Source organism: Coregonus lavaretus (genome assembly GCF_964263955.1).
Source record: "Coregonus lavaretus genome assembly, chromosome: 3".
NCBI classification, from domain to species: domain Eukaryota; kingdom Metazoa; phylum Chordata; class Actinopteri; order Salmoniformes; family Salmonidae; genus Coregonus; species Coregonus lavaretus.
Window position 1 is genome coordinate 23,892,279 of NC_139990.1, and position 143,786 is coordinate 24,036,064.

At 43.3% G+C, this 143,786-nt stretch overlaps 8 protein-coding genes across 20 annotated transcripts in view; 5 read left to right on the forward strand and 3 right to left on the reverse strand.

Annotated features, from left to right (window-relative positions):
• Window positions 1–4,489: 4,489 nt before the first annotated feature.
• On the reverse strand, window positions 4,490–20,602 carry LOC311120535 (ubiquitin carboxyl-terminal hydrolase MINDY-1-like). Of its 2 annotated transcripts, none has more exons than XM_084157860.1 (10): window positions 20,234–20,602; window positions 18,313–19,111; window positions 17,702–17,759; window positions 16,336–16,400; window positions 11,371–11,529; window positions 11,163–11,265; window positions 10,419–10,561; window positions 9,981–10,178; window positions 7,792–7,938; window positions 4,490–6,940 (listed from the first exon to the last, which is right to left on the reverse strand). In XM_084157860.1, exons 2-10 carry the CDS (start codon window positions 19,030–19,032, stop codon window positions 6,860–6,862), a joined length of 1,674 nt encoding a protein of 557 aa, XP_084013986.1. In that variant the 5' UTR covers window positions 19,033–19,111; window positions 20,234–20,602; the 3' UTR covers window positions 4,490–6,859. The 2 variants fall into 2 exon arrangements, with proteins under 2 accessions (XP_084013986.1, XP_084013985.1); XM_084157859.1 differs by having other exon boundaries at window positions 18,313–19,922.
• A 2,935-nt stretch (window positions 20,603–23,537) lies between these two features.
• LOC311112639 (exopolyphosphatase PRUNE1-like) lies at window positions 23,538–41,014 on the forward strand (the record flags this gene model as incomplete). The annotated part of the gene is made up of 8 exons (XM_084155784.1): window positions 23,538–23,591; window positions 30,000–30,104; window positions 31,912–32,117; window positions 32,401–32,585; window positions 32,998–33,156; window positions 36,449–36,543; window positions 39,834–39,992; window positions 40,529–41,014. The coding sequence occupies exons 1-8, from the start codon at window positions 23,553–23,555 to the stop codon at window positions 41,012–41,014; spliced, it is 1,434 nt and encodes a 477-aa protein (XP_084011910.1). The 5' UTR covers window positions 23,538–23,552.
• A 3,708-nt stretch (window positions 41,015–44,722) lies between these two features.
• Window positions 44,723–53,856, forward strand: LOC311123105 (BCL2/adenovirus E1B 19 kDa protein-interacting protein 2-like). Of its 5 annotated transcripts, none has more exons than XM_084158140.1 (10): window positions 44,723–44,991; window positions 45,574–45,669; window positions 45,817–45,890; window positions 45,988–46,227; window positions 46,544–46,750; window positions 46,939–47,041; window positions 47,147–47,278; window positions 52,159–52,245; window positions 52,530–52,628; window positions 53,165–53,856. In XM_084158140.1, exons 2-10 carry the CDS (start codon window positions 45,608–45,610, stop codon window positions 53,187–53,189), a joined length of 1,029 nt encoding a protein of 342 aa, XP_084014266.1. In that variant the 5' UTR covers window positions 44,723–44,991; window positions 45,574–45,607; the 3' UTR covers window positions 53,190–53,856. The 5 variants fall into 5 exon arrangements, 4 of the variants coding, with proteins under 4 accessions (XP_084014266.1, XP_084014267.1, XP_084014268.1 ...); XM_084158141.1 differs by having other exon boundaries at window positions 44,833–44,991; window positions 45,829–45,890; XR_014612559.1 differs by having other exon boundaries at window positions 44,835–44,991; window positions 52,530–52,705; window positions 52,881–53,856.
• LOC311123138 (guanine nucleotide-binding protein G(s) subunit alpha-like) lies at window positions 47,547–48,548 on the reverse strand. The gene has a single exon (XM_084158144.1). It carries the CDS (start codon window positions 48,457–48,459, stop codon window positions 47,632–47,634), a length of 828 nt encoding a protein of 275 aa, XP_084014270.1. The 5' UTR covers window positions 48,460–48,548; the 3' UTR covers window positions 47,547–47,631.
• Window positions 53,857–60,631: 6,775 nt separating the features above from the next.
• LOC311125270 (CDC42 small effector protein 1-like) lies at window positions 60,632–80,942 on the reverse strand. Of its 3 annotated transcripts, XM_084158387.1 has the most exons (6): window positions 80,750–80,942; window positions 75,085–75,121; window positions 70,576–70,882; window positions 64,932–65,036; window positions 63,427–63,498; window positions 60,632–62,822 (listed from the first exon to the last, which is right to left on the reverse strand). In XM_084158387.1, exons 3-5 carry the CDS (start codon window positions 70,756–70,758, stop codon window positions 63,430–63,432), a joined length of 357 nt encoding a protein of 118 aa, XP_084014513.1. In that variant the 5' UTR covers window positions 70,759–70,882; window positions 75,085–75,121; window positions 80,750–80,942; the 3' UTR covers window positions 60,632–62,822; window positions 63,427–63,429. The 3 variants fall into 3 exon arrangements, with proteins under 3 accessions (XP_084014513.1, XP_084014512.1, XP_084014514.1); XM_084158386.1 differs by lacking the exon at window positions 75,085–75,121; XM_084158388.1 differs by lacking the exons at window positions 75,085–75,121; window positions 80,750–80,942 and adding an exon at window positions 73,607–73,672.
• A 2,118-nt stretch (window positions 80,943–83,060) lies between these two features.
• LOC311111298 (protein AF1q-like) lies at window positions 83,061–101,340 on the forward strand. Of its 2 annotated transcripts, none has more exons than XM_084154016.1 (2): window positions 83,061–83,101; window positions 99,950–101,334. In XM_084154016.1, the coding sequence occupies exon 2, from the start codon at window positions 99,956–99,958 to the stop codon at window positions 100,220–100,222; it is 267 nt and encodes an 88-aa protein (XP_084010142.1). In that variant the 5' UTR covers window positions 83,061–83,101; window positions 99,950–99,955; the 3' UTR covers window positions 100,223–101,334. The 2 variants fall into 2 exon arrangements, with proteins under 2 accessions (XP_084010142.1, XP_084010141.1); XM_084154015.1 differs by lacking the exon at window positions 83,061–83,101 and adding an exon at window positions 97,953–98,060 and having other exon boundaries at window positions 99,950–101,340.
• A 2,504-nt stretch (window positions 101,341–103,844) lies between these two features.
• LOC311123150 (GA-binding protein subunit beta-1-like) lies at window positions 103,845–114,069 on the forward strand. 5 transcript variants are annotated; one of them, XM_084158145.1, is made up of 8 exons: window positions 103,845–103,928; window positions 106,190–106,297; window positions 106,511–106,678; window positions 106,957–107,151; window positions 107,492–107,702; window positions 110,202–110,375; window positions 111,415–111,530; window positions 111,837–114,069. In XM_084158145.1, the coding sequence occupies exons 2-8, from the start codon at window positions 106,190–106,192 to the stop codon at window positions 112,152–112,154; spliced, it is 1,290 nt and encodes a 429-aa protein (XP_084014271.1). In that variant the 5' UTR covers window positions 103,845–103,928; the 3' UTR covers window positions 112,155–114,069. The 5 variants fall into 5 exon arrangements, with proteins under 5 accessions (XP_084014271.1, XP_084014273.1, XP_084014275.1 ...); XM_084158147.1 differs by having other exon boundaries at window positions 107,492–107,645; XM_084158149.1 differs by having other exon boundaries at window positions 107,492–107,645; window positions 110,205–110,375.
• Window positions 114,070–123,250: 9,181 nt separating this feature from the next.
• Window positions 123,251–143,786, forward strand: part of LOC311106819 (phosphatidylinositol 4-phosphate 5-kinase type-1 alpha-like) — a gene marked incomplete at both ends in the record, with an annotated part of 26,103 nt that continues 5,567 nt past the window's right edge. Inside the window, 8 exons of the mRNA XM_084149191.1 lie at window positions 123,251–123,356; window positions 123,769–123,812; window positions 124,229–124,285; window positions 131,025–131,081; window positions 137,852–137,982; window positions 142,643–142,760; window positions 143,081–143,233; window positions 143,457–143,756. Of these exons, the coding sequence (XP_084005317.1) occupies window positions 123,251–123,356; window positions 123,769–123,812; window positions 124,229–124,285; window positions 131,025–131,081; window positions 137,852–137,982; window positions 142,643–142,760; window positions 143,081–143,233; window positions 143,457–143,756 (966 nt within the window). The remainder of the gene's footprint in view (window positions 123,357–123,768; window positions 123,813–124,228; window positions 124,286–131,024; window positions 131,082–137,851; window positions 137,983–142,642; window positions 142,761–143,080; window positions 143,234–143,456; window positions 143,757–143,786) is intronic.

Here is a 143,786-nt window from a genome sequence, read left to right on the forward strand (position 1 = left end):
TAGCTACATTGTCAAAGTTCAGCATTCTTCCAACAAACATGGATTGGATCAGACATGGACATTTTAGGCTACCTGCAGTGTTTGTCTTTCATTAGTAGGAGCTGTTTTTCTTGATTTGAGCCCATAATCATGAGGGGTCAATATCAGAGACGAGTGCAGCCAGCGCCCATGTATACCAAGGCCTACTGTAAGTAAAAATAAATACGTAATCTGGAATTGATTTAAATTACATTTTACTCTCAAATGGCCCCTCTATGCAGAACGCCGGTGGTGCGACCACACCATGCAAGTTGTTCTAGGACCAGACGCCCACGTGTAAGTAGCCTATAACTGAAATATCTGTTTTCAATAGATTTTCAGAAAACACAGCAATATTAACTTCTGGACTTTAAAAATGTGGTTTTGGACAGCAGGGCTGAGACAGTTGAGAGCCCCGACAAGGCGCTGACAAACTGAGTCTGTACTCTGTCTTAATACAGCATGTAAATGTGTGATTATAGGAATAGCCTACATTATACATGACCAAGTCCTTCAGTAAGTGTGTTAAATATGTGCCCGAGGCTATAAATGAGGGAGCTCATACGTGTGTGTGTATTTCAGGTTCCTCAGGTATCTGAAACTCAGGACATCAAATATTCTCTAACTATGGTGGCCCAATCCCTCTCAGAGACGAAGCACAACAGGGATGAAAGTAAGATTCTCTCACTATGATGGCCCAACTCCCTTCTCAGGGAGAGCAGAAGATAGACAGAGAGAAGATGGAGATAGCTGCTCTAAAAGAGGTGAAGAACGGAGAGAACATGGAGGGTGGAAAGGAGATTGCGCTGACAAATAAAATAAAATGTTATTGGTCACATACACATTTCGCAGATGTTATTGCGGATGTAGCGAAATGCTTGTGTTCCTAGCTCCAACAGTGCAGTAGTATCTAACAATTCACAACAATACACACATCTGTATGCGCTCACTAACTAAGTCGCTCTGGATAAGAGCGTCTGCTAAATGACTAAAATGTAAATGTAAATCTAGAAGTAAAAGAATGGAATTAAGAAATTTATAAATATTAGGACGAGCAATGTCGGAGTGGTATTGACTAAAATACAGTAGAATAGAATACAGTATATACATATGAGATGAGTAAAGCAGTATGTAAACATTATTAAAGTGACTAGTGTTCCATTATTTAAGTGGCCAGTGATTCCAAATCTATGTACAGTTGAAGTCGGAAGTTTACATACACTTAGGTTGGAGTCATTAAAAAACTTGTTTTTCAACCACTCAACAAATTTCTTGTTAACAAACTATAGTTTTGGCAAGTCGGTTAGAACATCTACTTTGTGCATGACAGAAGTAATTTTTCCAACAATTGTTTACAGATTATTTCACTTATTCACTGTATCACAATTCCAGTGGGTCAGAAGTTTACATACACTAAGTTGACTGTGCCTTTAAACAGCTTGGAAAATTCCAGAAAATGATGTCATGACTTTAGAAGCTTCTGATAGGCTAATTGACATCATTTGAGTCAATTAGAGGTATACCTGTGGATGTATTTCAAGGCCTACCTTCAAACTCAGTGCCTCTTTGCTTGACATCATGGGAAAATCAAAAGAAATCAGCCAAGACCTCAACAAAAAAAATTGTAGACCTCCACAAGTCTGGTTCATCCTTGGGAGCAATTTCCAAATGCCTGAAGGTACCACGTTCATCTGTACAAACAATAGTACGCAAGTATAAACACCATGGAACCATGCAGCCGTCATACAGCTCAGGAAGGAGACGCGTTCTGTCTCCTAGAGATGAACGTACTTTGGTGAGAAAAGTGCAAATCAATCCCAGAACAACAGCAAAGGACATTGTGAAGATGCTGGAGGAAACAGGTACAAAAGTATCTATATCCACAGTAAAACGAGTCCTATATCTATATAACCTGAAAGGCAGCTCAGCAAGGAAGAAGCCACTGCTCCAAAACCGCCATAAAAAAGCCAGACTACGGTTTGCAACTGCACATGGGGACAAAGATCGTACTTTTTGGAGAAATGTCCTCTGGTCTGATGAAACAAAAATAGAACTGTTTGCCATAATGACCATCATTATGTTTGGAGGAAAAAGGGGGTGCCTTGCAAGCCAAAGAACACCATCCCAACTGTGAAGCACGGGGGTGGCAGCATCATGCAGTGGGGGTGCTTTGCTGCAGGAGGGACTGGTGCACTTCACAAAATAGATGGCATCATGAGGAAGGAAAATTATGTGGATATATTGAAGCAACATCAAGACATCAGTCAGGAAGTTAAAGCTTGGTCGCAAATGGGTCTTCCAAATGGACAATGACCCCAAGCATACTTCCAAAGTTGTGGCAAAATGGCTTAAGGACAACAAAGTCAAGGTATTGGAGTGGCCATCACAAAGCCCTGACCTCAATCCTATAAAACATTTGTGGGCAGAACTGAAAAAGTGTGTGCGAGCAAGGAGGCCTACAAACCTGACTCAGTTACACCAGCTCTGTCAGGAGGAATGGGCCAAAATTCACCCAATTTATTGTGGGAAGCTTGTGGAAGGCTACCTGAAACATTTGACCCAGGTTAAACAATTTAAAGGCAATGCTACCAAATACTAACTTCTGACCCACTGCGAATGTGATGAAATAAATAAAAGCTTAAATAAATCATTCTCTCTACTATTATTCTGACATTTCACATTCTTAAAATAAAGTGGTGATCCTAACTGACCTAAAACAGGGAATTTAACTAGGATTAAATGTCAGGAATCGTGAAAAACTGAGTTTAAATGTATTTGGCTAAGGTGTATGTAAACTTCCGACTTCAACTGTATATAGGGCAACAGCCTCTAAGGTGCAGGGTTGTGTAACTGGGTGGAAGCCGGCTAGTGATAGCTATTTAACAGTCTGACAATGAAGATAGCGGAATTGGAGAAGGAGAACGACATGTAGTGGGCAAAGATAAAGAGCTTGGAGATAGAGGGAGAAGAAATGTATTACCATCTGAAGTTCTGAGAGGATGGAGAAGACATTGCGAACAGAGCTGAAATCGGCGAGATCTGAGTTGGAGAGCAAGAAGATAGAAATGGAGGGACAGAACCAGACGGAGAACTGGCATAATCTCCAAATTATGGTACAGAAGGACATCCGAGAGTTTGTATCACAATTTATACATTGGACCCTGACATTGGAAGAAAAGATCCAGAGGTTAACCCATGAGTGGGAATGTAAGCCAGAACAAGGAAGAGTTGAGACTAAAAAAATAGGAATTAGACATGGAGAGGAAGATGGAGATCTCCATGAGGAGTGCCACTAATGATTGGCTCCTCAAGAGAGACGAGCAACAGAGAGCTGGAGGCCGCACAGAGCAAGATCCGTTCTGAGGTAAGAGACTTCTTTATAACGTAGTTATAAATACTTTCGAATCCATACCGTTCAAAGTGTTTAGTCCACAAACATCTCTCTTACTGCTCAGAAACTTCTCTAGAACTTTTCCCACACTCCCAGTCTGGCTAATCATATCTTGTTCTTTGTTGTACAATGTTTAAGAGCTACTGTTGAGAGAGTTTACAGTGTCTCCATCTACATCCTGTTTTCCATTTACAGATGAAAGACAGATTGGTGGTAAAACAAAGACACACACCGAATACAGGGAACACAAACACACCTTAGTCTTGTTGTACATCTTCACCACAGACAAACACATCTCCTTGGGTTTGGTATGTTTACCTACACTGAGTGTACCATACATTAAGAACACCTTCCCAATATTGAGTTGCACCCCCCCTTTTTGCCCTAAGAACAGCCTCAATTCGTCAGGGCATGGACTCTACAAGGTGTCGAAAGCATTCCACAGGGATGCTGGCCCATGTTGACTCCAATGTTTCCCACAGTTGTGTCAAGTTGGCTGGATGTCCTTCGGGTGATGGACCATTCTTGATACACATTGAAACTGTAGAGCGTGAAAAAACCCAGCAGCGTTGCAGTTCTTGACACACAAACTGGTGCACCTGGCACCTACTACCATACACCGTTCAAAGGCACTAAAATATTGTATCTTGCCTATTCACCCTCTGAATGGCACACATACACAATCCATGTCTCAAGGCTTAAAAATCCTTCTTTAACCTGTTTCCTCCTATCTACACTGATTGAAGTGGATTTAACAAGTGACATCAATACGGGATCATAGCTTTCACCTGGATTCACCTGGTCAGACTATGTCATTGAAAGAGTTCTTAATGTTTTGTACACTCAGTGTAAAGACGTGTATCGCTCTCTTTCTTAGACTCCATCAAAGATGGAGCAGAGAAGAGACAGAAGTAGGAGAAGAAAGCAAGAGAGGCAGAGAACAAGAAGTTATAGGACAAAAATATATGAAGTGTTTCAAGGCGGCCCAGAAGGAATTGAAGGATTGGTTGTATGAGTAGATTATGTGAAATAATTATTGACATTTACCAGACAATAAATGAATCACTGTACACCATGATCATTTGTTTAGATTTTCCTTTACTGACATGACAAATTAAATACAAAGCAAGAAGTGGCGATGATTAACACTTGGCGTAAGGTGTGGTCTAGTTCTGTAATTTGTTGCTAAAAGCCCCTCCCCCCTAAAGCTACTTCAAAAGGCCCTGTATATCCGACTGTCGCAAAACCTCATTAACCGCCTGAACTTTATTCGTAAGTACTGTAAATCGAATGTCGACTTCTCATAGTTGGTTCAAGTGCCAGGTTTGCTTAAAGGCCCAGTGCAGTAAAAAATGTGATTTTCCTGTCTTTCATGTAGTCTGAACAAAAATATAAACACAACATGTAAAGTTTTGGTCCCATGTTTCATGAGCTGAAGTAAAAGATCCCAGAAATTTTCCATACGCACAACAAGCTTATTTCTCTCAAATTTTGTGCACAAATTTGTTTACATCCATGTTAGTGAGCATTTCTTTGCCAAGATAATCCATCCACCTGACAGGTGTGGCATATCAAGAAGCTGATTAAACGGCATGATCATTACACAGGTGCGCCTTGTGCTGGGGACAATAAAAGGCCACTATAAAATTTGCAGTTTTGTCATTGCCACAGATGTCTCAAGTTTTGAGAGAGCGCGCAATTGGCATGCTGACTGCAAAAATGTCCACCAGAGCTGTTGCCAGAGAATTTTATGTTAATTTCTCTACCATAATGTCGTTTTAGAGAATTTGGCAGTACGTAAAACCGGCCTCACAACCGCAGACCACATGTAACCACGCCAGCCCAGGACCTCCACATCCGACTTCTTCACCTGCGGGATCATCTGAGACCAGCCACCCGGACAGCTGATGAAACTGAGGAGTATTTCTGTCTGTAATAAAGCCCTTTCGTGGGGAAAAACTCATTCTGATCCAACCATGGCTGCGCTCCTGCCCAGTCATGTGAAATACATAGATTAGGGCCTAATTTATTTATTTTAATTGACTGATTTCGTTATATGAACTGTAACTCAGTAAAATCATTGAAATTGTTGCATGTTGTGTTTATATTTTTGTTCAGTATATATTTCCACACTATGAGGTTGGAATAATACTGTTAAATTCTGAAATGTCAGCCTGTGGTGGTGGGATGACATTTTGGCCTGCCTGACATTTGTTAATAGACCAATAAGAACGAGAGTTCCAAACCTCTCTGCCAATAATCGCTAGTTTTCAGTTTTTCCCTCCCACTCAGACCAGTCCTATCAAAATTCTTGCTTGAGAAATGTGTTTCTTTTTGACCATTTTCATTCTTACCCAGAAATGATTTTAAATTGCGATACAAACAGCCGCATTGGACCTTTACTGCAACTCTTCTTCTCTTACTCCCATATAGTCATCTTTAACCCCCCACTGATCTTAAAAGTCATCCACAAAAGATGCTCCAGCAGAACTTCATTGTCCATATCCATTCTCCTTTCGCATAATTCTTCCCTGCTACTAACTACAGCACAGTACACTATATGACAGGGCAATTAAAGCCCATGCTTACTCTAGCAGATAGGACTTTTGGGAACACGGCCCTCAAGGCTATCTCTTCGTTCGTTTGTCGGCTTGCAGAGTCCTCTTCTTGACCCAGGCATAATTGTGCATCGTTCTGTATAGGACAGGAATGTACTCGAGTTTCCATCATGGCGTAAATGCGTCAGATGGCGACTACGAGAGTTTGCTTAAAAACAGGGCTTTCTAAGGCTGTGCAGGTGGCGAAAGAGGGTAGCAGAGAGTTGTCTTTGTGCTCTAAATTTAACCAAACTTTTTTGCATATCCTATTTGCAATTTCAAAAGTTGCAGCATCCATTTTAAGATGCATCAGTTGGTCAGAGCTGTAGTGACTGCTTTTTAATTTAGACCTTAACTTTCTGTCCACTTATCTTACAAAGCTGCCTGCCTCATTGCCATAGAAACCAAACCAGACCAGAGTTACAAACTTCTCTCATATTTCTCAAGGAGGGCAGTGATAGCTGAATAGAAGCAGACGACTGATGCGTTTCATGACTCTACCTGGGTTGTGATGCGTCTTGGATGACTCTCAGCTACTGTAACCCACCAACTTCACTAGAATTCCTCTCTGCTGCCTCAATTCACATTTAGATTATATTCTGTGTTCTAGCGAAGCGGGACTAGTACTGCCACCTCCTGGCCTGGATGCTCAAAGGAGAACAGAGGTGGGGAGGCAGTGAGTGAGCTACAACCTCAAGGTTAGGCTTAGTGTGAGGGGTCGGTTTGGCATTGAGGTGGCAGGGGCACAATCCCCTAACTGTGTGTGTGTGTGTGTTAGGGGTTGGCTTAATGCAATGAAGTGCAGGCTTAAATCAGAGGGAGATCATGGGGACTAGGGAAAGGTTAGGTGTCGCTATAATATGGCACAGTCCGAATCATCCTTTTTCTCCCGTCTCCTCGGACCTCCCGGCTGGGCCGCCGCTTGACCTCTCCCCTGGAAGCAAAACAAACCGTCATACAGTAAATGGACAAGCTTCTATGTAGGACGTTTGTGATGATCAAGGGGACTTTTTCAGAATATATGAATCAAAGATAACAGAAAGTTGTCTTTTAACCTAGTACCAGAAAAGTACAACACTGCACTGTGGTGAGAGAATGCAATGAGTCCTCCACATTTTCTGCTCAAATAAATTGTAGTGTGATGGAAAAAGCACAAGGGGGCACTATTTCTTTACCAATTGTCTATACCAGCAGTCAAACATTTTCAGAGGGGACCCCATTTTTTTTGCAAGACTTTCTTGCGACCCCACATCTAATGACAATCTTAAAAATCAGTAAATGTAGATTTTTACATTAAGAAATAACCTTAAATTCATTACATTTTCATCTCTTATCCAAATTAAAAGAAACAAATAAATACATATACTCAATAAAATTGCATTTTTCAAATCTTTCTCAAAAACGTTGTATGTTGTGCAATACAATAATCTGTACACTTCATTTTCTGTTCCTAAAAAATATATAATATTTTTTTTATTTGCGTCCCCACTGCAGTTCCCCCTCGACTCTATACTGTTGTATTGTGTTTATCTTTAATTTATTTTATTTAACTAGGCAAGTCAGTTAAGAACAAATTCTTATTTACAATGACGGCCTACCCCGGCCGACGCTGGGCCAATTGTGCGCCGCCCTATGGGACTCCCAATCACGGCCGGATTGTGATACAGCCTGGAATCGAACCAGGGTCTGTAGTGACGCCTCTAGCACTGTTGAAGTATTGAATTAAAGCCTAGAGAGGGCACTATCTTTCCTTCTAGTAAATGTCTTGATAGTGTGGTTGGTTACCTGCTGTGCTGGGGCCTGGGAGGGACCTTGTTGTTGTTGCTGCTGCTGGTACTCCTCCTCCTGCAGCCGTCTGGCCAGGTCCAGGTCACTGAGGGGCCCCGGGGCCTCCCCCTGCTGCTGCTGCAGAGACATGGCCACCAGGTAGTCCTGGCAACCAAGCATACACCACGGGGTGAGTGAATGTGTACAGTCGTGGTCAAAAGTTTTGAGAATGACACAAGTATTGGTCTTCACAAAGTTTGCTGCTTCAGTGTTTTTAGATATTTTTGTCAGATGTTACTATGGTATACTGAAGTATAATTACAAGCATTCCATAAGTGTCAAAGGCTTTTTTTCAAGACCTCTGCAATCCGCCCTGGCATGCTGTCAATTAACTTCTGGGCCACATCCTGACTGATGGCAGCCCATTCTTGCATAATCAATGCTTGGAGTTTGTGGGTTTTTGTTTGTCCACCCACCTCTTGAGGATTGACCACAAGTTCTCAATGGGATTAAGGTCTGGGGAGTTTCCTGGCCATGGACCCAAAATGTTGATGTTTTGTTCCCCGAGCCACTTAATTATCACTTTTGCCTTATGGCAAGGTGCTCCATCATGCTGGAAAAGGCATTGTTCGTCACCAAACTGTTCTTGGATGGTTGGGAGAAGTTGCTCTCGGAGGATGTGTTGGTACCATTCTTTATTCATGGCAGTGTTCTTAGGCAAAATTGTGAGTGAGCCCACTCCTTGGCTGAGAAGCAATCCCACACATGAATGGTCTCAGGATGCTTTACTGTTGGCATGACACAGGACTGATGGTAGCGCTCCACTTGTCTTCTCCGGACAAGCTTTTTTCCGGATGCCCCAAACAATCGGAAAGGGGATTCATCAGAGAAAATTACTTTACCCCAGTCCTCAGCAGTCCAATCCCTGTACCTTTTGCAGAATATCAGAATATCTCCCGAGTGGCGCAGTGGTCTAAGGCACTGCATCGCAGTGCTATCTGTGCCACTAGATATCCTGGTTTGAATCCAGGCTCTGTTGTAGCCGGCCGCGACCGGGAGATCCATGGGGCGGCGCACAATTGGCCCAGCGTCGTCCAGGGTAGGGGAGGGAATGGCCGGCAGGGATGTAGCTCAGTTGATAGAGCATGGCGTTTGCAACGCCAGGGTTGTGGGTTCGATTCCCACGGGGGGGCAGTATAAAAAAATAATATGTATTCACTAACTGTAAGTCGCTCTGGATAAGAGCGTCTGCTAAATGACTAAAATGTACATGTAATGTTTTTCCTGGAGAGAAGTGGCTTCCTCGCTGCCCTTCTTGACACCAGGCCATCCTCCAAAAGTCTTTGCCTCACTGTGCGTGCAGATGCACTCACACCTGCCTGCTGCCATTACTGAGAAAGCTCTGCACTGGTGGTGCCCCGATCCCGCAGCTGAATCAACTTTAGGAGACGGTCCTGGCCTTCTTCACAACAATTGAACCTCTCTCCTTGAAGTTCCTGATGATCCGATAAATGGTTGATTTAGGTGCAATCTTACTAGCAGCAATATCCTTGCCTGTGAAGCCCTTTTTGTGCAAAGCAATGATGACGGCACACCATGGTTAACAAAGGAAGAACAATGATTTCAAGCACCACACTCCTTTTAAAGCTTCCAGTCCAGACAGAGTGATCTCCAGCCTTGTCCTCGTCAACACTCTCACCTGTGTTAACGAGAGAATCACTGACATGATGTCAGCTGGTCCTTTTGTGGCAGAGCTGAAATGCAGTGGAAATGTTTTTTGGGGATGAAGTTAATTTTCATGGCAAAGAGGGACTTTGCAATTCATCTGATCACTCTTCATAACATTCTGGAGTATATGCAAATTGCCATCATAAAAACTGAGGCAGCAGACTTTGTGAAAATTAATATTTGTGTCATTCTCAAAACGTTTGACCACGACTGTAGTCATGGAAATGTGCATAGAGTCTGAAATCCTTAACGTCAATGCATGATTTACAGTACATACAGATCTCAAGTTAGGATCACGTTAGACACAGACAGCGTGGCAGTTCTACCCATAAAAAACATTTAAGTATCTAGCTGCAGCATAAGATATGGAGATTGTCTCGGCGGCGCATTAGATACTGCCCACTGCCTCTGGGTGCATCTCAACAGGTATCCTCAAACTGAAAACGGTGGCGGTGTGTGGTGGAGTGGGGGTCACTGACCTGGTCGATCTGTCTCTGCTGCTGCTGGGGCGTGAGGTCGTCGGGCTGTGTCACGAGGACGCTCCTCTGGGGTGGGTGGCACAGGCGGAAGTCTGAGCCGCAGAAGTTGCCGTCGCCCTCCACGTTGTGCAGGCTCTCCCACACCAGCCCCTCCTCCTGCAGGAAGCCCTGGTCTGTCACCAGCAGGTACAGGTGGCCCTGTGGGGTCACAAGGTCAAAGGTTAGAAGGCAGTCACTGAGGGGAGGTGAGCAGCGTTTTAGAGAATGTTGTGCTACTCCAGGTCGCTTGAGGAAAGAACATTACAGAACATGCTACATATCTCTTTGTCAAGTAGAATACAGTCTGTTCTATATATTACATTTCTATCTGCAATGTTCTATATGTTGCACCCTATAGATTGAGCCCTTGGTAAATTCCTTTAACACACACACACGCACCTTGTGCTTTATCATAGTGCTAAAGTGGTTGTTTCTGAAGAATACGGACAGCTCGCCCTCCTTGACTGTAGAGTTGAGTTCACAAAGTCCGTGGTACGACAGCTGGGTCGCTGTGGACTCCAGAAACTGCTCTGCCACCAAACCTGAGACGGAGAAGTATCAGCATAAGAGAGTAAGGGGAATTTTATTTTATTTATTTAACTAGGCAAGTCAGTTAAGAACAAATTGTTATTTACAATGACGGCCTACCAAAAGGCAAAAGGCTTCCTGTGGGGACGGGGGCTGGGATTAAAAATATAAATATAGGACAAAACACACATCACGACAAGAGAGACACCACAACACTACATAAAGAGAGACCTAAGACAACAACACAGCATGGTAGCAACACCACATGACAACAACATGGTAGCAACACAACATGGTAGCAGCACAAAACATGATACAAACATTATTGGGAACAGACAACAGCACAAAGGCAAGAAGGTAGAGACAACTGTCAGTAAGAGTGTCCATGATTGTATTACAGAGGAAACGGCCAAGGGAACATGTATGCTTGTGAGAATGAGAGGGGGAGAGAGAGTACAGAATGCAATTGGGATTAAATTATTAACTTCCCATCAAGACCCTCATCAATAAAACCAGTGTATTAGACCTGGGCTTGAACATAAGTATGCACCACCTGTTGCCCATCAGGACAAGGGTTAGTGACAACTCAAATGTATGCCAAGTAATGATTTGTACCTTCACTGACTAGACTGCTGTCGGCCGAATGCTTGTAGTCGATGATTTTCTCTACCAGCTGGTTGTAGCTTAGCTTTCCCACCGCTGCCACCATCTCAGGGCTCTGGAGAAAGAAAATAGGTTTAAACTGAAGCTCAAAACATGGGATTTGGTGCATTAATTGTGAAAGGAGGGCTTTTACCTTCACATGTTCTACAATGTCGCTTACCTGAGGGTCCACCAGCCAGCCATGGTAGAGTGGGATGTCCAGCAGGTCAAAGGCGATACACTCTGGTGTGTACTCAAAGTCTGATACGCCCGTGAAGCGCACGTTGACATCAAGGCCCGTGGACAGCTTTGGTAGAACTGCCATGGCATCGCTCATGTTCTGCGGATTCAAAGATTATTCTTTTTTACTATATATTAGAAAACTACAGATGTTGGAAACCAGGGTTGGGGGTTACTTCTGTTTAGATTACAGTTGATCTAGAGATTGAAGGGAGATTAACTTCTAGAATTGAAGATCAGACCATTTTCTACGAGTATTTTGAATTCATATTTTGAGTTGAGAAGGAATTGAATCGTACTTGCATAAAATGTAGAGTTGGTTGCACAGAAGTCCAGTATCAGCTGTTCCTAAATAATTTTCTCATATGGTTTACACCTCAGTTCCAGTGTCATGTATGGTATGGGAATGAGAATGCTGTACGATAAGGCTAAGTGGATATGCAGGTTAATTTTGTAGTACAAAGTTCACAAGGGTTTCCAAGAGACCTGCACTCTCAATCATATCTGTCCACATCTGTTTTGCCTATAATTTCTTTGTCACTGTCGACTCCTACAATATGGTGTTTGAGTGAAACTGAGCAGCTAACTAGAATCCTCTGAGTTTAGCAATGAATGAACCTAGGTCTGTCCCCTACTAAAAATACATCTTGGTCGACCGGAAGTAGTCTGTTCTTTCGACCAATCAATTGGTCGAAATATTAAAATGTGTATTTTTCTATATATATATATATATATATATATATATATATATATATATATATATATATATATATATATATATATATATATATATATATATACACACACTGTATACACACCCTATTTGTTTAATAAAATCAACTATATGCATTGAGCTTGTCTGATGCTTTAAGCTCACTGTTTTATGAAATATGACACAAATTACTCAACAGGGTGCCAGAGATCAAGATAACCCGAAGAAAAAAACCTTAACCTGTCCTGACCACCCTCCTCCTTTCTCAGATTCTGCTATTCCTCTTCTAAAGTTTCCGGTAATAGGCTACACGAGGAGTCTTTCTCAGGTGGAATGCCAATTTATCTTACCATTTCTACCGATCTGTGTGCCAGTTATGGTTTTCATATGCACATTTTCATGGAACATTTTCATTTCATTTATAATAACGTCTCCGTATATCAAAATCATTGTCATGTGGTTAATCAAATTCGATCCAAATCTAAATGAAAATGATACAAACCTAAAAAGTAACTTCTACTGCCCACTAGGCTATGTAAAAATAGCCTATAAAGCAAACAAATAAAAACATTGCAGCCTGCAGGTAGAAAATATCCTGATAAAAAAACGCATGGCCTGTCTGCAATGAACTTGAAACATTGTATCAACTATTAGCTTAAAGCTCCTTGCAACATTGTATAAATATTCTGGGCCCTCAGTTTCCTGCACAAGTGAGCTCGGACAGACACAGCTGTAGGCTATTTGCGCAAGTGATAAGAAGTAATCAGGTAGGCCTATTTTATGACGTTTCCACTGGATCAGAGCATGACATTTTTCCCTTTCACGCTGAGTGGTTATCGAAAGGGAGAGAGCTGGAAAGACTTTTAAAATACACTGCTCAAAAAAATAAAGGGAACACTAAAATAACACATCCTAGATCTGAATGAATGAAAATCTTATTAAATACTTTTTTCTTTACATAGTTGAATGTGCTGACAACAAAATCACACAAAAATTATCAATGGAAATCAAATGTATCAACCCATGGAGGTCTGGATTTGGAGTCACCCTCAAAATTAAAGTGGAAAACCACACTACAGGCTGATCCAACTTTGATGTAATGTCCTTAAAACAAGTCAAAATGAGGCTCAGTAGTGTGTGTGGCCTCCACGTGCCTGTATGACCTCCCTACAACGCCTGGGCATGCTCCTGATGAGGTGGCGGATGGTCTCCTGAGGGATCTCCTCCCAGACCTGGACTAAAGCATCCGCCAACTCCTGGACAGTCTGTGGTGCAACGTGGCGTTGGTGGATGGAGCGAGACATGATGTCCCAGATGTGCTCAATTGGATTCAGGTCTGGGGAACGGGCGGGCCAGTCCATAGCATCAATGCCTTCCTCTTGCAGGAACTGCTGACACACTCCAGCCACATGAAGTCTAGCATTGTCTTGCATTAGGAGGAACACAGGGCCAACCGCACCAGCATATGGTCTCACAAGGGGTCTGAGGATCTCATCTCGGTACCTAATGGCAGTCAGGCTACATGGAGGGCTGTGCGGCCCCCCAAAGAAATGCCACCCCACACCATGACTGACCCACCGCCAAACCGGTCATGCTGGAGGATGTTGCAGGCAGCAGAACGTTCTCCACGGCGTCTCCAGACTCTGTCACGTCTGTCACGTGCTCAGTGTGAACCTGCTTTCATCTGTGAAGAGCACAGGGCGCCAGTGGCGAATTTGCCAATCTTGGTGTTCTCTGGCAAATGCCAAACGTCCTGCACGGTGTTGGGCTGTAAGCACAACCCCCACCTGTGGACGTCGGGCCCTCATATCACCCTCATGGAGTCTGTTTCTGACCGTTTGAGCAGACACATGCACATTTGTGGCCTGCTGGAGGTCATTTTGCAGGGCTCTGGCAGTGCTCCTCCTGCTCCTCCTTGCACAAAGACGGAGGTAGCAGTCCTGTTGCTGGGTTGTTGCCCTCCTACGGCCTCCTCCACGTCTCCTGATGTACTGGCCTGTCTCCTGGTAGCGCCTCCATGCTCTGGACACTACGCTGACAGACACAGCAAACCTTCTTGCCACAGCTCGCATTGATGTGCCATCCTGGATAAGCTGCACTACCTGAGCCACTTGTGTGGGTTGTAGACTCCGTCTCATGCTACCACTAGAGTGAAAGCACCGCCAGCATTCAAAAGTGACCAAAACATCAGCCAGGAAGCATAGGAACTGAGAAGTGGTCTGTGGTCACCACCTGCAAAACCAGTCCTTTATTGGGGGTGTCTTGCTAATTGCCTATAATTTCCACCTGTTGGCTATTCCATTTGCACAACAGCATGTGACATTTATTGTCAATCAGTGTTGCTTCCTAAGTGGACAGTTTGATTTCACAGAAGTGTGATTGACTTGGACTTGTTGTTTAAGTGTTCCCTTTATTTTTTTGAGCAGTGTACATTGAGGAATTATTGTCATTCTCAATGGATGTAAAAACAGACTTTGTTCGATTGCTGTTTGAGGTGAAGATCCAATTTGTAAGTCGCTCTGGATAAGAGCGTCTGCTAAATGACGTAAATGTAAATGTAATGTAAATGTGAAGAAAACATTACTTTGAGAAACTCCACAGCTCATTAGTGGTAGTGCGTTAAGCCAATCAGAAATATTATCAGATCCCCGAATGGGCACATTTATATGCCTACATCTGCGAGCAGGCCAGGTAGCATATACTACTACTTCTATGCGGAATCAGGTGCGTGTCCTTACTCAACATTGACAGGTGCGCTCCAAACAAAAGACAATGACTAAATTGACAAAACTCGTAAATGGAATGAAATAAAACAAAACTTGTTTCTCACAAGTGTAGCATAGGTTGTGCGCTCAGCAAACAACGTGTCCACTCCGACAATGAGAACGGTAAAAGACTGGAATAATAATATATTGAATGCATTAACAGACTTTACCGTAACCAAACACATATTGTAGACTAGAAATGATAGGAATTATTGGTAAATATACTACTGGTGATATAGCCTATGTAATGGGGAATTGATAGACACTAACAATCAAACGCAAACAATTCACACAATGAAGTTATGAAACAATGAATGTGCACAAATTGGTGGGAGGGAGCGCATTCTGGAGAGAGACGTGCATTGTGCAGCCACACTCCCCTTCTTGGACTGTGCCATCCCCGCGGCCTCCACAATGGATTAGTCTCGGACTCCACAATGGATTAGGTTCAGAGATGGGCGCGAATAAGACCGGTGTCTCGTGTCCCATAAAAAATATATATATATTTGCTACTGCTCGACAAAAAAATACAAAAAATGTCGACCAACAGCCTATCGACCAAACAATCGACCAGTTGAATAATTGGGGTCAGCTCTAAAGGAACCAGATTGTGGAACACAACCACAGCTCTGAACAACACATGTAACTGAGCTTTCAAGTGTCAGAGCCAGGTGGTTGGATCATGGTGCTTACAACATCCTGCATGCCGCACATACTGAATAGATGGGTTGACTGTAAGTCACTTTGTATTAAAGAGCTGCTAATGACTATTAAGTGAATTGGCTGCATCCACACAAGTCCTACCTTGCCACCTATTTGTTTTTGAGGCTTACACCTTCCTGTACATGTTGATACAGTCCAGTATTTGTTGATCCTTGTTGTTCCCTAAGCTCATTATTATCTTACTCTAGTGGCAGCTGTTGTGGCTTAGCACTGATGACAGCGCTGCATTTACTGTAAGAACAGCTCCCTGCGTGGCTTCTGCCTCTGCAGTGGACTCCACTTCCCCTTACAAATGTGTCACTGTACCTTACACCCAACCAAACACACACACAATTATGTGCACACAGCTACAAAAAGATAGACCAGTGGCGGCTGCTGAGGGGAGGACGGTTCATATTAATGGCCGGAACGGAGCAAATGGAATGGCGTCAAACACACGGAAACCATTTGTTTTATGTATTTGATAACATTTAACTTATTCCGCTCCAGCCATTACCACGAGCCCATCCTCCCCAATTAAGGTGCCACCAACCTCCTGTGAGATAGACACAGACAGACATGCACCTGCAGACGTACACGTCCAAACACAAATGCGCACACACATGCGCACAGCTCCGAAAAATGTTCAGACAACACAGGCAGAGTGTCATAAATAAGCCAAGTGGACAGACGTCTGTTTGTGTGTTAAATACAGAGGTGAGTTTACCTGCTGAAAGTTGAGCTCCATTCCCTCAGCCTTCTCCCTGGGTTTGATGGACAATACACACTCTCCTGTGGCAGAAACAACAGAAATACTATAATAATAATAATAATATGCCATTTAGCAGACGCTTTTATCCAAAGCGACTTACAGTCATGCGTGCATACATTTTTGTGTATGGGTGGTCCCGGGGATCGAACCCACTACCTTGGCGTTACAAGCGCCGTGCTCTACCAGCTGAGCTACAGAGGACCACACTAATTGCGGGAGTATAAAAACAATGGGTAATGTGGTTCTCAGACAGCGAGTGACCAAACAGAAATGCGTGTTATAATATAAAGTGCCTTCAGAAAGTATTCATACCCCTTGACGTATTCAACATTTTGTTGTGTTACACCCATCTACACACAATACCCTATAATGAGAAAGTGAAAACATGTTTTTAGAAATTCTAGCAAATTTATTGAAAATGAAATATCTAATTTACATCAGTATTCACACCCCTGAGTCAATACATGTTAGATTTACCTTTGGCATCGATTACAGCTGTGAGTCTTTCTGGGTAAGCCTCTAAGAGCTTTGCACACCTGGATTGTACAACATTTGCACAGTATTCTTTAAACAATTATTTGAACTCTGTCAAGTTGGTTGTTGAGCATTGCTAGACAGCCATGTTCAAGTCTTGCCATAGATTTTCAAGCCGATTTAAGTCAAAACGGTAACTAGGCCACTCAAGAACATTTAATGTCGTCTTGGTAAGCAACTCCTGTGTATATTTGTCCTTGTGTTTTAGGTTATTGTCCTGCTGAAAGGTGACTTGTTAAGCATATTTTTACTCCTGAACTTATTTAGGCTTGCCATAACAAAGGGGTTGAATACTTATTGACTCAAGACATTTCAGCTTTTCACTTTTAATTCATTTGTAAACATTTCTTAAAACATAATTCCACTTTGACGTTATGGGGTATTGTGTGTGTAGGCCAGTAAATCTAAATTGAATCCATTTTTAAAATTCAGGCTGTAAAACAAAAAAACGTGGAAAAAGTCAAGGGGTGTGAATACTTTCTGAATACACTGTATTTCTCCATGGTAATGGTCAGAGTTGACTGCTTTTCCAATCTGCTAGATCTTTCAATGACTTAAGCCCTTGGCTCCTGGAGCATAGGGCCAGTGATGATCTTTCATTTACAGCCTGATAATATGCAGTCTCTTTAGTTACTCATATTTTCATGCATTGGTTGCATTTTCATATGTGTCGTGACAACCTCAATGTAATGTATGAAATGTGTTGTTTACTGGAAGTTACAAAGCAATAACTTCAGTGTAACAAAGTCTGTATGGAAGTGCAGTTAATAACTTCCTCGTTTCTTACCAAGGTGAGCCATCAGGTCCTCTGTGGTGATTACTTCTGTCTGGGCGGGTAGCTTGGCCTGAGGACAAATCACACAAGATTTTAATTCGTAAGTACTTTTCTTGACCCATGTTCATTAAACAATAGATTCTCTGAAGCTGACATCCTGCCATTTGTGAACATAAATTCTGTGTTGCTCAATTTTGAAAGATGTTAATGGTACAAACAGATTATAGGATTCAGAAGGCCTCTAGAAACGTCCCTCCCGCCTGTGTCATGTCACTAATTCTGGCCTGCATACACACCTCTGATGTCATCCTCAGAGTGTGTCATCCTCACCCTTACTCTCAGTCACCTTAAGAAGGCCAATGAAGTCCCTCAATAGTAAAAGTGCATCTCAATAGTCTAAAGTGGCATCCTCTCTTTGGCTCCTTCCATTGATCTGCACTGATCTGAAAAAATAGACCAGTGAATTCAAAATCCCCCAATAGTCCTACAATATGGTGCTTTACCATATCATATGTTTTGAGATCAGTGCAGATGAAGTAGGCCTAAAGCCACTTAAGACAATTGAGATGCATAGTCATGGACCCCATTAGTCCCATATAGCGGTTTCTACAGTCCGACATTACCTTCCAGCGTAGAAACAGGGTGTTCATGATGGCCAGCAGGGGACAGGGCCCGTTCTCACTCTGTGTGATGATTGGTGTCTTCTTCTCCTTCCAGGTGATCCATTTCACAAAGTAGTAGGCCGGCATCATGGGCTCTGGGTCCGGGGCGGCGGTGGCTCCTCCCGTGCCTGCGGCTGCAGCAGCGTCAGCCAGGACGTCATCGGCCAGGCAGGGGACGTCAGCAGAGGGGGAGCGGCCCTCGATGCCCAGGGCAGAGTAGGATGACAATGGCTCGTCATTCCCTGTGTTACCCTCGGTGAACTCCAGGCTGGGGATGGAGAAGGAGGCAGAGTCGGTGGTAGCAGACTGGCTATGCTCGTCCGACCTTCCAAACGTGGCCTCTGAGCTCTCCCCGTTCCCTTCTGTCAGAGTTTGGCTCTGCGGGGTGGATTGAGCGTCTTCTGTTGTGCTGTTTTCAGACATGGCGGTACACGTGGCGGTTGGTGTGAGTGCGGTTTTCCTGTGTTTGTCAGAACCTTCTGCTTCCATAATTGGGGTCTTGACTGATGGGACTTTGGTGGAATCTTCATGGTCCAAGGGCTCTGCTTTGTGGCTTTCTTTAGCCACAGAGGACCCTGGTGTAAGGCCGCCCTCTTTAGAAATGGCCTCTGTCAGAGAGCAGTCATCTTTGACAACGCTCAGGAGATCTCCTCCGACTATCTCGGTGCCAGAATCCGCCATAGCTGGGCAATGTTCAATGTAGCACTTAATCAATAGAAAATAAGGCCAAGTCGTCGGTAAAGACTACTTCTGGCTTAGGCTGTATAAGCATAGAAAAACAAACTCAGCCCTTTACATTAAGTATATTCACGGCTTTAAAAGTTGGCAGTGACCTTCTAGGTGAACCTTGAGGGAAATCTACTCGACAAGCAGTTCCCTGGTATTCCTGAGTAACAGTGTCCTTAGTTTGCAAAACAGGGTTGATGGACGGCTACAGCAGAATCCACAGACGCTCTGTCGGTTATGTCATTCAGACTGTAAGACAGAGTGGATTTCATACGGCCTTAGCTATCTACTTGCACATTTTCTTTCAGTTCAAGTGTGGGGTGTCAGATAACAACTAGGTTACCTTTATGACATTGCACATGGGCTTCTGGTAAATTTAGTGAAAGTGTAAAACTCTACAAGCTTTCCTCTAACAAAAGATAATGCTCTTTACACAAAATATATATATATATGTAACCTTAACAAAACTACAATTATCTTACAGATAATTTTCAGCACTGCCTCTGTCCATTATACAGTAAGATATCTACAGCTCCCTGACAGATAGGTTTGGTTTCATAGCTTCTGGCAAGCTACATCTGTAAATTATAGCAAAGTTATCTTTGGGGGGAGGCAAAACTTATCTGGTTATAAAAGTTGTGTTTTTCCTGACTATACAAGGGAATACACCAGAAAGATGGACAAGTGACAAGGGAGATGGAGCTGGTCAAGCTTGTCCCTTGCCTCGTGACATGAATGACTCAGTATGTTTTTAGGATATCAATGCGGTATGGTTGACTTCTTAGCCTCGTCCCATTATATCAGCTGGAGAATTCGAGTAACCATATTCTTAAATTGTACCAGACCTGCAAGTAAAAGATCAGTCAGTGAAATAATAAATTGTTCTCTAACAACACATATTCTTCTTCTAACAATGTTATAGGACTGACCCTGGGGTTGACAAACTACTGAGAATGTAACGCTAACTATAAAGCCGGTCTAGAAAATGTTGCTTCTGTCAAGCAACACCAGAACTGGCTACTGTCCTGTCCTATAGACTCATGGTGATGCTCAGAAGTTGATAGCGCCCATCACTACCCGGCAACGAGTATCTTGATGATGTTGGCAGCTTGTTAGCTTGCTAGCTAGCTGACCAGCAGAAAATAAAACAACCTACCATGAAGCCAGTTGACAGCGTAAATGGCAACAAAAAAAAGTCGTGAAATTCAGCCTGTTGTTGGTCCAATCAAGAGCGAATTTAGATTTTTACGAAAAGATACTGACTGACTTGATCACGTTATCGAGCTTCGCTGGCTGACAACGGCATACTATTTACATTCCACGGTCTCTTCGTTCGCAATCTTGAATTCGCTTACTCCACTTTACTTCATCTACTACAGTCTGTAAACAATGATGTCACGAGCTGCATTAACCACAGGGGGGAAACTCATTTTTAGATGTCATGCACCAAGCTACATACATACAATTCATTTAGTACAATATGCAAACCCAAAATATCTCGGAAAAATAGAAAATACTCAGCAAATATGCGAATTCATCAAACTCCAACTACATTAAATGATTGTGAATGTAATCTTCATGGGGACACAAGTGGTTGGAGGAGAGAACTGCAAATATACTGGTAGTGTTCATGAGCGTCATATCTCCTTGTTGTGCAGTACTGCAGAGACGAAAGTCTAAAATGTGTGTTTAGTGTATATTATATGTGACATATAAAGACGATAAACACCTGCTCTCATTAATGAGGGAACTGAATAAAATAGTATAATCGTCCAATTCCAACACAGCTTCCTTTCTTCCATGTCTTGTTTTGACCATCATTCTGATTCTAAAAGTAGGATTTGTGTTGGTAAAATGTAAAATACATATACAAATTCTGGAAATATGTTGTGTTGATATTGTCATGAGTTGAAAAGTATGGGACACACAGCTCTGGAGGGGCTTGCTTTTTGGGACTACTCCACATGTGACGTCACGAATTTACCTGCGTAAACACACCCACTTTCGAGTGATGGGCATTCCGAGTCTTTTCAGTGAGCTGGCTCATTTGGCTCTGTTCCAAAATGACCTTTCGTTCAGTAGCGCTTAAAAACGTGCCTAAAACCATGAAAAAATTGCACATCTCCAGAGTTGTGAGAATTTGATGACTTGAAACTAGACTTGATAGAAAATAAAATAACTTGAGACTTGACTTGGATTTGGAGTCTCAATACTCTGGACTCGACTTTGACCTGAGACTGATGACTTGAAATTATCTGGCCAGGTTTTGTAATGTTTGGTCACTCATTTTGTGGCACATAGTTTACGTGGATTACTTTACATACAGCTAGAGACCGTAGCCGCAGCATCGCCCTTAAAAAAAAAACCTGCAACAGATTGGCTGAAACGCACACTCGGCACTCTGGTTGGACCAGCAAACTGTCAATCAACACAGGTCGGGTGAACTAGCGAACAGATTGCTGATTTGCTGTAGTGTACAGCTATAGGATCGTGTGCAGCGCAAACGTCAAATTGTAGGAAGAGAGGATTGCCATAATAAATAAATACGCAGCTCCCAAAAAAAATGGTGATCAACAATATTAACTGTTTACTTTGCAAGCTCACCAGCAATGGGGCAACAATTACTAGCATAGGCTTACTTGTCTTGTGGGTTGTAACAATTGCTTGCATTTGTAATTTGTTGTTCAAATTAATTATTACTGTGGCAAAGACGCAGCATAGGTGAGGCTCTTCACTTGCGCTCTCCAAACCCCTGCCAGTGGATCGTTTTTTTTTTTTCTCTTATTGAAATGTTTGCTGTTGCTGTCACACATTTAAATACATAGGGCCTAAGTGGTAAATCTATATGCCATCTAATACTACAATAATTACTAGCGTTTCATGTACCGTTTATTGCAACACATAGACATTTCTGTTTAATCTTTGATAGGCCTATGATACATTTTCATTTAGCCAACCATTTATTACCCTGCTCGGAGTGGGCGCGATGTATATAGTGCACATGAACGTTTGCAAGACTCATGAGGTAGAAGTTATGTTTATTTAATTCAATGTATGGTTTCTTTCGTTCATATTTCCCGGGTTATGTCGGAGCTCGTTTATCTGTGTCTTTATGGTTGTGCATAATAAGGAGCGCGCGCGCCTCATTGTGCATAGAAATCCGCCGATGCTTCGTGGCCTGCGCTCAACGCTTTGGAGTTAGAACGTTGAATAAGATAAAATGATTGTTCGTTCCATGCATGCATGGTGTTGAAATATCATTAATAGTCATTACGTCTGATTAAGACGAATGTACCAATGTAACAATGGATGTGGAAATTGCCTTCTACATTGTAGAACCAGTTTATTGGTTATAATTGACAATTAGCCAAGTGCTTATATTATGTAGGCCTACCTGTTTGAGTTCCTGTTCGACCGATTCGATTTGGTTGTACGGTCTTGCCCTCAACCTGTGTCCTTTCAGATAGGACAGGTTAAGCCTGATACAGAGGCTATTTATTTTGGGCTATTACCCGTGTATATTTGGTAAATCTATCTACTTGTATATTTTGTATGATATGGGGCTTTCACCATTGGATCACCAAGACCTGTAAATAAATCTACACTCTGAGCACGTCAACCCGACTTGCCTTCTGCTGATTTCATGCCCTTATGACAGCTACAAGGTCCCTATTTTACAATTACATAGGCTAGTCAAAATTTGACAAAATAATGAAAAGGCCTGTCTGGTAGCCTCAATAAATAGACAAAGATTTGTAGTTGAACAAGTCGTTGCATGTATAGATGTTCTTGTTTTACTTCACTTGAAACTTGTGACTCTACTCGACTTGACTTGCTCTTAGAATGCACGACTTGGACTTGACTCGAGTCTTGACCAGTTCTTCTTGGAACTCGACTTGAGACTCCGACCTTGTGACTTGAGACTTGCTTGTGACTCAAATAATAGTGACTTGGTCCCTCTGCAAATCTCGAATGTAAAGCCTACAACGTTGCCTGCCATTATGTCAGACCGTGACATGCGAGACCAAATGCATTTTTACCTGTCCAAATTATTAGATGGCCTGCAAAAAAAAGATGAAAAAAATGAACGCACTGCAACAATATGTGTGGACCAGAAAAAGGCTCTCTCCTCACTATCAATTGTTCCTGCAGTGAGGAATTACAATCTTCAGAGCATGTTTTTATAACCTATCTGCAGATAATCGTTGTCTAGAGCTCAAAAAGCAGTAGTAACAGTCTGCAAATCAGGAAGCCAAATGAACGGCTCTTTCACATATGCGATTCGGTTCCCGGGGTTCACCAAAAAGAGCCGTTCGTTCGCGAACGACACATCACTACCACTTTCTACCCTTCAGGAGCTGCTGCTTTTCAAAACGTGGTGTAGGAATATTTTGTCAATTTGTCTTTGCAGAGGACACAGGTCTGTAAACATTCTGTTTGGCAGAATATCCCAGGCGTGCTCTACGCTGGCGAAAATGGAGGGGTTTCTACAGAGATGTAGCGCTGCATTAAAGGTAGGCACACACACGAACACGTTTACTATACATTCCATATTTTACAAATGTTTCAGTTGCTCTGTTTAATGACTAGCCTTGTCCATCGCGTGTTCTCTCTGCTGTCTGTCATGCAATTAATTTAAATATTCAAACTGTCTAAATTACTGTTACAGAGGCTGGTCACTTTCTTCCAAGACATTACTGCTTTTACAATTGAATTAGCTACCCCATGACTAATATATTACTATTATATTATTCATAATGTATGGATATCCTGACAACCTAACTATCAACAAAAATTTAGAGTTTATTGATTCATTCTCTCAAGTTACAAAATAGCAGAATTGAACACAGAGTCAAATTGCAGTATGGTTCTAGATTCTAAAAATCAATTTTCATAAAGATGATGAATCTTCTTCTTGTAAAAGGTCTAACACACACAACACAGAGAGCCATGACTCATGAGGAGGTGGTGTGTAAATGAAGAGCTAGAATTGTCAGAGAGCAAAAGGTAGAATACTGCCCACTGAAACTTCAATTACAGTCATTGTCATATATTGCATTTTTCAGCATATTTTGAAAGGGGTTGTCACAGTAGAGTCAGATGACCAATGCCATGAGGGTTAATCATTTGTATGACTTTGTAGTAAAGTGCAAAGAGCCTGACATGGCAATTTCCTTTTTGTGCCACCCTGGCATCTCCTGCACCCTGTATTCCCTGTGTGTGCACAATCAAGACTAAAGGTGCCATGTGTGGTGGGTTCCCCTGTCTATATAGGCTATGTTGGCACACGTACACCTCTCTCTTTCTTCGGCTGGAGTCTGGGCTAAAGCTCTCACTTCCAAATTCCTGTGGCCCAACAGCTTGACTGTTGTGCATGTGACATTAATAGTGACATTAGGTGTCACCTCTGTCACTATGCTTGAATGGCAGACATCTCATCCCCCCTCCCTCCTTCCCCTGCAGCCTTGGTGTGGAATGCCGCTGTCTTTGGCTGTCAGGCACAGTGAAGGTTTAAAGAGAAGGTGTCTAATTTCAAGGGGTCAGCGATTACTCTTGAGGAGTCACCATTAACCCTCTTTACTTTTGTTTTTTTTCCGTCAGAGAACAGCTGTGGTGGGATATCATATGGTCGAGCAATCAGAGAACACATTCGAGACATGACGTGAGACGAATTAAAACATGAAATGGGCTGAATTGATTTCCCTTCTTAAAACCCTCTCCGTATGACACTGTAGTATGTATTAGGCCTAGTTGTAGTTTGTAGTAGGCCTAGTTATAGTTTGTAGTAGGCCTAGTTGTTGTTTGTAGTGGCCTAGTTGTAGTTTGTAGTGGCCTAGTTGTAGTTTGTAGTAGGCCTAGTTGTAGTTTGTAGTAGGCCTAGTTGTAGTTTGTAGTGGCCTAGTTGTAGTTTGTAGTAGGCCTAGTTGTAGTTTGTAGTAGGCCTAGTTGTAGTTTGTAGTAGGCCTAGTTGTAGTTTGTAGTAGGCCTAGTTGTAGTTTGTAGGAGGCCTAGTTGTAGTTTGTAGTGGCCTAGTTGTAGTTTGTAGTGGCCTTGTTGTAGTTTGTAGTAGGCCTAGTTGTAGTTTGTAGTAGGCGTAGTCGTAGTTTGTAGTAGGCCTAGTTGTAGTTTGTAGTAGGCCTAGTTGTAGTTTGTAATAGGCCTAGTTGTAGTTTGAAGTGGCCTATTTCCTTTTTGAGATGAAGAGAAGTGCTGCGAGCAGGGGGAAAGCCTTCCTTAACTCACCATTACCCCCAAGCCAATGGGTTTTGATTCATTCTTTTAAACGTTATTCTTTCCCAGCATCCTCCCCCTTCTCCAAATATGATTTCCCATTTTAAATGGGCGTAATCAAAGCCTCGTGGCATACTTCCTGGCTCTTGTCGTCTGTTAGATTTAATGTTTCTGCCCACTGGTCAGATGCTTCTGTTTGGTCCACTCAACCACTTAGGTCAGGTTATATCTGAATACTGCCACACAGCAGGTCTCTGTGTTCTGATGGGCACTGGGCAGCCTTAGTTTAGCCACTGTCACTTCACATTATGGCCTCCTCACATGGCTGGAGACTAAGTGTTGATGTTTATGTCTGGGGTCGTCCCTGACTACTCTACCTGTGGAGCTAGAATAAGAAGGAGAACTAGCCTAACGTTTTGTATGCCTGTCCTGTCTCACTCCCACACACTCACGGGTTGGGGAGCCCTCAACATGCTCATCTTTCCCATAATCAAACACTTTAAGACAATTTAATGTTATTGGTTGCAGCAGTCTTTCTTTTCAGTGATGGGGCAAGGCTAACCGGTATGTTCAATAGATCGAGACAGTAGCCAAGATCGAGACAGTAGAGATCTGTAGAGGTCAGATAGTTCCTTCCTTGACTCTGTGTGCCATAATTCTGTTGTTATGATTTTATTTTATATTTTATAAACAATACAAAACATACACATACAAACAACAACATCAGACAAACATTAACTAGAACACACCCCCATCTCCAGCGCCCGCATCACTTTCCGCCACATGGCCTCAAATTGCACTCTCTCCTTAGCCCACGCACTTTACATTTTTAGATAATAAAGCATTTTACTTTTCCATTGCGTTAATGACGGACGATTGGTTGATTTCCAGTTTTGAAGTCTACGTTTTTAAAAAGATGATTGACGAGAAAATATCGTCCAACCCATCGGGTATCTCACTGCACCCTCATATGCCATGTCTTGAAATATTCAGACAGACGGATTAAAATAAATGGTCTAATTAAGCAATAAGGCCTGAGGGGGTGTGGTATATGGCCAATATACCACGGCTAAGGGCTGTTCTTATGTACGACGCAACGCGGAGTGCCTGGATACAGCTCTTAGCCGTGGTATATTGGCCATATACCACAAACCCCCAAGGTGCCTTATTGCTATTATAAACTGGTTACCAACGTAATTAGAGCATTACAAATAAATGTTTTGTCATACCCGTGGTATACGGTCTGATATACCACGGCTGTCAGCCAATCAGCATTCAGGGCTTTAACCACCCAGTTTATAATTTTGTTTATACATGTTTTTTGTTTTGCCTATCTAAGGAATGTCAAACTGCCCAAGTTCATAACTGTTACCTAAAATTAAACCATAGCCATTACCTACCTAAAAGAACACTATTCCCAACAAAAGGGGAATCAAAGTGGAATTTGTTTAGCTGAAAAGTTATACTGATGATGAGGATGAGGAGAATAATCATAGAATGAGGAAGACTAGGGTTTGTCTCTCCTCCCTCTACTCCATCCACCAATTCCACAGTTCAGCCTTATCTCTCGTGAGTCCCTGAGGCCTGTGCTAAGTGGATTGGAGAGAGAATGCCTCAGTGTGGTGTGGTTTAACATTAACCAGATGGAATGAGAGCTATGACGGGGCACTCAGAAAGCGGAACAGGTGAGAGTAACCAGCGTGCCTTAGATTTGTGCTTGAGTAGTAATGGAACAATATTGACTCATCAATATCAACTCAATGAAGCTGGCAAAGTGGCTCAAAGTGATCCCTGGCTTGAATGCTGCACTCAAATACAGGCCTAAATGGATTGCTCTGTTTTTTTTTAGTCATTTATAATAATATAATAATAATATGCCATTTAGCAGACGCTTTTATCCAAAGCGACTTACAGTCATGCGTGCATACATTATATATATATATTTTTTTTTTGTGTATGGTTTGCTCTGTTTTTTTTTTGTCATTTATAATAATATAATAATAATATGCCATTTAGCAGACGCTCTTATCCAGAGCGACTTACAGGAGCAATTAGGGTTAAGTGCCTTGCTCAAGGGCACATCAACAGATTTTTCACCTAGTCGGCTCGGGGATTAGAACCAGCGACCTTTCGGTTACTGGCACAACGCTCTTAACCACTAAGCTACCTGCCACCTTAGTGTGAGATATGAGGATAGCTGTTATAAAACAGCACTGTCCTATTATAAAACAGTAATTGACATTTCTCAGCAATAGTGTGAGTTGAATATGAAGCCCGTTGCAAAACAGTTAGCATTTAACACCATTATCTACAATTGATCTGCTAATGGCACACAAAACAGATGCACAAGGACATGCATAAAGATCAGAGCTGCATGAATCAGAGCATCCTGTCATAATCATGGTACTATCGTAACACTTCCATATTTGTGTCACAGGCCTACATTTTCCCACCAACCAAGTTGTTCACCTCTTATCTAACCATTGTTTATATTTCTAGCCTTGTCTTTGAATGGATACTGCAATACTGGATTACTATAGCTGTAGTAGACGTTGCCCTGAATCGTTCTGTTTACCGTGGGGCTGTCGTGGATTCACGGTTGGAGAGCTCTGCACACACACACACACACACACTCTATTGTTAAATATAGCCTCCCTTGGCTCCTGCTTGCCTGCCCGGGTCTGTCCGCTACTACGGCTGATGGGAGGTGCCGGGCATGCTGGGAAGAGAGAGATGAGAGGGAAGGGGGGGGGGCTGGGCGGCCATGACGTAGTACACTCACACTGGCTGCCCGTAAGGGGCACTTACACTGGGCACTTAACATGGGGCGGAATGGCTCTCTCTCCACCCAGTTGTCTACACACTAAGCTACAGCCCAGACTGATGGGGAGAAAAACCAGTCTAGGAGGCAGACCTGGACATATTACTTGATTTACCGTTGGAAGTCAATAGGATGCACATCAATTCTCAATATGTTGAGATCAACAGGAGAGATCCTACACTGGTTACACTGGTTCACAAAGTACAATGGTGGACCAATCTTATAGGTTGATTGTTAAATCTATGGTGGCCTTAAGGGGCAAAGTAGTTGTTACATTTTAGTCATTTAGCAGACGCTCTTATCCAGAGCGACTTACAGTTAGTGAGTGCATACATTTATTTTTATTTATTTTTCATACTGTCCCCCCGTCGGAATCGAACCCACAACCCTGGTGTTGCAAACACCATGCTCTACCAACTGAGCTACAGGGGGCCCGTGTAGCTCTGCATCCTCCACTAAATCTAAAAGTTAGCATATCAATCCCTACTAAATAGTTAGTGTTTGGACTTTTTCTCCTGATTTACTGATAAATGACAGGTTTCCAGCAGTTAGATTGAGAAACTAACTGAACTAGCTAATTAAAGTATTCACAATGTAGAGCAGAGTGGTTCAGATGAACTTTGCTAATTCCAGATGGTTGGTTTTGCTTTTTGTGTTTATACTGAATCCTGCCATACTGCCACACACAGTGGTAATTAGTGCTTTCACTGCTTTGCCATCATCATATCACAGCAAGGCCGTCTCCCCGGTGTCAGTAATAACATTGTTTCTTTCATCATGTCACAGATAAAGTGATACTAATCACACTAATTATCACAGTGGGTCTACCAGTCGACTGCAAAATTATCAAAATGAAAGCATCTCGCTGAATCCAATAAGGCTGTATCATAGTTGGAGCTGCACATTCACTCATTGTTATTAAAGACATCCCTCAGCAGTTTTTGAACATTTACTGTTGAAAAGCTATAATAATAATAATAATAATAATAATAATAATAATATGCCATTTAGCAGACGCTTTTATCCAAAGCGACTTACAGTCATGCGTGCATACATTTTTGTGTATGGGTGGTCCCGGGGATCGAACCCACTACCTTGGCGTTTCAAGCGCCGTGCTCTACCAGCTGAGCTACAGAGGACCACCCATACACAAAAATATAAAGCTATATCCCAAGTATAAATACATTGCAGTACACACACTAAAGGGTAAAGAAATACGTTTTGAGCAAAATAGTTTTTTTTTTTGACACAACTGCAAACTTCAAGGAGTAGGGCATTCAAAGAGTTGGTCTGATGGGAATCTGTGATGTCATCGGCCCTCCTTTCTTGAGGAACAATAGAGAAACAATAGAGGACAATAGAGGAAAAGAAGGCCCACCCCCCCACTTGTTCTATGGCATGACTTACCTGGACCACCTATTGAGATGTGCCTATTGTTAAGTAAATTAGTTGTTAAATTAGGTCAAAAGGAGACTGGAGTGCCACTTTAAAGTAGGTGTGTTCTTTGATTAGCATAGCCTAAGTAGATTAAAAGCAGCAGTCCAATAATGATAGCATAGGCTAGATGCTAACTACTGTAAGCCTGAATGAAATATAGGGATACCATTTCAGTCTGTCAAAATGGGATTTGTTTCAGTAGGCTATTCTTGGCTATTCATTAATTGACTGCAGGCAGGTATCTAGCATTCTGGGGGCTGTTTAGACAATACCAATGCTTTTTACATTTTGACTAGTGTAGTTTTGGCTGTGTAAAAAAAAAACGGTTTCGAAATCTACAATGTATAAAGCTGACAAGGAATTTTACCACTCACTTTACCCCCCCTCTCTTTTTCTTCCTTCGTTCTTCCTTCCTTTCTTCTCCCCTCATTAGGGCAGTTCGGAGGGCAGCTCTGGAATCCACGTCATCCTTGGCAACGAGGCCTGTGACCTCGACTCCATGGTGTCATCCCTCGCCTTCGCCTACTTTCTGTCCAAAGTGAGTCAGCTAGCTTCTAGCCTGTGCCACCTCTCATTAGTGAATCCCTCAACCCAGTTACCATACCTGAAGTATCCAGTCCCCTCCTCATATGTTTAGGTTTTTATACGGTAACAAGTCATTTACACTTTACTGAAGGGCTGCCGAAAGTGGGGTGCACGGGCCCTTGACAAACTTGGCCCTTGATATTTTTGGCTGGCAAGAGATGATCTTATGTAATTATCAGCAATGTATTTTTGGGGTGGCTCAATACTGAGATTTCATTTTGTTTCAGCACTCCTGCTTTATTTGAGTCATTATGACTACATAACACTCATAAGCATGACATAACGTCAGTTATCAAAAGCTGACACCAGTTATGCCATTATTATGACAGTGTTATGTAGCCCTTATATAACAGAGGGTTTTAGTAAATTGTTACCCAAAAATACATACACTACATGGCTACAAAAGTATGTGGACACCTGCTCGTCGAACATCTCATTCCAAAATCATGGCCATTAATATGGAGTTGGTCCCCCCTTCGCTGCTATAACAGCCTCCACTCTTCTGGGAAGGCTTTCCACTAGATGTTGGAGCATTGCTACGGGGACTTGCCAAACTTTACAGTTGGCACTATGCATTGGGGCAGGTAGCGTTCTCCTTGCATCCGCCAAACCCACATTCATCCGTCGGACTGCCAGATGGTGAAGCGTGATTCATCAGTCCAGAGAATGCGTTTCCACTGCTCCAGAGTCCAATTGCGGCGAGCTTTACACCACTCCAGCCGACGCTTGGTATTGCCATGGTGATCTTAGGCTTGTGAGTGGCAGCTCAGCCATGGAAACCCATTTCATGAAAACTCCCAATGAACAGTTCTTGTGCTGACGTTGCTTCCAGAGGCAGTTTGGAACTCGGTAGTGAGTGTTGTTGCTGCTAGACGTTTCCACTTCACAATAACAGCACTTACAGTTGGCCGGGGCAGCTCTAGCAGGGCAGAAATTTGACGAACTGACTTGTTGGAAAGGTGGCATCCTATGACGGTGCCACGTTGAAAGTCACTGAGCTCTTCAGTAAGGCCATTCTACTGCCAATGTTTGTCTATGGAGATTGCATGGCGGTGTGCCCGATTGTATACATCTGTTAGCAACGGGTGTGGCTGAAATAGCCGAATCCACTAATTTGAAGGGGTGTCCACATACTTTTGGTGATGTAGTGTACCTTGTGGAAATCTTCTAGTATGAAGACCCATAGACTCTATGTTGTGGTTGTTTGAAATCAAATTGTTGGATGAATACGTCCTGCTATGCGATAATTAATATATCTGCTCATTTGAGTTTAGAGAGATGGGCCAAAGTCCTGAAGCACTCCAGGCTCAGAATTAACTATGTGAGTGACTCATTTCTAAGTCTGAGTCCATGAATAGCTTGACCAAGCGTAACCAAAATGCCCAGAATTCTCCAAAATAGGACCAGACAACCCTCAGAGTCACTCATACTCAAGCATAAAAACAATGTCTGTGCCCTGGCCACCGGGCACCAGTCTCTCCTTATCTTTCTTACTGCATTGATCCATCCGTCCTCCCTAACCCCTGGCTATAGCGGCTTGCTATACGCCCTCGCTACTCATGAAATATTCAAACAACCTCAGATACTCAAGATCCCCCAAAGGCCTGAAAAGGTGGACGGAAACATTGCAGAGGAATCACAGCTAGCCTCAGCAGCAAGGTGCAGTGGTGTCAGATGTCTGTTTTGACCTGGTCTCCCTCTTCCATCCCCCCTCCTCTCCTCCTTTCCCTTCCTCATCTTCCATCCCCCTTTGTTCCCAGACGTCTGGCAGCTCGTGTAAGACTGTGGTGCCGGTGCTGAACATCCCGAGGGCCGAGTTCCCCCTGCGGTCAGACAATGTGTTCCTGCTGAAGGAGAGCGGGGTTCCGCCAGAGGCTCTGGTGTTCCGTGACGAGGTGGACCTGGCAGGGCTCCATAGAGCCAAGAGGCTGGTGCTCACGCTGGTGGACCACAACGTGCTTCCTAGGTCAGCGGTTGCAACATTACTCTTTCTATTTATTTTCTCTTATTTTCTCACTCTCTTTCTGTTGTTCTGTCCCTTGCCATCTCTTTGCCTTTCTCTCACTCAGACTTTCTTCCACTGATACCTACAGTATCAAGTCGTATTGACAACACAGGACAACTTTGTGGGAAAGTGCCTGATATGTGGAGGGCCAGTTTCCTGGACCCAGATTGAGAAAACATATAGTTAAGGATATATGACACAACGTATTTCACAATATTCAGTCAACCCTGACTTTTCCCCGTAGTGCCGACATTGACTTGGAGGAGGCAGTTGTGGAAGTCATTGACCACCACCATCTTGAGAGGACACCCTCCACTTCCTGTTTAGTCACCATGGAAACCGTGGGTTCCTGTGCCACCTTGGTGACGGAGCACATTCACCACAAGGCACCTGAAGTGCTAGACAGACAGGTGGCCCAACTATTATACGGTAAGTTTGCCACAGCAACAATTCTTTCACGTCCAGCATTCTATATAACACGTGTCAAACTCCAGTCCTCAAGGGCCACAGTGTCTCCGGGTCTTTAAACAATGCATACCTCAGAACCACAGGAGGTTGGTGGCACCTTAATTGGGGAGGACGGGCTTGTGGTTATGACTGGAGCAAAATCAGTGGAATGGTATCAAATACATCAAACAGATGGTTTCCATTTGCTCCGTTCCGGCCATTATTATGAGCCGTTCTCCCCTCAGCAGCCTCCACTGCTCAGAACTAGGCAGTGGGAAGATGGCAGGAGGAATTATTACTGAAATCGACAATTATTTTGTAGTTGCGCTTGTTTGTCAATGCAAGCAGTAACCATTGGCTCAGTTCACCTATACTTGGCAGTGTGCCCACACAGGGGCCATCGTGCTGGATTGTGTCAACATGGCACCTGAGGCGGGCAAGGTCACACCCAAGGACAGCCATCTGGCCTGCCTGCTGGAGTCGCGCTTCCCCGACCTGCCACCCAGGGGCGCCCTCTTCCAGTCCCTACAGAGCGCCAAGTTTGACATCTCAGGTAAAAAGAAAAACATGCCATGGGAAAAGTGTTGACAGGTGGACAAAATGACACTGCCTTGTCACTTGACATTCAGGGACATAGGATGTCATGACAATATGACATTATTTTGTCAGTATTATGACACTGTTATGACATACCGTTCAAATAAAGTGTTACCCGTATTTTAAAGAGTGTTGTAGAGTAAGTGTGAGATTTCACACGATGTCAAAATAATGTTGTGGAGTGACCATCTAGAAGTAAGCAAAATAATATGTAAAACCCTTCAGGTAGGAACCTCTGCTCTGTTGACCCAATGACTGGACAAAGCAATCGATCACGTGACACCATTAATTCCTATGTGAAGACTCAATTGCGCATTCAAGCCAAATGAAGTCGGTTAAGATGGCGTCTAATGGAGACATAACGTGCGCAGTTTGAGCTACTCCAGGAAGTGGCGTTGCAGGCTAGCTCAGTGCTGCCCCCTCTTATTGAGTAACTCAAGTTGAAGGCCGACCGGGGTACCATGATATTGGTACCATGATTGTTTTCTAAATAGTGTTTTCTTTACACGAAGATTGACAACGAAGATTGCCATTTTTCCATTCACTATAATGGGGATCCTGTTTTCTGCTAACAATGCCTGCAGGACCACGGTCGGCCTTGAACTTCCGGGGCTTCAATGAGAGGGGACAGTTGTTCTCCCTTGTGTTGACCACATTCCAGGTTTATCTTACTATGTGTTATGTTATACTGGTACTGGGTAAAGTTCATGATGCCGTTGACCTTAACAAGGGTCCCAGGACCAGTGGAAGCAAAATAACCCCATAATATCAAAGATCCACCACCATATAAAATATTATTTTAATGTAGGTATGGGGTTCTTTTCTGCTTATGCATCCTTATTTCGACGCCATTATATACATTGTGTCAGAGAGAAAATACAACACTTGACTACATCTTAACTGTACTTGACTACATTACACCCCGCGTTGTGGTAATTTTCCATATAAATAGAGTGTTGTTGTTTATCACTTATACAGTGCCTTCAGAAAGTATTCACACCCCTTGACCTTTTCCACATTTTGTTGTGTTACAGCCTGAATTAAAAATGTATTAAATTGAGTTTTTTTTTGTCACTGGCCTACACACAATACCCCATAATGTCAAAGTGGAATTATGTTTTTTGAAATTTGTACTAATTAATAAAAAATGAAAAGCTGAAATGTCTTGATTCAATAAGCAATCAACCCCTTGGTTATGGCAAGCCTAAATAAGTTCAGGAGTAAAAATGTGCTTAACAAGTCACATAATAAGTTGCATGGACTCACTCTGTGTGCAATAATAGTGTTTAACATGATTTTTGAATAACTACCTCACAAGTATCTGTAAGGTCCCTCAGTCTAGCAGTGAATTTCAAACACAGATTCATTCAAAAAGACCAGTGAGGGTTTCCAATGCTTTGCAAAGAAGGGCACCTATTGGTAGATGGGTTAAAAAAAAGCAGACATTGAATATCCCTTTGAGCATGGTGCAGTTATTAATTACACTTTGGATGGTGTATCATTACACCCCGTCACTACAAAGATACAGGCATCCTTCCTAACTCAGTTGCCGGAGAGGAAGGAAACCACTCAGGTGAAACCGCTCAATGGTGACTTTGAAACAGTTACAGAGTTTAATGGCTGTGATAGGAGAAAACTGAGGATGGATCAACATTGTAGTTACTCCACAATACTAACCTAATTGACAGAGTGAAAAGAAGGAAGCCTGTACAGAATTTTTTTTATTCCAAAACATGCATCCTGTTTGCAATAAGGCACTAAAGAAATACTGCAAAAAATGTGGCAAAGCAATTACCTTTTTGTACTGAATACAAAGTGTTATGTTTGAGGCAAATCCATTACAACACATTACTGAGTACCACTCTCCATATTTTCAAGCATAGTGGTGGCTGAATCATGTTATGGGTACGCTTGTAATCGTTAAGGACTGGGGAGTTTTTCAGGATAAAAAAGAAACGGAATGGAGCTAAGCACAGGCAAAATCCAAGAGGAAAACCTGGTTCAGTCTGCTTTCCACTGGGAGATTAATTCACCTTGCAGATGGACAATATCCTAAAACACAATGCCAAATCTTCACTGGAGTGGTTTACCAAGAAGACAGTGAATGTTCCGAGTTACAGTTTTGACTTAAATCTGCTTGAAAATCTATGTCAAGACCTGGAAATGGTTGTCTAGCAATGATCAACAACCAATTTGAGAGTGCTTGAAGAATTTTGAAAAGAATAATGGGCAAATGTTGCACAATCCAGGTGCGAAAAGCTCTTAGAGACTTACCCAGAAAGACTCATAGCTGTAATTGCTGCCAAAGGTGCATCTACAAAGTATTGACTTGGGTGTGAATACTTATGTAAATAAGAGTATTTCTTTATTTCATTTTCAATTAATTTGTTGAATTTCTAAAAACATGTTTTCACTTTTTCATTATGATAGGGTATTGTGTGTAGATGGGTGAGAGAAAAAAACAACATTTTAATCCATTTTGAATTCCGGCTGTAACACAACAAAATGTCGAATAGGTCAACGGGTATGAATACTTTCTGAAGGCACTGTATATGTAGGGCCCTGTGTTTTCATTAATCATGTCAGATGACCTGGATTTTAACCTTCTATTTAAAGCGGCAATCAGCAGTTGTAACAATAAAAAAGCGTACTCCCCACCACTATTTTGGTAAAAAGTGGGGGGATGGGGATGAAGAAATGTAACCTCTCAAATTTAAAGACAGAGCTATGGATGCAAGGACTGACCATCCATGATATCAAAATTATAGTTGTAATCATGTTTTGAGGCTATATAGTGCTTGTTTACATTTACTTTGTTTACAAACAGAGTAAATCAAGCTTATATTTTGGGTTCTGATGGGGTAGGACAGTTGAACTAAGCTCATGAGGCATTTCTAAGATATATTCTTCAAAAATCAATGGGTAAATATTATGAATGTATAACTTCAAAAATGGATGTAGCTTTTTTTCATCAAACTGTCCTCTTTTGTTTTTATGTGAGATGGTCCAGCATCATCCTCAGACTATTGCTATAATTTTTGGTCTAATTCTCATTTCTGGAAAAAGCTTCAAATAAAGGTTAAAATCCAGGTCATGTGACATGATTAACCAAAACACAGGGCCCTATATACAGTATATGATCTACATTGTAACTTATGATATGCTGTAGTGTTTGTCATACAGTAGTGTCTATACCCAATTACATGCTGCCATTGTAATGCTGCTTGTCCCATTGGTTTGTGTTACAGGTCTTTCTACAGAGCAGATCCTGCTGAAGGACATGAAGGCTGTCTCCAGAGGCGACCTGAGACTGGCAGTCAGCGCTGTGTACATGACACTAGATGTACGTACTGTCTAGCCATGCCGTTACTTCACTTAATCCACTCTGCCACTACCATGCTTATGCCACCATGCTTTAAACTGAGACTCAGCGATATTAGGTAATCACAAGAGCAGTGCAGCCAGAGAGTGTGAGGCAAGAGGCTGAACTCGTCAGCACCAACACATATACTGTTAAACATCTGCACAGGAGTTTGCATCTCTCTAATGCAGTGTGATAGTTGCGTGACAACAAATGCTGACGATTGCAGCCTCTTGCTTCGCGCAGTCTTTGTTTGTGTCGGAAGTTGCCCTGCTCCTCGTGGTAAATGAATATAGCTGAGTCTACCTTTAACATCACCCTCTCAGCATCATACTGGGTTTATGCAAACCTTTACTCTTCCCCATTAACAACAATGCGTTAGAATTGCCTACTTTGCCTTTGAATGACCAAGCAACTCTTTAACGACATAGAGTTTGCAGATGATTCACCAAGTCATATTTCCTACTCCTTCGGGAGAATTATATTCCACTATTAGAATCTTTACTCTTCAGTCATACTCTTCAGTCATGCTACAATGTTACCAATTTAGCTATCAGACTCGCTTTTAATCCTGGGAGATGATAATTTTTCAAATTCTTAATTTTGGCAATGGAGCCTCTGCCTCAGGGAGGTGCAAATATATGCAGTAACAGACATCTAGGAGCGACAGTGACAGCTATATACAACTAATGGTTCATAGCATAAATTGTAGTGTTTAATTAGCATAATCAAATCAGATCAGTAGCTAAAGTGTTGCTTCAGACCAGGCTAAATAATAGTGACAGGAGTCATGTCTGTTAGTTAAGAATACTCCCTGATATCTGGGTGGCCATCGTTGCTGCAATGCAGAAGATCACAGAAGAAGAGTCCAGAGTGGGAGTCTACTGTAGTGAATACAGATAGTTGACTCCTGATGAGTGCACATCAAATAACTGATTTGGTGTCAAAGCAAATGTATTATTTTTACAAATACCTTCTCTTAGAGCTGACACAATTATTGTGTAATCGTGTAACCGACAATTATGGACAATAACCGTGAACTAACAGAAATATGTGTCATAATCATCTAAATGCATTCATTTTAGGAGAAGGGATTCAACTTTATATTCAAGTAGATATACAGTACCAGTCAAAATAGATATACAGTACCAGTCAAAAGTTTGGACACACCTACTCATTCAAAGACTATGAAATAACACATATGGAATCATGTAGTAACCAATAAAGTGTTAAACAAATCAAAATATATTTTATATTTGAGATTCTTCAAATAGCCACCCTTTGCCTTGATGACAGCTTTTCACACTCTTGGCATTCTCTTAACCAGCTTAACCTGGAATGCTTTTCCAACAGTCTTGAAGGAGTTCCCACATATGCTGAGCTCTTGTTGGCTGCTTTTCCCTCACTCTGCCGTCTGACCCATCTCAATTGGGTTGAGGTCGGGGAATTGTGGAGGCCAGGTCATCTGATGCAGCACTCCATCACTCTCCTTCTTGGTAAAATAACCCTTACACAGCCTGGTGGTGTGTTGGGTCATTGTCCTGTTGAAAAACAAATGATAGTCCCACTAAGCCCAAACCAGATGGGAGGGTGTATCGCTGCAGAATGCTTTGGTAGCCATGCTGGTTAAATGTGCCTTGAATTCTAAATAAATCACAGACAGTGTCACCAGCAAACCACCCCCAAACCATAACACCTCCTCCTCCATGCTTTACGGTGGGAACTACACATGCGAAGATCATCCGTTCACCCACACCGCGTCTCACAAAGACACGGCGGTTGGAACCAAAAATCTCAAATTTGGACTCCAGACCAAAGGACAGATTTCCACCGGTCTAATGTCCATTGCTCGTGTTTCTTGGCCCAAGCAGGTCTCTTCTTCTTATTGGTGTCCTTTAGTAGTGGTTTCTTTGCAGCAATTCAACCAAAGGCCTGATTCACACAGTCCCCTCTGAACAGTTGATGTTGAGATGTGTCTCTGACTTGAACTCTGTGAAGCATTTATTTGGGCTGCAATTTCTGAGGCTGGTAACTCTAATGAATTTATCCTCTGCAGCAGAGGTAACTCTGGGTCTTCCATTCCTGTGGCGGTCCTCATGATACCAGTTTTATCATAGTGCTTGATGGTTTTTGCAACTGCACTTGAAGAAACTTTCAAAGTTCTTGAAAATGTCCATATTGACTGACCTTCATGTCTTAAAGTGATGATGGACTGTCATTTCTCTTTGCTTATTTGAGCTGTTCTTGCCATAATGTGGACTTGGTCTTTTACCAAATATGGCTATCTTCTGTATACCCCCCCCCCCCCCCCCCCCCCCCCCCTACCTTGTCACAACACAACTGATTGGCTCAAATGCATTAAGAAGGAAAGAAATTCCACAAATTAACTTTTAAGAAGGCACACCTGTTAATTGAAATACATTCCAGGTGACTACCTCATGAAGCTGGTTGAGAGAATGCCAAGAGTGTGCAAAGTTGTCATCAAGGCAAAGGGTGGCTATTTGAAGAATCTCAAATATTACATATATTTTAATTTGTTTAACACTTTTTTGGTTACTACATGATTCCATATGTGTTATTTCATAGTTTTGATGTCTTCACTATTATTCTACAATGTAAAACATTGTAAAAATAAAGAAAAACCATTGAATGAGTAGGTGTGTCCAAACTTTTGACTGATAGTGTAGTTTATCCTATAGTCGTTTTTTATTTTTACATGAAGTGGGTAAAGTTGGTAATCATTTTACGAGCAGAACGGCACGGTCAGGAAGAGAAGCTTCATTTCCCAAAGTTCCAAGTGGTCAAAGCCTTTCGTTTTTGAGACAGGGATGTCACCAAAGCTATGATGTATTCATTAGGTATGTCGTAGCTAATTTTCAAAGATGCATTATGATGCATTACTAACTGAAAATATTTTTCTACAGAAATTACAATTATGACAATAACCGTGGCCATTTGCATGACAATTAATCGTTACCCAAAATGCCATAATCGTCACAGCGCTACTTTCTATTTTACTGGCTCCAGCCACAAGCCATCATGTATCATGTATTGACTGTACACACATGCATGGCACAGTTTTGTTGCATGCCACCACTGCCACCATTATTCTATATCAGACCTGGGTTCAAATACTATTTGAAATAATTTATACATATCTATAGTTGATTGAGCTTGCCTTTTGGATTTGAATAGTATTTGAACCCATGTCTGTTTTCTATATAGTATAGTTTTGTTGTTTACTGTTGTACGTCATCCTGTGCGTTCGACAGATGTTCCTACAGCGGAAGAGCCTACAACAGGAGCTTTGTGAGTTCTGTCACAAACATCGTTTTGGTGCGGTGGTTGCCATGACAATCTCTTTCAATGAACGCAGCGAGCCCCATCGGCAGCTGGCGGTCTACAGCTCCAGCACCCTCTATAGGGAGGAGGTATGAACTGCACTGTCATGCCCACTTATATTTACCCCTAGACCCCTATGTAGTGAGATTATTTTATATTTATAGGGGTAGTAATATAATAGTAAGGATTTGATAGGGGTAGTTATATAATAGGTAATAGTTCCACATAGTGCCATCAGCACATTTCTGTTCATGACCCTAAAAAGTATTTTTATATGAGTTCAGTGTATTGTAAAGAGGTCAATCCATTTGAATATTGGTGCTGCTTAAAAATACATACAAAAATAGGTCTACTTTGTGTGCCAACCTACCTACCTTGTTAGTTTAATATTGGCCATCAGAAACTATTCCTTGGTGTGAAAAGAAATAGTATTATTCTGTGATATTAAGCATGTTTGTAAGTGAGATACATCAAAGTATTCAATGCTGCCTGTTGCTATTATTTATTAGCGTGCTTTTCCTCTCGGGCAGGTGCAGGCATGACAATCTGAGAATATTAGTCAATGTTAAAACGGCAACTATGAATTAGCAATACACTTTTAAGTGTGTTTCACATTCTGCTGTAGGTGAGCCAAGCATTAGAAAAGGCCCGGAACCCCTCTCTGAGCTTCTCTCCCATGAGCAGCCCCTTCAACGACATCAAGTCCTATCTCCAAGGCAACGCACTGGCCTCCCGCAAGAAAGTGCTATCTATCCTCAAGGACTTCCTGAAGGAGTGGGACAAGAAGCAAGTGCATTGTGGGGAGGCGGAGGACTTTGAGGAGCTGGACGACCACTTTGACCCCACGGGGTCGCCTGGTGTCGACGGCGACGCCCGCCCCCGCTGCTTCTCGCCCTTACGGCACCACCGCCGCCGCCTGCTGGGCGCCGAGGACTCTGGGACGGAGGAGGACTTCCAGGTGCCGGCCACTCCCATGAACAGCCTGGTGGAGGGCTGTCCGCTGGATGCCGGCCTGCCCCAGATCAGCGCGGAAGCCATTTTAGAGAAGTTCAGCTGCATGGTAGGGGAAGCAGGAGGAAATAAAGATGGCAGCTGGCCAGGTGATCAATAACCTTCTGTTGATGCCTTTTAATCCTTGTGCCCCTGGCTGACTGTTCTCGTGCACCTCAACCCAACCAACAGACTATAACAAGGAGTGTTAAAAGTTCAAACTCAGAAGCATATCAATCAATTGTATGTTTCATAAGGGACATCTCATAGCGGATTATAATGACAATCCAAGGGTGATTGACTGGAAACAGGGTCGTGTTCAGGAGGAACAAAACCGCCCAAAACGGAGTGAAGCAGGGAGATACCATCTGAACTTATCTAATAAGAAATGTTCGTTTTTGTTTTCCGTAGCAAAACGTTATGCCACGGTGTGCCCAAATGAACACAATCCTGGACTACCGTGGCCATCAAACTGATCACCAAGTTCTTATGGATGCTTTACTCAAGTCAGGACTAACAACACCATTACGAAGGATAGGACATCCTTCTAAAAGACTGGCAACCGGATGAAAAAGGCATGACTTGTACCTTCAAAGACTCCCGACAACAATGAAGGTTGAATGGTGTTTTCTCTCTGTATCCCATCTGAGTACAGATGCCCCATTGGTTAGTGCCATCTCCAAGTGTAGGGGGAGTAGATTGGACATGTGGAGAATACATAATGGACTAATGTAATGAATCTTTGAAGGGCCTATTTCAATGTCACAGGCATTTGAGTGAAGCTTTATTTTGAGGAGAATATTGCACTGGATAATTATTTTATCCATTATGGCAGCATGTTTCAGTAGTCCTGGTCTTGGAAGACCGCTGAGTTTGCTTGTTTTTAGTTCAACTTATCTATGTACAGCTTCAGATGTGAGTTATTGAGCTGATGATTGAGCATGTGATATCTCCTGACGTGTGTGTGCGAGCATGTGTGTGTGTGTGTGGGTTGAGTTCTTGGTTAGTGTGATGTCATGATGACATTATCATCAGGGTTGTTTCAGTCTATAGTTCTCCTCATTGTCGGAATCCATCTGAAAACGAAAGAGGGGAAGAATACACACCTTCCCCACAAAGAGAGAGAGAGAGGTGGAGAGATATATACCAGATGATGGATGCAACTCTGCTGCTCATTCATGCATATGAACTGCCTGCCCAGTCAGAGCTCTAAAATTGCAGGTGTCCTTTTTTATTGCCATGAATAATGTTCTGGAGGCAGCTCTGCAGAGTTGTCACTAGCTGGCACAGCTACAAAGTAATCAAATCAGATTTTAAACCTAACCCTAACCTTAACCCTAATCACACTGCTAACCCTAATGCATAACCCTAAACTTTTTGTTTTCATGAATTTTTACAATATAGACAATTTTGACTTTGCAGCTGGCCCATCTAGCGGAAATTGCATAGTTTTGCCTCAAGGAAAAGACTCATGCCAATAAACGTCAACCTGTGCTAAATATACTCAGCCAGCAATTACCTTTGCTAAACAGGTTGAATGACAACAAGTAATTCACAATGTTGTTTCTTTAACCAAACTGGTTCCCTTTTTCAGTTTCTCATGGCTTAAATCCAAAGATGCCCCCTCAACCCATCCACATGCAGTTCCTTTCAGCATGGGAAGTTTTGTGAATTTTATGCAGGACAATCGGGATTCAACTTCCCTTTTATTCATGTATGCATATGAAAAGTGTTTGCTGTGTGGTTCCTGAATGCGAAACCACATGTATGACAAGATTATAAGAGAAAATGTTAAAATATGCAGTTCTATTAAAATGTTTAAGAGTTTGTGTTGTCATCAGGTTTTATTCAGGCTTCTAACTGATTCTGGGTTATTGATCTGATTCCAAATCATAACCTAAAGCTAACATTTCTACGAGGCACTATTGGAATCTTTAGTGCCTATCACTAACTATCTTGAACCCCACCAGTCAGCTGTGTTTCATTTGTCGTAGGGTGTGCCCTCACCATTTTCCCACCATATGCTGTGTGTGTGTGCGTGCGTGTGTGTGTGTGTTGCTGTGTGTGCGTGCGTGCGTGCGCCCATTCCTGGTCATGTCTCAACATGTTATTGTGTTCATATACAGTGCCTTCAGAAAGGATTCACACCCCTTGACTTTTTCTACATTTTGTTGTGTTACAGCCTGAATTTAAAATAGATTAAATTGAGATTTCTTGTCACTGGCCTACACACAATACCCCATAATGTCAAAGTGGAATTTTCCAATGCCTCGTAAAGAAGGGCACAAATTGGTAGATGGATTTTAAAATAGCAGACATTGAATATCCCTTTGAGCCATGGTGAAGTTATTAATTACACTTCGGATGGTATATCAATACACCCAGACACTACAAAGATACAGGCGTCCTTCCTAACTCCATTGTCGGAGAGGAAGGAAACCGCTCAGGAGTTTCACCATGAGACCAATGATGACTTTAAAACAGTGGTGGCTGCATCATGTTATGGGTATGCTTGTAATCGTTAAGGACTGGTGAGTTTTTCAGGATAAAAAAGAAACGGAATGGAGCTAAGCAAAGGCAAAATCCTAGAGGAAAATCTGGTTCAGTCTGCTTTCCACCAAACACTGGAAGATGAATAACCTAAAACACAAGGCCAAATCTACACTGGAGTTGCTTACCAAGAAGATATTGAATGTTAGATAGTGTCCGAGTTATAGTTTTGACTTAAATCTAATTGAAACTCTATGGCAAGACCTGAAAATGGTTGTCTAGCAATGATCAACAACCAATTTGACAGAGCTTGAGGAATTTTGAATAATGGGCAAATGTTGCACAATCCAGGTGTGGAAATCTCTTAAAGGCTTACCCAGAAAGACTCACAGCTATAATCACTGCCAAAGGTGCTTCTACAACGTATTGACTCATGGTGTGAATACTTATGTAAATGAGATATTTATGTATTTCATTTTCAATACATTTGCCAAAATGTCTAACAACATGTTTTCACTTTGACGTTATGGGGTATTGTGTGTAGATGGCTGAAAAAACAAATCAATTTAATCAATTTTGAGTTCAGGCTGTAACACAACAAAATGTGGAATAAGTCAAGGGGTATGAATACTTTCTGAAGGCAATGTATCACACATTGCAGATGGAAAGCAAAGATCAAAGCTGTCAGACAGGCTTTGTCAACTCCAAAGGTCAACCACTATGTTTATCAGTATATGAATGCTTGGCCATTTCTCTTGTTTCTGAACATATTTAATATACATAGGCAGTTTGTGGTGACTGAATGAGGAAATGTTGAAGAAGGGTGTGATTAATAGAAAAATGTAACTACTCAAAATGACAAGAGAAATACTTGTCCCGTGTAGCTCAGTTGGTAGAGCATGGCGTTTGCAACGCCAGGGTTGTGGGTTCGATTCCCACGGAGGGGCAGTATGAAAAAAATAATTTATGCACTCACTAACTGTAAGTCGCTCTGGATAAGAGCATCTGCTAAATTACTAAAATGTGAAATGTTATGGTGCAATGCTGAGCCGGCAAATAATGTGTAGATAGCCAAGGAAGTACCAGGTGCCCAAAACATATTTGGGTACAAAATCTCTTCGGTCAATTTTCTATGGACCTCTCAAATCTACAGTAGACCATACATTTTAGATTCAGAATAGGCATTATGATGTTTGTATGTGTTTTATAGTATAAATAACATTGAGACAAATCATCAATCATGTATGTAATCACTATTTTCAGTCCTGACACTTTTGTTTGATTCGCTGTGATGTCATACAGCCCAGTAGCCTACATTGCATGAATTCTGAACAAGCATGCACATGCATGTTTTCACCCTAAACCGGAGCTAGTGCAGTTAATTCCTGTTGCCGTGGTTACAGGGATGGGCTTGCACTGGCAATAAATACACCACACCTTGACTCTCAGGTGTGGCAATTGTGTCAGCGCAATTGAGGCTTCGTCATGAGTTCAGCAAAGCCATAATGTTTACCTCTTTCACTAAAAAGTTACTCATTGTACAGTTACTGTACTTTTACAAAGACATTGAAAAGTTTGTCGGCCTGTGAACCAAATACCATCAACAAGGTAATGTTACACATTTGTTGCTTTGTATTGTATCTGTACACATGCATTCCTGTCTCAAGTTGTGTTTACCACTTAATCACATGAATCTAACCAAGGCAAACTTGGTGATATTGGTGTGATTTAATGTGTTCTTACTGGTGTAAGGGTATTACATTCTACATTCTACAAATTCTACATTTTCATTATAATACAAGCTTTGAAAAAGAAAGTACAAAATGGTGACAGACAGTGGTTGTTGACAGCCTTGCCTTATATACCGTACTAACTTTATTGCTCTCAATACAACTGAACACTGTGCGTTTTCCACTAGAGGCCAGCATAGGAACAAATCCCTCAGTATCCTATAATTTGGCAGGACTGATCAGACATTAAGTTGTTGGTGTTATAGTATTTTTTGTTTTTACTTGTTACCGTATGTCCATGACATTCATCATTTCTTTTCACACTCTTAAATATAAAAAATATGAAGTTACAGCTAAAGTTGCTCCTGAGTTGTAATAGCTGTTTGGACTTTTAATTTCTCTGGGCCAAATGGTTTGCTGTTACTCTGACAACATCAACTGTGTTCACAACTACTATCAGGAAACTTGGCACCGAGAACCTGCACAGTAACAACATGGAGCCAAGAGAGGAGGAGCAAGAAATGGAGAAGGAGGAGAAGGACATTTACATTCCCAGGTCAGAGGTTATGGTCATCAGACTGAATTGTCTTTGTTATATTATCAATATACCAAATATCCAAACAAGTGTTTTTTCACATTGAAACACCTATATGTAATAAAAATTCCATTGAAATGTCATTGTTGACCACTCTAAACATTGTAGGTCACCTCCCAGGAATGCTCATGGCACAGATGCAGTCTCGGGGAACCCCACATTAGCTGCTGATGAGAGACCAGGTAACACTTCAATTCAAAATGGCAATGTTGTAACATCACAGTCACTATTATAAAGCTCCATATAAATGCAAATCATGAAGATTAAATGTCATGGTAGCCCCGCCTAGCAGCCTGGCTCTGACGGGGCCCCGACCCAGGAAGAAGCGCCTGGTGGCCCCCGCCCTAAGTCTGACGCTGGATCACAGTGACTCGGTGGTGTCCGACGACTATGCCACAGCTGCCCTCTCTCCTTCCCCTGATGACGATGACTTGGGGCTGGACATTGACTTGGATGCCATGGAAACGCCTTCGGACAGCGAGTCCCTCCACTTTCCAGTGCAGGACATGGATTTGGAGGGTGAGAACTGGGTGCAGTGGACAGGACATACTAACAGCCTTTATCTTTGGTCCGTTTCTTCACTCTCACAGGTCCAAGATCAGTCCATGAACTTATTGAACCACCATATTTTTCACATGAGATACACAAATAAGCTATTTTGGGGAATACATAATATATAGCTATTTCCTTTATATATGCTTTGCATTAGGTGATCTTAACCCCATAGATATCATCTATTATAGACAGTACACCCTAACCACTATCTGTCTATGCATTTTGTTATCTACAGTACTGTATGGGAAATTGACCATTGAAACATTATTCCCATTCACAGATGACCTGCTTCGTCTGGGAGTGGCATCACGTTTCCATAAGGCCCGTGGGTCAGTACCAGAGCAGATGGGTGTGGGTTCTCTTGATCAAGACCAGGTAGATAGCCAGGGCACTAGGTGGCGCCGGTTCCGCACGGGAGACCCGCTTCAGGAGAGTCTGGTCAACATGAGTGTATTGGAGCCTTACCTTCGAGTCTTGTCACATGGGGGTGAGTCCACAATCCCAGCACTCACTTGCCTATCTGACATAATGCAAGAATGTGAGCTTGTCTCAGGCTCATGGAATTCGGATAATGTGACCGTTTGATGTGAGATCAACTTGGATGACACAAAGAGCATCTTCACTTATTTTTTGCATATTCATTTTCCCCTCATCCAAATGTTGTTTTCCTTCCAGGTTACTATGGAGACGGGTCTAATGACATCATTGTGTTCTCGTCCTGCTATCTCCCTGAAAACACCATGGAGAACTACCAGCATGTCATGGACAACCTGTTCAGGTGTGAGAGCTAATTGATGAGAAGCCACAGTCTTAGTAAAACACTATCCGAAATGGCTACTCTTCAGGTCGACATTCCTAACCACAGCACCACTAAACATTGCAGGTACGTTGTGGGAACGTTGGACCTGATGGTGGCGGAGAACTACGTCATTGTGTACCTGTGTGCCATGGCCCAGCGCAACAAGCTCCCCACCATTGGCTGGCTCAGAGAGTGTTACACTACCATTGACAGAAGGTTAGTTCTGATTACTCAAATAGGCTTGGTTTGCGGTTCTATTTCATAAAACTATATGCCACAGTGAGTAACAAAACAGTACAAAAGTATTTTAACTCATCAGTCTCTCATGTCAGTGGAGTCTCCAAGTCGTAGGCCACGTTCCAGGCCGAATACATTGCAGTCATGAACTGCGCAGTCAGAGTGCTATATTATATGATGTGGTTAGTGGATATGTTCAACACCTATCCAGGCATTGTGAGATCTGGCAACTGCAATGTAGTTGGCTGGAATGCGGTCAAAGTCAAATCTCAAGTTATTTTATTTTATGCCAAGTAATTAAGTCTCAAGTAATCAAATCGTTGACATTTGTCTCAGTTGGTGAAAAATATGTGTCTCAGTGTCGAAAATCTACCAAACTGGCTATCTCTCAAGACTTTGAAGAAGAGCAGGATGTTTTCCGTTTCGACTGCACAGATGAAAACCAGATGACAATAGTCCGTTTCGTCTTTTTGGCCTGCTGTACTGATCTTCAGAAACTCGTCATGTATGAAGTACTTTGCCCTGGTGACTCGAGGGTCCTCCCCTGGTACTGCTGTTGTATATTCAGGCATAGTGTAGTGTGCAAACTCTGGGAAATACTCGTCCATTTTTGATTTTCCCGCCAAAACCTTCTCTGCTAGAAGGTCCTGTTTGTTCAGTAAGACCCAGACAGGAAGGGTCCTTAGCCACCTGTTGTTCCAGATGATCTTGAAGTGGTTTAGTGCCTCCTGCAGCTGGTTGGTCTGGCTGTCTTCATGCTTCACCATGTCATAGCTGCTGCTGTCCACCACAAAAATAACATCCCACACATCAGCAAAACACTGCATCCACTTTCCGCTTTCGTACTTCTGACCTCTAACATTAGATAAATGAAAATTGATACCGTCCACCACGAAAAATGTCTCAGACGTCCCTGAAGCCTTTTTACTGTTGTTTTGTATAAAATGCATTTTCTCCTCTGCAGTAAGTTCCACATGTAAATATCGCATCTGATTTACTATCGTGCTTTTCCCAGATTCAGCAGCTCCTAACATTAGTAACTGGCGCTGGCAAGTTATTTGGTTATTATGCTTGTCTTCTTGTAGCTGTTTATCAATCCTTTTGTTTGATTCTTTAGGTGCCTTCTCAATACGTTGGTCTTTACTGCACAGACAACCCATATTAACTAAATAATACTAGATTCCTAGGCTTGCCAAAGAAAAAAACCAGAAATACAGAAAAATATATAGATATAATAAGTCTACTTCAGTCTGAGAAATTAAGAAAATGACAGTGTTACAACAGACCCCTTCCTCCCCTAAAATGTCACTCTGGGTCTGACACAGAAAGCATCCTCTGCCCCTCTCAGACGGTTGATTCCTATAACGTTTTCACTGTGAATCCGCAATGAAGTCATCAAGTGTAATGCAAATGTAAATGTTCAGCAATAAGCCTAAATGTAGGCGATGAGTTTTCGAATCGAGATTCCCACGATGTCTTACTGTGGAGCCACACTGAACTTTAGCGGTATTTTCTAGAACCGATTGATTTTCACGAGTAGACCAGAATTCTGACATTCAAAACATTGCAGTTCCGTCAAAGCGCAGCCATGGCTATATGCACTTCCCTTCACCACAGCGATAGTAAAGCAGGTGGAAGAAATATAATTAAAAAGTAAACTTCTGAAACAAATATTTCCACAATTCCACTAAAATGGGGGCATGCGATCATTACATGAAGCTCCTTCCTGATTCGAATGTCTTGCTGTAGCACCATTGCGCAAATTGTTGATTTATATCCTTTATTGCCCAACCTTGTAATTTCCCCTACTCTTGTGAAATATAATTCCGCTTGTGGTAACGTGTTGTTTGTGTTAGGAGTTTGTGTAGAAGCAGAATTATTGTATTGAATATGAAGAGACCCAGGGTGTGGTCCTTAATTAAAGTCTAACTTGCTCTGATATAATCTGGCTGTATGCAAATGAGGGCAAACACTCCACCCAAAACCTGTTGGTTTGTAGTATTCTATGGTCCATCATTATATAACATATTTCAATTTATTCAGCTGGGCAATTTGTTGTATTCATGATATAGTAGTGTTCCTACTCAAAGTCAAGTCAGCCTAGTAGTTAATTAGTCTTGCTAACACCAAACTCTTGAAGTCCTCCTGACTTCAGTCGGGAATGGCTCTTTGATGTTGTTGGCACAATGTGTTGATAATGAAGGGGGCTGTGCTTTTACTGGTTGGCTGTCCTCTGTGTCTTTCTCACTCAAACACCCACATACAGCCCCCTTCCAGTACAAAGTTTGGATTTTCAAATCTAAACAAGGAGAGGTCCCTGATCCACCATCCACCACCGCTGCGCTCTCGTGTAGTAAAACAGAATAGAAGCTACCAAGACGAGTCTCAAGCCATCGAATTTGTGACTCCTCCTGATCTAACTCAAGTCTGCACCTCATTAGGTAATTACTATGTAATTACTATTTAACTATATTATCACAAAGCAATACCAGTAGGCTACTTTTATACCAGTACCAGTACTTTTAATAAAAAAAACGACTTAAAACAGCAGACGGTAAAATAAAGCATAAACCTGCAGTTAAACCTTCAGTAAATATTCCCAAGTAATGCCATGTATACTTTGTATATGTATACAAATTGTGTATGAGAGTTTGAAAGTGCAGTGTAGCAACCATATGTACTTATACAGTATAGGAAGCAACCCACAGCAAGTAGCTGGCAATAATAGTGTCACATTGGGCCTTAGCATCCAACAAGTTAACAAGAGCCTGCTTTGGTACTCCTCCTTCTTCAGCCAGAGGATGGCATCAAAACCAAAGTGTAATTATGAGTTTCCTCCTGACATCCCGCACAGCCAACCTACAGTTCTCAGTCTAGGAGGAAGTAGATTTCATTAATTAGGCACCAAAAGGAAGAAAATGGACTGAAACAATAAAATGGACTGTCCAATATAAAACACTCACATATTCGTTTCTGTTGGAAAACGTTTGAAAACGTTTTACATTGAGTGCCCTAATGGACACGACCTTGTCATGAAAGAGTGTTATTTTTTTCAGGATGGTTACAACAGTGTCCAAATGATTGTGCACAGAATGGCCACTAACATAATCCCTCATATTTCCAGAAAGCTTTGATGCTGTAAACCTCGATCTGGGTCTCCTTAATCCTAATAATGTAACTAAATGTTTGGATCCAGTAAAGTATCAATTGAACTGCAGGAGGAAAAAAGCTGCTAAGACCATTACACTGACCTTGTATGTTGTTGAAATGAATGTCTCAACTTGATTTCCCTTTAAATTATTTATATTATTATATTTATGTATTATATTTATATTATTATATCCCATGTCCCTTTATATTATTTGAATATACTTAGAGTCACATATCAAATATGTGTAAAGAATTATCCAAGAAAAACCCTGCAGGGATTTCTAGAGGATGCCTATAGTTCAGACACACATTTTTTTGTGATATGGTTTTGGACCTTTTCTTTGAACATTTACATTTACATTTCAGTCATTTACCAGATGCCCTTATCCAGAGGGACTAACAGTTACTGCATTCATCTTAAGATAGCTAGGTGGGAGAACAACATATCAGGGGGAAGCTGGTTCCACCATTAGGGTGCCAGGACAGAGAAGAGCTTGGACTGGGCTGAGCAGGTGCTGCCCTCCCATAGGGGTGGGAGGGCCAAAAGACCAAAGGTGGCAGAACGGAGAACTCAGGTTGGGGTGTAGGGTTTGAGCATAGCCTGAAGGTAGGGAGAGGCAGTTCCTCTTGCTGCTCCATAGGAAAGTACCATGGTCTTGTAGTGGATGCGGCCTTCGAATGGAAGCCAGTGGAATGTGTGGAGGAGCGGGGTGACATGGGAGAATTTGGGAAGGTTGAACACTAGGCAGGCTGCAGCGTTCTGGAGAAGTTGCAGGGCACAAGCCAGGTCCAGACGGGAGATGACAAGTGCCTGGATTAGGACCTGCGCCGCTTCCTGTGTGAGGTAGTGTCGTACTCTACGGATGTTGTAGAGCATGAACCTGCAGGAGCGAGTCACTGCTTTGATGTTTGCAGAGAACGACAGGGTGTTGTCCAGGGTCACGCCAAGGTTCTTTGCACTCTGGGAGGGTGACACGGTGGAGTTGTCAACCATGATGGAGAGGTCTTGGAGCGGGCAGGCCTTCCCCTGGAGGAAGAGCAGCTCCACCTTGTTGAGGTTGAGCTTGAGGTGGTAGGCCGACATCCAAGCTGAGATATCTGCCAGCGACGGTACAGCTGCTGACACGACCGCCGCTTAAAGCTGCTGCTGAAAAAACAGGGGACACTGAAGTACTAACATCATAGTTTTTTACATAGCATGCCAAGTTCACAGTGTTTAAGAGGCAGTTTCCCAGACAAGATTAAGTGTTTGTGGATGAAAAAGCACTTTCAATAGTTCTACATTGAGCATGCTTTTCAGTCCAGGAGTAGGGCTCACCTGTGTCTGGAAAACTGCCATTACAGACATGTTTCTTTGTGATGTTTTCTCCACCAATAGAGCTAGTGTTTTGACACCTGACCATGTCTAGCCAACTTCCCCTCTCACTTCCTGTTGTCTGACTTGGCCCATGTAAGTGAGAGAGGTAGAACCCTTATTTAGCAGTTTGCGCCTGTCTGGGGAGTCACACAGACTGGGCCCCAAAGAACCTCTGGAGGCACTAAAGTAACCTTTGGTAGAGATACGTGTCTTATGAAGGGGTTTAAACTGTCAATCATGGTGATGTGAGAGGTGTGTGAGAGAGGTAGTGTAAATCTACAGTAGATATACTGACAGATTGAACAAACAACTGTTACCTTTACTCTTACACTTTATTCTGTTTCTCTCGTAGGTTGAGGAAGAATCTGAAAGGTCTATACATCGTCCACCCGACCTGGTACATCAAGGCCCTGATCACCATCATCAAGCCCTTCATCAGGTTAGGGCCACCATCCCCTGAGACACCAAGTCCAGTCTGTCAGGGTTGCTGCTGTTGTTGTTGTTGTTGAGTCAATGGGCCCTGTTACTCCATGAAGCAAAAGGGAGAACTATAGAACAATGGCCATAGCACTGTTAGAGCAGCTACCCTGATCTTGTAGCTGTAAGAGTACAAATCTTAATTGTATATATGTGATGCTGTGCACTACTGTATCTTTATTTTTTACATGTTGGCTCTGTGTCGTCACATAAAACTAATGGCTTCCGATCCCGTCATCCTCACAGCTCCAAATTCAGTCGCAAGCTTCAGTTTATCGACAGCCTTTGGGAGCTGTCCCAGCACATCCCTGTTGAGCTTGTGCAGATCCCCGACTGCGTCAGACAGTGAGTGACACCATCATACTCTCTCATGCCACGTTCAAAACAACTGGGAACTTGGAAATCTCCGACATCCGACTTCAGTGCATTCAAGACAACTGGGAACTTGTAAAAAAAATGAGCTCCGACTGGGAAATATATTTTTGAACAGTCATCCAACTCAGAATTCCAAGTCGGGAACTCAGGTCTCTTTCTAGAGCTCCTAGTTTCCGACCTTAAGATCACTGACTTGACCTAGTTTTTTTTCAGAGTTCCCAGTTGTCTTGAAAGCACCATCACACATTCACAATAAGCTACATGAATGAACCCATAAATGGGAAAGCCCATCACCTCATATGTGTATTATGTGACTAATATCTGGTTATTCTTAATCACTCTTTGGCTACCATTGCGCAAATCAAAGTATTCATTTCAAAGTACTTTTTTGCATAACAGAAAGAAAACAGTGAGACCTTCTATTATGATGGTTCATGAAAATGTATTGGCTGTGTTTATGTATTTATTGTTTTTCAGTCCAGTTCAATCTATTTCCATTCACACAGGTTTGACGAGAATATGAACAGCTGACACGCTCAAAATGTTGATCTGGACCACAGTGTAAGGTACATGAAGCCAAAACAGTGGACTACAAAGGCTCAAATCTGGCAACCAATGACTTGACACTGAGGATGAACCTGGCTGCCCAATCTAACATAAGTTGTCCTATGAGACAACTTTAACCAAAGTATCTGTTGAAGGACCACAAGTAGATACAGTGAGCTCCAAAAGTATTGGGACTGTAACCACGTTTCCATCCACAGTTTTTATGCGATTAAAGTCATACCATATTTTTAAAAATGACAGTTGATGGAAACAGGAAGTTTCGGTACAATTTTATAAATGCCGACAGATAATTTGTTCGTTCGACCTGGTGGGATATTTTTGTGTTGGTTAAATTAATTATGTGAGAAATGGCGGTGGAAACGCCTTCATTCACAAATATTGATATAATAACCATCATATCGAAGTAAATTTGGAGTCACACGATGATATGGGGTGTGGGCCTCCCACTTCAACTCGGGAAACCATACAGTTTATTAGGCTACAGATGAAGTGATGATGAACTCCACAGGGTGGTGAAAGTGCACTGTGATCTTGATTCTCCTTTCCAATAAATATCGAGGGTCTTATTCTGGTAACATGATGATCAGTGCTTGACTGCCATTTTTGACAAATAAAAATATTCTCACTCTTATCCATAATAATCTCATCATGTAGATTTAAAACCAATTTATGCTGGCACGGCAAATGCGATTCTTACAGAGGATGTGAAGCAATTGCAGAGCCTCTGAAGGCTTGTGGAGGCCAAATCGAGCTCTGTACCGCATCGCTGTGCGCCTCCCAACATTTGTGACAGTGCAGAGGGCTCCGTATAGCTCCGTATTGACATGATTGGCTGACGGTAGATGGGGGCGGGAGGTCCTGTATCAACACAATAATATTATTTAAAAACATATACACTGAGTATACAAAACATTCCATGACATAGACTGACCAGATGAACCCAGTTGAAAGCTATGATCCCTTATTGATGTCACTTGTTAAATCCACTTCATTCCGTGTAGATGAAGGGGAGGAGACAGGTTAAAGAAGGATTTTTAACACTTGAGACATGGATTGTGTATGTGTGCCATTCAGAGGGTGAATAGGCAAGATACAATATTTTAGTGCCTTTGAACGGGGTATGGTAGTAGGTGCCAGGCGTACTGGTTTGTGTCAAGAACTGCAACGCATCTTGGTTTTTCACACTCAACAGTTTCCCGTGTGTATCAACAACGGTCCACCACCCAAAGCAAATCTAGCCAACTTGACACAACTGTGGGAAGCATTGGAGTCAACATGGGCCAGCATCACTGTGGAATGCTTTCGACACCTTGTAAAGTCCATGTCCCGACAAATTGAGGCTGTTCTAAGGGCAAAAAGGGGGGTGAAACTCAATATTAGGAAGGTGTTCCTAATGTTTGGCATGCTCAGTGTACATTGTTAAGTGTGTTCAGGTGTGTTGGCTGCGCCCACTAATTGGCCACACCTGATCTTAGTGAGTGCTCGTTTCCTTTGAAATGGACCACCATCCTGGTGGTGCAGTGGAGTAATTCCATGCATACGGAACATCACAGGTTTGAATCTCACTGATGCCGTGCCACAATAAAAAAAGAAATGTGTTTGCATGGTTAATTAAGCAAATGAATATCCATGTGTCCAATCTGTTCTTGGAGTTTGTTAATGTAAGCTAGCAGTGTTATTAAGTCTTATTGAAACATGTTCTCAGAATGTTATTTAATTACTTTCAAATAACCTATAATTTCTGTTCTCAGAACGTTATTAAAACCTCCCAGGAAAACTTTCACAGAACCATAGTAAAACATCCTCAGAACCTCCCTGCAACCTCCCAGAACAGTCGAAATGTTCACTTCCATTCTCAGAACCAGTTTTACTGGTCAGGAAATGTATGGATTCGTTCCCAGAACCAATGAGAAACCAAAGACTTGCGTTCCCACAACTTCCAAGGAACCAAGTGTGCTAGCTGGGAAGCAACCTGTCTTAAATTAATCATCATTGACCATTATTGCTTAAATTACACTGAACAAAAATATAAACGCAACATGCAACAATTTCAAAGATTTTACTGAGTTACAGTTCATATAAGGAAAAATAAGGAAAATTAATTAATTAGGCCCTAATCTATGGATTTCACATGACTGGGAATACCGATATGCATCTGTTGGTCACAGACACCTTAAAAAAAAGGTAGGATAAGAAAACCAGTCAGTATCTGGTGTGACCACCATTTGCCTCATGCGGCACGACATCTCCTTCGCATAGAGTTGATCAGGCTGTTGATTGTGGGCTGTGGAATGTTGACCCAATCCTCTTCAATGGCTGTGCGAAGTTGCTGGATATTGGCGGGAACTGGAACACGCTGTCATAAACGTTGATGTCTGGTGAGTTTGCAGGCCATGGAAGAACTGGGACATTTTCAGCTTCCAGGAATTGTGTAGAGATCCCTGCAACATGGAGCCGTGCATTATCATGCTGAAATATGAGGTGATGGCGACGGATGAATGGCACGACAATGGGCCTCAGGATCTCGTCACGGTATCTCTGTGCATTCCAATAGCCAAATTGCAATTCTGTTCATTGTCCGTAGCTTATGCCTGCCCATACCATAACCCCACCACCACCATGGGGCACTCTGTTCACAACGTTGACATCAGCAAACCGCTCGCCCACACGACGCCATACACGCTGTCTGCCACCAGTTGAAACCGGGATTCATCCGTGAAGAGCACACTTCTCCAGCGTGCCAGTGGCCATCAAAGGTGAGCATTTGCCCCCTGAAGTCAGTTACGACGCCGAACTGTAGTCAGGTCAATACCCTGGTGAGGATGACGAGCACGCAGATGAGCTTCCCTGAGACGGTTACTGACAGTTTGTGCAGAAATGATTTGGTTGTGCAAACCCACAGTTTCATCAACTGTCCGGGTGGCTGGTCTTAGAAGATCACGCAGGTGAAGAAGCCAGATGTGGAGGTCCTGGGCTGGCATGGTTACACATGGTCTGCTGTTGTGAGGCCGGTTGGACGGCTTATGGTAGAGAAATTAACATAAAATTATCTGGCAACAGCTCTCGTGGACATTCCTGCAGTCAGCATGCCAATTGCACTCTCCCTCAAAACATGATACATCTGTGGCATTGTGTTGTGTGACAAAACTGCACATTTTAGAGTGGCCTTTTATTGTCCACAGCACAAGGTGCACTTGTGTAATGATCATGCTGTTTAATCAGCTTCTTGATATGCCACACCTGTCAGATGGATGGATTATCTTGGCAAAGGAGAAATGCTTACTAACAGGGATGTAAACAAATTTGTGCACAGAATTTGAGACAAGATTTTTGTGCATATGGAACATTTCTGGGATATTTTATTTCAGCTCATGAAACATGGGACCAACACTTTACATGTTGCGTTTATATTTTTGTTCAGTGTAGTTGACTGACTTTATGATGGAAGCATCAGCTTCATTTTTGTCCTAATAACTTAACTTTCTCAAATGTTTGTCTACCAACAGAAAACAATATGCTTGTAAATATCTCAGCAAATCCATTGGAAATACATCTACGGCACTTAGATTATACTTTCTCAAAACTTTAAATTCCAAGTTTACCAAATTGGATTCGGCCAATGTCTGCTGTATATTCCTATAAATAGGAAACTAGTCCATGTGATAGACACGTTTATGAATAAACCCCACTGTCTTGTGCTCAATTTAATTATCTCGAACCAGCACTCAATAGAACCCCTTATACACTGTGACTTGTTTTCCAGTACAGGAGGGAATGTGTTGTTTTTAGGAGCTCTGTTGGGTACAGAGGGAGGGTGTTTGGCCTCTACCCGCTTCCTCCCCTTCCACACAGCACTTAATAAAGGAAACAGAGGGAGGGATAGAGGGCGGGCGGGATGGATGGAGAAAGAGGGAGGGTGTGGGGGATTTGGCCCAGAGCGCAGAAGGTGAGATTGGCTGTGCGGACCCACCGGATGCACAGGAAAAGGACCCTTACAGGGAGAGGAAGTGAGGTAGCTGTGGGAAAACTCAATAAACAGGAACAGAGAACAGTGTATGAAGTGTGAGTCTGGGGCCAGGCTGATGTTTACGGTGTCGAGTACGAAAAGTGACAGAGAACTGCTGTTTGTTAGGGAAATCAGGCACGGTAGATCCCATCTACACTGTATGAAAAACAAGTCCAAAGTTTGAGTCATTCAGTCTTTAAAATAGGTGTTTTGAATCTAGAGAGAATTTACTGATGTTTGCCACTTTCTTTACTGTGCATGCATCAATATTTGTTTTCAAGCCCTTGATTAGAAAAACATGGAATACTGTTCTGGGTTGTATACAGAGTAGATGGTTAGTTTGAGATTGTATCTCATTATTGGCTTGCGTTTTCAATGTCCGTATGTGGTATTAAACACATTTGCAAACACACTTCTATATGATAAATGTCTGTGCATGTGTCAAACGAATGCACACAAATTTTGGCTCCTTTAATCCAGTGGTTCTCATCTGGTTTTGCCTCGGGAGCCACATTTAACCAGATTGTCTCAGTCACGACCCAATATTCGCATCACGAAAAACAATCGGCAAAATACAATCTGGAAAACTATTTTTAATGCTATATTGATAGTAAATGTAGCAATTATATGACAAGGGAACAACATTCCCACCTCTTTCATTGACAATAATAACATTTTACATTTACATTACATTTTAGTCATTTAGCAGACGCTCTTATCCAGAGCGACTTACAGTTAGTGAATACATATATTTTTATTTTATTTATTTTTTTATACTGGCCCCCCGTGGGAATCGAACCCACAACCCTGGCGTTGCAAACGCCATGCTCTATCAACTGAGCTACATCCCTGCCGGCCAGTCCCTCCCCTACCCTGGACGACGCTGGGCCAATTGTGCGCCGCCCATGAGTCTCCCGGTCGCGGCCGGCTGCGACAGAGCCTGAGATTCAAACCAGGATCTCTAGTGGCACAGTTAGCACTGCGATGCAGTGCCTTAGACCACTGCGCCACTCAGGAGTTTTACCCATATTGTTGATGAAGAAAGTTAAACTCACTGGTTTGAGACCACAAAATCAATCAAAATAGTGCTGCTAATATCTTTATATTGAAAATACTTTGAAGAATAATGGTTCAGATTCAATTCTAAAAAAATAAGTTCATTATAATTTCTACACATGTTCTACCTGGTTTAAGTCGTTTAAATTCAGACTGGAATATTTTCCATTGTAAAAAACAAAAACAATTATTACTATTTTTAAAACAGTTGGAGACATTACAGCATGTCCATTACTTGGGCTGTAAAACAGGACCTGCAGTACAGCAAGTGCAGCAGTGGCTCAGTAGTCTGATAACTACCATCAGTCATTGTGTCTGCGGATTGTGTAAGATTCATTACAGAACCACCACTACTAGTCGTTATTTGGAGGCCCGATATAAACAGCCCATGTTATATATTAACCAACCGGCCCAACTTCTCATGCTGAAATGCAATGAAAAGGAGCTCTTATCTTGTTCCAGGCCCGATCTGATCTGCCGGCGGCCTTTAGTGTAATCAAGAAGCACAATGGGCCATAGATTTCCTTCATTCTTGCGATGGGCTTTTGCTGGGCTCTGCCAAGGACACGTGTGTGTGTGTGTGTGTGTGTGTGTACAGTGGCGTGCATGCAGCCAAGGCCCGAGACTGTTGGCTATGCCCAATGTTTTATATAGGAACAGAGTCCATTGTTAAAGAGGAAGTAGAGTGTTGTTGAAGGTTTAATATCCTCTAAAAAAAAACATTGAAGAGTGACGGGCGAGAGAAGCTGAAAACCTTATGGTGAGGACAGGAGAGAAATCACTGGGCAAAACAAAAAACATTATTATAGGGTAGGTCCCGTGTGGCTCAGTTGGCGCTTGTAAAGCCAGGGTTGTAGGTTTGATTCCCATAGAGTATGGAGAAGAAAAAAAAGTATGAAAATGTGGTCACTGTAAGTCTGCTAAATGTAAATATAATGTACAATTGCTTAGGTGCAAAAGAGATTCCGATATAATGGGCAAATAAATATGAAATTCTGGGGAAAGTATCACACTGAGCAGTTGAACATGTGGTGACGTGTATGTGGTCTACTTTTTACATTTAGTCTCCGATGGTTCAGTTGAAAGTTTAGAATGCTGTCAACCTTCAAAAACTTTTAACGAACATTTCTAAACCTATATAGTCTGTCTTTATTGGACAAACTGGAAATAGTAAGTGATGATACTTCATGGTTCCCACACTAATTTACTTTCAAGTGAAATATATTTCTAGTCTGTTGAGATAAATTACAAATAGCTAACTACAGCCAGCCAGCAGTTTGTTTATGGAGTCATCCTTGCCCTGTGTCAAGTTTACACTACCGTCATTGCAACGACAATAGCTTCAGTCTTTTCCCACATGTTGTTTGCACCAAACTACACCTACCACATCTTCAGTTTTTCCATGGGCACTTTCCCCCTCCCCAGTGAAGTAGGTAATGAATGTGTTATCCTGGACTCTGCCCGATGGTTAGACTCTGGGCTCCTCACAGATTAAAATCATTATTATAGGTTGTTGAGATTACTGCGGTCTCAGACAGCTGCTTGTAATAAAACACAAGATGTTGGAGGATGAGATGTGCGGAGCCTCTCATAATAGTAAAAGTCTCTTCCTGCAACGTTGCACAGTGAGATTTGCTCTGGCCGTTGGAAACATTGGAACTGAAATTTGAGTCTAGTTCATCACAGCAAATGTAAAAGAGGTTGATATCAAAAGTGATTTGTTCTGATTACTAATTAAACACTTTCAATGTTTGGTTTTCCTAAACTCAGAAAGTATTGTCTACTTTTATCACCAAACTCTTAAACTGGGTATAATTTGTCTGTACATTATTCCCTAAATCAGGGGTTCCCAAACTTTTTCACTCAGGGGCCCCCCATATTTCTTTTGCCGTTTTAAAAATAATTTTCTTGCAATTCTATACATTTTGCCATGTCTAATGTGTATTCATGTGATATTTGAGTGACAAAAATTACATCAATGTCTATGGACAAAAAAATAAAATGTTAGCTGACATGGGCTAGTTTATCTGGACATTTCTGACAAGCTTTCTAAGGTATGCAATGACTAACATGACAAGAGGAACTGATTATGCGCTACCCAATTTCAAAATTGCACCTTGTGCATTCTACCATTACAACTTTCAAGAGAAATGCATAGCCGGATTGAGTTCCTTAAAAAAAGTTAAAAAAGAACACATTTATTTATATTTATGGGGGACCCTCCCCCCTCGGGGGAGCACCCCACAGTTTGGGAACCACTGCCATAAATATCAACCTCTGGAGGTTGTGCCCCTTCAAATTCAATGGCACTTTCAAGTAAACAAACACCAGAAACACACAGGGATACATAAAATATAGACTGTATTTCAGGAGGGAAAAAGCCCAGAAGCAGAGAAAACACTCTTACAGGTTTGCGGCAGTTGAAATACTTACTCTACTACTACACATCTGTACACCAACGTCCGCATAGGAGGACTGTGCAACACGTGTGCAATTAAAAGGAAGCAAAGAGGGAGACCCAGGAAAACAATGCAACATCTCAGAGAGACTGAAAAAGAAAGCGAGTACATTGCATCCTGGAATCTCTTCAGTCAGAGATAAGAAATCTTAAAACATATTAATCAAAACTTAAACAAAGAACTTAAAAATCCAGCTCCACAGCTGACAAAAATATAAGAGGGCAGTCCTAAAACAAATAATTAAAATAATTTCTATGAAAACTCACTCATATGGCAAGCGTTTGCCTGAACTGTAGTAGGCATGCATCTGAATTTCATATTGAATACAATGACAACAGCGGGTCCATTTAGCTGTAGAGGCAAAATAACTTGTGCTATGATAAATAACAAAACAAAAAAATCTGCCATTACTTTCTCTTTGCCGTTTCTTCTAACCTGAACTGTAGATCGTCATTGAAACAGAAAGCCCATAAGGTCACCTTTCAGAATAGCAAAAAGGCGAATGATCATGTCTCAGCTTAGACTGACAGGGGCCAATTCTAAGACCAACACTGTGCAACAGGAGAACCAAAGCCAAGTTGCCATAGTTTTTGATACATTTGAGGTGTTGGTGACATAACCCTGCTGAACTAACAGTCCAACTTGGTGAGTTTTTAGATAAAGCAATTAGATCAAGATTAATTACTGCATCTTACATTCAGCTTGCAAATGCTTACAAGTGAATTGCGCAACAAGACTACTACCCCATTAAAACGTTTAAAACCCCCAGAAGGGAGTCTATGGGACACTACAGAAGGTAATGAAAAAAAAAACATATATATATATATATATATATTTTTTTTTTGTCACATACACCAGATAGGTGCAGTGAAGTGTTGTTTTACATGGTCCACCATAGTAGTAAAGTGCCCCTGGAGAAAATTAGGGTTAAGTGCCTTGCTCAACGGCACAGCGATAGATTTTTCACCTTGTCTGCTCGGGTATTCAAACCAGCGACCTTTCGGTTACTGCCCCAACGCTCTAACTGCCGCTACGCTACCTGCCAGTGCTATCCAGTGTTCAGATTTACTGGTGTTAAAGCATGCATGGTAAAAAAAAAAGCACCCAATATAAAAGGTATAACTTTGGCAATAACACTTAAGGTAGAAGTATATACGAAGGGGTGTCTATGAGAAACTTGACGTGTGGTTGTAAGAGACTGAGTGACTAATGGTGAAATGTGTGTGAGTAAGACTGTGGAAAACTTCTAAGAATCATCCATGTGAAACAGGCAAAGTGCCAAAACATTAGCAAACTAGGCCTACAAGTGACCACTCCCACCCCTGGATGTCTACAATGCTGCTAGGATTGGATCTCACAGTACTCCAGACAAGTAGCGGGTGGAGCCAAGGGTGATGCCACATCCTGCTTGTCAATTGAGCAACTTTGCGTCCAAAACCTAAATAACAATTTGACCACTGCACTTTAGCAATACATATGAAAAATGCCTGCTTGTCATGGCACTATAGAAAACAGATGGGCTCAATTTCCACCATTCACTACTTATAAGGCATTATAATCATTACAGACAACACTTTTAAAAGGGCACAAATGCACACCACTTCAAGTCAAGAATAAAGAAAACATGTTTGTCTGAGTTGTTGCAAGAGCAGTATCACACTTGTGAGATGGTCTTGTTCGAGAAATATGAAATGTTCGGACGATCCCTTGCTTGAGACCGAGGCAAATGGGAAAATCCGTATCCACCAGCAGTCTGAAGTGTAAAAAAAGACCTCCTATGTTCTATCAAAGCAACCTAAAAGCCCCCACACAATCCTGTCCAGTCCCCAGTGCTGAGTGAGAATCCAGGGTACTTTCCCACTTCAAGGCAAGAGTCATGTTCCATTTGAAACTGGATGATGGGGGCTAAAAGGGATTCTGGGAAATTGAGTCATCTTTTTTATTGTGCCATTTGCTGTGGTTGTTGTGGGCCTAAGTGCAATATGCAGAGTTGGTCCATGCAGGTTGGCTTGAGGCTGGGTCCGAGGACGGGGGAAATGAGGAGCTCACATCGAGTCTCTGGATTGGTCCATATGTCTGAAACCACAACAAAACGTCATTGGAGAGCAGTGTAAAAGTAAAACCTTGATGAAGAATAATATCTTCAGATACAAAATAAAAAATCTTAAATACAGAGTATGCAGTTAAGTGTTTGAAAAAAAAGTTTTCCAAGAACTTAGGCTAGTAGTTCATCGTCATCATTTGAAAGTAGAAAAGATGGGGAGAGCTATCCTTTAATATCCTACTGCTTGACAAACAAATCCCCAGTATAAAATAAACTAATTAAGATGAACACTTTCAGCTGCACTTTCCCCCAGAGTGTTATACTTTCCCCAGAATTTCATAATTCATATTTATTTAACCCCTAAAACCGTATGATCCAAAGAGTGAGTGTATGTGTACATAAGTGTGTGTACTGGATTATATAGAGCAGGGCTGCCCAACCCTCTTCCTGGAGGTCTACTGTCCTGTAGGTTTTCAGTCCAACCCTAATTTAGCGTATCTGATTCAGCTAGTTAAGGTCTTGTTGAGCAGCTAATAAGTAGAATCAGATGTGTTAAATTAGGGTTGGACTGAAAACCCACAGGACGGTAGATCTCCAGGAAGATGGTTGGGCAGCCCTGATATCGAGTGTACTTACTGGCTATAAGAGGCTGCTTCTGCCATTGGTGCTGGGTCCTTTGGACCTCATCTGTTCCTGGACTGACCCTGACTGCAGAGGGGACAAGAACAAAATGTCAGTCACACAAACATCACTCCCTGGTAGAATAATGTAAAAATACAGTTGAGCATCAGCCAGCAAGAACAGAGGACATTGACAATCTGACCTGTTTTCTGGTATTATGTAACAGTCAGTTCTGTCACAAGTGTTAGTAAAGAGTACCTGTTAATTCACTCCACCTGCAGCTGGATTATACAACAAAAACTGTGCTAAGTAAGTGCCCTTTGCTCACATATTGGTGTGATATGTTGATATTTGATATGCCGAATGGGAACACAATGTAGCCCCACAATCCCTAGTGGAAGTAAATAGTTGATGGATAAACTAGATGTGGTTATGTGGAAATGCAAACTAACTTTGCAAGATTAGAACACTGTGCATGAAAACTCAAAACAAACCTGTAGTCGGAATACTGACGGCGCAGAAGGTGAGGCAGTGTCAAGATTACACAGACAGACGTTTTGTAATGGTGTTATGTAATAATTCTGCTTAAACAAAAAGGCAGCAGTGTTTGTCTGCCACGCCTGTTTGCACTGTTCCAGTGCATTGACTCCAATTAATGGCCTTTGTATCATTATCAGGGTTAGTTATGGTTCGCAGTGGAGTTGCCGGCTTAGTGTAAACAAAAAACGTATCTCTCATTCGGCATTAATGCTCATTAATGCATTTAAAGGTTGTCAATGCTAAGTAAACAAGACTTGATCACTGGTGAGTTGACTTGGTTTTCAGTGGGATGTCAGAGTACCCCTTTAACAGGCACAGAAAGGAGCTCTTGTTTTGGGTTCCTGTGCTAGATGATTGGGGGAATCCTCTACCAGTGTTGCAGGACACAGAGGGGGCCTTTCATTTAGCAGCCAAGGCCTTCCAGCTGTGTCCCCTGTCACTGTCCCTTCTCTGTGTGCCCTCTGGAATCACTCCCAGAAAGGGAAGAGGGACTGAGCAATAGGGTCTAGGGAACATCATTGGCATGAAGTGGGAGGGAGGGGGTCCATTTCAGGGCCTGTGTTTCACAGGAACACTTCCGCCTCTTGCACAGGCTAAGCCTTGTTCAAAAGTGGGGCTGCAGGTGGCTGGATGGATATGGGCCAGCTAGCCAACGAATGGAGGTGGGACTAGTGTTCATGTATCAAAGCTTCAGTGTTTCTGTATTCATTTTTGTCCAAAGAAAACCTCTGGACAATACCAATTCCCTGGTTTGTACCATGGTGCATTGATATGTTTTACGCAATATGTTGAAATAACAGTTTAAAACTAATTTGACATGCAACGCAAGTGTAAAGCAAAGACAAAATAACAGAAGTACTCACTACAATTAGAGATGTATCTGTCATGATTACTGACTGACCTATCATTCTTCTAAACACTGATTACAAAATGTGTAAAAAGGCTGATCTTTATGAAAGTAGCCAAAACCTTATACATACCGGCGGCAAACCTTCTGCCATCTCCCCAGAGCCAATGTGTGTGAGGTGCATAAAGTTTGTGGGCTCTCCGATCATGCTGCAGTCAATCTTCCTCCTCTTCTTCTTCTGAAACAAATGCAAAACGCCGGAGGTCAGTGGCCAGTGACCAAATAAATAGTAATTAAAATATGGATAGCACAGTGGCTGTACAAACAAAATGAAAGCAAAATTAGATTTTAATTCAGCTCTAAAATTACAAAATAAACATGCACTTAATCGAACAATGATTAAGCAGCATATATTATTAGAGACACAGGAGAGGAATGCTTATTTGGTTATAGGTGTATACCATGAGGTGGTCTATTGATCATGGGATGAAATACTATAGAATAAACAGAAGTTGATGCTGGATAGTAAACAATGTCAAAAAAGCCTGTGCAAAAAACTTCCAGAAGCAGTCATGTAGAGGATTTGTAAAAATTTTTTTATGTTTGACGGCTAATAATAAATTCAATGTTCTTGCTATGCATAAGCCATAAAAAAATGAAGGCTTTTTAATTTTCCACTATATTGTTAGTTTATCGTCGCCTTATGCCATTGACCTGCATATAGACCTTTGGCCATTTTAAGTGTTACATAAGCAACTTTGACCGATGTTTACATCAAAAGAAACAAAAACATGCTGCTGACCAAACGTTGAACCCTGTATCCTATGAGCTAGTCATGTTACTAAAACAAGGTAGACCACTGTGTGTGTGTGAGACACATGTGGGTGTCTTTTCTTGACGTCATCGTGAATTCTGAGGACCTGTTGGAGCATGCCTACATACCCAATGAATCAGTCATCTTACCGACCATTCTTGTTGCTACATTGGCATGGCAGAGGAAATCAGTCATTCCCACAGACTCAAAGACAACCTCCTGACCATTTCAGCAAGCATATTTTGCTAACATATTGAATCAGTGAACACCTTGCAATGTAAGGAATTGAAATCAATGAACATATGTGATCAAATAAGGTAAACCTATACTTTTCTTGGCTCTTTTGACATTCTTTGACGATCAAGTAGGGACCTCACTCTGTGTAGATCAACTTCTGAGTATCAATATGGCAATCATTTACAACTTAAACACTTTGCCGTTTGGTATTTCAGTCCTAACAGCCCTTGAATCATTAAAAAGGCATACCAAACCTAACCAAATGCCCAGCTAGTTGGCATCCACTCTGAAGTGGCAGCCATGAGTCATACCAAACTCAGAAATAAACCCTGCACTATAATGTTGCTTAATTGGGAGGTATGCTATCCAGTGGATGATTGATGGAAGGTCTAGCTAATTGGTCAGCTGCGTGTGCTGCAAAAGAGAAACAGTCGCTTAGCAACTTATTTTAGGAGAGGCATTCAGTATATGTTGTGTGTCAGTAACCCTTTGTCATAGCCTATGCTTAGAAAAGTGGGTAGCAATTACATAACTGACATACAGGAAGTTAGGCAGACCCAAACTACCAACGTCTCATGAGAACATCAGTAAAAAGGGTCTCAATACAGTAATCTTCAAAAAGTGACACGCCACACAAGACCCTACCCTCTGGATACACTTGCATGTATTTATTTAAAGCTGGCGTAACTGTATTGTCCTCCCCCCACAATAGAACAAACACAGGCCCTAAAATTAAAAAAAAGAGGAAGGAGGGAGGGAAAAAACCATCCCACAGGACAGTGGCCCAGTCCCCTTCCTCTCTCCTGAGCCCCCGGGTTCATTGTTGACGAGTGGGAACGGATGGACACAACCCGCCATTACGCAACTCTCCCTGCAAAACCTGGGCCAGGAAAGAGTGAGGGTCAGGAAATGGTACCGCCCTGAGGAGGTCAAGGGTCGGCGGTCGCTTCTGGAGAGCAAAAAGGAAGTTCTTCCACAGTCAATATGGAACATTTCAAAAACGTTGAAAGTTTCTTCAAGTGCAGTCGCAAAAACCATCAAGCGCAATGATGAAAATGGCTCTCATGAGGACCGCCACAGGAATGGAAGACCCAGAGTTCTCTGCTGCAGAGGATAAGTTCATTAGAGTTAACAGCCTCAGAAATTGCAGACCAAATGAATGCTTCACAGAGTTCAAGTCACAGACACATCTCAACATCAACTGTTCAGAGGGGACTGTGTGAATTACATTTTTACATTTTAGTCATTTAGCAGACGCTCTTATCCAGAGCGACTTACAGTTAGTGAATACATTATTTATTTTTTATTTTTCATACTGGTCCCCCGTGGGAATCGAACCCACAACCCTGGCGTTGCAAACGCCATGCTCTATCAACTGAGCTACACCCCTGCCGGCCATTCCCTCCCCTACCCTGGACAACGCTAGGCCAATTGTGTGCTGCCCATGAGTCTCCCGGTCGCGGCCGGCTGCGACAGAGCCTGGATTCGAACCAGGATCTCTAGTGGCACAGCTAGCACTGCGATGCAGTGCCTTAGACCACTGCGCCACTCAGGAACCCAGGCCTTCAGGGTCGAATTGCTGCAAAGAAACCACTACTAATGGACACCAATAGGAAGAAAAGACCTGCTTGGGCCAAGAAACACAAGCAATGGACTTTAGACCGGTGGAAATCTGTCCTTTGGTCTGGAGTCCAAATTGGAGATTTTTGGTTCCAACCGCCATTTCTTTGGGAGACGCGGTGTGGGTGAACGGATGATCACCGCATGTGTAGTTCCCACCGTAAAGCATGGAGGAGGAGGTGTTATGGTGTGGGGGTGCTTTTCTGGTGACACTGTCTGTGATTTATTTAGAATTCAAGGCACACTTAAGCAGCATGGCGAACACAGCATTCTGCAGCGATACGCCATCTCATCTGGTTTGGGCTTTGTGGGACTATCATTTGTTTTCAACAGGAAAATGACCCAACACACCTCCAGGCTGTGTAAGAGCTATTTTACCAAGAAGGAGAGTGATGGAGTGCTGCATCAGATGACCTCCACAATCCCCCGACCTCAACCCAATTGAGATGGTTTGGGATGAATCGGACGGCAGAGTAAAGGAAAAGCAGCCAACAAGTGCTCAGCATATGTGGGAACTCCTTCAAGACTGTTGGAAAAGCATTCCAGGTGAAGCTGGTTGAGAGAATGCCAAGTGTGCAAAGCTGTCATCAAGGCAAAGGGTGGCTATTTGAAGAATCTCAAAATGTAATATATATTTTGATTTGTTTAACACTTTTTTGGTTACTACATAATTCCATGTGTTATTTCATCATTTTGATGGCTTCACTATTATTCTACAATGTAGAAAATAGTAAAAAATAAAGAAAAGCCCTTGAATGATTAGGTGTGTCCAAACTTTTGACTGGTACTGTATATTACAGGCAACATCTTTGTTGAACATGTGCCATGGGTCAGATGGTCAGTGAATATTATTGACTGGCATTCACCCTAAGTATAGTGCAATAACAAATCAAAGATGGCACTCAAGATATCGCTCACGATGTGGATGCCCCTGAACTGCAAGCTATAAAAACGTCACCCGTTTAAAGATATCAGCCTGTAAGTGATTGCAGATGGAGTCTGAAAAACATCATAAATACACTGGCCTTTGCCAACAGATGTATTGGACTTTGATGCATTTAAAAGGGTCTTGGCGTAAAATCTAAATGGGTAGAGCGATCGTCGGGCAGTGTTTAACTTTTGACTGTTCTAAGCATGCATGTACAGTGGGGAAAAAAAGTATTTAGTCAGCCACCAATTGTGCAAGTTCTCCCACTTAAAAAGATGAGAGAGGCCTGTCATTTTCATCATAGGTACACGTCAACTATGACAGACAAATTGAGGAAAAAAAATCCAGAAAATCACATTGTAGGATTTTTAATGAATTTATTTGCAAATTATGGTGGAAAATAAGTATTTGGTCACCTACAAACAAGCAAGATTTCTGGCTCTCACAGACCTGTAACTTCTTCTTTAAGAGGCTCCTCTGTCCTCCACTCGTTACCTGTATTAATGGCACCTGTTTGAACTTGTTATCAGTATAAAAGACACCTGTCCACAACCTCAAACAGTCACACTCCAAACTCCACTATGGCCAAGACCAAAGAGCTGTCAAAGGACACCAGAACAAAATTGTAGACCTGCACCAGGCTGGGAAGACTGAATCTGCAATAGGTAAGCAGCTTGGTTTGAAGAAATCAACTGTGGGAGCATTTATTAGGAAATGGAAGACATACAAGACCACTGATAATCTCCCTCGATCTGGGGCTCCACGCAAGATCTCACCCCGTGGGGTCAAAATGATCACAAGAACGGTGAGCAAAAATCCCAGAACCACACGGGGGGACCTAGTGAATGACCTGCAGAGAGCTGGGACCAAAGTAACAAAGCCTACCATCAGTAACACACTATGCCGCCAGGGACTCAAATCCTGCAGTGCCAGACGTGTCCCCCTGCTTAAGCCAGTACATGTCCAGGCCCGTCTGAAGTTTGCTAGAGTGCATTTTGATGATCCAGAAGAGGATTGGGAGAATGTGATATGGTCAGATGAAACCAAAATTGAACTTTTTGGTAAAAACTCAACTCAGCATTCTTTGTTCTCCAAACACGACAAGTTGCATCCAAAGAACACCATACCTACTGTGAAGCATGGGGGTGGAAACATCATGCTTTGGGGCTGTTTTTCTGCAAAGGGACCAGGACAATTGATCCGTGTAAAGGAAAGAATGAATGGGGCCATGTATCGTGAGATTTTGAGTGAAAACCTCCTTCCATCAGCAAGGGCATTGAATATGAAACGTGGCTGGGTCTTTCAGCATGACAATGATCCCAAACACACCGCCCGGGCAACGAAGGAGTGGCTTCGTAAGAAGCATTTCAAGGTCCTGGAGTGGCCTAGCCAGTCTCCAGATCTCAACCCCATAGAAAATCTTTGGAGGGAGTTGAAAGTCTGTGTTGCCCAGCGACAGCCCCAAAACATCACTGCTCTAGAGGAGATCTGCATGGAGGAATGGGCCAAAATACCAGCAACAGTGTGTGAAAACCTTGTGAAGACTTACAGAAAACGTTTGACCTGTGTCATTGCCAACAAAGGGTATATAACAAAGTATTGAGAAACTTTTGTTATTGACCAAATACTTATTTTCCACCATAATCTGCAAATAAATTCATAAAAAAATCCTACAGTGTGATTTTCTGGATAAAAAAAATCTCATTTTGTCTGTCATAGTTGACGTGTACCTATGATGAAAATTACAGGCCTCTCATCTTTTTAAGTGGGAGAACTTGCACAATTGGTGGCTGACTAAATACCTTTTTTCCCCACTGTACATGCCAATAAAGCTCTGATAACTTTGTGTTGAATGCAACAGCCAAAAACACTTTTCAAGTTCTAGTTTGTGGTCAGAGTAAGCATGCTTGGCTGCCTGGGATGCCCAAACCTTGCCTTTGGCTACAAGATTTGCAAGACTTGCCAGGGACCTCAACAACCTCTGAGAAACACATCTTGGCAAGAGAGGGTTGAATAGAAGTGGCCAGGTTCTAATATAAAGCAAGCTTGGGGAGTATATTCCATAGTCTGTTACATCTATTAGATGGGGCATTTTGTGAAACCTGACAGAGAATGTTAAAGTAGTGGGCATTTTATACCTCTACATGAGTAAATAAGGGGCAGCTGGCCCAGACTCACCGGTGGGGGTTTGGCCACCACGCAGCAGCCCATCTTGTGCCAGAACTCGCTCATTCCTGGGCTCCGCCGGTTCTGTCGGTTCAGCGCCCTGCTTTCTGTCGCCGCCCTGCAGGCTGGTGAAGACAGGTAGCCCCTGTGACCCTCAATTTTGGGATAGTCCTGGTGCATCCAGATCCCTTGCATCAAATATCCAAAGTTGGTCAATCCTCAAACCCAGTCCCCCAAAGATCAGGTCCTGATTCTCAAGCCTCCCGGAGTCTTAATCCTTCTTCGGTATCCAGTCGGATTAAAGTCCGTAGGGTTTAATCTGTTGAGACAAGAGGAGATTATTAAAATAATAGCCAATGTAATGTAAACATAGTCCTATTAGTTCTTCATTTTCTTTTTATGCAACATATCACTGCAAGCATAACCTCCTAAGGTAGCACCGTAGCGGCATACTTTTTACTTGATTCTGCCCAAACCAGCGTCTTGTCTTGAACAGTGTTTTGCTTGCACTATTTTAAATGATGCAGTTCTTTGTGAGTAAATCTGCTTCCTACTCAAAGGGAGAAGCGCTACATGAGTGCTGATGATGACACATTGACTCACATTGCCCCGTCCCCCAGGTCAAAGACTCAAGGGTGTGTGGTTTGACCACCGAACACAGTGGGCCAGACTTCTGTTCCAAGTTCTGACATAACGGAAGGCTTGATCAGACACGGATGGCCACACAAACATGCATAACACATCTAACATACAGCTTTACAAACAAGTGACAAGCACATTAGACATGAGAAAGACATTCCAAGGGTGAAAAACATCTGCAAACATTAAAGGGCCAGTTGCCCTTGTAAGGACTTAAGCATCCTCCATTCGCCTCTAGGTTGTTCCTATCTCATCCCATTTCCAGCCTTGTAAGTCACATGAAGAAGCCAAAATGATAACACTCCGGAGGACCATCTCTGAAGCCATTTATATTACCTCTTTGCAGTGTGGAAAAGTTCTGCCAAGACCATTTTCCACATCATTAAGTTTGGTTTATACTACTTAGTGTCATCTTTGGTTTATTGCCATGTTTAAGGTTGTCACTGATGATCCGTTAAGCCAAATTTGAGCTGCGGCTTTTTGGTATTTTATTAGGATCCCCATTAGCTGTTGCGAAATAGACATTAATAGACAAGAACAGCTCAAGGACAGACCTACAAAATAAAGGGGGGAAAAAGGGCACCCAGCCTACATATCAACACATACACATAAAATATCTAGGTCAAATAGGGGAGTAGCGGTGCCGTGGTTACCGCCTGCTCCAAGGATTCTGCTTCTACAGGTTGTTTTCCACTACTGGGCTTGGACTTTAGTTTACTTTGGGCCCGCTGCCGATCGTTTGATTACACTTTTCATAATGACATGGCTCTCCTCCAGCTCTGCTTTATCGTGCCCAGAGGCTGTGTGAGGAAACTGTTTAGGAATGTGTGTGTGGTGGAGAGTCTCTCACACACACACACACACACACACCTTTTCACAAGAACAAGCTCAAGCCTATGCACTCTCAAACCCGATACAAAAATACTGTAGAAATAACCTCCTTCAGACATTCAAATTAGCATATAGTTTTGGAAACAATTGGGGGCAAAGTAAGAGTAAAACTAAAGCACCACACACACACACACACACACACACAGAGAGTGGGTCGTTTGATAGCACAAGCACATTGCTGGCATATGGGCATCACAGCGGTTAAAGGTAAGGTATTAGCCTGATACACTTAGAGTCAACTGGCGGCTAACTGTATAGTTCACTTACTAAAAGGCTATTTGGTTAACAGTCATCAGGGCAGTCAGAAAGCTAGAAGACTGGTGTACGGTAAAGGCATCAGGGTTGTAAGATGGGCTGGTCAGTGGGTGTAGAGAAGTTCTCAAGCCCCATGGCTTATTGGGATGAGGTGGAAGTCTATACACAGACTTATGATGATATAAAGGGTGTGGATGGATGGCAAGGCAGGCAGTGCCAAAAGCACTGGCCCATCATTACGTCACAAAGGCCAGGCCCTGCAGGCTGGCACAAGTCAAATAGGACACAGGTGTCTGTAGAGTTGAGCCACTAGTTGAGCCAGCCTTGCTCAGGCAAAGTCTGGGTCTAACTTATCCCTGTGTTGACCTCTTACGGTTTTCCCCCAGAGCAGGTACACTTAAGAAAGTGATTATAGTGAGGCCACACACAGCATTGTGAGAACACAGTACTCGGAAAGAGGGCTAGAACTGTGAACTGTCTGTAGGACAGCACTGGGCTCTGAATATCTCCTGTGACACCATTTAGAGGAGCGTAACCTCATGACCAAGCGTCCCATGATTCATAGCACGACAAGAATAACAGGGGGGGGGGGGGGACTCGGGGCAGTTGAAATACTTGTCCGATGAGGTAAGGATTAACGGAAACTCCCGCTTTGGGCTCATCTGGTCTCTGACGGCATGCTCATCATCTTGTATAAATAAACCAGACTCTCCAGAGCTCTGGGGCCGTCTCGCTCTAATTTGAGGTTTCCCCACGAAGAGCCACGATGAGCAGCCTAACCTCTTCAGAAGAATGCCAGTCCAGTTCTGTTGAATTATACTGGAGACTCATCTGTTGAAGTGCTGGAGAGACCTTGATAAGATGGTGCTAATTGTTGATGTCTTCTTAGGTCACAGCTGTTTATTTGTTCAACTACCATTGGCTACCCCGTGGGAACTGGGAAGAATCGTTCTGGGTCCCCAAAAGGGATTTTCCTCCCACCCAACTTCTTGTCTTATCATTAAAATGGGCAAGGTGGTTCTTCAGACAGTACATAATGGTTGACAGTAATAGTTCTTACCCTATTAGGATCCCTTGAGACAATGCCTATTCTTTGTGCCATAACCCTCCAGCGACCTTCTATAAATGCATGTGTATCTTTGCATCGACAGAGTGAGAACTCAAAGTACAGTGAAAACTGAGGTTGTCTGAGAGTGTATTACCTTAGTGGATTTCAAAGTCAACTCTGTACAAAACACACATAATGGAATCCTCCTACCCTCACTGGACTCCTGTGTCAGTCTAGATTTCACATGATCCTCAGTGCAGCCGAGGCTTCCCTGTTATCTGTGCTGAACAGGCAGAAAAGCCAAAACTAGAAGGACGACAAAGAAGCACAGAGACTAACCTTATTAAAACGACACTAAATGTGACACGGTAAACCCAATGCAGTTACAGTAGCAGGCAGCATGTGATGCATCACAATTCCAACTGTCAAGTTTTTCTCCCCTAACCCAGCTCTTCTTCTCTTGAAGGGAGAAATTGACTAAATGATTATCTTCAAGAAAATACGTTTTTAGACAAGGCAACAACTTGACCATTCTAAGGCAGTTAGCAAAAACTTATATTCTCAGCATGGGTTTGTTCATTTAATTTCCCCATGAGTAGGCTGACAGTGATGATACTTCCTGCTAACTCACCAAACACTGACGTGGCTAAAAATTCCTTCAAGAATGCTAACATACTCCCCCTGTAAGAGATGTGTGGCAAAACACATTTCATTACAGCCCTCTTTTCCAAATAGTCAGAATGAACAGCATATTTATATAAAAACATCAATGGCTAGCATCATAGAGCTTGTATTTGAAAGAGATAATGGCTATAACTTACTGGGATTTATGAATTGAGAAACAACAACAGACAAGAGGTAATGTGATAAGAGACATTGATGAAAATGATGATCAACCCTGACTAAAGACCAGCTCACACAACACACCAAAGCTAAAAAAAAAGATTCCATGGAAGGATCGCTGTTGGCATGGACTCATAATGCCAAGCCCTGTTCCCTCAAAGGATAAGGTGCCAGGTCCCACTACAAACAACAAGACAATGCCTCTGGCCTAGACTACTAGAGTGTAACCCAACAATGTGATGACCAATTAATAGAGCCAGCTCTAACAGCATTACATGTGAGCAGGCAAAGATACAATGGAACCTTAGGGTTCATGCACTGGTTGTGATCCTCGAATCATTCAAATGAGATCTAATAGCAACAACAATGTTGAGATTAAAATGCTCTGATACCCTTGTTAGCCCATTAGATGTTTTAAAGCGGCAATCTGCAGTTGAAACAATAACAAAATATTTCCCCGCCACTGTTTCGGTAAAAGGCTGAGGGACGGGGCTGGAAAAGTGTAAACACTCAATTTCATACATGGAGCATCCATGATATCAACATAGTTTTAACCATGTTTTGAGGCTATACAGCGTTTGTTTACATTTACTTAGTTTACAAACATTGGAGTAAAACAAGTTTATATTTTGGGTTCTAAATGGGGTACGATAGTTGAACTAAGCTCATGAGACATTTATAAGTTATATTCTTCAAGAATCAATGGGTACATATCCAAAAATGTATGTAGCAACTGCAGATTGCCCCTTTAATGGTCACACACAGTTATTAGATGACATGCTCAATAGTTACAACCCTATAGTATAAGCGTTTGCAAATGCAATAGAGTCATGCAAGCTACCTACCAAACGGGTGAAATCTTGGATGTGGGTCAGTGGCTCACTGTCAAAAGGGGAGAGAAAAAGGAGGGGGGTGGTCTCTAACGAGGAATTACAATGAGGCCTTTTCATGGGGTCTGGTTAAAAATAAAAATAAACTTTCCAACTGGTTAATGGCACCTTTAAAAATTGGCCCACGTCAGTTTTCAAGCAACGGCTTGAGAACAACATGGATCTTTCATGGAATCCAGTGCACTGCCATCCACGATTAGATGAATGGTGTTTATAATTGTATTGGAACTCTGAGGTCTTTAGGACGGTTGCTTTAAATCGAGAAATGCATCAGTGTAGTGATGCCTGCCTGGCACTAAATTAAAAGCAGGTAGGCCTACATTGATATAGTAGGTGATGATGGGTCTCTTCAAAATCAAGTTACATGTTTTCAGGTCTGAAAGAGGTCTAGTGTTGAGATGTATCCATTGTCCCCATCATCTGTTGTGTAGTGTGCAACTACAGTGAGGGAAAAAAGTAGTTGATCCCCTGCTGATTTTGTACGTTTTCCCACTGACAAAGAAATTACCAGTCTATAATTTTAATGGTAGGTTTATTTGAACAGTGAGAGACAGAATAACAACAAAAAAATCCAGGAAAACGCATGTCAAAAATGTTATAAATTGATTTGCATTTTAATGAGGGAAATAAGTATTTGACCCCCTCTCAATCAGAAAGATGTCCGGCTTCCAGGTGTCTTTTATACAGGTAACGAGCTGAGATTAGGTGCACACTCTTAAAGGGAGTGCTCCTAATCTCAGTTTGTTACCTGTATAAAAGACACCTGTCCACAGAAGCAATCAATCAAATTCCAAACTCTCCACCATGGCCAAGACCAAAGAGCTCTCCAAGGATGTCAGGGACAAGATTGTAGACCTACACAAGGCTGGAATGGGCTACAAGACCATCGCCAATCAGCTTGGTGAGAAGGTGACAACAGTTGGTGCGATTATTCGCAAATGGAAGAAACACAAAAGAACTGTCAATCTCCCTCGGCCTGGGGCTCCATGCAAGATCTCACCTCGTGGCGTTGCAATGATCATGAAAACGTGAGGTATCAGCCCAGAACTACACAGGAGGATCTTGTCAATGATCTCAAGGCAGCTGGGACCATAGTCACCAAGAAAACAATTAGTAACACACTACGCCGTGAAGGACTGAAATCCTGCAGCGCCCGCAAGGTCCCCCTGCTCAAGAAAGCACATATACAGGACCGTCTGAAGTTTGCCAATGAACATCTGAATGTTTCAGAGGAGAACTGGGTGAAAGTGTTGTGGTCAGATGAGACCAAAAGTCGAGCTCTTTGGCATCAACTAAACTCGCCGTGTTTGGAGGAGGAGGAATGCTGCCTATGACCCCAAGAACACCATCCCCACCGTCAAACATGGAGGTGGAAACATTATGCTTTGGGGGTGTTTTTCTGCTAAGGGGACAGGACAACTTCACCGCATCAAATGGACGATGGACGGGGCCATGTACCGTCAAATCTTGGGTGAGAACCTCCTTCCCTCAGCCAGGGCATTGAAAATGGGTCGTGGATGGGTATTCCAGCATGACAATGACCCAAAACACACGGCCAAGGCAACAAAGGAGTGGCTCAAGAAGAAGCACATTAAGGTCCTGGAGTGGCCTAGCCAGTCTCCAGACCTTAATCCCATAGAAAATCTGTGGAGGGAGCTGAAGGTTCAAGTTGCCAAACGTCAGCCTCAAAACTTTAATGACTTGGAGAAGATCTGCAAAGAGGAGTGGAACAAAATCCCTCCTGAGATGTGTGCAAACCTGGTGGCCAACTACAAGAAACGTCTGACCTCTGATTGCCAACAAGGGTTTTGCCACCAAGTACTAAGTCATGTTTTGCAGAGGGGTCAAATACTTATTTCCCTCATTAAAATGCAAATCAATTTATAACATTTTTGACATGCGTTTTTCTGGATTTTGTTGTTGTTTTTCTGTCTCTCACTGTTCAAATAAACCTACCATTAAAATTATAGACTGATCATGTCTTTGTCAGTCGGCAAACGTACAAAATCAGCAGGGGATCAAATACTTTTTTCCTCTCACTGTATGCGTCAAACCCAAATTAAATGGGGAAGAGAACCATTAGTCCATAAAAGGAATTCACATATAGTGTCCTGTCCACCCAGAATTAGTTACTGGTATGCCTACTGAAATAGGTCTCCAAAGTGAGACACTCTCCTCGTGAAAGGTTAAGTATGGTCAATGTATGTGAACCTTTCACTTACAGTACAATAACCTCTCTTCTTCACCCCCACTACTTACGTCGCTAATGTGGCAGTGAACACTAGGGTGCCCTTTCAAAGAAAGGGGCAACTTTAACCTTCATGCATACCTATCTGCAACAGGTACAAAGTAAAATGTACAGGAAAGAATGCAGTTCGTGTCACACAATGGGATCCGCGACCTCCATGACTCAATACAGCTAGTTTGACATTTCCTGACATCTTTATCAGCCCCCTTGCGTGTCACGGGTCATAGGTTACTCCACAGAATTCCACATTAGCAGGAGTAACGTACACTCCCCACATGCCAGGCTCAGCTGTGCATGTTGGCTGTTCTGACCACCTCAGACATGAACTGAAAACCCTAACAAACCAAAAAGATAGAATTCCCCTGGCCCTGCATATATAAATAATATTATAATAATAATAATAATAATAATAATAATAATAATAAGCCATTTAGCAGACGCTTTTATCCAAAGCGACTTACAGTCATGTGCGCATACATTTTTACGTATGGGTGGTCCCGGGGATCGAACCCACTACCCTGGCATTACAAGCGCCATGCTCTACCAATTGAGCTACAGAGGACCACAAAATATATATATATACATACACTGCTCAAAAAAATTAAGGGAACACTAAAATAACACATCCTAGATCTGAATGAATGAAATAATCTTATTAAATACTTTTTTCTTTACGTAGTTGAATGTGCTGACAACAAAATCACACAAAAATTATCAATGGAAATCAAATTTATCAACCCATGGAGGTCTGGATTTGGAGTCACCCTCAAATTTAAAGTGGAAAACCACACTACAGGCTGATCCAACTTTGATGTAATGTCCTTAAAACAAGTCAAAATGAGGCTCAGTAGTGTGTGTGGCCTCCACGTGCCTGTATGACCTCCCTACAACGCCTGGGCATGCTCCTGATGAGGTGGCGGATGGTCTGCTGAGGGATCTCCTCCCAGACCTGGACTAAAGCATCCGCCAACTCCTGGACAGTCTGTGGTGCAACGTGGCGTTGGTGGATGGAGCGAAACATGATGTGCTCAATTGGATTCAGGTCTGGGGAACGGGCGGGCCAGTCCATAGCATCAATGCCTTCCTCTTGCAAGAACTGCTGACACACTCCAGCCACATGAGATCTAGCATTGACTTGCATTAGGAGGAACCCAGGGCCAACCGCACCAGCATATGGTCTCACAAGGGGTCTGAGGATCTCATCTCGGTACCTAATGGCAGTCAGGCTACATGGAGGGCTGTGCGGCCCCCCAAAGAAATGCCACCCCACACCATGACTGACCCACCGCCAAACCGGTCATGCTGGAGGATGTTGCAGGCAGCAGAACGTTCTCCACGGCGTCTCCAGACTCTGTCACGTGCTCAGTGTGAACCTGCTTTCATTTGTGAAGAGCACAGGGCGCCAGTGGCGAATTTGCCAATCTTGGTGTTCTCTGGCAAATGCCAAACGTCCTGCACGGTGTTGGGCTGTAAGCACAACCCCCACCTGTGGACGCCGGGCCCTCATACCACCCTCATGGAGTCTGTTTCTGACCGTTTGAGCAGACACATGCACATTTGTGGCCTGCTGGAGGTCATTTTGCAGGGCTCTGGCAGTGCTCCTCCTTGCACAAAGGTGGAGGTAGCAGTCCTGTTGCTGGGTTGTTGCCCTCCTACGGCCTCCTCCACGTCTCCTGATGTACTGGCCTGTCTCCTGGTAGCGCCTCCATGCTCTGGACACTACGCTGACAGACACAGCAAACCTTCTTGCCACAGCTCGCATTGATGTGCCATCCTGGATGAGCTGCACTACCTGAGCCACTTGTGTGGGTTGTAGACTCCGTCTCATGCTACCACTAGAGTGAAAGCACCGGCAGCATTCAAAAGTGACCAAAACATCAGCCAGGAAGCATAGGAACTGAGAAGTGGTCTGTGGTCACCACCTGCAAAACCAGTCCTTTATTGGGGGTGTCTTGCTAATTGCCTATAATTTCCACCTGTTGTCTATTCCATTTGCACAACAGCATGTGACATTTACTGTCAATCAGTGTTGTTTCCTAAGTGGACAGTTTGATTTCACAGAAGCGCGATTGACTTGGACTTGTTGTTTAAGTGTTCCCTTTATTTTTTTGAGCAGTATATGTATATATATTCTTTATACTTTACTGCTACCATAGGTTACACATAGTTTCCTATTATCATACCAAGGACTGGCAGTAGAGACAACCTCCAAATCCAGTTCTGGAGTTTGAGGTGACGTGAGGTAAACTAGGCTAGGGCGATATACCATTTAAACCGAGAGACTGAAAAACACCATCTCAAGGCCATCAGTTCCATTACACATAATAGTCACTGGACGAAGGCATCTTCTGTACAGGGGCGTTTTGTTAAGAGCCATGAGTCAGAACATTAACACGCATCTGGCCATATCTCCCATGTTACAGTACGTGTTTACGGAGGACAAAAGGGACCACCAGTGCTAATTTGCTATCTAGCACGCTCCGAACACCTGTGTGTAATGGTCCTTGGGACCCTAAGTAGTGCACGTTTGGGTTTTTGCCCTAGCACTACACAGCTGATTCAAATAATCAACATTGATCATTTGAATCAGCTGTGTTGCGTTACAGCAACAAACAAAACGTGCACCGAGTTTGGGAAACGCTAGTGTAACACTGAAAAATACTGCATTAAAGCTGGTTAAAACAGTGTACAGTAAGTGTATATTTAGCATTTGAGAATATATTTTGATGTGATATGAAAGTAAAGGACTTCATGTTTTAGAACCGTATCACAATTGAGAATCGATTCACTTTAGATTGGCTCTGGCAGCCAAAAACTCCGTCTACCTCTGAAAATAACATAAGATTATTCGACCTTAAGGAGTAACGGTAGACTTGGGTTAGCGGACTAAACTCCACGGTTTAGGAAGTTTCTGATGAACTTCACCAACACTTCCTTCACCTTTGAATTTAGTCCGCTAATCTTGGGCTAGAGTTACTCAAACAAGTGTATGATTTACACCTGACAGATCACATCACAACACGCCATTTCCAAGGGAATAGCCACAAAATACATTATAGCCTACCTTTATGTAGTTCGATAGGCTAAGCATTATTTAACATTCAAATAGTAATGACTTGAGTTTGATAGAGTCAGGTCGATTCCTTTAAAGCATAAAACATTTACTAATTGAATCAATGTTGAAAATGTCAAAGTGCAGGGCGATTTTGATTCTAGGCAACGTAACACAATTGTCTCTGGGTTTGGCCAACTATAACCCTTCTCATTAAGAGAAACATTGTAACAATGCCCACGTACCCCCTTTCATTTACAGAATTAGCTAGTGGGCTAGCCTACATGAACAGGAAAGTCTCAATCGCGGCGCTAACTTACCTCCGTCCTTAAATGTGCCCAAACAATTTGGATATTCAGTAGCCAAAGTATTTCGCTTGATGCCTTTTCAAACACCAACGTATAGCACCGACCGTACTTATGCTGATTCTCTGTTTTTGAGGTGTGGTTCCAAGTTGTTCAATCAGGATATTTAGATGTTTTAAAATATTTTTTCAAAAGCTTATTTTTGCCGGTAAAGTCAAACAGCACCCCTTATGGACATAGACGCGCCGTGCGTTTTGAAATTAGATTAATCACTTCGTGTCGTCATAAAGTCAACACTGCCACCTACAGGGCAATTGCAAGTAAAGGCCTACTCTTAAACTGTGTTCGAATACTCATACTAACTGTACTATTTGTGATGTACTTTGAGTTTATAGTATGCTTATTGGTCATAGTATGACAGTGGCGACCCGTCATTCAGGGCAGGTGGGGCAGAACCTGTTTTGAGCCCCACATTGTAAACTAAAAAAAATCTATTCAAGCCCCTTGGGTGCTGCCATAGAGTTACATTAGAAGTGCCCATCCAAGAAGGCTCAAGGTCATTGGCCACAGATACAATCACGTTATATCTACAGTAGCTTTGATTGGACTGTTCGTGTCAACGTCATACTTTCAAAATCTTAGCTAGCAGTCATCATCATGAATCAAGTCGACAATCTGCTGGCAAATCCATTTTAATCCTTGTCATATGAAGATAAATTATAGATAAAACGTATCGGTGGTCATCGGCCATTGGACATAAACATTACACAAGTTGGAAATCGCAAATTCAACAATGAGTGGTTTGGAAGTAATCAGTGGCTAACTGCAAGCATTGCAGTTCAGTATATAAAAAAAATATATAATAAATAAATAAATGTATTCACTAACTGTAAATCGCTCTGGATAAGAGCGTCTGCTAAAATGACTAAAATGTAAATGTAATTGCAAAACAATCACTAAATCTGGGATTAGGGGTCTCTTTTCCAAATTTAAAATGATCAACATGAAACATTGGCCATGCTGTCAATGAAGCATAATTTGTGTCGCGCTCAAAACTGTTAACTCGGAGCTGCGAAAATTTGATTTCGGTGAGTTCAAGACAACTGGGAACAAGGGAAATAACGAGCTCCAACTAGGAAAATATGTTTTGAACGGTCATCCAACTCGGAATCGTAAATCCGGAACTCAGGCCTCTTTCTAGAGCTACGACCTGAAGATCAACGACGTCATCATGATTCGACCTTGTTTTTATTCGAGTTCCCAGTTGTCCTGAAGGAACCACAAATCCAGAGAATGCCAGATTTTTATGAAATATTTGCCCACGAACGACCGCCGCACCACCTTTCTGTTCAAGTGAGCAGCCGAAGTCCAACGAGAGCGGATACAAATTCATTGCTTTAACTAATTATGACAAATGTTGATCAATGTAATAAAGTAATGACTTTTCAAATAAGTTACCTTACACGTTATGTTGGCTGACAATTTGTTAGCTATGCCATCCTTAGGAACCATATAACATATTGTAGCGACCCGCACAGACAGCTGTGTGTTATGTGTTAGGCTAGTAGATGGTTGTGTTGTACCTACCAGTACCCAGTGTTCGCGGGGTCCGACATGTCAATCAACCTGCTATCTGCCAATCACGGGAATGCCTGGAATGTTCTGATGCCGGGCATCCTGGCGGTTGGCGGAGTGGCGTGGAGGGGGGTTGGGCAGGGGGATGGAGCATTGGAAGTTAAGACCAGGTTTAGCCTTTGTTCTCTCTCTCTTTACGTCTGGGCTTCACAAGAGAAGGTCACGATTGGCTTGTGGGTTATCTTTCATTTATTTGGCGTGGGCTACGGCCAAACAGTAGCCTGTGTAAAGTTGGTTTAATAAACCGTCCATTCGTAAACTCAATCCTCTGTCTGGACAGTTGTTCTTTTATGATCTAGTCAGGTCATTACATTGGTGTCAGAAGTAAAAACGTTGATAAAAGTTAGCCAGCTAGCTAGCTGACTTCTGTGGCTAGCTACCGTAGGTGAGAACGGGGGTTGAAGATGCTTCGAGGGAATCCGAAAGTGAAGGTGGAGGTAGGGGACGATTATGGCCAAGGAGGTGCGTGTGCATGGACGTCGGGGGTTCTGGCTGAGGAGATCGCCAGGGCATCGGAGCCCAGAGGCCGCTTGAGGGAGGACGTTAGAGTGATGGCGGCTGAAGCGGGCATGAGTGCTTCGTCGACTGTGTTTCGCGCGGATTCTGGTGGGCGGACCGAAGGGGTGACGTCGACGCGGCGGGACGAGGAATCTGGGGCTCAGGATGTAAACAAACATGGCGGCGCCCAGTTCCCGGCTGCGTCCGTATCCGTTAAGACCCCGAAGTATTCCGGTAAGGCGGATTGGGAAGCTTTTCATGCTCAGTTTGAACTGTTAGCTCATTTTAGGGGGTGGTCGGATGAAGATAGGGCACTGCAGTTGGCTTTATGCCTCACGGATGAAGCTCTGGCCTGTTTGATATTGATTAGCCCCGAGGACAGACGTGATTATGGTGCTTTAGTGGGAGCACTGAGGAGGCGCTATGGACAGTGTGTACAGCCCGGGCTACTGCTCTCCGAACTGAGTAATAGACGCAGGCAGCCTGGAGAGCCTCTACGGGTGCTAGCTAATGACATTGAGAGCCTCTCTCGGCGGGCATATGCTCACATGCCCCCCTCCGTGCAGAGCGAGCTAGCACGGGACCAGTTCATACAGGCGCTCTCTCCTACGGAGCTGCGCATACAGACCCAGCTGGCTCATCCTGAGTCATTGCAGGTAGCCTTGGAGATGGCTTTGGAGAAGGAGCTGGTGTGGGCTGGGGCTTCAGCTGGGGCTTTGGTGGGGGTGCAGGGAGACAGACCCTCTGTGCGAGCTGGGGGGCAGAGCAGCCCGGAGCTGGAAAAGCCTGCATGGGTGGCTGAAATGACAGAACTCATTCGTGCTGTGTCGCTACAGGCGGCACGAAACACACGCCCTGGTCCCAGGGTCTGCTGGGGTTGTGGCCAGCCAGGCCATCTGCGCCGAGATTGCCCCATGTCCCCCAGAGCTCAGGGAAACGGCTCGGGATCCGCATAGACCGGGTAGTGCGGACCCCTGGCTTTCTATCCCAACCACCATCTTCTTCAGGAGGAGCCCACCGGCACAGACGGGGAAGCAAGGCTCCACTTCCCCCAGAAGCAGACGAGGGCAAGCGGATGGAGCCTGTTGTTGTGGTGGGCTGGACCTGTGTAGGGGACTTTTGTCATGTCACTGTGGAGGGGGTGCCCTGCTCCGCCCTGGTGGACACTGGGTCCACAGTAACCCTGGTGAGGCCAGATATTGTGCCAGGTTGGACTCAGTGTGAGCCTACAACTGTGCAGCTCCGCACAGTCACAGGTGAGCTGGCACCCATGAAAGGGAAGGGAATAATGACTCTGACAGTAGGGGGCAGGACTGTGCGTCATCCTGTGTGGGTGGCGGCTGTGCAGGACCCTTGTATCCTGGGGTTGGACTTTCTTAGGAGCACAGGCTGCCAGTTAGACCTAAATAGGGGCACACTGAGCTTCCAGGGAGGGCTGGAGGTCACCATGGCCCCTAATGTCACATTCACTCAACCCAACAAACCCTTTACTCCAACAGTTAAAGCAGCAGAGACTCATGGCTGCCCCCCCTCCCCCACATCTGGGTGTGACTTTTCCCCTGTCACCTACGGCGTTGTGTTACATTCCCCCAGCTACCTCCACGACACAGCCCTCTGTGAGCCCGGGCCGCGCCCCCCCAGCCCAGCTACCCCAGATGGGAGGGGAGAGGACACTGTCTGCAGTGAGGGAGATATGGGGGAGGAACTGTGTTGGTCTTGACCCCGAGCAGCAGGAACGGTTGAGGCAGTTGCTGTTTGAATTCAGAGACAGCTTTGCGCTGAGTGAGGAAGAGGTGGGTCAGACTCATCTGGTGCAGCATGAGATCGACACAGGTGATGCTCGACCTATCAAGATGCGTCCCCGCCGTATCCCGCTGGCACGCCAGGAGGCGGCAGACAAGGCTGTGTTGGAGATGCAGCGGGCAGACTTCATTGAGCCCTCAGACAGCCCCTGGGCGGCGCCAGTCGTCATGGTTCCGAAGAAGGGGGGCAAGCTGAGGTTCTGTGCGGACTACAGGCGGCTGAATGAGGTAACCAGGAAGGACTCATACCCCATACCACGTATCGATGAGTCGCTGGACCTGGTTAGGGGGTCCTCCTGGTTCTCCTCACTAGACCTCCGCAGTGGCTACTGGCAGGTGCCCCTCTCCCCAGAGGCCAGAGCCAAAACTGCGTTCTCCACTAACAGAGGACACTGGCAGTTCAAGGTCCTGTGCTTTGGCCTGTGCAACGCTCCAGCTACTTTTGAGCGTTTGATGGACAGGGTGCTGGATGGCATCCCCCGACAGCAGTGTCTGGTATACCTCGATGACATCCTGGCCCATGGCAGCTCCTTCCAGTCAGCCCTGGGGGCGCTACGGTGTGTGCTGGAGAGGGTGGCTGCCGCAGGTCTGAAGCTCCACCCCGAGAAGTGCCACTTCATGAGGAGAGAGGTGTCCTTCTTGGGCCACCGAGTGGGGAAGGAGGGGATCAGCACCATGGAGGACAAGGTAGCGGCTGTCAGAGACTGGCCCACCCCCACCGACCAGCGTCAGCTGAAGAGCTTCCTGGGCCTGGCCTCGTACTACAGGAGGTTTGTACGGGGCTTCTCAAGCGTTGCTGCTCCACTGAACCGCCTGCTGCCGAAGGACAAGGCTTTCACTTGGACAGTGGAGTGTGAGGAGGCGTTCAACACCCTCAAACGTGCACTGATCGAGGCCCCCGTGCTCGCCCCCCCTGGCCTCACATTGCCCTTTATCCTGGACACAGACGCGAGCAATGTGGGCATGGGTGGGGTGCTGGCCCAGGTGGGGCCAGAGGGGGAGAGAGCGGTGGCGTACTTCAGCAAAACATTTGACAAACATGAGCGCCGCTACTGTGTCACCCGGCGGGAGCTCTTGGCTGTTGTGGCTTCCGTCAAACACTTCAAGTACTACCTGGGTGGTCTGCCCTTTACTGTAAGGACTGACCACTCTGCTCTCCAGTGGCTCATGTCTTTCAGAGAGCCAGAGGGGCAGGTGGCACGCTGGTTGGAGGAGCTTCAGCCGTATGACTTCACGGTGGTGCACAGGGCAGGGGCACGCCACTCCAACGCCGACGCCATGTCCCGTCGGCCCTGTACTGCAGACGGCTGCCGCCACTGTGAACGGAGAGAGGGACGGGTGAGAGAGCTGTGTGCAGAGGAGGGGGTCTGTGCCACAGTGTGTCGGGCGAGCGGGCCTGTCTGCTGTGAGCTGCAGACTGTCAACGTGGCTGAATGGGGGCAGCAGCAGGGACGGGACACAGACCTACAGCCAGTGCTACAGTGGGTAGAGGCACAGGTGAGGCCACCATGGGAAGAGGTGACAGCGCTCTCACTCGCGACCAAAGGGTTGTGGTCAAAGTTTGAGCGACTGCGGCTGGCTGATGGCGTGTTACAGCGGGCATGGAAGGAGTCAGCTACGGGGGAGGAGAGGTGGCAGGTGGTGGTCCCAAAAGCATTGCGGGAGGCTGTGCTCCAGAGTACTCATGGGGGGGTGGGGACTGGACACTTTGGGGTCACAAAAACACTGCGCCGCCTCCGTCAGGGCTTTTACTGGGGGCAGCACAAGAGGGATGTGGAAGACTTTTGCCGCCGCTGTGACAACTGCACAGCGAGAAAGGCCCCCCCAGGCCGCTCTCATGCTCAGCTCCAACAGTTCCCAGTGGGGGCTCCCATGGAGAGGGTGGGAGTGGATGTAGTTGGGCCGTTCCCCACCACAGACAGTGGAAACCGCTGGGTGCTCACGGCCATGGACTATTTCACAAAATGGCCCGAGGCCTATGCTCTGCCTGACCAGGAGGCAGAGACCATCGTCGACGCCCTGACAGCGGGGATGTTCAGCAGGTTTGGAGCTGCAGAGTCCATCCACAGCGACCAAGGCAGAAACTTTGAGTCCCGTGTGTTCGCCACCATGTGTGAGAGGCTGGGTATGCACAAGACCCGCACTACTCCTCTCCATCCTCAAAGTGATGGCCTTGTGGAGCGCTTCAACAAAACGCTTGGACAGCAGCTGGCCATCGTCTCTTCCAAACACCAGCGTGACTGGGACAAGTACCTGCCTATGGTCCTCATGGCATGCCGCTCCGCTGTCCAAGACTCCACCTCCTGCACCCCTGCCCTCCTCATGCTGGGGAGAGAGATCCGTACCCCTGCGGAGATGGCGTTTGGTCGGCCCCTGGATAGCCCTCATGTTTCCCCGGGGCCGGAGTATGCCCGGAGACTCCAGGACCGCCTGGAGACAGCCCACACCTTCGCCAGAGAGCAGCTGCTGAATGCAGGTGTGAGGCAGAAGAGGAACTATGACGTGCACACCCGGGGAAGGCACTTTGTGGCTGGGGAGCTGGTCTGGGTCTACAGCCCGCTAAGGAAAAAAGGCAGATGCCCCAAGTTGGACAGTCACTGGGTGGGACCCTGCAATGTCCTGGAGAGGGTAGGGGAGGTTGTTTACCGGGTGCAGCTTCCTCCCAGGGGGAGAAAGGTGACACTGCACCGGGACAGGTTAGCCCCATATAGAGGGGCCTCTTCTCCCCAAACCCCAGGAACCCCCACAATTCCCCTCTCTGGCAATGACATTCTCCAGGCACCCACCCCCAGGTGCCGCAGACAAGGCTCCAGACAGCCCACTCCCCCGGTGTCACCGCGTGGTTCCCCAGAGCCACGGACTGTATTACCCGTTCCCGCTTCCTTGTCCCCCATGTCCTTGCCTTCATCCCTTGGTTCCCAGAGGGGCACTCTGCGGCCATCACAGCCACGCAGGCAAAGGAGACCTCCAGGTCGCTTCAGAGACTTTGTTTGTTCCCTCGGGGACGAGGGACTTTGTGGTGGGGGGGCTGTGTAGCGACCCGCAAAGACAGCTGTGTGTTATGTGTTAGGCTAGTAGATGGTTGTGTTGTACCTACCAGTACCCAGTGTTCGCGGGGTCCGACATGTCAATCAACCTGCTATCTGCCAATCACGGGAATGACTGGAATGTTCTGATGCCGGGCATCCTGGCGGTTGGCGGAGTGGCGTGGAGGGGGGTTGGGCAGGGGGATGGAGCATTGGAAGTTAAGACCAGGTTTAGCCTTTGTTCTCTCTCTCTTTACGTCTGGGCTTCACAAGAGAAGGTCACGATTGGCTTGTGGGTTATCTTTCATTTATTTGGCGTGGGCTACGGCCAAACAGTAGCCTGTGTAAAGTTGGTTTAATAAACCGTCCATTCGTAAACTCAATCCTCTGTCTGGACAGTTGTTCTTTTATGATCTAGTCAGGTCATTACAATATAAATACAGCAGTATGTACCGGTATGTTAGCTAGCTACCTAACGTTAGTTGGCTACTAATACATCAAACCTGTCAGTATATTAACTATATGCTATCTAACTAACTACCCAACGTTTATTGACTTGATTATTCCCGTCATTCTTAGCTTAGCTAAGTGGTATTGTCGTTGTACATTCTCAATGGACATTCGGGTGCTTTCGTAAATTCGCTCTGGCCAACTACTCCGATTTCATAGCATTCTCGTCTGAGTGTACCAGAGCGCAGAATAAGTGATACATTTACGAACCTCAACACCGGTTGAATATGGCCGGTGTCAGTAAACGTCAGCAAAAAGCGTAATTAAATTGTTGCCAGCAGCACAGTTACAGTCACCAACGATCTGGATAACATGAAAACTGCCTAACCAGTTCTGCTAGTGCGAGTAAAATGGTCAGAGTGAGCTGTTCTCTCATTTGTGTCTGGAAGTAGTTAGCTTGGGTGCTGACTGCCGTTGTAAGGTCAGTACGCTCGAATCAACCCTACTCCTCGGACAGAGCGTCTGTGTGCTCCAAGAGCGAAAAGCTCTGAATTTACGCACACTTTGCCACTCCAGATTTAATTTAAGAACACACCTGACGTCCTAAAATGTCTAGCTAGTAATTTGGTATGCTAGCAAGAGCATCACCTTTCGGTAGACAGGCGAAGCGCTAATACGCTCAACTGAAAGGATACAGTGTTCTTCTTCGGTGGGGTTTATCGGCGGTTGGCATCCAACGTCATGGTGCATTTCCGCCACCTACTGTACTGGAGTTTGGGCCAGAGACGGAGAAACTAAATCCTACCTGCCAGCCCCGTTGCTCTTAAAAAAATAACAACATATTTGAGACTATATCTAATGACGTTCTACTCAATATACTCTTTAAACTAATTTCCTGTATCTCCTTCTCCCTCATACTAGATCTCAGCCTCTCTCTTTCCCTCTGATACTGCCCACACTGTAGCAATACATGCTCCATGGTCTCCGTTTCATGGCAATAATCACACTTTCCTGTTGGATGCTTTCCTATCACATGTAAGGTCTTATTCAACTGACTGTTTTCCACCCTTAATCTTGTAAAAATAGCCTCCTCTCTTCTGTCCTTTCCTGCCATCCTCCCCTACCCAACTTTCCTCTGTACTTGGAAATAAATGCCTGCCCTTAGTATCGCTATTCCACTGCTCCTGCCATCTCTGCACCATCACTCTCCCATATCAGGCTTTTTGCCTCTGCCTTACTCATTGAAACTACAACCTCAACACCCCCACTACTAAGTGCTTGCTTAGCCAGTACATCAACTGCCTCGTTCCCCTCCACCCCCACATGAGCTGGGACCCAAGTAAATATTATCTGTATACCCATCTGTCTAATCCTGCCATGGGTTTGTAGCACTTCATAAAGCAGGTATTGTCTGCTATGTGAGCTAAAGGACTGGAGACTCACCAACACTGCACATGAATCAGAGGAAATAACTACCCTGTCTGGCTTGACTTCCTCCACCCACTGCAAGGCCAACAGTATGGCCATCAGCTCCGCTGTATATACAGCCAGATGATTTGTAATACTTTTCCTGACTGCCACCCCACATTCCTGCACTTTAAATGCTGACCCAGTACGTCCTGTCCTTGGATCTTTTGAACCATCTGTGTAAATGGCCACAAAATTCTGATACACAGAATCCAGAAGTATCTTAAACAAATCAGATGGATCAACACCCTCCTTATCTTTCTGTAGTCTCTCCAACACTTCTAGATCAACTACTGGAGGTGCCATATCCCCCATCTCCACCTGTAGTGCAGCCACTGGGGAGGTCCAAAACGCCCCACTACATATTCTGAGTCCTTGTCCCTGTATGACATCTAGCCTTTCCAATAAGGTCCGGGCTGCCGAACCAAATGCTATACAGCCATAGTCTATTACAGATCGGATCAATGCAACATACATGGTCCTCAATGAGGAACGGCCAGCCCACCACTCCTTCCCCGTCAGACAGCGCATCACATTTAGCACCTTCTTACACTTTCCCACCACTCTCTCAATGTGTTCTGCCCAGGTCAGTCTAGTGTCAATGTATACCCCAAGGAACCTGAAGGCCCCCACCCTCTCCAAGTTTCTCCCATATAACCTCAAGCATACCTAATCTCCCACCTTCCTACTGGTAAAGAACACTGAGTTTTCTCTACAGAGAACCTGAATCCCCACACTAATGCCCACCGCTCTACCTCATCAATTGTTTCCTGTACCTTCCTGACTATGTTTGGCACATTTCTCATTTCTTCCCCTCTTCCATAAGGCCCCATCATCTGCAAATAACGACCTACCAATATCCGGCCGTACCTGAGAGTAAACATCATTGATCATGATTGAGAACAACAGAGGACTAATCACGCTCCCTTGTGGTGTATCGTTATCCACCAGGTAGCTGCCTGATAAAGACTTCCCCACCCTCACCTGGATAGACCTTCCAAACAGGAAATCCTTTATCCAGTTGTACATTCTTCCTCCTACCCCCATAATATCAAGCTTGATAAACAATCCCTCCTTCCTCCAAATAAAAAAAGACAGATACAAAAGTCTCCTTGTTCACCTGAGCCTTCCTGACCTCTGCTTCTAAGCAGAGCACTGGGTCCATAGTTCCCCTACCCTTCCTGAACCCACTCTGATGTGGTGATACTAGCCCCTTGCTCTCCAGGAAGTAAGTTAGCCTCTCCGTAATCATACGTTCCATAATCTTACATACATGTGATGTTATAGCTATTGGCAGATAGCTTGTTGGCATCGTTGGGTCCTTCCATGGCTTCTGGATGGGTACCACTACTGCCTCCTTCCAGCTGCCTGGTAGTTTCCACCTCCTCCCACACACTGTTGTACAACACCAATACCTTATCCAGTGCCTCATCACTAAGATGGGCCAACATAACATAGCACACCTCATCTTTCCCAGGTGAAGTTAACCCAGCCTTTCCTATTGCCCTTTTCACCTCTGCCATGGTAAATGGTGCATTCAACACATCATTTACATCCTCCCTCCTATCCAGCACTCCAGGATGCTCCTCTCTCGTTCTCTCTCTTCCCCTCTGCCCCTCCTCTGACAAATTTGCAAAGCTATGCACTTGGACAAATGCTTTGGCCACCATCTCTGCCTTCTCCTCATCTGTTACTGCCACATCCTCCCCACTCGTCAACACTGGATAATCCCACTCCCTTCTGACCCCACTCATCCTCTTAATCATCCCCCACACTTCTCCCACAGGTGTTGCCCTTCCAATGGTGTCACAGAACCGACTCCAACATGACATCTTTGCCTGACGGATAGTTCTCCTCACCAGGGCCTGGTCCTGCTTCTACTGAATCAGATGTTGGAAGTTATGCATCCTTTTCAGTACTCTAAATGCCCTGTTCCTACTCCTCATCATTGACCCACACTCCTCCATCCACCATGGGACTGCTTTCCTCCTCCTCCCTGAACTCTTAGGTATAGCCTCAGTAGCTGCCCCCACTAACGCTGTTCTCATCCAGTTATTCATACTATCCACATCCCCTCTCATATCCACCCGAGCCATCACCTGCTCACTCAGCTCCTGAAACTGATCCCACTTTGCCCTTCCAAACCCCCACCTGCCTACTCCATCCACTGATACCTCCTCCTCCCTCCGGCCTACTGTGCATAGTATGGGGTAATGATCACTCCCTACTGTTGACTCCTCCCATACCTCCCACTCACAGATTCCTGCCATCGCACTAGATACCAGAGTCAGGTCCAAGGCAGACTCTTTCCTTGTGGCTACTGAAAGGATACCGTTCGTTTACAGTATACTAAAATGAACTAATAGTATGTAGTATATACTCATTAAGTACAGTGAGGGAAAAAAGTATTTGATCCCCTGCTGATTTTGTAAGTTTGCCCACTGACAAAGACATGATCAGTCTATAATTTCAATGGTAGGTTTATTTGAACAGTGAGAGAAAGAATAACAACAACAAAATCCAGAAAAACCCATGTCAAAAATGTTATAAATTGATTTGCATTTTAATGAGGGAAATAAGTATTTGACCCCTCTGCAAAACATGACTTAGTACATGGTGGCAAAACCCTTGTTGGCAATCACAGAGGTCAGACGTTTCTTGTAGTTGGCCACCAGGTTTGCACACATCTCAGGAGGGATTTTGTTCCACTCCTTTTTGCAGATCTGGAGACTGGCTAGGCCACTCCTTAATGTGCTTCTTCTTGAGCCACTCCTTTGTTGCCTTGGCCGTGTGTTTTGGGTCATTGTCATGCTGGAATACCCATCCACTACCCATTTTCAATGCCCTGGCTGAGGGAAGGAGGTTCTCACCCAAGATTTGACGTCCTGTCCCCTTAGCAGAAAAACACCCCCAAAGCATAATGTTTCCACCTCCATGTTTGACGGTGGGGATGGTGTTCTTGGGGTCATAGGCAGCATTCCTCCTCCTCCAAATACGGCGAGTTGAGTTGATGCCAAAGAGCTCGATTTTGGTCTCATCTGACCACAACACTTTCACCCAGTTCTCCTCTGAATCCTTCAGATGTTCATTGGCAAACTTCAGACGGCCCTGTATATGTGCTTTCTTGAGCAGGGGGACCTTGCGGGCGCTGCAGGATTTCAGTCCTTCACGGCGTAGTGTGTTACTAATTGTTTTCTTGGTGACTATGGTCCCAGCTGCCTTGAGATCATTGACAAGATCCTCCCGTGTAGTTCTGGGCTGATTCCTCACCGTTCTCATGATCATTGCAACTCCACAAGGTGAGATCTTGCATGGAGCCCCAGGCCGAGGGAGATTGACAGTTATTTTGTGTTTTTTCCATTTGCGAATAATCACACCAACTGTTGTCACCTTCTCACCAAGCTGCTTGGCGATGGTCTTGTAGCCCATTCCAGCCATGTGTAGGTCTACAATCTTGTCCCTGACATCCTTGGAGAGCTCTTTGGTCTTGGCCATGGTGGAGAGTTTGGAATCTGATTGATTGATTGCTTCTGTGGACAGGTGTGTGCTCCTAATCTCAGCTCGTTACCTGTATAAAAGACACTTGGGAGCCAGAAATCTTTCTGATTGAGAGGGGGTCAAATACTTATTTCCCTCATTAAAATGCAAATCAATTTATAACATTTTTGACATGTGTTTTTTAGGATTTTGTTGTTGTTATTCTGTCTCTCACTGTTCAAATAAACCAACCATTAAAATTATAGACTGATCATTTTTTTGTCAGTGGGCAAACGTACAAAATCAGCAGGGGATCAAATACTTTTTTCCCTCACTGTATGTAGTATACAGTATGTTAGCATGGGTATTCGAACACAGCTTTAGTATGCAATCCAAGTTTCAAGTTTGGATGTCACATGCATAAGTACAGTGAAATGCCTTTCTTGCAAATTCAAAACCCAACAATGCAATAATCAATAACAATGTAGGAAATATGAAATACACAATTAAGTAAGTAAGCATACTGTATACAGGTAATATTTAAAAAGTCAGTTCCAATACCAAATGTACATGTGCAGGGATATTGTAGTGATGGAGGTAGATATGTATAGGGGTAAGGGGACTAGGCAACAGGAATTAAGATAAACAGAGTAGCAGCAGCTTGCATGTGAGCGGGTGTGTAGAGTCAGTATAAATGTATGTGCATATTATATGTGAGTGAGCAAATGGAGTGAATATTTGTGTGTGTATGGCCCTGTGAGTGTGCATAGACCAGTGCAAATATTGAAATAAAAGGTCAATAAAGATACAAGGTAAACTCAGTCCGTGTAGCTCTTTATCAATCGTATTGCTTGGGGATAGAAGCTGTTCAAGAGCCTGTTGGTGTCAGACTTGATGCACCGGTACCTCTTGCCGTGCGGCAGCAGAGAAAATAGTCTATGGCCCATAAAGCTCATCACTAAGCTAAGGACCCTGGGACTAAACACCTCCCTCTGCAACTGGATCCTGGACTTCCTGACGGGCCGCCCCCAGGTGGTAAGGGTAGGCAACAACACATCTGCCACGCTGATCCTCAACACTGGGGCCCCTCAGGGGTGCGTGCTTAGTCCCCTCCTGTACTTCCTGTTCACCCACGACTGCGTGGCCACTCACGACTCCAACACCATCATTAAGTTTGCTGACGACACAACAGTGGTAGGCCTGATCACCGACAACGATGAGACAGCCTATAGGGAGGAGGTCAGAGACCTGGCAGTGTGGTGCCTGGAAAACAACCTCTCCCTCAATGTGAGCAAGACAAAGGAGCTGATCGTGGACTATAGGAAAAGGAGGGCCGAAAAGGACCCCATTAACATCGACGGGGCTGAAGTGAGCGGGTCGAGAGTTTCAAGTTCCTTGGTGTCCACATCACCAACAAACGATCATGGTCCAAACACACCAAGACAGTTGTGAAGAGGGCACGACAACACCTTTTCCCCCTCAGAAGACTGAAAATATTTGGCATGGGTCTCCAGATCCTCCCCAGATCCTCACCGCCTGGTATGGCAACTGCTCGGCATCTGACAGTAAGGCGCTATAGAGGGTAGTGCGTACGGCTCAGTACATCACTGGGACCAAGCTTCCTGACATCCAGGACCTATATACTAGGTGGTGCCAGAGGAAGGCCCAAAAAATTGTCGAAGACTCCTGTCACCCAAGTCATAGACTGTACTCTCTGCTACCGCACGGCAAGCGGTACCGGAGCGCCAAGTCTAGGACCAAAAGGCTCCTTAACAGCTTCTACCCCCAAGCCATAAGACTCCTGAACAATTAATAAAATGGCCACCGGACTATTTACATTGCCCCCCCCCCCCCTTTGTTTTTACACTGCTGCTACTCGCTGTTTATTATCTATGCATAGTCACTTTACAAATTACCTGTACCCCTGCACATTGACTCGGTACCGGTACCCCCTGTATATAGCCTCGTTATTGTTATGTAATTTTCTTGTTACTTTTTGATTTTATTTTATTTAGTAAATATTTTCTTAACTCTATTTCTTGAACTGCATTGTTGGTTAAGGGCTTGTAAGTAAGCATTTCACGGTAAGATCTACACCTGTTGTCTTCGGCGCATGATTTGAAGAGGCACTGTTGCGCCTTCTTCACAACTTTGCGTGTGTTTGGACCATTTTAAGACTTTAGTGATTTGGACACAGAGGAACTTGAAGCTGTCTACCTGCTCCACTGCCGCCCTGTCGATGTGGATGGGGGCGTGCTCACCCCATATGGGGATTACAGACTGGGACAAGGAGAGGTTGAAAATTACCGTGAATATGCCTTTTTTTAGATGCATTCCAGCAAAGCCACTACACAACACAACACTAAACAATACATGAATAGGACAATAATGGTGACAAATGGTGCCCACAAACTGTTAGGGCCTACATACAGCTGTCCCAACACCTTACCACCGCTACACATGGCTATCAGCAGAGCCTTGTCTGGCAGCGAAACAGTTAATTCAGCCTAATTTACTGCCTTTTAAAGAAACATTTACTTTTACATTTTAGTCATTTAGCAGACGCTTTTATCCAGAGCGACTTACAGTTAGTGAGTGCATACATTTTTCATACTGGCACCCGTGGGAAACAAACCCACAACCCTGACGTTGCAAGCGCCATGCTCTACCAACTGAACTACGGGGACTAATACAGGGGACTAAACATAGCTGATATGGCTGACTTGCTTAAACAAATGTCGTTTCTACTGCCAATTGAGATGTACAAACTATGGCATAAGGAGTGGATAAGAGGTAATCCGTAATTTAATGAGCGAGCTAGGATGGACGTAGTCAATGTAACTATTTGTTCAGCACTTTTGAAATGTACAGCGACAGAATTCAGAACATGGGCCGTTCTTACAGTATTCTCCCTGTACACCATGTCAGAACCGTAGGATAAATAAAGGGGGCAGCAGACAATGAAAGCACTTAAAATATTTGATGATGACATTTCTTTAAAACAGGCTAATAGGCTACATGTGCACCACCAAGTCAGAACAGTAGGCTAAAGAACAGTAGGCTAACTTATTAGGGGAAAAGGGACAAAATTATTAGGGTGAGGCACATAGGCTACTACTAACAGCTTACTACACAACATACACTTAGTATTACTTTCTTAGCTACAGTATACATATCTCCCTGGCATATTACATAATTTAGCAGAAGCATACAATACATTTTTGGACTCGTTGTGCTGTGCTCACTTGAACAGGAAGGGGGCGCGGCGGTCCTTCTTGGGCAAATGTTGTCATCAAAGTTTGGCATTCTCTGGATTTATGGCGCTTTCAAGACAACTGGGAACTCAGAAAAAAACAAGGTTGAATCATGACGTTAGTGATCTTCAGGATGGAGCTCTAGAAAGAGGCCAGATTTCCCGACATGGAATTCCGAGTTGGATGACCATTCAAAATGTATTTTCCCAGTCTGAGCTCGTTTTTTCCTGAGTTTCCAGCTGTTTTGAATGCGGCAGAAGTCATGCTGGATTGACAGCATGGCCAGTGTTGAATGTTTATCCTTTTAAGCTTGGAAAAGAGACCCTTAAACCCAGATTTGGACCACACATCCACTCCGCTGAATAGCAGGCTAGTGATTGCTTTGCAATGCTTGCAGTTAGCCACTGATTTCTTCCAAACCACTCATTGTTGAATTTGCGATTTCCAACTTGTTGTGTAATGTTTATGTCCAATGGTCGATGAGCACCGATACGTTTATCTATAATTTATCTTCATATGACAATAATTGAAAAGGATTTGCCAGTAGATTGTCGACCTGATTCATGATGAATGCTGCTAGCTTGCTAGCTAAGATTTTGAAAGTATGATGTTGACATGATCAGTCCAATCAAAGCTACTGTAGACATAATTTTATCTGTGGCCAATGACCTTGAGCCTTCTTGGACGGGCACTTCTAATGTAACTATATGGCAGCACCCAAGGGAATTTAATTTCCAAGCTCTCCCCATAGATCTTGCAGTGACGTAGTGACAGAACACTGAGCCAATCATGGCTACACTCCGCATTTTCCGCTGGCTGCCCCACCATCACAGAAAGCTCTGAGATAGGCTGAAACACCTGCATTTTGGAGCTGCCTTACTCAAGAAAGCAGAAAAGAGACCACGTTAGTATGAGGCTTTATTAACTCAATGATTTTGTATTACATTGTTTGCAAACTGATATGTGACACGTATTAATGCCCTATCTGCCCTGAATGACTGGTGGCCACTGGTATTCCTTTGTAATCCGTAATGGACTGTAGCCCCTGCCAGATGCGGCGGGCGTCGGAGCCTGTGTAATATGATTCCACCTTATTCCTATGTTGTCCTTTCGCTCGTTTGACTCTGCGGAGGTCATAGCGGGCCTTCTTGTACTTATTCCTGTCTTCGGCAGTAGCATCAGGGTTGTCTATGATAGCTCTGTGGTAGCCCTGCTCTTTAGTTTAGCTTGCATTTTCTAATGAAAATGCTGTATGTATTGGACTGAACATGGACCCAAGGTGTGGCTATTTAGGCTCTGCATAATATCAGATGATATATTTTCAGTTAATTGTCGAACATTATTAGCCTATTATTATATTACATCACATTTTTATTAGTACATGATCGTTATAGCCTTTATCTTTATTGGTAGATTATTGCAAAATGTACAGTTTTTTTCTCTCCATAATTGAATAGCAAGCCACATTTTTTTAATGCACAATAATTAGTTAATAAAACAGTAGGCCTATTTGATTTTAAGTTACAAAAACTCAATGCACGCGCAGTATATCGTCAGTGTGGGAGTGGCTGTCCCTTGTGCTGAAAAAACTGGCTTGTGCGCTAGGATTTTAAAGCGTCGCCACATAGCACGAGCTTGCCATTCTTATTATACCTCAGTGGAGCGTACCCATCGACAAACAAAGAGGAGCCGTGTCAGAAGAACAATTTCTCAAGACGTAAGATTTTATTTTCATTGCATTGTTGAAATATAAACTTGTGTTTTTCATAGCATTTTCATAGTTTGTCGGCGACCTAAATTAGTGATATGTTGCATTCAGTGCACCTGTGCTGGATAGTGGATACAAAATTACATGTAACCTAAACTAACAATACTGAAAGTTATTTTATTTTTTATAGCCTGTAATAGTAATGTTAGTATTAACCATTTTCATATTTCCCAATAGGCATAAGAAAGAACAAACTACAATAGCCTATAACCTTATTTTGTCCATTAAGCTGGCAAGGCCGGATAGCTTGTTTTAAATAACATATATAAATGCACACAATTAAAAACGGGTAACTTACGAATTGAATGTCAATGGTGTCTATATAATGCTTTGCCATGTTTTCTTTTATGTAAATTCTTGGCACATTATCTCAGATATATTTAGGAGTGCATGACCCAGTTTCTGGAATAGTCTCCATCGTTCGCACAGATGACATGCCGTCAAAAAAGGGCATGTCATTAGTGAATCTATATTTATATGATTAAAGAATAGCTAGATGTCCCAATCGAAATCGCCGGTCATTTCTCAAGCCCCATGGGCGTCAACCACTGCACCAACATAGGCATCAATGAGGCTTTTATATGTCTACGTCATATGGTGAATTTTCTCTGTTGCCTACTCTCTTGATATGATATAAATGGGTGTGGTATTGAGGACCGTTGATGCTCTTAATCAGTATTTGACAGTTCTACATAAAAACATGACCTAATGAATAAGAACGATTGGTTAAAGGGATTTTTTTAATCAATTTTCTAGAGCATCTTGAAACCGGGACCTTTATCCACCGATAGCCTATCTTCCTTACCTCATTTAATATGTCAACCTCCTGACAGGGTGGGGACATCTGTACCCGAAATGTTGATTTCATGCGACAGTACTTGCATTTTAACAGTTGATTTCATGCTACAGTAATTGCATTTTAACAACAGGATCTTGTCTCTGTCGTCCATTTCCACTATGTGCATTTTACATCATTTTGAGTGTTAAAAATGTTTAACCACAGCCAGACTTGTGAGAGAAGTGTGTAGCCTTGTTATTGTAAAACGACATTAGGCTTTTTGTGTTAATCATTTGGTTTAGGAAATTCACATTCACACATACAGGACCATTCACATTTGCTTTCCGATATGTTGTGCAGTTGTAAACAGGTAGCCTTATGCAACCCTATTACTGGAAATGGAATGTTGAGGGTGCCCCAAAGCCTAAAAATACGATATTTAAAATAGCATAAATGTTCCCTTGTATGCCCTCTTACACTTGGGGAACCTATAATTATGTGGTCACAATTAACTTAGTAATGTTCAAAAAGTATTATGCACATCACACAAGCATTTCAAGATTAGTTCAGATTACAAGGAATGCCTAATCAGGTTATGTTCACAAATGTGCGACTCCACAGTATTGCAATCTAGGCCTAGAACTTGCACTTAGATTTTAGAACAAAGAACACTATCACCAGAAAGCTTATGTAACCTAAGTTTGCAAACACTTAGGTCCAAATGAGCAACAAGGATTGACCTAAATCTGCATCTCAAGAAAAAGCTACTTTAATCCTGTGCCCATTTGTTCTTATGTAATGGCATAGACTTATTTTAGCCAGTCAAGCCAAAACTTTCAGGTTATCTCCTACCCATGGCATCTACAGTATAGGGGCCCTTTGGAATAAATGAAAAAATATCAGGGAACCATTCAAAATTATAGGGACATAGTACTGGGTTGCTAAGTGGAGTTGAAATATATGTAGGGACTAAGATGAGAGCAGGATGTATGTCTAATCTATTTCAAACTATGGTCCCAAATCACATTTTAATTTGGCCTCATTCCTCTTTTACATTCAGATAAAAATGCTGGTGAAATCAAACAGCGAGTATGACTCCTTCCTCTACTGGAGACAGCCCATCTCCGCCCCGGACCTGTCCGAGCTGGAAGACCTGGGTGTGACCAAAAGCAAGCCAACCAAGAAGAGCAAGAAGGCCACCAAGAAACATAATGCCGCCCTAGCCAAGCAAAGGAAGCAGCAAGAGGCCGAATTGTTAGAGTACACCACCTTCAACTACTGGAGAGAGCCTATCCCCAGCATTGACCTCCTTGACTTCAACCTGCTTCTGTGAGGACCATCCCATCTCATCCTCCCAGTCATAAGAACCTCCTTCTCTTCACACTCACCCTATCTGGATAACCATGGCTTTTGTCAAGTTTCTGGTCCACCCAAGAAGAAGTACTGAATCTGTATGTCTGTACTGTGCTTTTTTTGTGTATAACCTCAGAATAATACTGAAAGGATGAGAGGTAAATGTTTTAACTTGCAGGTGACTGGCACTGTGAATGACAGTATAGGCACTTCTGCTTAGGTTTTCTCCACATGCGGGCTACATGACTCGATGGCTAATGTCAACGAACATAACTAGGTAGAAATCGCAACAAGGTCAGCCTTTAAATTAATATAAATAGTTCCATTGCACACTGACTGCAAGGCTCCTGCCTCACATTAAGGATTTACGCATTCATAATTTGTATGGTAACTTGAGTATGCCACATCATATTTCTGAACACTAACAAATGCAAAGTGCTGCCTCATTTGAACTTAGGGAAAATGATTTCCCTTGACCTAAAACAACCTTGAAGAGTAGTGCCTACCTGAGCCTTGGAGTGTCTGCGTGTAGTATGTATAAGTAGGCAAAAGTAAAGCAAAGCACCTCCACACAGAACAGATATTGTACAAGCTCTTAGGGAGCCACAAACATGACTGTCTTTTGCGCTTTGTATTGGTTGCCTTCTGATTTGTTTCAGACACTGAACTGACTGGCTCAAACCCACCCAATTAATTTGTATTTCTTTAGTATGCTGCTTTCAGTCTGCTCTGAGTAGGCCTCAACTGAGTGCAATGACTAAGGGTAAATGTTAGATTCCACAATGCAAGTTGTGCAAATGCAGAGCTGGTCAACTGTTTTTTTTATTTTCTGCAGACTACTGTACTGTCCGATGTTTGTTTAATTTGAATGTCAAGGAAAGAATGGATTGAAATGTTTAATGAAAGGGAACTAAATGTTTTTAATTGTGTCAGACTGACGTTGCACGTGGTCTTGAAAGTACGGTAGGTCAAGTTCTAACTTAGGATACTTTTAATCGTAACGCTGACTTTTTGTGAGATCGTGCAATGAGCAGTAAATTCCCAAATGTGACTCATCATTCTTGGTCTGACTTTTCTGAAATAAATGAAGATGAAGATATCCTGTGCATATCAATCCACTTTGTTTACTGTGAGAAATAATCTCAAACTAAAGGGCTTAAACATGCAGCATTTTTTGAAGAGATATAAGCATTAATCACTATTTACTTATTTTGAAATAAATGGAGAAGCTAACGTCACATTTCACTTACAAAAACATGTCGTGGGCGAGATGTCTCGTCAAACCGGCTTCAGTGTAAAAACGACCATGCACCTTGTATGCATAAAATTGACAGTTTATGTGTACGGGAGGTGTTAAAAAATAATGTGAGTTCAATCTTTTATAAGCTTCTTAAACATCAACAGCCAGAGTAGGCTATGGACTCCTGTTTTGTCCTTCAGACAGCCAATAAAATATATGGTGACTTATCCAAAACGAATAGCTTTTCCAGGATTCTTATTGGAATAATACTTCAACAGCTTCCTTTGGGGGATTTGGTATACAACAATGCTACTGGTTTCGTACAATAGTAGCCTCTGTGAATGAAAAGCTCTGCCTATGACAGTACATTACTCGGAGACCATTACACTTTGATTAAAATACCTAGATTCACTGCACATTAGTATTCATTGTAGCCTATTTACTTACACTGACACATCGGACAGTAATTACTGTATAACTGTAGATATTGAAATACCAGTATTTAGTTAATTGCATTGGTTTACTGCATTTGTACAATGAATCATAAAGGAATAGCCTACAGCTATTTCACAGTAGCGATTATTGCGAACGGTGACATTGCAACATCCCTTGCAGGTCTCGAACCCAGGTTTCCCAGCCAGTAGGCAGACCAGACCTGTTAACCATTTTGGGGGATCTTAACAGGCCTACCTAGGCAAGTGTCATTACACCACAGAGTTTCTAAACCCAGATGCGCAACATCTAGAGACTTCCGGGAACGCTTGCGAAACAGACCAGGCCGGGGTTTGAGAAGTCAATGAGAGAAGTGAAAAAGTATTCCTTCTCAAAATCTAAAAGCACAACCTAGATTCGAGCCAATGTCTTAAGTAGTTGAACATGTTATTACTCCAACCTCGTGAAGGTGATTTATTTTTATTTTTTAAACAACTTTATATCAAAGGAATGCCTTTGATTTGATGGCCATTAGACACGATGACGTGTTTCTACGCATGAGCTTTGCTAGCCAACATCGCCCCCTTTCCCACCGGCCGACCCCTGGGGGGGATGCGCCCCACAGTTTGGGAACCACTGGCCTAGGCTACTAGCAGCTAGTATATTGAAAAAAAACAGCCTATTAGATCACAAAAATTGGCTATTAATCAGTCAGAAACTATGTCAAATGTCTGAGTAAGTATCCTAGCAAGTAAAACAAAAAATCCAATGGAAATAGGCCTAGCTGCCTGCGAATAAAGAGTGCTGCTCAAAGTGCACATTTAACAGAATTTTCCCTCGCAAACATGCTTTGAAACCCTATATATTATAGTCTGGGGAAGGGGTGCAGGTCTCATCATGGGCGCTGATATATACTGAACAAAAATATAAACGCAACATGCAACAATTTCAAAGTTACAGTTCATATGAGGAAATCAGTCAATTGAAATAAATTCATTAGGCCCTAATTTATGGATTTCACGACTGGGAATACAGATATGCATCTGTGGTCACATATACCTTTAAAAAATAAGCCTCAGGAATTAATTCTGGTATTTCTGTGCATTCGGATTGCCATCAATAAAATGCAATTTTGTTAATTGTCCGTAGCTTATGCCTGCCCATACCATAACCCCACCACCACCATGGGGCACTCTGTTCACAACATTGACATCAGCAAACCACTCGCACACACAACGCCGTATATGTGGTCTGTGGTTGTGAGGCCGGTTGGACATACTGACAAATTCTCTAAAACAACGGAGGCGGCTTATGGTAGATCCCAACTGCACGCTCCCTCAAAACATAGTGACAAAACTGCACATTTTAGAGTGACCTTTTATTGTCCCCAGCACAAGGTGCACCTGTGTAATGATCATGCCGTTTAATCAGTTGCTTTATATGCCATACCTGTCAGGTGGATAGATTATCTTGGCAAAAGAGAAACGCTCACTAACAGGGATGTAAACAAATTTGTGCGAAATAAGCTTTTTGTGTGTATGGAAAATGTCTGGGATCTTTTATTTCAGCTCATGAAACCAACACTTTATTATTTTATTTATTATTTTTGTCATTTAGCAGACGCTCTTATCCAGAGCGACTTACAGGAGCAATTAGGGTTAAGTGCCTTGCTCAAGGGCACATCGACAGATTTTTCACCTAGTCGGCTCGGGGATTAGAACCAGCGACCTTTCGGTTACTGGCACAACGCTCTTACCCACTAAGCTACCTGCCGCCCCTTTACATGTTGAGTTTATATTTTTGTACATTGTAAATTCAGTATCGCCTTTTTACCATAATGTGTTAAGGTGGGCATTGAAGGAGAAAAGGCTTATATTGGATCTGGGCTTGCTACTTTTTCATGCGTCCGCCCACAAGAGGGTTCAAAAGGCTCGGTTTCCACCTCCGGTGTCGAGTAGCCGCCATCTTTGTATTCGTTTAAATACAAAAATATTATTTATTTTCATTAACTAAGGTAAGGAGAATAGAAAAACAATTGGGTATAGTCAATGTACTTATGTCTGCAGCCTAAGAGCATTTATTTGAAGCCTTATCGAGGTAAGAACTACACAACGTTAGCATGCGTCCATTCGGGATTCCGCCTCCAGCTAACGTTAGCTCTTATTAAAGTTAGTCAGGCATTAGCTAGCTAACTATGTGGAGCCTTAGCTCTGGCTAGTTACGAGACCGAGTAACACAGCAACGTGGTAGTTTCGAAGCTGGCACATTGTGCGAAAATCCACATTAATCACACGCACCAAACAGTTTGTAGAACTTTCACATTTCTTAGAAGTGCGTGTTCTTAACGTAGCTAGCTAGCTAATGTAGATTTAGTTATTGCTTGCGAACGTTAGCTAACTAGCTACATGGTTGGTTAGATAACAAACCTGGCCCCATCAGGCTAATATGAGATGGTATAAATACTCGCACGGTAAAGGTGATGGCGTCTCACGTCTTTGATAAACAAGCAATTATAAATTAATCGAACGTTAAAATCTGAAAAATTGCGCGAAACCATTTGATGAGGCGTGCGAGAAAGAATGCTGTTAACCGGATGTGGAAGTAGTTTTTTCTCTTCGTGTAAAATAGGAATTTCTGACTTCCCCCGGAAAACCAACAACTTAATATCAAAGAGTTTCCTGTCATGTATTTAAATGTCGTGGTTGTTAAATAATGTGGGTGAATGATTTAACGGATAATGTAACACATGGCCGCCTCTTGTTCGTTTTCACCACCGAGGCGCATAAGATGGCTACTCATCGTCTCCATCATCATCACGCTTTTGCAATGAGAGCCTCATGTTATAGTGGGCTTTCATGATGTAGCAATAATAAACCAACTAGCTAGCTACAATGTAACAAACAAAAACAAAGTGCACATCAAGCTGTTCACATTTTACTAACATGTTACTTTGTGTCAAACAAAACACTGCATGATTGTTTACCGATGCATGATTCCGATCAACACGATTTTCAACAGTATACCAAGCCTATTATTCCCTGTTGGACCTTATGGAAAACTACCATCACTTATTATATCAACATTGAGTGATAGCAAAAGGTGTCGAGTGATGTACGTTATATCTGTAAGATAACCACTAACTTCATTACTTTATAACATTAATTGTGTTGTGCTCAAATAGGACGTCTGATAAGCATGTATCCGGATTGGATCGACTCATTCGCCTATATTGCGCGAGTCTATGCAGCAACAATATAAACCAGTGTCGTTTACAGAGTCCTGTCGCCCAGACACTCCACAGAACGAAAGCGTGCCCCTTTGTTGCCGTGTGTTTTTTGGTCTATTTCACGATTGATTTCTCACATTACTAACTCCAAGTTATAAATCAAACCACATTTTATTTGTCACATGCTTCGTAAACAACAGTGCAGAGAGAAAAATACTAACACGAGGAATAAATACACAATGAGTTACCAGATAACTCGGCTATATACAGGGGGTACCACTACCGAGTCCATGTGCAGTGGTACGAGGTAATTGAGTTAGATATGTACATATAGGTAGGGGGAAAGTGACTAGGAAACAGGATCGATGATAAACAGTAAGAGCAGCAGCGTATGTCATGAGCCAAAGTTGTAAATTCCATTACTACTAGAATACTTCCATGATTGCTGTTGTTAAACAAAATTAATCTAGCATAGCTAATAACGTAACTTTATGTATGTAAAATCTGAAATGGGATTAAAACACATCTAGCTATGTTCATTTGTAAAAATATGTACAGGGCAGTGTCCTCTCATTTGATTAAGCTAGACAAAAATGCATGAGAACCCTAACCCATTATTGAGTTTCCAAAGCTGGCATAAAAGTACATACTTTATCAAGTAGGGCCCTGTGTTTTGGTTAATCATGTCATATGACCTGGATTTTAACCTATATTTTAAGCCTTTTTCAGAAATGAGAATTGGACCAAGAATGAAAGCAATTGTCTGAGGATGATGCTGGACCATCTGACATAAAAAGAAAAGGGGACAATTTGATGAAAATGCTTTAAATAAAGGTTAAAATCCAGGTCATGTGACACAATTAACCAAAACACAGGGCCCTATTTATGTGTACACTATATGAGCTGTAACAGGTAGGAAGGCCTACATTGTGTGAACTGTTAACTTCACAACCACCTAATATTGTGTATGTAACAGCACTGCAACAGTTGCATACGTGTACAATCACATAGGGCCAAATGCTGCAAGCTTTGTAATTGTGTTGTCTCAGATGTCGCTGGTGGATTTGGGGAAGCGACTACTTGAGGCTGCACGGAAAGGCCAGGACGATGAAGTCAGGACACTCATGGCCAACGGGGCTCCCTTCACCACAGACTGGGTAATGATTCCTCTCTTAACTTCTCTATCTGGGAAATGTTCATTATCTGCTTCAGTTTAACTAGTTTTACCCAACCCAGGGTTTTGGCTGGTTTGTGTTATGCAAAAAAATATATGGAAGATCATAAGTAAAAAGTTGTCTGAAGTGCCAGTCCAGTTCAACTGTATGGTGTTTTGACTCTTTGTCCCTTTTTCTCTTTGGCACTCTGAGCAGCTGGGCACATCCCCATTGCATCTGGCCGCCCAACACGGACACTATTCCACCGCCGAGGTGCTGCTCAGGGCAGGGGTCAGCAGGGACGCCCGAACCAAAGTGGACAGGACTCCCCTGCACATGGCTGCTTCAGAGGGCCACATTGTCATCGTGGATCTATTAGTCAGGGTACACACGTCTCTTATCTAAGGTTTTAGCTGTTCATTGTGTGTTTAGGCCTGAAACCTAGGTTGGGTCTGACCTGGCACCCTATTCCTAATATAGTGAACTACTTTTGACCAGAGGCCATTTTCAGATGCGGAGTCCTAGTCTTTCTCTGACCAACATTTATTAAATCTAAGTACACTAGAAAACATGGATACATGTGCGAAGAAAGCAGAAAAACTGCCAGATCTGCCAAGTGTCTTACCCTGTCCCCCTCATTTCTCCTGGGTCACTCTCTACAGAGTGGAGCAGACATTAATGCCAAAGACATGCTGAAGATGACTGCTCTCCACTGGGCCGCCCAGAACGGCCACCAAAGGGTAGCAGAGACGCTCGTCAAACATGGTGCCGATGTTCACGCTCTCAGTAAATTCGATAAGACGCCATTTGACATCGCAGGAGACATCCAGAATGCAGACCTAATGCTCCTACTACAGGTGAGACCTTAAGTTGTATGTGGAATCTTATTGAAAGAAGGTTTCCATGTACTATTATAGACTCCAAAAAAGAAAAATGTACCTAAGGATTTGCTCCAAAAATGTGCATTTCTTATTTTGAACTTCTTTGACATTATGCTCCTTTAGGATTACAATGCATTTACATAATTATCCAGATACAGATGTTTTTGCATTGCTTCTTATTTCAATGCAGCACTTTACACAACTGTTCTCTCCTTTGTTTGTAGTAACTCTGATGATCTGTATCCTGGCAGTCTCCCCTGTCTGTGGTCTTGTGTGTATGCTCTGATAGTGTTGTTGACAATGTGTTTATCTATAGGAGGGAATGCAGAACCAGGTGAACATGAACGCAGAGGCTGGCATGACTGGGAGCTCGGCCCAGCCTCAGTTTATCATCCAGGGCATCCCAGGGCTCCAGGGGGGCGTGGTGAACCTAGCGGACCTCCTCAACAACGCTGCCAAGGCCAACTCTGGTAGGCTCCAGGGGGGCGTGGTCAACCTGGCCGACCTCCTCAACAACATCAACTCTGGTAGCTACTGTATATATATATATATATATAACACACACACACACCAAACCTCCTTCAGTTAGGCTAGGGAACATACTATTTAAAATGACTGGTCTTCTGACAAAGGCTTTGTGGCTGTTATAAACACAGGAGGTTGGTGGCACCTTTAATTGTGGAGGACGGGCTCGCGGTAATAACTGGAGCGGAATCAGTGGAATGGTATCAAATAAAGCCATGTGTTTGATACCATTTGCGCCGCTCCAGCCATTATTATGAGCCGTCCTCCCCTCAGCAGCCTCCACTGGTTATGGAAAGAAAAGGCCACCCAGTTTGGTGGGGAAAAAACCCAGCTGGTCTCTCCAGTTAACAGCTGCATCTGAGTTCAAGGATCCCCCTGCCTCAGAGCAATATGCTCCACGCTTCTTTGTTTCCTCTAGTCTAGTGCCTAGTCCCTGGCCTTTATCACTCTGATCTCATAAGATGGTAAGGTCTTCTGATGCTGTGTGGTCCCACACAACGGGGTAGTGACCACCACAATGTGAGAGATGTGGGAATCAAAGGTCATGCAGAAAAGAAACATTGATTCTCACCGATCAGATGTAAATACTTTCTCAAAGCTTGAAATCCTTTGCACTTTAACATGTTACTACTGTATGTAATGCTTATTTAAATGAGAAGATTGAGCCAACACTTTGACTGCCACAAAGTACAGTCCAAAATATGTATACAGTTGAATTCGGAAGTTTACATACCGGTACTTAGGTTGGAGTCATTAAAACTCGTTTTTCAACCACTCCACAAATTTCTTGTTAACAAACGATAGTTTTGGCAAGTCGGTTAGGACATCTACTTTGTGCATGACACAAGTAATTTTTCCAACAAATGTTTACAGACAGATTATTTCACTTATAATTCCCTGTATCACATTTCCAGTGAGTCAGAAGTTTACATACACTAAGTTGACTGTGCCTTTAAACAGCTTGGAAAATTCCAGAAAATGATGTCATGGCTTTAGAAGCTTCTGATAGGCTAATTGACATCATTTGAGTCAATTGGAGGTGTACCTGTGGATGTATTTCAAGGCCTACCTTCAAACGCAGTGCCTCTTTGCTTGACATCATGGGAAAATCAAAATAAATCAGCCAAGACCTCAGAAAAACAATTGTAGACCTCCACAAGTCTGGTTCATCCTTGGGAGCAATTTTCAAACGCCTGAAGGTACCACGTTAATTTGCACAAACAATAGTACACAAGTATAAACACCATGGGACCACGCAGCCGTCATACAAAGATCTTACTTTTTGGAGAAATGTCCTCTGGTCTGATAAAACAAAAATAGAACTGTTTGGCCATAATGACCATCGTTATGTTTGGAGGAAAAAGGGGGTCTCTTACAAGCCGAAGAACACCATCCCAACCGTGAAGCACGAGGGTGGAAGCGTCATGCTGTGGGGGTGCTTTGCTGCAGGAGGGACTGGTGCACTTCACAAAATAGATGGCATCATGAGGAAGGAAAATTATGTGGATATATTGAAGCAACATCTCAAGACATCAGTCAGGAAGTTAAAGCTTGGTCGCAAATGGGTCTTCCAAATGGACAATGACCCCAAGCATATTTATTTATTTTTTTTAGTCATTTAGCAGACACTCTTATCCAGAGCAACTTACAGTTAGTGAGTGCATACATTATTATTATATATATTTTTTCATACTGGACCCCCGTGGGAATCGAACCCACAACCCTGGCGTTGCAAACGCCATGCTCTACCAACTGAGCTACATCCCTGCCGGCCATTCCCTCCCCTACCCTGGACGACGCTGGGCCAATTGTGCGCCGCCCCATGGGTCTCCCGGTCGCGGCCGGCTACGACGGAGCCTGGATTCGAACCAGGATCTCTAGTGGCACAGCTAGCACTGCGATGCAGTGCCTTAGACCACTGCGCCACTCGCCAAAGTTGTGGCAAAATGGCTTAAGGACAACAGTCAAGGTATTGGAGTGGCCATAACAAAGCCCTGACCTCAATCCTATAGAACATTTTTGGGCAGAACTGAAAAAGCGTGTGCGAGCAAGGAGGCCTACAAACCTGACTAAGTTTACACCAGCTCTGTCAAAATTCACCCAACTTGTTGTGGAAGGCTACCCGAAACGTTTGACCCAAGTTTAACAATTTAAAGGCAATGCTACCAAATACTAATTGAGTGTATGTGAACTTCTGACCCACTGGGAATGTGATGAAAGAAATAAAAGCTGAAATAAATCATTCTCTCTACTATTATTCTGACATTTCACATTCTTAAAATAAAGTGGTGATCCTAACTGACCTAAAACAGGGAATTTTTACTAGGATTAAATGTCAGGAATTGTGAAAAACAGAGTTTTTAAATGTATTTGGCTAAGGTGTATGTAAACTTCCAACTTCAACTGTATAGGCTTAAACATGAACTATTTCCTAATATAAGAATGACGGTCGACACTAAAAGTTAACCTTTTCTCCCTCTCTTTGACCCTTTGTCTGACAGCAGGTGACTCAGAGGAAGCCATAGCAGCCAATTCTTTGGACCCCGGCAGCATCCAGCACATGGTGAACGAGCAAGGTCAAAGGGTTATCACCATAGTCACCGACCAACACGGCAACCTGCAGACTGGAGGGCTTGGTCAGCCGTTCTTTGTCACCATGCAGCACGGACAACCGAGTAAGAGAACTTCTCACTTTTAGTCACTTAACGGTGCTCTATTTCAGCCTGTAGCCACTTCCTATAGCCCCTATCCATTTGCGAACAGTTTCCTGGACCCTACTCGTGGACTGAAAAAGCATGCTCAGTGGAGAATCTCAATTGAAAGCTCTTTTGAGTCTAGGAGTAGGCTTTCTCTGGGGCTGGGAAACCAGCACTTGGTTTTCTAATGCTGCATTCATAACCAAGTGGGAAGGTGGTATTTACCACATACGACTGGGAAAATCCACTATCGCCCCCTCCAACTGGTAATTTCTAGTGGGAAACTCGTCTATCATCCCTGAGCTCTGACTTCTCGTACATGCTGAACTCTGACGTCACCTACTAAGGAAATTACTTTGATAAAAGCATTTTCAGAAGTTAAATGCAACAACAAAACATTATTTATAAAAAACAATCTATTAATATGGTTGATGTAGCTTGTTGGCCATTAGCCAATCTGCGTTTCTTAACGAGTTCAAATAATGTAAATGCATCTAACTGGTATTTGTGACTTCACAACTGGTAATTACCACCTTCCCACTTTGTTATGAACACAGCATTAAAGTAGTAGAGACGTTTAGCCATATGGTGGAATGTCCACTTACCCTACAATAGGGTTTCCCAAACTCGGTCTTGGGCACCTCCCTGGGTGCACGTTTTGGTTTTTGCCCTAGCACTACACAGCTGATTCAAATCATCAAAGCTTGACGATGAGTTGGTTATTTGAATTAGCTGTGTAGTGCTAGTGCAAAAAAACTAAATGTGCACCTAGGGGTGGCTCCAGGACCAAGTTTGGGAAACCCTGTCCTACAAGAAACCTTATTGTTGTGACAGTGTGAACCTTGTGTTTGTAGACAACAGTTTTTAGCTTTCTGGCAGATTTGTTTTGTGCTAGTTGCTTTGTAGAACAATATGTGTACTACTTCATAATTTATGTAGTTTAATAAGTAACCTATAGTCACTTTCGATACTGTATGTTTCTCCAGGCTCTGAGCTGTTGTTGTCTGTTGATTTGCAGTGTTGGCGATGCCAGCCAATCAGGTGACAGAGGTGGTTGAGGAGGAACCCCAGCCCCCGCCTTCCCGCAAGAGGAAGCTGGAGGCCTTGGCCAACCACATGGAGTCTGGAGACACGGTCGGGGGGGCACATTTTAGATCACTTTTCTCTTGTGCAACACATTGAACTGATATGCTTCTGCCATTTAACTGGTTTCTGACTCAAGCAAAATGTTATGTTCATATATTTTGTATTGAATATTGCTCTAGAGATTCTAGAAGCTGCTGTGACATTTTTGGGGGGCTTAAATTAGAAAACAAACCCTTTAGATTATTTGGTACTTTGATACTGTGCAGTTGGCACAAGTGGGGTGCAAGTGTGTGACCTGCAGTCTAACCTTTCTGTCCTTCCTCCTCTCCATCCATTTCTCATCCATCTGTCTAGGAGCAGTTACAGAGGCAGCTGCAGGAGGCCAACCGGAAAGCCCAGGAGTACCGGCAGCAGCTGATGTGCAAAGAGCAGGAAGCAGAGCAGTACCGTATGAAGCTGGAGGCCATGTCGTACAGCCATACCAACGGCACCTCCGAGCAGGAGGAAGTGGTTGGGGGCGAGGAGGAGGAGGAGGTGCAGGAGGAGGGGGTGCAGGTGGAGACGTCGGGCGGCGAGGAGGTGGTGCTCCAGGAGGGAGCCATCATCATCAAGACGGAAGAGCTGGTGACGCTGGTGGAGTCGGCGCCCTCCCACACCGAGGTCATCTTATAACATCAGACAGACTGATGTCACTGATGGAAGGAGAAATGGACACACGAACTCAGGCGACGGGTCAGCCTGTCAGCGTTTTCATAGGTCTTTAAGTTTTTCCCCTTCTAATTTTCCTGTTTTGTTTTTGTACAATATTTACTTACTCTTTCTGCCGTTTCAGTAGTTTTTTTCCCTCAATCATGTTTTTTTAAAACAAGTAGCGAAGCGAGGAGCTGAATATAAGGAGGTGCGTCACAGGAGGTTGGTTGAGGAGCGGCAATGGGACCTGCTCAGCCTGTGACTCTAAGGTTGCCTGCCTGAAGAATGTAAATGCTACCTGGGAGAAACGGGGCACTCAGTCTCTGATATCTATGGCGTCTGAGACACGTCAATGGTGTGGGAAATACATTATCATGTTGCCAACAGCATATCATAAGATGCCCAAGACTCAAATCCAAGGTTTATAAGACATGTCCATCCATGGTGCCAGAGGACAGGTCTGTGGAGAGAACGCTGTTTGTTTTGTTCAACTCCTTCAGGTCTCAAAAGTCACCCTCTGTCTCACTCTTCCATCCTACCACCCACCACCATGGGCTCCACTGCAATGGGAATGGTATTTAAGAATGCCTATTTGAAAATAATCATCTTACAGGACAAATGACAGGGCATGTAGTTGGCAACAGTCATTCCCAGCATGTATTGGGCTCATCATTCACAATGTAATAATGAATTGTTTCAAAGTTGTGAATTGCAGTGTTTTGACTTTCATGGCACCACGTTAGCTTTGTCCTCTGTGGTTGGTGGTTGTTGTGGTCGGTGCCACGTCCATAGTGCAGCGGTGATTTATAGGTTTACTGTTGCAAAAGTCACAACTCTCCCCCCGCTGATGTCGATACAAAGAATAACCTCCTACCATTTCAAGGCCCCTTTGGCTTTAATCACTAGTAGCCCCACTCCCCAAAGCCGGAGACAGACAGGAATAAGGGTGTCAAATTAGCTTGCTGTGGCCTTCTGACAATGACTATTTCTCATGTCCCGACACTTGTTTCTACTACAGTTACTGTGCCGTGATACCTTTAAGTTTGTGTTCTCCCAAACTGAATGAAAATGTGATGGACAACTCCTGGGTTAACAGTCATCTCTCAGGGTTGAAGAGTGTTATAGGAAAGTCCTCTCTGCCTGCTATTCAGTAAGGGCCCAAACTAAACTTGAGATGCCAAAGCTGACTTTTAAATTGTGCCTACATTTTGCATTGATGTCAATGGGGGATTTCCACTGAAATTAGAGTTAAGGTTGTGGATCTCAAGTTCTGATATGTCCCGAATGTATCGGATGCGCTTGCCCAGGTTTTAAATTACTTTAGTGGGTCTAACAACAATTTGATGAGTTTAACCATGTTGAGCGACATAGATAGATGGATATATATATATCACACACACTCCAATTTTAGCATTAAAATAATGTTTATGTACACTGATCCATGGTCAGTTTTTGAGAGGAGAGTACATCTTGTACAATGAATTTTCCAGCATGGCTAATTGGGTGGACAAAATACACCACACAGTTTTGAGTTTCAGAATTGAAACCCCCTCAGACAACCTCTTTACTTACCAGCCCCAATACCTCTACAACACCTTAAGTTATTGTAGGAAGAGGCCTGCTGTTTTAAGTGTATCTGAATGCTTTGGGATGTAGACTGCCTATATATAAACTATAAACACATCGTCCCTTTTAGCTTAGCATCTCTTTGCAAGATTGTATAGGTGAACATGTATGCACCAAATGATGAAATAATCCCATTTACCATGATTTGACAGGTTTATAGATCTATCTACCCGTTGTTTCGCTACTGCTCTCACAGTTAAGGGCACTTGACCGAGCCATGAATGACTTTGTGTGGACTTTGCTTGCTTTGATTAAAAAACTATGAAAACTGTCTTTTAAAATGTTACAACCGGTATCTGGAACATGCTTCGAAGTGTTTGTTGGATAACTTCAGTCTTCTCAGAGATGGATAACTGGTGGCTCTGTACCATTTCCTCTGTTTTGTTTTATGCATTGTTCCATATTGACCAGCAGGTGGCACTACAGTTTAACAGACTGGTCTGTGAAATGAAATTGAACAGTGATCATATCTAAACTCAGCAAAAAAAAGAAACGTCCTGTCACTGTCAACAATTTTCAGCAAACTTAACATGTGTAAATATTTGTATGAACATAACAAGATTCAACAACTGAGACATAAACTGAACAAGTTCCACAAACATGTGACTAACAGAAATTGAATAATGTGTCCCTGAAAAAAGGGGACCGTCAGTATGCTGTGAGATGTTACCCCACTCTTCCACCAAGGCACCTGTAAGTTCCCAGACATTTCTGGGGGGAATGGCCCTAGCCCTCAACCTCCGATCCAACAGGTCCCAGACGTGCTCAATGGGATTGAGATCCGGGCTCTTCGCTGGCCATGGCAGAACACTGACATTCCTGTCTTGCAGGAAATCACGCACAGAACAAGCAGTATGGCTGGTGGCATTGTCATGCTGGAGGGTCATGTCAGGATGAGCCTGCAGGAAGGGTACAACATGAGGGAGGAGGATGTCTTCCCTGTAACGCACAGCGTTGAGATTGCCTGCAATGACAACAAGCTCAGTCCGATGATGCTGTGACACCGCCCCAGACCATGACGGACCCTCCCCCGCCAAATCGATCCCACTCCAGAGTACAGGCCTCGGTGTAACGCTCATTCCTTTGACGATATACGCGAATCCGACCATCACCCCTGGTGAGACAAAACCACGACTCATCAGTGAAGAGCACTTTTTGCCAGTCCTGTCTGGTCCAGCGAAGGTGGGTTTGTGCCCATAGGCGACGTTGTTGCCAGTGATGTCTGGTGAGGACCTGCCTTACAACAGGCCTACAAGCCCTCAGTCCAGCCTCTCTCAGCCTATTGCGGACAGTCTGAGCACTGATGGAGGGATTGTGCGTTCCTGGTGTAACTCGGGCAGTTGTTGCCATCCTGTACCTGTCCCGCAGGTGTGATGGTCAGATGTACCAAACCTGTGCAGGTGTTGTTACACGTGGTCTGCCACTGCAAGGATGATCAGCTGTCTGTCCTGTCTCCCTGTAGCGCTGTCTTAGGCGTCTCACAATATGGACATTGCAATTTATTGGCCTGGCCACATCTGCAGTCCTTATGCCTCCTTGCAGCATGCCTAAGGCACGTTCACGCAGATGAGCAGGGACCCTGGGCATCTTTATTTTGGTGTTTTTCAGAGTCAGTAGAAAGGCCTCTTTAGTGTCCTAAGTTTTCATAACTGTGACCTTAATTGCCTACCGTCTGTAAGCTGTTAGTGTCTTAACGACCGTTCCACAGGTGCATATTCATTAATTGTTTATGGTTCATTGAACAAGCATGGAAAACAGTGTTTAAACCCTTTACAATGAAGATATGTGAAGTTATTTGGATTTTTACGAATTATCTTTGAAAGACAGGGTCCTGCTGAGTTTCCATTTCTTACCCTCAATTGAGTCGTTTTGCTACTAATACAGAAAGTGAAACAACTGTAGAGTATCACACAGTGACATTGAAGCTTTATTAAATGCATTTCTTTTTCTAACTCATCACTATGACCTATAATTTATGTAAAGTGATATTTCACTTGTACTTTCTACCCGGATAACATAATTGAAAATGAAATACAGGCTCAAACCTGCAAATTATGTGGATCTTTGGGTCAAAGGCCCTGTAACTCTATATCTTCACTGTAGTCAAGATCCTTCACTCACTAAGATGGCACATCCCAAGTTTTCCAACTGTTTGGGATGTGCCATCTTACGCAGCTACTCCTGGCACTGCAGTGAAGTTAACTGTATTGTGAAGCTTTGAATTGATCTGACTTTTACCATAAAGCATCTCACCAAAGCATCTGAAAGCATTTTCATTTATGATATAAATGATATAATAGAATATACCAGATCAATAATTCTAATTCTATCTCTATTGGGATACAGTAGACTACTATTTTTATGATAAGGGACATTAAAACAGACCCCATTTTGAAATCAGAACACTATCAGGGACTTTCCTCTTGACAATTTTGAGAAGATAAGGAACGATGATCTTGCCACAAGAATGGAGTTGTGTAAAGAATAATGTAGGATAGTTTTGTATAAATGTGTTTTTTATTCCTAGAGAAGTTTATGGACTATTTTTAAGAATCAAATAAATGCAAAGTCTTATAAAAGAGAGAGAACAGCTTTTTTTTTGTAGCAACATGCGGGTTACCCTGCAATAACCTGTGTAATAGATGCTTCTAGTAGGTCATTTCTGCCTGCTGCTGTAACCCCTGTTTGCATCTATGTGTTAAAGGAAAATTCCACCTAAAAATGATATTTTGGTATTTATTTCATTAGTCCATTGTTGATATAGTCCCAAAATGTTTTGCATATCAGAAATCAAGGTTTTCAAGATCTATAACTTTCCAAATACAGAAATACAGCTTTATTTCTGCATTTTGAAAGTTATACAGTGCCTTTGGAAAGTATTCAGACCCCTTGACTTTTTTCACATTTTTTAGGTTACAGCCTTATTCTAAAATTGATTGAATTGTTTTTTTCCCTCATCAATCTACACACAATACCCCATAATGACAAAGCAAAAAAGGGCTTTTAGAAATGTTTGCTAATTTATAAAAAATTAAAATGTATTTATAGTTGAAGTCGGAAGTTTACATACACTTATATATGAACTGACTCAATCAATGTGCAAATATATCAATAAGTCACAAGATCAGAAACCCGGTCATCTGAAGGCGCTTGATGTCTGTATCATACAGTTTTTATAAGACTAAAGGACATTAGGTAACACTACTTATCACAAGGCATGAAAGCTACAGTTGAAGTCGGAAGTTTACATACACTTACGTTGGAGTCATTAAAACTCGTTTTTCAACCACTCCACAAATTTCTTGTTAACAAACTATAGTTTTGGCAAGTCGGATAGGACATCTACTTTGTGCATGACACAAGTAATTTTTCCAACAATTTACAGACAGATTATTTCACTTATAATTCACTGTATCACAATTCCAGTGGGTCAAAAGTTTACATACACTAAGTTGACTGTGCCTTTAAACAGCTTGGAAAATTCCAGAAAATGATGTCATGGCTTTAGAAGCTTCTGATAGGCTAATTGACATCATTTGAGTCAATTGGAGGTGTACCTCTGTAGCTCAGCTGGTAGAGCACGGCGCTTGTAACGCCAAGGTAGTGGGTTCGATCCCCGGGACCACCCATACACAAAAATGTATGCACGCATGACTGTAAGTCGCTTTGGATAAAAGCGTCTGCTAAATGGCATATTATTATTATTATTATTACCTGTGGATGTATTTCAAGGCCTACCTTCAAACTCAGTGCCTCTTTGCTTGACATCAAAGGAAAATCAAAATAAATCAGCCAAGACCTCAGAAAAAACATTGTAGACCTCCACAAGTCTGGTTCATCCTTGGGAGCAATTTTCAAACGCCTGAAGGTACCACATTGATCTGTACAAACAATAGTACGCAAGTATAAACACCATGGGATCACGCAGCCGTCATACCGCTCAGGAAGGAGACGTGTTCTGTCTCCTAGAGATGAACGTACTTTGGTGCGAAAAGTGCAAATCAATCCCAGAACAACAGCAAAGGACCTTATGAAGATGCTGGAGGAAACAGGTACAAAAGTATCTATATCCACAGTAAAACGAGTCCTATATCAACATAACCTGAAAGGTCTCTCAGCAAGAAAGAAGCCACTGCTCCAAAACCGCCATAAAAAAGCCAGACTACGGTTTGCAACTGCACATGGGGACAAAGATCGTACTTTTTGGAGAAATGTCCTCTGGTCTGATGAAACAAAAATAGAACTGTTTGGCCATAATGACCATCGTTATGTTTGGAGGAAAAAGGAGGAACTTGCAAGCCGAAGAACACCATCCCAACCGTGAGGCACGGGGGTGGCAGCATCATGCTGTGGGGGTGCTTTGCTGCAGGAGGGACTGGTGCACTTCACAAAATAGATGGCATCATGAGGAAGGAAAATTATGTGGATATATTGAAGCAACATCTCAAGACATCAGTCAGGAAGTTAAAGCTTGGTCGCAAATGGGTCTTCCAAATGGACAATGACCCCAAGCATACTTCCAAAGTTGTGGCAAAATGGCTTAAGGATAACAAAGTCAAGGTATTGGAGTGGCCATCACAAAGCCCTGACCTCAATCCTACAGAAAATTTGTGGGCAGAAATGAAAAAGCGTGTGCGAGCAAGGAGGCCTACAATCCTGACTCAGTTACACCAGCTCTGTCAGGAGGAATGGGCCAAAATCTTAAAATAAAGTGGTGATCCGAACTGACCTAAGACATGGAATTTTTACTAGGATTAAATGTCAGGAATGTGTATGAAGGTGTATGTAAACTTCCGACTTCAACTGTAAGTATTTATACAGTTTTCTCAGAACTTTGTTGAAGCACCTTTGGCAGCGATTACAGCCTCGAGTCTTCTTGGGTATAAACTCCACAAGCCTGGCACACCTGTATTTGGGGAGTTTCTCCCATTCTTCTCTGCAGATCCTCTCAAGCTCTGTCAGGTTGGATGGGGAGCATCGCTGCACAGCTATTTTCAGGTCTCTCCAGAGATGTTCAATCAGGCTTAAGTCTGGGCTCTGGCTGGGCCACTCAAGGACATTTAGAGAATTGTCCCGAAACCACTCCTGCGTTGTCTTGGCTATGTGTTTAGGGTCGTTGTCCTGTTGGAAGGTGAACCTTCGCCCCAGTCTGAGGTCCTGAGAGCTCTGGAGCAGGTTTTCATCAAGGATCTCTCTGTACTTTGCTCCGTTCATCTTTGCTTCATGATTCTGCCACCACCATGCTTCACCGTAGGGATGGTGCCAGGTTTCCTTTAGACGTGACGCTTGGCAAAGAGTTGAATCTTGGTTTCATCAGACCAGATAATCTTGTTTCTCATGGTCTGAGAGTCTTTAGGTGCCTTTTGGCAAACTCCAAGCGGGCTGTCATGTGCCTTTTACTGAGGAGTGTCTGGCCACTCTACCATAAAGGCCTGATTTGAGTGCTGCAGAGATGGTTGTCCTTCTGGAAGGTTCTCCCATCTCCACAGAGGAACTCTAGAGCTCTGTCAGAGTGACCATCGGGTTCTTGGTCACCTCCCTGTCCAAGATCCTTCTCCCCTGATTGCTCAGTTTGGCCGGGCAGCCAGCTCTAGGAAGAGTCTTGGTGGTTTCAATCTTCTTCCATTTAAGAATGATGGAGGCCGCTGTGTTTTTGGGGACCTTCAATGCTGCAGACATTTTTTGGTACCCTTCCCCAGATCTGTGCCTCGACACAATCCTGTCTCGGCACTCTACGGACAATTCCTTCGACCTCATGGCTTGGTTTTTGCTCTGACATGCACTGTCAACTGTGGGACCTTATATAGACAAGTATGTGCCTTTCCAAATCATGTCCAATCAATTGAATAATCAATATAATCAATATATATACAGTGCCTTGCAAAAGTATTCGTCCCCCTTGGCGTTTTTCCTATTTTGTTGCATTACAACCTGTAATTTAAATGGATTTTTATTTGGATTTCATGTAATGGAGATACACAAAATAGTCCAAATTGGTGAAGTGAAATGAAAAATATAACTTGTTTCAAAAAATTCTAAAAAATAAATAACAGAAAAGTGGTGCGTGCATATGTATTCACCCCCTTTGCTATGAAGCCCCTAAATAAGATCTGGTGCAACCAATTACCTTCAGAAGTCACATAATTAGTTAAATAAAGTCCACCTGTGTGCAATCTATGTGTCACATGATCTCAGTATATATACACCTGTTCTGAAAGGCCCCATAGTCTGCAACACCACTAAGAAAGGGGCACCACCATGCAAGCGGCACCATGAAGACCAAGGAGCTCTCCAAACAGGTCAGGGACAAAGTTGTGGAGAAGTACAGATCAGGGTTGGGTTATAAAAAAATATCCAAAACTTTGAACATCCCACGGAGCACCATTAAATCCATTATTAAAAAATGGAAAGAATATGTCACCACAACAAACCTGCCAAGAGAGGGCCGCCCACCAAAACTCAAGGACCAGGGAAGGAGGGCATTAATCAGAGAGGAAACAAAGAGACCAAAGATAACCCTGAAGGAGCTGTAAAGCTCCACAGCGGAGATTGGAGTATCTGTCCATAGGACCACTTTAAGCCATACACTCCACAGGCCAGAAAAAAGCCATTGCTTAACGAAAAATGAATAGTTATGCACGCTCAAGTTTTCTGTTTTTGTGTCTTATTTCTTGTTTGTTTCACAATAAAAAATATTTTGCATCTTCAAAGTGGTAGGCATGTTGTGTAAATCAAATGATACAAACCCCCAAAAAATCAATTTTCATTCCAGGTTGTAAGGCAACAAAATAGGAAAAATACCAAGGGGGGTGAATACTTTCGCAAGCCACTGTATACATATATAGAAAACTGAATCGCTGACATGCTAAACATTTTGGGACTAAATCAACAATGGACTAATGAAACAAATACCAAAAGTTAGTTTTTGGTTGGTGTTTTCCTTTAAAAGGATGTGAAATCCATCAGCATAAAGTATGCATACACACAGCTAGATGGTGAATAATGCAATAACCCATGACCCTACCAATGGATCAAGGTCCTTATTTTTGAGAAGCAGATTAGTGGAGTAGGTAGATACCCAGTTGTAGTTTTAGAGTTCCAGCGTCCCCCTGTAGGCTTACTACTCTGTTGGTGGTAGACATGGGATACAAAAAAAAGAATGCCTGGGACCTAAAGAATAAATAGGCCTATTCCATAAACGTACACTGTAAAGATGTATGAGAGAAGCAGTAAGTGGCAAAACAAGTGATGGCTAATGTCACCATGTCACGGACCACATTAGCAAGAAAGACACTTCAAAAAAAGTAAATCCAAAGGGTGTTTTCTCCAGGACCTCCATTGAATGTTGGTTTGCAGAGCTCCTCCGTAACTCTATAGAACTCCACATAATTTTTTTTCGCTATTTCACCCTCACTTCAAAATCTTAATTAAACTAATCCCCCGTGAAGGAGTTAAAGGCTTAATTCCCTCCATGGCTCTTAGGCTGCATGTAAATGTTCTCCCAAAGGGGCTACAGCACAGAAAATAGCATCATTTGATAATGAAGAGGAGAAAATAATTGTGTTCCTCTTTGGCATTGCTCATTCCCCTTTTGTCTGCACATTAAGTTTAAATTGATTTGAACATGTTCAGATCGCACACAAGGAGACTGTGAGGGATTTAATGTGACTCAATGTTGCTTCTAATAGCACCTTGAATTAGCTCGTTTTTATATTTCCTAGAAAATCACTTTATATTTTACTTCAGACATTTCACAGTTGAAGTCAGAAGTTTACATACACCTTAGCCAAATACATTTGAACTCAGTTTTTCACAATTCCTGACATTTAATCCTAGTAAATATTCCCTGTCTTAGGTCAGTTAGGATCACCACTTTATTTTAAGAATGTGAAATGTCAGAATAATAGTAGAGAGAATGATTTATTTGCTGTTTCCTCCAGCATCTTCACAAGGTCCTTTGCTGTTGTTCTGGGATTGATTTGCCCTTTTCGCACCAAAGTACGTTCATCTCTAGGAGACAGAACGCGTCTCCTTCCTGAGAGGTATGACGGCTGCATCGTCCCATGGTGTTTATACTTGCGTACTATTGTTTGTACAGATGAACGTGGTACCTTCAGGCATTTGGAAATTGCTCCCAAGGATGAACCAGACTTGTGGAGGACTATAATTTATTTTCTGAGGTCTTGGCTGATTTATTTTGATTTTCCCATGATGTCAAGCAAAGCGGCACTGAGTTTGAAGGTAGGCCTTGAAATACATCCACAGGTACACCTCCAATTGACTCAAATGATGTCAATTAGCCTATCAGAAGCTTCTAAAGCCATGACATCATTTTCTGGAATTTTCCAAGCTGTTTAAAGGCACTGTCAACTTAGTGTATGTAAACTTCTGACCCATTGGAATTGTGATACGGTGAATTATAAGAGAAATAATCTGTCTGTAAACAATTGTTGGAAAAATTACTTGTGTCATGCACAAAGTAAATGTCCTAACCTACTTGCCAAAACTATAGTTTGTTAACAAGAAATGCGTGGAGTGGTTGAAAAATGAGTTTTGTAAACTTCCGACTTCAACTGTAGCTTTCATGCCTTGTGATAAGTAGTGTTACCTAATGTCCTTTAGTCTTATAAAAACTGTATGATACAGACATCAAGCGCCTTCAGATGACCGGGTTTCTGATCTTGTGACTTATTGATAAACTTGCACATTGATTGATTCAGTTCATATATAACTATGTATGTGATGCAATGTGTATGTTTTCTGTACGAGTCCCTTCAGATTTGGCCTCTGGGTAAAGTTAAATATCTTTATTGATTCGGAGCCCTAGATGTATTAACTTTTATGTCATCTGGGAGTCATACAGAGGCCAAAATCTATTTTACATACAGATGAGCCATGAACTACAGAAATTACAGAAATACAAACATCAAAATGCACGCAGAAAGAAAACATGGACACAGTCATAAAAAACAGACACATTAATCAGTAATAAGGTCCTCAATCAGCTTTCTGAATTGCCTTATGTCTAAAGGCACCTAAACATCCAATTTAAGAGAATTTGGGTAGATTGTTACACAAATACATTTATGGCTCTTAGGATACTGTTCCCTCAACCATGGTTCATTGTTCACAATTTTATAAACTCCCAGATCACACCGAAATACAATTTAATTGACGTCACTGTTGAGTAAAAAAAAAAAAATCTGTTTGGTAAACCTTCATCCATTGTGACATTGCCAACCATGACGTATGAAAGAATTTGTCGTATTTAGGATTCCCTATAAAACACTGTAAATATAAGAAATAAGTGTCAGATTGTTTTGAACTCGGTCAAAATCACTGCAGTCAGGTGACAAATGGCTATAATGAGTAGGCTTACATTCGGTAGTTTTTTGACAGCTAGCCCGCTGAGATTGATCCGCGAGCGGCGGCTTCTGTCTGCAGCTGGCCTAATGCTTGCGACAGGTTCAGCGGTCTACTTGTATAGGAAGTATTACGGCTTCGGTGAGGATACACAGGCCACCTTGGGAAGCATGGACCATGTCACTGTTGAGGACGGTACGTTTACCGAGTTTACAATGTCCAGACAGCAATATTACATATTATATCAGGAATAATCCTATGTCAAGTGTTCGTCCCAAATGACACCATATTCCCTACTACACTACTTTTGACCAGGGTCTTCGGTCAAAAGTAGCCCAGTGCATTAATTAGGGAATATGGTGCCATTTGTTCAAAAGTAGTGTACTATCTGGCATTAGTCAAAAGTAGTGCACTACATAGGGAATAGGGTACCATTCGGGATGTAGAATTTATGATGCCTAGCAAGCCCAGAGGAAATGTTAAATTGTTTTTACAGTGTAGCCCAAATGCTATGGAATTCCCCTATCAATAACAACAAACAAACACGAGACTTTGAAACCTGTTAAATTTAGAGAAAATAATCCCTGAAATTGTTTTTTTCATAAAGATCATGAGCCCATCCTGGAAGAGGAGGACCCAGTCCTTGTTCAGGTAAGAATAATCCTATCAATAGCCTGGGTGCCAGTCTGTTTCTGCTCTTGCCAATTCCATCTGGCAATGTGATATTGGCATGACAATCCTATAAGGAGTTGGCAGAGAACTGAAACAGACTGGCACCCAGGCTATAATAATACTGCTTCATTAGCAGGATTGGTTCAATAACAATCTGACATTCGAAGACTTAAATTGATCCTGTCTTGTTCCTTAGTATGTGGATGAGGAGGTTCGGCAGCGGCCCTGTCTGGCTTTAATCCCTTGGTCTGGACCCTTGTGTGTTCCTGTCTCTGTAAGTCTATCCATTCTGATACTCTGGTCTTAAGATGATATTAACATTAACATCAAGTGACTAGTCTTCTGAAAAACCACATAACGAAAATGTCTGTAAACTTATTCTCTCTTTTTCATAGCCCATCACCTCCAAGCCCAAACCAGTCTACTATCTCACCCGTGCTGGGAGAATTCTGGTGAGAGAGTTGGCAGTGTTAAACACACAGGTAACCATTCACATTATTAACCAAAGCTCATCTGATCTTATAGGGAGAATTTCCTTAATTTGATGGCTTTACCCTATTCCCTCTTCTTTTCACAGACTTCCAAATTGTTTACTGAGGAGCCTACCTTTCACCTCACTGAAGCGGGGAAACTAGTGCTTGAGGAACGGTCAGCACCTGCAGATAGCCATTCACAGGTAGCCAATCACATAATTAGAGGTTAATAGATTATTAGTAACTAGTGGTACCCTGCCGTTATGGGCGGCAAATCATTAGTAATTCATAATTTAATTCAATGCAATTCACCCTCCTACAAATCAAAAATATGTTTATCTGTTTAGCCTTTTGGTTTCTATATAAACCAATATTCTCAACTCTGGAGCATTTTAAACTAAAATCTTTGAGATCATGGCACTTGCTTTCTCCTTAAAATAAAATATTGTGATTTTGTGATAGGCCTACCCTGAACCAATGTTATCCACATATAGGCTTATTAAAAAACAGCCTAGGCATAGCCGCAGGAAGACCTGGGGAAGATGTTTAGAGTTGGGGCCGGGTGCTGGGAGGGACTTCATTAAATATTTATGTAGCCTAACTACAGACAGATTAGAGTTTTGTATAAAAAATAAAAATCAGAAATACATTATTTACATACAGTTGAAGTCGGAAGATTACATACACTTAGGTTGGAGTCATTAAAACTTGTTTTTCAACCATTCCACAAATTTATTTTTAACAAACTATAGTTTTGGCATGTCGGTTAGGACATCTACTTTGTGCATGACACAAGTAATTTTTCCAACAATTGTTTACAGACTGATTATTTCACTTATTCACAATTCCAGTGGGTCAGAAGGTTACATACACTAAGTTGACTGTGCCTTTAAACAGCTTGGAAAATTCCAGAAAATGATGTCATGGCTTTAGAAGCTTCTGGTAGGCTAATTGACATATTTTGAGTCAATTGGAGGTGTACCTGTGGATGTATTTCAAGGCCTACCTTCAAACTTGTGCCTCTTTGCTTGACATCAAGAGAAAATCAAAAGAAATCAGCCAAGACCTCAGAAAAAACATTGTAGACCTCCACAAGTCTGGTTCATCCTTGGGAGCAATTTCCAAATGCCTGAAGGTACCACGTTCATCTGTACAAACAATAGTACGCAAGTATAAACACAGTGGGACCACACAGCCGTCATACCGCTCAGGAAGGAAACGCGTTCTGTCTCCTAGAGATGAACGTACTTTGGTGCGAAAAGTGCAAATCAATCCCAGAACAACAGCAAAGGACCTTGTGAAGATGCTGGAGGAAACAGGTACAAAAGTATCTATATCCAGAGTAAAACGAGTCCTATATCGACATAACCTGAAAGGCCGCTCAGCAAGGAAGAAGCAACTGCTCCAAAACCGCCATAAAAAAGCCAGACTACGGTTTGCAACTGCACATGGGGACAAAGATCGTACTTTTTGGAGAAATGTCCTCTGGTCTGATTAAACAAAAATAGAACTGTTTGGCCATAATGACCATTGTTATGTTTGGTGGAAAAAGGGGGTTGCTTGCAAGCCGAAGAACACCATCCCAACCGTGAAGCATGGGGGTGGCAGCATCATGCTGTTGGGGTGCTTTGCTGCAGGAGGGACTGGTGCACTTCACAAAATAGATGGCATCATGAGGAAGGAAAATTATGTGGATATATTGAAGCAACATCTGAAGACATCAGTCAGGAAGTTAAAGCTTGGTCGCAAATGGGTCTTCCAAATGGACAATGACCCCAAGCATACTTCCAAAGTTGTGGCAAAATGGCTTAAGGATAACAAAGTCAAGGTATTGGAGTGGCCATCACAAAGCCCTGACCTCAATCCTATAGAAAATTTGTGGGCAGAAATGAAAAAGCGTGTGCGAGCAAGGAGGCCTACAAACCTGACTCAGTTACACCAGCTCTGTCAGGAGGAATGGACCAAAATTCACCCAACTTATTGTGGGAAGCTTGTGGAAGGTTACCTGAAACGTTTGAACCAAGTTAAACATTTTAAAGGCAATGCTACCAAATACTAATTGAGTGTATGTAAACTTCTGACCCATTGGGAATGTGATGAAAGAAATAAAAGCTGAAATAAATCATTCTCACTACTATTATTCTGACATTTCACTTTCTTAAAATAAAGTGGTGATCCTAACTGACGTAAGACAGGGAATTTTTACTAGGATTCAATGTCAGGATTTATGAGTAACTGAGTTTAAATGTATTTGGCTACGGTGTATGTAAACTTCCGACTTCAACTGTACAGTGAGGGAAAAAAGGATTTGATCCCCTGCTGATTTTGTATGTTTGCCCACTGACAAAGAAATGATCAGTCTATAATTTTAATGGTAGATTTGAACAGTGAGAGACAGAATAACAACAACAAAATCCAGGAAAATGCATGTCAAAAATGTTATAAATTGATTTGCATTTTAATGAGGGAAATAATTATTTGACCCCCTCTCAATCAGAAAGATTTCTGGCTCCCAGGTGTCTTTTATACAGGTAACGAGCTGAGATTAGGAGCACAATCTTAAAGGGAGTGCTCCTAATCTCAGTTTGTTACCTGTATAAAAGACACCTGTCCACAGAAGCAATCAATCAATCAGATTCCAAACTCTCCACCATGGCCAAGACCAAAGAGCTCTCCAAGGATGTCAGGGACAAGATTGTAGACCTACACAAGGCTGGAATGGGCTACAAGACCATCGGCAAGCAGCTTGGTGAGAAGGTGACAACAGTTGGTGCGATTATTCGCAAATGGAAGAAACACAAAATAACTGTCAATCTCCCTCGGCCTGGGGCTCCATGCAAGATCTCACCTTGTGGAGTTGCAATGATCATAAGAATGGTGAGGAATCAGCCCAGAACTACACGGGAGGATCTTGTCAATGACCTCAAGGCAGCTGGGACCATAGTCACCAAGAAAACAATTGGTAACACACTACGCCGTGAAGGACTGAAATCCTGCAGCGCCCGCAAGGTCCCCCTGCTCAAGAAAGCACATATACAGGCCTGTCTAAAGTTTGCCAATGAACATCTGAATGATTCAGAGGAGAACTGGGTGAAAGTGTTGTGGTCAGATGAGACCAAAATGGAGCTCTTTGGCATCAACTAAACTCGCTGTGTTTGGAGGAGGAGGAATGCTGCCTATGACCCCAAGAATACCATCACCACCGTCAAACATGGAGGTGAAAACATTATGCTTTGGGGGTGTTTTTCTGCTAAGGGGACAGGACAACTTCACCGCATCAAAGGGATGAAGGACGGGGCCATGTACCGTCAAATCTTGGGTGAGAACCTCCTTCCCTCAGCCAGGGCATTGAAAATGGGTCGTGGATGGGTATTCCAGCATGACAATGACCCCAAACACACGGCCAAGGCAACAAAGAAGTGGCTCAAGAAGAAGAACATTAAGGTCCTGGAGTGGCCTAGCCAGTCTCCAGACCTTAATCCCATAGAAAATCTGTGGAGGGAGCTGAAGGTTCGAGTTGCCAAACGTCAGCCTCGAAACCTTAATGACTTGGAGAAGATCTGCAAAGAGGAGTGGGACAAAATCCCTCCTGAGATGTCTGCAAACCTGGTGGCCAACTACAAGAAACGTCTGACCTCTGTGATTGCCAACAAGGGTTTTGCCACCAAGTACTAAGTCCTGTTTTGCAGAGGGGTCAAATATTTATTTCCCTCATTAAAATGCAAATCAATTTATAACATTTTTGACATGCATTTTTCTTGATTTTGTTGTTGTTATTCTGCCTCTCACTGTTCAAACCTACCATTAAAATTATAGACTGATCATGTCTTTGTCAGTGGGCAAACGTACAAAATCAGCAGGGGATCAAATACTTTTTTCCCTCACTGTAAGTATTCAGACCCTTTGCTATGAGACTCGAAATTGACCTCAGGTGCATCCTGTTTCCATTGATCATCCTTGAGATGTTTTTACAACTTGATTGGAGTCCACCTGTGGTAAATTCAATTGATTGGACATGATTTGGAAAGGCACACACCTGCCTATATACGGTACTACAGTTGACAGTGCATGTCAGAGCAAAAACCAAGCTATGAGGTCGAAGGAATTGTTCGTAGAGCTCAGCGACAGGATTGTGTCTAGGTACAGATCTGGGGAAGGGTACCAAAACATTTCTGCAGCATTGAAGGTCCCCAAGAACACAGTGGCCTCCATTATTGTTAAATGGAAGAAGTTTGGAACCACCCAGACTCTTCCTAGAACTGGCCGCCCGGCCAAACTGAGCAATTGGGGGAGAAGGGCCTTGGTCAGGGAGGTGATTACAAACCCGATGGTCACTCTGACAGAGCTCTAGAGTTCCTCTGTGGAGATGGGAGAACCTTCCAGAAGGACAACCACCTCTGCAGCACTCCACCAATCAGGCCTTTATTGTAGAGTGGCCAGACGGAAGCCACTCCTCAGTAAAAGGCACATGACAGCCCGCTTGCAGTTTGCCAAAAGGCACTTAAAGACTCTCAGACCATGAGAAACACGATTCTCTGCTCTGATGAAACCAGGCTTGAACTTTTTGGCCTGAATGCCAAGCGTCACGTCTGGAGGAAACCTGGCACCATCCCTATAGTGAAGCATGGTGGTGGCAGCATCATGCTGTTGGGATGTTTTTCAGCGACAGGGACTGGGAGACTAGTCAGGATCGAGGCAAAGATGAATTGAGCAAAGTACAGAGAGATCCTTAATGAAAACCTGCTCCAGAGCGCTCAGGACCTCAGACTGGGGCCAAGGTTCACCTTCCAAGAGGACAATGACCCTAAGCACACAGCCAAGACAACGCAGGAGTGGCTTCGGGACAAGTCTCTGAATGTCCTTGATTGGCCCAGCCAGAGCCCGGACTTGAACCTGATCGAACATCGCTAGAGAGACCTGAAAATAGCTGTGCCACAACGCTCCCCATCCAACCTGACAGAGCTTGAGAGGATCTGCAGAGAAGAATGGGAAATACTCTCCAAATACAGGTGTGCCAAGCTTGTAGCGTCATACCCAAGAAGATTCGAGGCTGTAATCGCTGCCAAAGGTGCTTCAACAAAGTACTGAGTTACGGGTCTGAATACTTATGTAAATGTGGTATTTCAGTTAAATGTTTTTAAATAAATTAGCAGAAATTTCTAAAAACCTGTTTTTGATTTGTCATTATGGGGTATTGTGTGTAGATTGATGAGGGGAAAAACAATTTAATCAATTTTAGAATAAGGCTGTAACCTAACAAAATGTGGAAAAAGTCAAGGTGTCTGAAAACTTCCCGAAGGCGCTGTATATTTTTTATTTTACCCCTTTTTTCATGTTATCCAACTGCGATCCAATTACAATCTTGTCTCATTGCTGCAACGGGCTCGGGAGAGGCGAAGTTCGAGTCATGCGTAGTCTGAAACATGACCCGCCAAAATGTGCTCCTTAACACGGAAGTCAGCCGCACCAATGTGTCGGAGGAAACACTGTTCAACTTACAACCGAAGTCAGCCTGCAGGCGCCCGGCCCGCCACAAGGAGTCGCTAGAGCGCGATGAGCCAAGTAAATCTCCTGTAGTAACCGTGTCATTCCAAACACATAAAACAGGAATATAAACGAAAATACAAAACACAGCAGAATATAAAATTGCCAGTGGCATGTAAGAGGACATCACGCTTCTTTTGAGCCGAAAATGAAGTAAATCGGCGCAAAATTGTTGGAGGAGATGTGTTGTATAGATAGTACACATTAACATGTCCTCTATCTCTGGTAAGAATAATACATCATTATCAATAGCCTGGGTGCCAGTCTGTTTCTGCTCTCTTGCCAATTCCCTCGTGGGAAAATGATATTGGCATGACAATCGCATAAGGAGTTGTCAGAGAGCTGAAACAGACTGCATAATAGAGGCTGCTGCCTATAGACATAGAGTAGAAATCACTGGCCACTTTAAGAAATGAAACACTAGCCACTTTAATAATGTTTACGTATCTTGCATTACTCATCTCATATGTATATACTGTATTCTATACTATTCTATGGTATCTTAGTCACTTTAATCATGTTTACATATCTTGCATTACTCATCTAATATGTATATACTGTATTCTATACTATTCTACTGTATCTTAGTCCATGCCTCTCTGACATTGCTCGTCCATATATGTATTTATTCTTAATTCCTTACTTAGATTTGTGTGTATTGGGTATATGTTGTGAAATTGTAAGATATTACTTGTTAGATATTACTGCACTTTCGGAGATAGAAGCACAAGCATTTCGCTACACCCTCAATAACATCTGCTAAACATGTGTATGTGACCAATACAATTTGATTTGGATTTGATTTGATTTTACTGGCACCCAGGCTATAACAATACTGCTTCATTATCAGGATTGGTTCAATAACACTATCATTGCAGTGGCCTCCTCTTACGATCCTCCCTATACCAGTCTGTCACTTCTATACCAGTGTATCATTCAAACTGACTCTTAAATTGATCCTGTCTTGTTCCTTAGTATGTGGATGAGGAGGTTCGGCAGCGGCCCTGTCTGGCTTTAATCCCTTGGTCTGGACCCTTGTGTGTTCCTGTCTCTGTAAGTCTATCCATTCTGATACTCTGGTCTTAAGATGATATTAACATTAACATCAAGTGACTAGTCTTCTGAAAAACCACATAACGAAAATGTCTGTAAACTTATTCTCTCTTTTTCATAGCCCATCACCTCCAAGCCCAAACCAGTCTACTATCTCACCCGTGCTGGGAGAATTCTGGTGAGAGAGTTGGCAGTGTTAAACACACAGGTAACCATTCACATTATTAACCAAAGCTCATCTGATCTTATAGGGAGAATTTCCTTAATTTGATGGCTTTACCCTATTCCATCTTCTTTTCACAGACTTCCAAATTGTTTACTGAGGAGCCTACCTTTCACCTCACTGAAGCGGGGAAACTAGTGCTTGAGGAACGGTCAGCACCTGCAGATAGCCATTCACAGGTAGCCAATCACATAATTAGAGGTTAATAGATTATTAGTAACTAGTGGTACCCTGCCGTTATGGGCGGCAAATCATTAGTAATTCATAATTTAATTCAATGCAATTCACCCTCCTACAAATCAAAAATATGTTTATCTGTTTAGCCTTTTGGTTTCTATATAAACCAATATTCTCAACTCTGGAGCATTTTAAACTAAAATCTTTGAGATCATGGCACTTGCTTTCTCCTTAAAATAAAATATTGTGATTTTGTGATAGGCCTACCCTGAACCAATGTTATCCACATATAGGCTTATTACAAAACAGCCTAGGCATAGCCGCAGGAAGACCTGGGGAAGATGTTTAGAGTTGGGGCCGGGTGCTGGGAGGGACTTCATTAAATATTTATGTAGCCTAACTACAGACAGATTTAGAGTTTTGTATAAAAAATAAAAATCAGAAATACATTATTTACATACAGTTGAAGTCGGAAGATTACATACACTTAGGTTGGAGTCATTAAAACTTGTTTTTCAACCACTCCACAAATTTATTTTTAACAAACTATAGTTTTGGCATGTCGGTTAGGACATCTACTTTTAGGACATCTACTTTGTGCATGACACAAGTAATTTTTCCAACAATTGTTTACAGACTGATTATTTCACTTATTCACAATTCCAGTGGGTCAGAAGGTTACATACACTAAGTTGACTGTGCCTTTAAACAGCTTGGAAAATTCCAGAAAATGATGTCATGGCTTTAGAAGCTTCTGATAGGCTAATTGACATAATTTGAGTCAATTGGAGGTGTACCTGTGGATGTATTTCAAGGCCTACCTTCAAACTTGTGCCTCTTTGCTTGACATCAAGGGAAAATCAAAAGAAATCAGCCAAGACCACAGAAAAAACATTGTAGACCTCCACAAGTCTGGTTCATCCTTGGGAGCAATTTCCAAATGCCTGAAGGTACCACGTTCATCTGTACAAACAATAGTACGCAAGTATAAACACAGTGGGACCACACATCCGTCATACCGCTCAGGAAGGAAACGCGTTCTGTCTCCTAGAGATGAACGTACTTTGGTGCGAAAAGTGCAAATCAATCCCAGAACAACAGCAAAGGACCTTGTGAAGATGCTGGAGGAAACAGGTACAAAAGTATCTATATCCAGAGTAAAACGAGTCCTATATCGACATAACCTGAAAGGCCGCTCAGCAAGGAAGAAGCAACTGCTCCAAAACCGCCATAAAAAAGCCAGACTACGGTTTGCAACTGCACATGGGGACAAAGATCGTACTTTTTGGAGAAATGTCCTCTGGTCTGATTAAACAAAAATAGAACTGTTTGGCCATAATGACCATCGTTATGTTTGGTGGAAAAAGGGGGTTGCTTGCAAGCCGAAGAACACCATCCCAACCGTGAAGCACGGGGGTGGCAGCATCATGCTGTTGGGGTGCTTTGCTGCAGGAGGGACTGGTGCACTTCACAAAATAGATGGCATCATGAGGAAGGAAAATTATGTGGATATATTGAAGCAACATCTCAAGACATCAGTCAGGAAGTTAAAGCTTGGTCGCAAATGGGTCTTCCAAATGGACAATGACCCCAAGCATACTTCCAAAGTTGTGGCAAAATGGCTTAAGGATAACAAAGTCAAGGTATTGGAGTGGCCATCACAAAGCCCTGACCTCAATCCTATAGAAAATTTGTGGGCAGAAATGAAAAAGCGTGTGCGAGCAAGGAGGCCTACAAACCTGACTCAGTTACACCAGCTCTGTCAGGAGGAATGGACCAAAATTCACCCAACTTATTGTGGGAAGCTTGTGGAAGGTTACCTGAAACATTTGAACCAAGTTAAACATTTTAAAGGCAATGCTACCAAATACTAATTGAGTGTATGTAAACTTCTGACCCATTGGGAATGTGATGAAATAAATAAAAGCTGAAATAAATCATTCTCACTACTATTATTCTGACATTTCACATTCTTAAAATAAAGTGGTGATCCGAACTGACGTAAGACAGGGAATTTTTACTAGGATTCAATGTCAGGATTTATGAGTAACTGAGTTTAAATGTATTTGGCTACGGTGTATGTAAACTTCCGACTTCAACTGTACAGTGAGGGAAAAAAGGATTTGATCCCCTGCTGATTTTGTACGTTTGCCCACTGACAAAGAAATGATCAGTCTATAATTTTAATGGTAGGTTTGAACAGTGAGAGACAGAATAACAACAACAAAATCCAGAAAAATGCATGTCAAAAATGTTATAAATTGATTTGCATTTTAATGAGGGAAATAATTATTTGACCCCCTCTCAATCAGAAAGATTTCTGGCTCCCAGGTGTCTTTTATACAGGTAACGAGCTGAGATTAGGAGCACAATCTTAAAGGGAGTGCTCCTAATCTCAGTTTGTTACCTGTATAAAAGACACCTGTCCACAGAAGCAATCAATCAATCAGATTCCAAACTCTCCACCATGGCCAAGACCAAAGAGCTCTCCAAGGATGTCAGGGACAGGATTGTAGACCTACACAAGGCTGGAATGGGCTACAAGACCATCGGCAAGCAGCTTGGTGAGAAGGTGACAACAGTTGGTGCGATTATTCGCAAATGGAAGAAACACAAAATAACTGTCAATCTCCCTCGGCCTGGGGCTCCATGCAAGATCTCACCTTGTGGAGTTGCAATGATCATAAGAATGGTGAGGAACCAGCCCAGAACTACACGGGAGGATATTGTCAATGACCTCAAGGCAGCTGGGACCATAGTCACCAAGAAAACAATTGGTAACACACTACGCCGTGAAGGACTGAAATCCTGCAGCGCCCGCAAGGTCCCCCTGCTCAAGAAAGCACATATACAGGCCTGTCTAAAGTTTGCCAATGAACATCTGAATGATTCAGAGGAGAACTGGGTGAAAGTGTTGTGGTCAGATGAGACCAAAATGGAGCTCTTTGGCATCAACTATACTCGCCGTGTTTGGAGGAGGAGGAATGCTGCCTATGACCCCAAGAATACCATCCCCACCGTCAAACATGGAGGTGAAAACATTATGCTTTGGGGATGTTTTTCTGCTAAGGGGACAGGACAACTTCACCCCATCAAAGGGATGAAGGACGGGGCCATGTACCGTCAAATCTTGGGTGAGAACCTCCTTCCCTCAGCCAGGGCATTGAAAATGGGTCGTGGATGGGTATTCCAGCATGACAATGACCCCAAACACACGGCCAAGGCAACAAAGAAGTGTCTCAAGAAGAAGAACATTAAGGTCCTGGAGTGGCCTAGCCAGTCTCCAGACCTTAATCCCATAGAAAATCTGTGGAGGGAGCTGAAGGTTCGAGTTGCCAAACGTCAGCCTCGAAACCTTAATGACTTGGAGAAGATCTGCAAAGAGGAGTGGGACAAAATCCCTCCTGAGATGTCTGCAAACCTGGTGGCCAACTACAAGAAACGTCTGACCTCTGTGATTGCCAACAAGGGTTTTGCCACCAAGTACTAAGTCCTGTTTTGCAGAGGGGTCAAATATTTATTTCCCTCATTAAAATGCAAATCAATTTATAACATTTTTGACATGCATTTTTCTTGATTTTGTTGTTGTTATTCTGCCTCTCACTGTTCAAACCTACCATTAAAATTATAGACTGATCATGTCTTTGTCAGTGGGCAAACGTACAAAATCAGCAGGGGATCAAATACTTTTTCCCCCTCACTGTAAGTATTCAGACCCTTTGCTATGAGACTCGAAATTGACCTCAGGTGCATCCTGTTTCCATTGATCATCCTTGAGATGTTTTTACAACTTGATTGGAGTCCACCTGTGGTAAATTCAATTGATTGGACATGATTTGGAAAGGCACACACCTGCCTATATAAGGTACTACAGTTGACAGTGCATGTCAGAGCAAAAACCAAGCTATGAGGTCGAAGGAATTGTTCGTAGAGCTCAGCGACAGGATTGTGTCTAGGTACAGATCTGGGGAAGGGTACCAAAACATTTCTGCAGCATTGAAGGTCCCCAAGAACACAGTGGCCTCCATTATTGTTAAATGGAAGAAGTTTGGAACCACCCAGACTCTTCCTAGAGCTGGCTGCCCGGCCAAACTGAGCAATCAGGGGAGAAGGATCTTGGACAGGGAGGTGACCAAGAACCCGATGGTCACTCTGACAGAGCTCTAGAGTTCCTCTGTGGAGATGGGAGAACCTTCCAGAAGGACAACCATCTCTGCAGCACTCCACCAATCAGGCCTTTATTGTAGAGTGGCCAGACGGAAGCCACTCCTCAGTAAAAGGCACATGACAGCACGCTTGCAGTTTGCCAAAAGGCACTTAAAGACTCTCAGACCATGAGAAACACGATTCTCTGCTCTGATGAAACCAGGCTTGAACTTTTTGGCCTGAATGCCAAGCATCACGTCTGGAGGAAACCTGGCACCATCCCTATAGTGAAGCATGGTGGTGGCAGTATCATGCTGTGGGGATGTTTTTCAGCGACAGGGACTGGTAGACTAGTCAGGATCGAGGCAAAGATGAATTGAGCAAAGTACAGAGAGATCCTTAATGAAAACATGCTCCAGAGCGCTCAGGACCTCAGACTGGGGCCAAGGTTCACCTTCCAACAGGACAATGACCCTAAGCACACAGCCAAGACAACGCAGGAGTGGCTTCGGGACAAGTCTCTGAATGTCCTTGATTGGCCCAGCCAGAGCCCGGACTTGAACCTGATCGAACATCGCTAGAGAGACCTGAAAATAGCTGTGCCACAACGCTCCCCATCCAACCTGACAGAGCTTGAGAGGATCTGCAGAGAAGAATGGGAAATACTCTCCAAATACAGGTGTGCCAAGCTTGTAGCGTCATACCCAAGAAGATTCGAGGCTGTAATCGCTGCCAAAGGTGCTTCAACAAAGTACTGAGTTACGGGTCTGAATACTTATGTAAATGTGGTATTTCAGTTAAATGTTTTTAAATAAATTAGCAGAAATGTCTAAAAACCTGTTTTTGCTTTGTCATTATGGGGTATTGTGTGTAGATTGATGAGGGGAAAAACAATTTAATCAATTTTAGAATAAGGCTGTAACCTAACAAAATGTGGAAAAAGTCAAGGTGTCTGAAAACCTTCCGAAGGCGCTGTATATTTTTTATTTTACCCCTTTTTTCATGTTATCCAATTGCGATCCAATTACAATCTTGTCTCATTGCTGCAACGGGCTCGGGAGAGGCGAAGTTCGAGTCATGCGTAGTCTGAAACATGACCCGCCAAACTGTGCTCCTTAACACGGAAGTCAGCCGCACCAATGTGTCGGAGGAAACACTGTTCAACTTACAACCGAAGTCAGCCTGCAGGCGCCCGGCCCGCCACAAGGAGTCGCTAGAGCGCGATGAGCCAAGTAAATCTCCTGTAGTAACCGTGTCATTCCAAACACATAAAACAGGAATATAAACGAAAATACAAAACACAGCAGAATATAAAATTGCCAGTGGCATGTAAGAGGACATCACGCTTCTTTTGAGCCGAAAATGAAGTAAATCGGCGCAAAATTGTTGGAGGAGATGTGTTGTATAGATAGTACACATTAACATGTCCTCTATCTCTGGTAAGAATAATACATCATTATCAATAGCCTGGGTGCCAGTCTGTTTCTGCTCTCTTGCCAATTCCCTCGTGGGAAAATGATATTGGCATGACAATCGCATAAGGAGTTGTCAGAGAGCTGAAACAGACTGCATAATAGAGGCTGCTGCCTATAGACATAGAGTAGAAATCACTGGCCACTTTAAGAAATGAAACACTAGCCACTTTAATAATGTTTACGTATCTTGCATTACTCATCTCATATGTATATACTGTATTCTATACTATTCTATGGTATCTTAGTCACTTTAATCATGTTTACATATCTTGCATTACTCATCTAATATGTATATACTGTATTCTATACTATTCTACTGTATCTTAGTCCATGCCTCTCTGACATTGCTCGTCCATATATGTATTTATTCTTAATTCCTTACTTAGATTTGTGTGTATTGGGTATATGTTGTGAAATTGTAAGATATTACTTGTTAGATATTACTGCACTTTCGGAGATAGAAGCACAAGCATTTCGCTACACCCTCAATAACATCTGCTAAACATGTGTATGTGACCAATACAATTTGATTTGGATTTGATTTGATTTTACTGGCACCCAGGCTATAACAATACTGCTTCATTATCAGGATTGGTTCAATAACACTATCATTGCAGTGGCCTCCTCTTGCGATCCTCCCTATACCAGTCTGTCACTTCTATACCAGTGTATCATTCAAACTGACTCTTAAATTGATCCTGTCTTGTTCCTTAGTATGTGGATGAGGAGGTTCGGCAGCGGCCCTGTCTGGCTTTATTCCCTTGGTCTGGACCCTTGTGTGTTCCTGTCTCTGTAAGTCTATCCATTCTGATACTCTGGTCTTAAGATGATATTAACATTAACATCAAGTGACTAGTCTTCTGAAAAACCACATAACGAAAATGTCTGTAAACTTATTCTCTCTTTCTCTGCTTTGCCCTCCTCCAGACCACCTCTTCTGCCCTGAAAGGTGTCATCCAGTTGGGCATCATCCACACATTGGGCAGCCTGTGCCAGAGGCAAAAGAGAGATGTACTCTTCAAGGACTTTGAAGATGTGGAGAGCAGCTCCTTCCCCAGGTGTGTGTGGTTGGTTGATGGAGAGGGAGGTATAGAGGGAGTAGGATATATTATCAGAAGCAAACATGTAGGGGTTTCTATTATGTTTTAATGTCAATATTGCATTCTGAACAAGTGTAGCTTGTAGGCTTGGGCGGTATCCAGTTTTTCATATCGTCATACCGTCCTTCTCTCGTTCTGGGATTTACGGTATTACCGGCATAAGGGGCCGCTAAAAAACGCAAGGAAAGCCCGTTGGTCCTCTATTACCAGAATGTTAACAAAATGTGCACAAACTAATAGCGAAATCACATAGACGCTGTTACTGTAGCTAAATGCTAACGACTGAAATTGAACATAAACTAATTGCAAAGACAGGCAAATCCAGTACATAAAGTTATACAAGCATAGCTAGTAGCTACCGAATATCATTTTCGGCGAGCGTGGACATTTACAAGCGAAAGTGAATAAGAGAAATTGTGCAAATAATCAAAGTTGTGATGCATGGTTTTCTGAAGGAAGAGCAGCATGTGTACATGGAGCAGATAAGAGAAGAACGGAGGAGGAAAAAAAACGCTACTAGGAAGCACAGGGAGAAAATGGCAGCTGTACAGATACCTCATCCAGAGCTCTTTGACTTCTGGCAGAAAGCCATTATAAGAAATCTTATATCAAATATTTAGTAGTGAATTGCATAATGTGTTCTGCACAACAGAGACTCGCCGATAGATATAGAACACTATGGACTCACCAGCTCGCTTTCTCCCATTGTGCTATTTACAAACAAACAAGTGACTGGCTCAACTGTTCTGGGGAATTACGGTAATACAGTGAGGGAAAAAAGTATTTGATCCCCTGCTGATTTTGTATGTTTGCCCACTGACAAAGAAATGATCAGTCTATAATTTTTATGGTAGGTGTATTTGAACAGTGAGAGACAGAATAACAACAAAAAAATCCAGAAAAACGCATGTGTCACGATCGTTTACGGACGAGAAGGACCAAGGCGCAGCGTGACATGCATTCATATTTATTTACGTACTGAACACACGACAAAACAACAAACGAAACGTGAAGTCCAAGGTAGACAAATAACATACCTCACACGGAACAAGATCCCACACCCCACTAGTGCCAACAGGCTACCTAAGTATGGTCCCCAATCAGAGACAACGAGCTACAGCTGCCTCTGATTGGGAACCACCCTGGCCAACATAGATCTAAACGATCTACAAACTAACATAGACACCCAACACAGAAAATACACACCCTGACTCAACAAATACAAGTCCCTAGAGTCAGGGCGTGACAGTACCCCCCCCCCCCCAAAGGTGCGGACTCCGACCGCGCCACATAAACCTAACAGGGTAGGGGCCGGGTGGGCATTCCACCTCGGAGGCGGATCCGGCTCCGGGTGTGACCACCACTTACTCTCCACCTCCCCGTTGCGCCCCTGGTCTGGTCTGGACCTCGGCGCGCTGACTGGAGCTGGACCCGACGACGGTGGATCGAACTGCTCTGGCTCCGGGGTGGAGCTGCTGACCGGAGCTGGATCAGGCACCGGTGGAGCGGACTGCTCTGGCTCCGGAGTGGAGCCGCTGACCGGGGCTGGACTGGACCCCGGTGGAGCGGATTGCTCTGGCTCCGGAGTGGAGCAGCTGACCGGTGCCGGACCAGGCACCGGTGGAACAGGCACGGGCCGTGCCGGACTGGACACACGCACCACTGGCTTGGTGCGGGGAGCAGGAACGGGCCAGACCTGGCTGATGACGCGCACCCCTGGCTTGGTGCGGGGAGCAGGAACGGGCCGGACTGGGCTGACGACGCGCACCACTGGCCTGGTGCGGGGAGCAGGAACGGGCCGGACTGGGCTGACGACGCGCACCACTGGCCTGGTGCGGGGAGCAGGAACGGGACGGACTGGGCTGACGACGCGCACCACTGGCTTGGTGCGGGGAGCAGGAACGGGCCGGACTGGGCTGACGACGTGCACCACTGGCTTGGTGCGGGGAGCAGGAACGGGCCGGACCGGACTGGCGACGCGCACCACTGACTTGGTGCGAGGGACAGGAACAGGTCGGACCGGGCTGGCGATGCGCACCACTGACTTGGTGAGAGGGACAGGAACAGGCCGGACCGGGCTGGCGATGCGCACCACTGGCTTGATGCGAGGAGCAGGAACGGGCCGAACCATACTGGGAACACCCACCATTGGCTTAGTGCGGGAATCAGGAACGGGCCGGACCGGACTGGCGACACGCACCACTTGATTGGTGCGAGGAGCGGGACTGGGTTCCTTCATTAACCCCCGCTCCTTCTGCTGCCTAACCAGCTCCTCTCGCCGTGCCTCTTTCCTTCTGTTCCCTCTGAACCAATGACCCCCTTAATCTGGCGGCCTCCTCTGCTAAACGGCTGAACTGCTCTATCGCGGCCTCCTGCTGCCTCGTCGTCCACGGCGTGAGCCCCCCCCCTAAACATTTTTTGGGCTTGTCTCTCCCCCGTGATCATGGCCTCGATCCCTCTTGCCAGACTCTCGCTCATCTCCTCCCAAGTCCATCCTCTCTCCTCGTCACGCTGCTTGATCCAGGATTGGTGGGATCTTCTGTCACGATCGTTTACGGACGAGAAGGACCAAGGCGCAGCGTGATATGCATTCATATTTATTTACGTACTGAACACACGACAAAACAACAAACGAAACGTGAAGTCCAAGGTAGACAAATAACATACCTCACACGGAACAAGATCCCACACCCCACTAGTGCCAACAGGCTACCTAAGTATGGTCCCCAATCAGAGACAACGAGCTACAGCTGCCTCTGATTGGGAACCACCCTGGCCAACAAAGATCTAAACGATCTAGAAACTAACATAGACACCCAACACAGAAAATACACACCCTGACTCAACAAATACAAGTCCCTAGAGTCAGGGCGTGACAGCATGTCAAAAATGTTATAAATTGATTTGCATTTTAATGAGGGAAATAAGTATTTGACCCCCTCTCAATCAGAAAGATTTCTGGCTCCCAGGTGTCTTTTATACAGGTAACGAGCTGAGATTAGGAGCACACTCTTAAAGGGAGTGCTCCTATTCTCAGCTTGTTACCTGTATAAAAGACACCTGTCCACAAAGCAATCAATCAATCAGATTCCAAACTCTCCACCGTGGCCAAAACCAAAGAGCTCTCCAAGGATGTCAGGGACAAGATTGTAGACCTACACAAGGCTGGAATGGGCTACAAGACCATCGGCAAGCAGCTTGGTGAGAAGGTGACAACAGTTGGTGCGATTATTCGCAAATGGAAGAAACACAAAATAACTGTCAATCTCCCTCGGCCTGGGGCTCCATGCAAGATCACACCTCGTGGAGTTGCAATGATCATGAGAATGGTGAAGAATCAGCCCAGAACTACACGGGAGGATCTTGTCAATGATCTCAAGGCAGCTGGTACCATAGTCACCAAGAAAACAATTGGTAACACACTACGCCGTGAAGGACTGAAATCCTGCAGCGCCTGCAAGGTCCCCCTGCTCAAGAAAGCACATATACAGGCCCGTCTGAAGTTTGCCAATGAACATCTGAATGATTCAGAGGAGAACTGGGTGAAAGTGTTGTGGTCAGATGAGACCAAAATGGAGCTCTTTGGCATCAACTCAACTCGCCGTGTTTGGAGGAGGAGGAATGCTGCCTATGACCCCAATAACACCATCCCCACCGTCAAACATGGAGGTGGAAACATTATGCTTTGGGGGTGTTTTTCTGCTAAGGGGACAGGACAACTTCACCGCATCAAAGGGACGATGGATGGGGCCATGTACCGTCAAATCTTGGGTGAGAACCTTCCCTCAGCCAGGGCATTGAAAATGGGTCGTGGATGGTTATTCCAGCATGACAATGACCCCAAACACACGGCCAAGGCAACAAAGGAGTGGCTCAAGAAGAAGCACATTAAGGTCCTGGAGTGGCCTAGCCAGTCTCCAGACCTTAATCCCATAGAAAATCTGTGGAGGGAGCTGAAGGTTTGAGTTGCCAAATGTCAGCCTCGAAACCTTAATGACTTGGAGAAGATCTGCAAAGAGGAGTGGAACAATATCCCTCCTGAGATGTGTGCAAACCTGGTGGCTAACTACAAGAAACCTCTGACCTCTGTGATTGCCAACAAGGGTTTTGCCACCAAGTACTTATTTCCCTCATTAAAATGCAAATCAATTTATAACATTTTTGACATGCATTTTTCTGGATTTTGTTGTTGTTATTCTATCTCTCACTGTTCAAATAAACCTACAATTAAAATTATAGACTGATCATGTCTTTGTCAGTGGGCAAACGTACAAAATCAGCAGGGGATCAAATACTTTTTTCCCTCACTCTATATATAATGTAAAATAATGTCATGGGTGAAATGAAGAACGCAATCTGCTTAATCTCCTAACATATTGCACAAGTTGACTGCAGGTATTAACTTAAAAGTAGCTACAAATATATCAACGTCAAAGAAATAGTATTGACGGTATTGAAAAATCATCCCGTAGCTTTTTTCTAATACCCCGGTATACGGTATACACGGTATACCGACCAAGCCTAGTAGAATGTGTGAAATAAACAAGTAAATTCATGTTCTCTCCTGCATGTCTGTCTGTCTGTCTCCTATTAATCCCACTGCACTATTCTTCTTCAGTAAGGGCAGTAACCTGACCCCAGCCCACCACTATGGTGACTTCAGGTTCAATGCTTACGCTCCCCTCGGCTTTCGCTACCTCAGGGAGATGTTTGGCATCCGGGCCGAAGATTACCTGGTACTACACACTCTCAACCCACCTTGCTGTCCTCTGTCTGTTACTTGAAGCCAAATGAGGAGAGAAAATAATTGAGGCTGCGTCCCAAATTGCACCCTATTCCCTATATAGTGCGCTTCTTTTGATATGAGATCTGGTCAAAAGTATTGGACTAAATAGGGACTAGGTTACCATTTGGAATGCACAAACCGAAAGTAGGACAGTAAAGCAACAGTGGAGTATGAATGATATCAATGGGGAATTAATTGATGGGAATGTGAATACAGGAGGTGGAATTGTCTATTTAACTAACGTGTAATTAATCACTGTTTTGTTTGCAGTACTCTCTGGGTAATGAGGATCTGATTGAGCTGTCCAACTCTGGAGCCAGTGGCTCTCAGTTCTATGTCTCCAGCGATGATCAGTTCCTCATTAAGACTGTGCAGCACAAAGAGGCTAAGTTCTTACAACAACTACTGCCTGGCTACTTCATGGTAAGAGATGGAGTTTGTGGGCTCGTTTTTGATCCAATGTGTACCTTATGTTTTGTGCTTTGAGTTACAGTACCAAGTTAATCTCGTTACTCAATTCAAGCTTTGGCTTCAATGTCTTCCTGGTTTATTCTCTATGTTTTGTTCTACACTAATATACCAGTAATAACGTGGATTTGATTGATATACTTACACTCACTCTCCTTTCCCCTATCCTCCTCTCTAGAACCTACACCAGAACAAGAGAACATTGCTGCCTAAGTTCTACGGTCTGTACTGCATCCAGGCGGGGGGCAAGAACATCTGCATCGTTGTCATGAACAACCTGCTTCCGCACGCCGTGCGCATGCACCTCAAGTACGACCTGAAGGGCTCCACCTATAAGAGACGGGCCTCAGCTAAGGAGCGGGACAAGGCCGTGCCCACCTTCAAAGACCTGGACTTCATCCAGGACCTGCCTGATGGACTGCTGCTGGAGGCAGACAACTACAACGCCCTCAGCGAGACCATCAAGAGAGACTGCCTGGTGAGGGAAAGCGACTGCATCCCAAATGGC

Bases quoted from the DNA above. Each gene is read 5' to 3' on its own strand.
- LOC311120535 (XM_084157860.1), bottom strand. From the start codon at position 19,032: ATGGCGGATTCTGGCACCGAGATAGTCGGAGGAGATCTCCTGAGCGTT. The intron at 11,266-11,370 runs GTAAGCGACATT...TTCTTTCTCCAG, and splicing joins GCTGGCTGGTGGACCCTCAG to AGCCCTGAGATGGTGGCAGC. The intron at 7,939-9,980 runs GTCAGTGACCCC...CTTGGTTGCCAG, and splicing joins AGCAGAGACAGATCGACCAG to GACTACCTGGTGGCCATGTC.
- LOC311123105 (XM_084158140.1), top strand. From the start codon at position 45,608: ATGGAGCCAAGAGAGGAGGAGCAAGAAATGGAGAAGGAGGAGAAGGAC. The intron at 45,891-45,987 runs GTAACACTTCAA...ATGTCATGGTAG, and splicing joins AGCTGCTGATGAGAGACCAG to CCCCGCCTAGCAGCCTGGCT. The intron at 52,246-52,529 runs GTTAGGGCCACC...TCATCCTCACAG, and splicing joins ATCATCAAGCCCTTCATCAG to CTCCAAATTCAGTCGCAAGC.
- LOC311123138 (XM_084158144.1), bottom strand. From the start codon at position 48,459: ATGGGTTGTCTGTGCAGTAAAGACCAACGTATTGAGAAGGCACCTAAA.
- LOC311125270 (XM_084158386.1), bottom strand. From the start codon at position 70,758: ATGCAAGGGATCTGGATGCACCAGGACTATCCCAAAATTGAGGGTCAC. The intron at 65,037-70,575 runs GTGAGTCTGGGC...CATTTGTTTCAG, and splicing joins TGGTGGCCAAACCCCCACCG to AAGAAGAAGAGGAGGAAGAT. The intron at 63,499-64,931 runs GTATGTATAAGG...TCCCCTCTGCAG, and splicing joins TGGCAGAAGGTTTGCCGCCG to TCAGGGTCAGTCCAGGAACA.
- LOC311111298 (XM_084154016.1), top strand. From the start codon at position 99,956: ATGCTGGTGAAATCAAACAGCGAGTATGACTCCTTCCTCTACTGGAGA.
- LOC311123150 (XM_084158145.1), top strand. From the start codon at position 106,190: ATGTCGCTGGTGGATTTGGGGAAGCGACTACTTGAGGCTGCACGGAAA. The intron at 107,703-110,201 runs GTAGCTACTGTA...TTTGTCTGACAG, and splicing joins CCTCAACAACATCAACTCTG to CAGGTGACTCAGAGGAAGCC. The intron at 111,531-111,836 runs GTCGGGGGGGCA...CCATCTGTCTAG, and splicing joins ACATGGAGTCTGGAGACACG to GAGCAGTTACAGAGGCAGCT.